General features: G+C 35.3%; 1 long non-coding RNA gene across 2 annotated transcripts; it reads left to right on the forward strand.

Moving 5' to 3' along the window:
* Positions 1–6,806: 6,806 nt before the first annotated feature.
* On the forward strand, positions 6,807–110,873 carry LOC118147223 (uncharacterized). 2 transcript variants are annotated; one of them, XR_004733411.3, is made up of 4 exons: positions 6,807–6,976; positions 88,531–88,647; positions 101,799–101,838; positions 106,391–110,873. It is a non-coding gene; the product is annotated as an uncharacterized LOC118147223 (long non-coding RNA). The 2 variants fall into 2 exon arrangements; XR_013526053.1 differs by lacking the exon at positions 101,799–101,838.
* The last annotated feature ends 33,306 nt before the right edge of the window (positions 110,874–144,179 follow it).

Here is a 144,179-nt window from a genome sequence, read left to right on the forward strand (position 1 = left end):
ATTATTTCTTGTCTTGATTCTCTTAACAGTGTCTTTCACAGGATACAGGTTTTTAATTTTAATAAAGTCAAACCAAATTTTCTTTCATGAATTTTGTTTTGTGTGTTGTATGTAAAATACCATTCTTAAACCCAAGATCACATAGATTTTCTCCTATATTTTCTTCCAGAAGTTTCATAATTTTGCATTTTCCTTTTACATATATGATCCATTTTGAATTAACTTTGTGAAAGGTATAAGTTCTGTTTCTTTAAAAAATATTAATGTCCAAAAATTTCACCAAGATTTACTGAAAATAAATATATTTTATTTTCTGATTGTCAAAGATGAGGTTGTATTTGCATGAGTCCATTTTCAGCTTTTATTCTTTCACATTGGTTCATGTATCTGTTTTTAATACCATACTGTCTTAATTATTGTAGCTTTTAATTATGTCTTCAAATGGAATATTGTGAGTCCCCTTACCTTGTTGTTCTTCAGTATTACATTGGCTGTTCCAAATCTTTGGTCTTTTTATATAAACCATACAATTGGTTTGTTGATATTTGTAAAATAGCCTGCTAGGATGTTGATTGAAATGGTGTTGAATCATTGATCATGTTAGGAGGGACTGATGTATTACCATATTATTGATTTTTTGTATGTTTCTGAGTTTTTCAATTCATGAACATGCAGTATCTCACTATTTATTTAGATGTTTGATTTCCTTTATCAGAATTTTGTGGATAGATCCTGTTCCTGTTTTGTTAGCTATAGCCTATGTTGGTCTTTCTTTCCCTCCCTTTCTCCTTCCTTCCTTCCTTCCTTCCTTCCTTCCTTCCTTCCTTCCTTCCTTCCTTCTTCTTTCTTTCCTTCTTTCCTTCTCCCTCCCTCCCTTCCCCCCTCCTCCCTCCCTCCCTCCCTCCCTTCCTTCCTTCCTTCCTTCTTTCCTTTCTTTTTCTATTATAAAAGATATTTTTTAAAAATTCAAGTTCCTACTGTTCATTGTTGGCCTACAGAAAACAATTTACTTTTGCATATTAACCTTGTATCCTGAAACTTAACTACACTTGCTTATTAATTCTTGGAGGCTTTTACCCTTTATGAGTTTTTAAATCCATTCTTTATGGATTTCTATAGAGATGATTATGTCATCTGTTAATGAACATAATATTTTTTCCTTCCCAACATGTGTGTGATTTATTTTATTTCCTTCTTAGCCAACTAGGACTTCCTGTACACTGTTGAGTAAGAGTGGTGAGAGAGGACATCATTGCTTTAATCATGATCTTGGAGGAATGTGGACAGTTTTTCACCATTAATTGTGATATTAGCTGCTGGTTTTGTTAGATGTTCTTTATTAAGTTGAGGAAGTACCCTTGTGTTTTCTATATTGCTCCAAGTTTTTATCCTATATGCATGTTGACTTTTTCAAATGCCTTTCCTCTATCTATTGTATGATGTTTTTCTAACTTATTTCTTTTATTGAGTTAAAATTTGTCAATTAGGAAACATCAGAGATAACAAGAGTATTTCTCATTCCAGATATTTCTAAAGGTTACCAGCCATTTAAAGTTTTACGTGAATTGTTTGACTGATTATTTTCTTTCTCATTTGTAGTTTTTCTAGGAAGACTTTAGTTCCATTATCCATAAAATGATTCAATAAAACTACGTATCTCATAAAATTGTGGTAAGAAATAAGTGGGCAAATAGTTATGAAGCTTTCAGAAGAGTGAATAGTCCAAAGAAACCGCTCAGTCAATATTTCTTATGGCTATCATTGTGATTTCAAACATTATAGTTGTTTTTCTTTAGTAAGTTTAAGGCTGGGCAAATTTTGATAGGTAGTTAATGCTTAGATGATGGTCTACCCTCAGGGGCAGGACACTTGCGAAAAATATAAAGACAGTGATCACCTGAGGTACAGAATAAGTAGTGGAAGGGTTCCTAGCACAAATTAAATATTTTTAAAGTATGCCCAGATTTGTCTCTGAAGATGGAGACTCCCCACCTTTCTGTTGCTCCATTTGATACCTGCTGATTTACCCTGGTACCCAAATGACCTTCATTCATAATGAAGGCTTATGTTTTATCTGGTAAACACCAAATGCTTTTCATTATATTGTCTTTCCATGGAATGAGAATGATCTCAAACTAACTCGTGAGATATATACATACATATATATATATATATATATATATATATATATATATATAAATTTTTTTTAGATGGAGTCTCTCTATCCCCAAGCTGGCGTGCAGTGGCACAATCTTGGCTCACTGCAACCTCCATCTCCTGGGTTCAAGTGAGTCTCCTGCCTCACCCTCCCAAGTAGCTGGGATTACAGGTACATACTACCATGCCCGGCTAATTTTTGTATGTTAGTAGAGACAGGGTTTCACCATATTAATCACACTATTCTCGAACTCCCGACCTCAGGTGATCCACCCGCCTCAACCTCCCAAAGTGCTGGGATTACAGGCATGAGCTACCATGCCCAGCCTGGGACATACATTTTCTATAAGTCCAAGACTGAGGCCAAGGAAATAAAACTAAGCCCTACCAACAAGAACTGGCTCATCAAACATCAAACAAAACAAATATTACACTCAGGTTGCAACCCTCTCATTCATATAACTTGTTTTCATTCTGAATTATGTCCTGGTTTTGTATGACTTTTTATCATTTGTGCCTTTGGCTGTACTTTATGTAACTTGGATGCATTCAGGGATAGTCTATCAGATTTAAAATACAGAAAGCGAAGAAAGGATGTAAGAAAGTCCTAAGGAAGAGCTTGAATGGTAAATATGGGTGGAGTTTTTTTTTTTTTTCTTAATTCTGAGAAGCGAATTATAGTTTGGCAGACAATTATTTTTCAAACCATTTCAAATTTTACTAACTATTTTTTTCCTCTTACGTGCTCAAACCTTAGTGGAACTTACATCATTTCCACAACACAGGTTCTTCTACTAGGGAAGTGCAACAGTTACTGCATTGAGAAAAGAAAGAATGCCTTTCTGAAGAGAAGCTGCCATCTGCAGCCCAGCTATGATTTGTCTTGAATGCTATTACCATGTAGTAGACTTAATATATTTTTAATTACAGTTGCTGTTGACATATAGCAAAGTAGCAGAATACTTGCTGGCCATGGTCTATTAATGAAAGGGGAAAAATCAACTAGTGGTTAGTATAACAGAAACTGAAACATTGTATAATAAACTTAACCTTTTGCATGAGATTTTAATTGTCTATATCAATGAAAAACAGGTTTGCCAATCAACCGAACCACTATTCTTCCCAAAATTTGATTTAGTCATCCATTTGAACTATTCTATCAAAGCTGCCAAAAAAGCCAAAAGAAGGGATTTAAACTTTCTTACCTTGCTCTATGCTAGATTTTACTAGCCACCATTTTATTGCAAAAGAGAAATACACCATATATCTTACCCCAAATATCCAATAATCATTTAGGATTTTGAAATCTTGCTTTGTCTATAATATTCATAAATACTAAGTTTCTCTTGTTGGCTAAGTTGATACCAAATACTAGTTGAAATAGTTAAGTGCAGATGAAATTCAACTTGCCTTGGCCAGGCACCGTGGCTCACTCCTGTAACCCCAGCTCTTTGGGAGGCTGAGTCAGGCAGATCACGAGGTCAAGAGATGGAGATCATCCTGGCCTACATGGTGAAACCCCCTGTCTAACTAAAAATACAAAAACTAGCCAGGCATGGTGGTGCGCACCTGTAGTCCCAGTGACTCAGGAAGCTGAGGCAGGAGAATCACCTGAACCCGGTAGGCAGAGCTTGCAGTGAGCCAAGATCCGAGATCGCTCCACTGCACTCCAGTCTAACAACAGAGTGAGACTCAATCTCAAAAAAAAAAAAAAAAAAAAAAAAAAGAGGAAAGAAAGAAAAGAAAAGAAATTCGACTTGCCTAAATCTGAATGTTTGTTATACTACTTAGTCACTGTGTGAGAAAAATATGTCACATAACCTCTCTGAGTCGTAAATACTTATATCCATTGTAAATCTGGGACACGTAACACCTGCATTGTAGGACTGTTAGATAATTAAGTGAAATGATTCATGTAGGATGCTCAGAACCATGTCTTCTACATAGTAAGTCCTCATTAAACGTTTTTTTCTTTAAGATGGAGTCACATTTTGTACCTTAACGCTTCGTAATATTCTACATGCCCCACATTTTTTTTCCCCTTGAGGACACAAAAGAAATCCTAGTTTCTTTGTTTTTCTTCCTGAATTCTTGCTTGGATTTAATTTTCTTTTCAGACCAAATTAGGATCTGTTTAGTACAGAACCATACAGCATCAGATGGATTTTCGTTGGAGCAATTGAAACTTCATGTGCAGCAGCCTTTGTTCTGAATGTGATAATAAAATGTGAAGTTATGTTCAGGTGAAAGTAGGGCAGGGCTGCCTTTTAGAGATTTTAAAAAAAAAACAACAAAAAATGCCCCAATTTTCTTTTCACTGTTATAGAGATAGGAAGAAACCTCAAAAATATCTATCTCAGATCATCTTAAAAACAGAAATCCTATAAAGAATAAGGGTAATGCCACCTGCATGGTTTTCCTTCCAAAATCATAAAGGCTTAATTAATGCATTCCAGCTTTTGTAAACTAGCTGTATTTTATCCTATCAAGTCATGTACTGGCACAACACTGATTGATTATAATCTTGTTTTACTACCCATAGATAGTTTAAAGGCCCACGTGAAGACCTGTGTTTGTGTCTCGTGATTCACATTAGTAATTCCATAAGAAAAATAAAAATTACATATCATGAAATATTTTATACTTCACTATTGTTTACTAATTGGTAAATGATTTATATGAGAACATGATTATTTTTACTTTAATTAAATCTGGTTACCTAAAAATAAAATATTAAGATCAAATTATTTTTACTAATGTTAAAAAAGCCAGCGCTATTCAGGGCTGATTCCCCAAACCATTTTCCTATACTGTCCACCCAAAGCTGGACACACAGCTGAAATATACAACATTTTGATACTGTATAAGAAATGATTAGAGACTTTGTGTTCAGTATGACAGTAAAAAAAAGCATATAGAAACAAAGGAGAAATGGTTTATGCATTTTTCCTAAATCTATGTGTGTGGGGGTGGGGGTGGGTGTATTTGGATACACACTTACATACTTGCACACACATTCACATACAGACACACACACACTCATCTGTATTCACAGGAAGACACAAAGCTGGCTACTACATAACTGTTATTTAACGAACATTTTCTGAATGCACTGCATGCAATTATTATTGGTATTATGTTTCACATTTCTGTAAGCACCAACATCATGCTCTGAGCCAGGCAGAATGACGGAACAGTACATCACATCTGCCCTGTAGGCTCACAATCTCAAGTCAAGAAACTGACAAATAGCCTAAGCCTGGGGAAAGGGGGAGAAAGATGGGGACTAGTATTGGGCGGAGATTAGGAATATGTAACACCACAGAATTTGTTTCATCTTCAGTTCTTTGTTGTGATTAACCTTTAGCTTCAGATAAAAGAAACATATCATTAATGGACCTTTGTGAAACAGATACATAAATAAGGGAATGAGGAAATACCTCCTTGTGTAGTTAGTTGAATGTTCTTAGCAGTAAGGCACATATATAAAATTATATGAATATAGGAGTGAGATAAATGAGTGGAAGTGAGAGATTATATTGAAAATATGCCAAAAGAAAGTTAGAGTGGGGCAAATATAAGCAAGGAAGACCTGTGGATCTATCTGAAAGATTATAGAAAATATATGCTTATTTATTTCTGGGAGTCAAAGAAAGTCATTTTAGAAGATGATTTCCATATATTCTAAGTATTAAAAATATTTAGATATATGCACAAGCACACCACAGCACCTAGCTCAGGGAGGAATGCAGATTGTGTGTGAATGAATGAATGAATGAGTGAACAAATGTGCACGAATAGCTGACATCAATTATGGAGTGCCAGGCACAGTGCTAAGTGCTTTACAGGTATCCTTTTGTTATCTAAATATCTAAAGATATTACAGATATTTAGATATATGCACTAGCACATATATGGAGATATTTAGAATGTTCCTGAGAACCTGTGACCTTACCGAGGGGTCAGCTTAGTTCACCATGTTTGTGTTTGCCTTAGCTCAGACTGTTAAAATGAGTAAATATATTCAAGACATCTTGAGGCCATCTTACCTAGACTCATACCTTTTCGTTAATTGTGAACTGCTACCTAATCATAGCATGGGATATGTTTTTGCTCTGCTTTCGGGATGTTCAATTATGCTAAAGCAAAATAAAAATATGTTTAACATGAGTCATAGACATGCTCTTCTGAGAAGGATTTATATTTTCAAAGAGACAGGTTATAACATGGAGGCACATTCAAATGCCTAATTTGTTTCTCTCTCTTTCATGCCCATTATATTTTCTTTATTTTCAAATAAGAGAGAAACAAAAGCACCGGCTGAAATAATAGTACTAATAATAAAATAGCAATCTCTGTCATTTCTGTTAGCCATTTGCAAACTATTGACTCCATCATTATTCAATTTAAATCAGGTCACTTTGAGTCAATAAGAGTTCTTGAGAGTTGTGGGTGCTGTGGAGAGCAGCATGAAAAAAATGTTCTGGAAATCTAATCATTTAGGATGTAGTGTGTTGACTAAACCCAGACTACTATTAGTTAAGCATTACATCAGTAATTAAAAGTCTTCTGGGGTGTGGAATCGGGCAGCGTCACCGGAGCTGAGAGCCAATCTGCGAGGGCTCTTAGGGCAGGCACATTCATCCCTCACTGCTGTTGCAACTTTGGCCCTTGCTGCCCCATTGGTGCCTGCTGCTGTTTTAAGAGCATCAGAACCCATCGGCCAACCTCCAGGGAAGCACCCCTCTCCCTGCTTGCTTGGGGCCGAAAATCCCGACCCTCATGTTTCTAAAGAGAATTGGGATCCTATGTGAATAAGGTGAGGAAAAGATGCAAAAATATACATATATATTTCAAGCATTATGTTGGTTTTGTTTTGCTTGGAGTTTTTTTTTTTTACATTTGTTTTAATAAATATTATTGTGTATATTTAAGGTATACAAAATGATGTTTTGAGATGCATATATACAGTAAGATGATTACTATAGTGAAGCAAATAAACACATTCATCATCTCACAGAGTTGCCCATTTGCCCCTCTGTGGCAAAAGCAGCTATAATGTACTCATTTAAAAAAAGCAGCTATAATGTACTCATTTTAAAAAAGTCCTGAATAGAGTCCACTGTAACTATAAACAATAATGATGGCCTTTATGTGGTAAGTTAGATCTTTACAATATTTATTCTACATATCTGTTTCGTTTCGTTTCCTTTAGGCTATATCTTCTCATTTTCTCCAGCCACTCTCAACTTTTGAAACCATGGTTTCATACCTATCTCTGTATATTTGACTTAAAAAGTTCACGTAGAAAATCATGCAATATTTTATTTTTGTGTCTGGCTTATTTCACTTAACATATGTCCTCCAGGACAAGTGGCATGTGGCATGCTGTGGCAAATTACCAGATATCCTTCTTTTTTAAGGCTGAATAATATTTCATACACATACACACTATAAACACATACACACACACACACACACACACATACACACACACCACAGTTTGTCCATTTGTCTGATGATGACCACTTAGGGTGATTTCGTATCTTGGCTATTGTGAATAATACTGCAATGAATACAAGAATGCAGAGATGTTTACTGCTGGAGACTCCATTTCCTTTTGGTATATACTCAAAAGGGAAATTATTTTTAATTTCTTTTAGAACCTCCATAGTATTTTCCATAAGGGCTGTGTTTTATGTCTTTGTACCACCTAAAATTATTTCTGGAAGAAAGGAGAGCTATAAAAAAATAAAATTCATAGTCATCTTTGTATCATCCACAGCATCCTGCACATGATTGTACTTGTTATAAGCTTAATACATGTACACTGAATATATGAAAAACGCTGTATGTGGCTTGTTGGAGGTCAGGAAAAGGCCTTAATTAAGTGATTGTAATCAATACCCATGGCACTATACCCTACTGCTTCTTCTGTAGGTAGACTTTCTTATTTCTTCCCTTAAAATCTACAATAATTCACAAAGTTATCAATAATAACAGCAACGAAAGTTTCATTCATCACTTTTGATCAAATGAAATACTTATTCAGTTAAAGGGAATGTTTGAGGAGGTTTTTTTTGTCTTCCCATTCTCACTGCAATGATAAAACTTAAAGTTTTCAGTAACAATGAAGAAAATGATTTAAAATTTTTGCTTCTATCTAAAATTGAAATCAAATGCAATAAATAAATATAAAAATATTAATTACTGTATTTCACTGAGTCTTATTGCAGGCAGTCTTTTATCATGGTAATTTTATTTTTAAAATTATAAGATGACACAAACATTGAGGGAAAATATTTCTTCAGAGGGCCCTTTGTTTTTTCTTAAATTGGTTAATGCTAAATTTGTGTGATATTTCTAGATTCATTTAGCATCATCAACATTATTCTTTAATATTCTGAGATTCATTCAGCATCATCAGCATGGATGGGCCCGTTTTATTTTTTTAACTTAAATGTACGTAATGTTAAATTACTTGTCTTTGAAAGCATCAAGACATTCAGCAATGGCACTCGAGCTATTTCAATATGACCAAATAATCTTTTCACTATGTCATTATGTTTGCTGAGTTTATTTCTTTAACTTTTTGCCTCTTGGTGTTTATCTTATTTTAGAAAAATTAATTTAGGAGTCTACACATGAAATTCCTTATAATCCATCTCATCGCGAGTAGATTGAAATTCAACCAGTGTCTTACTTAGGGTTTATTTTACAAAATAAGTGGAATTCACTGGTAATCTTCAGAGTGTTTCTCTATACTGTTAATCAGCTAAACATAACCATCAATTATAAATGCAAATTTTCAGGGTTAAATTGAGTGTTCAGATGCTCTAACGTAGCTTTTATTGGCTGTACATTGCCAAGTCTACACAACACAAAATAAAGTGTTGGGTTAATATTTATTTTTGAATTGGTGCTCTACAGAGATCTAATATGGGGGTAATTCAGGTCAAGAAAAAAAAATAAGAATGTTACAAAGGCAATAAGAGGAGTTTTTTATTTGCGTATTTTTGCATGAATTATCTGGATTATGTCAACCATGTAGACGTCTGTCTAGGAGTAGGATCTGGGAAGTTTATTCAAATGTTGACATTTGCAGAGAATACTAACATGAAGACAGTCCAGAAATCAGGAAAACAAATTTTCACATTTGAGAAAAAGAAAAAATCATGAAAATTTTAGATTACTTTTATGTAGATTCATTGTTCACAATTTTCTGGTGAAAGCCTAATTAATAATACATCTTCCTATTGAAATTTTATAAAGAAAAATAGGCAGAGCTTAATCATACAGCTCAATGTTTTTCTTTTTTTATCAACATCTCCAGAATAAAAATCATTTGTAAGCTTTACTAGCAGTATACCATAGTGACAGGCTTCCAAACAAGGAGAAATAATTTATTAGCTCACAATGTTTCTCCAGCCTTCCCTACCACCCCACCCTGAGGTGGTGTATAGGTTGTGCAATGAATAAATTAAGTATATTTCCTGCCTTGTGCTTGGCATAAATCATTACTTTTCCAGGACGAAAGGGTGAGTGACTATTTGCAACACTATTCTGAGCTAAATAAGCTTTGTAATCAAGTAGAGTGGAGAATTTACTTTAGTTTTGAAAAATATTTATTTGCAAGATAATTGTTATGGTTAAAATTACACTTTCTATTGGGAAAATAAAAGCACCTTAAAAAGGCCAAGAGAATTAATCCATGCAAAATCAAGTTGGTCTACTGAATTTTAACTTATAAAGGTTTTTTTCCCTTTGGTTATAATTACAGTTTTTACACAAAACATAACATATCCATAATGTTATTTTTATTATAATTATTTCAGTTAGTATCTCAACTTACAAAGAGGATTTGCTTCACAAAGAAAGTTATGCACATATAAAATATATCTTATTTCCTAATATGATGTTTCATGTATTCCCAAGGAGACTGACTATTACTGAAGAATTTATTTTAATATGGGACCACTGAGTAAATGTTTTAAGGGAAGAAAATTAAGACACTAGTCGATGATGTATATTTACACATTACATTTTATAGCTGTTTTACATCTTAATAAACTAAAACAAATGACATTTCCTCTTTAACAGAGATTTTAGGAAAAATAAAAATCACAGTCTCCTCTCCACCTCCTTTCAACTCCAGGCATTAATGAGATTTTCAAGTCAGAGCAACAGATGCAAGCAGTACATTGCACCACAAACAAGGCAAAAGGGTCTAGAACTCGCTTTTTCCATCAACACTAAATCTTGGATAAATTTGGAACAGAATGATTCTCCAAAGTAGAATGTGTGTCATGGGGTGAATAATTATGAGAAATAATAATAATGACTAACTTAAAGCTGATTCAAAAATTAAGACAGTAGCAAAAATTCAATTGACATACCACCATTAAAAACGAATGTCAATGATAATTCTATGAACACAGAAATGTGCCCATAATATATTTTATCTGGGCAAAACTCGTTACAAAAACCCATATGTACATTAGAGTAAAACTTTTCTAAATTTTCACAGATTTGCAGAAGTAAATGTGGAAAGAGACATTCCGAGATTTCAACAATATTTATTTCTTAGATTTGGATGATTATTACTTCTTGCATGCTGTATTTTCCGGTTGTCCTAAAACAATTGGAGTAGAATTGCTTCAGTAATAAAAATTAAGTTACTTTGAGATTTTGAAGCATATGTTAATTATAGAATCTTTTCTTCACAGTTTAGCATCAGGATTTTCCGAATTACCAATATTTTATTGGTAAAATTAGCAAAGTATTCATTTATTCCTACATTAACATATTCATTTGTTTTGTCATCCATTTATTCGTTCTTCAAATATGCATATGTTAACTGTTGTGCCAGGCAGCTGTGAAACAGCACTGAAGATAAACAGGCATTGGTCAAACCCTCATGGAGCTTGGGTTCAGCTTTGGTTAGGGCGTCACTTTCTAGTTCGATGGAATTTTGTAATCACTACTCTGTATTTAATTTATGAATTCCACGCTTGAATTTTTATCTAGCATAATGTGAGAGCATATTTTCCTTATTTGTCTAGTGTAGTGCCCTTGAGACTCAAATGTTGTTAAGGAAAGAGTGTGTGTGTGTTTTTGTGTGTGTTTGTGTGTCTGTTTATGTTTATCTGATGCATTCTCAAAGAAGAGCAACAAAGCTATAACAAAGAACTGCATTATCAGTTCACAGACACCCAAACTTAAAAATAATAAAATTTTAACTAAACCTAATGTTTAGATACTATTCCAGAATCTATGAGAAGAAAAATAGAAATATGAGCAATGACATGACTACAAATATTTTAGTACATAATCTGTCAACCAAAAATACTAGAGTTCCTTCACCGGATTCTGTGGACGAGATTACTTCAAGAGCATCTTGAAATAAATATTTTAAAGTGACTTCTTAACCAAAACCAACATATATTTATGTTATACATGCTTAATAAATAGAAAAAATTATGAGTTTATTTTTATTACTCTAAATCATTTAGCTACGATAATTATTTGTAATTTCTGTTATTAAAACAAAGGATAAGCAGAGCTGAATTTCTGAAAAGCTTATGATTTTTTAAGTTCTAATAAATATCTCCCCATTCAGAGACCCCTGGAATTTTCCCTTGGGTCATAGAGACATGCTGTGTTGAGCACACCTGTACCAGAAATAAAAATGAGAGTCACCCTGGGTGGAACCAAGAGGGGAGCTTGTCTGTGACATGCAGCATTCAAAACAGTGTGCTGCTGCTTCAGACTGTAATCTACCTGGAATTTTCAGTTTGGTAGTGTACAGAAAAGAGTTTAGAGTATTGTGTGTTTGTTGTTGACTTTTTTTCTTTTTGGAGAAAAGATATGCTGTATGCTTAATAAATATTTATACATTGTAATAAATAATACAACACACCTTAGACTAAGGCAGTCTGGCAAACAGGTACAAATAATTTACCAGACCACATGTTTTTTTTCTTTTTTTTCCCCAGGACCATCAAGTTGGTTGGGTTATAATTTAGGAAAGTGATAAGAAAATATTCACTGTTGCTGGATAAAAAAGTCATGTTTAAAAAAATAAAAAGGAACTAGTCCTGGCATATAAGACTCGACCCTAATCCTCCTGGGATGACGTTAGTACAGCACTTCCCATCAACATTTGCCTTTTTTTTTTTTTTGGTAAATTTCTTATTAGTCAGATACACCAGAGTAATTCTTTTGGTCCTCATATTTCTAGTTCCAAAAAAGCCAGAAACGACTTACTACCCAGTCAAGGTGCTAATTTGACACACCATGTTTAGTCATTAACTAGAATGCAGTTGAGCACAGAAATCTCAGGATTTATACAAGACAAAACAAAATTTTAGGGAAAAGTACTATTTCGTTGGTGCACCCAAGATAGCAGAGTACATGTCAAAACTTTGTCTCTAAAGAAAAACAACTGTCCATTGTGTATTCTAGAAAATTATTCTCTCTAGACATAGAGAGATACTCTTTACTGTACGACATTCCCTTAAAAAATATTAGAAGGAGGACCCACTTGTTTGCCGATATAATGTCACTGACTGGTGAAAGTTCTCAATTCTCTGCCCTAGGCACTCTACTTTTGGTTAAAATACTATTCAGCATATGGTCAGTTCAGTGAACTCTGGATATAACAGGGGGAAATAAAGGAAACCCTAAATTGGCTGTCCAAGATACCCCTGTCCTCCATTTCTACCAGATCCAAGAACCTGCTGTTGACCAGAATCCACCTACAGAGATTTTGGGTGAGGCATCTTAATAAAAAATGAAATCCTAATTGGAGTTGACCTTCAATGAATCACCTGCATGTGAAAAAAAAAAAAAAAACACACAGAGAAGTCAATCCTCCTTTTATCTGGTGCCTGCAGATTCTTTTCCAGTTAAGAGTGGGAAAGAAATACTGACATAAGATCACTGAGTCTGGAGGATAGGCAGGCTGTAGGAATATCTTCAGAGAGTCTTCTATTTTGCCCTTCATATCAGAGCCTTGAAGTCATTTGAAATAATAGGGCTTTTCTTGATTATACATAATTTAAATATCTCATTAAACAGTGCAAATTCAATATTATGACTTCTTTCTTTTTACAAAAGGGACTTTTTTTTCAACTGTTAACCTATATGTTATTTTCAATGTGCTACCATAATTTTAATGGTTCCCCTTGTTTTGAGGAAAAATGCTGAAATTTTATCACTAAGTGATGATATACAGAAAGAAATGGAATATAAAAATCTTGCAACCAGTATGTTAAGTCTGTGCTTTGAAAAGCATTATCAACCAACTTTAACACCAAACGAGAGACTGGACACTTTAATAAGATGGTGGTGAGCATGACAAACACGAGGTGCTAGTCCTGATTTCACAAGGTCCTACATATTGAAAAACTCACTCTGTTCTTGGGAAAATAAGCAGTGGCATGCACTCATGACCACATTTGGCACTTACTGTATGGAGCTCAGCATCAACCACTATTGGGGTTCCAATCTAATTGGAACCAGAAGTGAGAGCCAGAGGTGGGCTAAGTGGGGAGCTGTGGGACACTATGTCCAAGTGGATTGTGTAACAGGTGCCAACTTGTGGGCCAACATGGGTTCTGGAAGGGAAATACATGGCATTATGTTCATGCTTGCTCAATTTTACTGGTTGGTTTTGACCAGGTTTTTAAATTTATCCATTACTCGTATCTTTTAAAAAATTATTATTGAAAAGTAATACCATTATTGCCTAAATTTTAGAAAATGTTGGAAAGTAAAAGAAAAAAAGTAACTAATCCCATTATTTAGAGATATCATTTGAAGTGAAAGTATATTTCAGTCCAGTCTTTTTTCCTCTGGACTACATATTTATATATACACACACAATATGTATACATATGGTTTTATCTTCCTTTAAAAAATGCCTTGGCACTAATCTTTAAAAGCAGGCTTTCATGGTGGCATAACCTTCCCTTTATTATGTTGTAACACACATAAAACTTTGTTTTTTGTTGTTGAGAATAATTTCACTAAGACTCCTTCAAGATGTAGTTCTCTTACCCAATATAAGTTCTTTATCTTAGGTTATTCTATCCCCTAAAAATTAAACTACTGTCAATATCCAAATGTTAATTTCAGTTGCCTTGTTGATAATACTACTGGTCAAGACTGTCAAAGACGAAATGTTGAGGAAAACAACAAGAAACAGAATTATTTCTGTTTCTCACCAAGCAGTTAATCAAGTCTTGGCAATTTTTATTCAAATACTCTTGTATCATGTTGTTAACATTTATCTGTCATGTCCAAAAGAAAAGTCTGAGAGTCATTGTTTGCCCTAAATGCCTGACTGAAATCAAGTTATACTCTGTCAATGGCATTCTCCTCATCTACCACTCATTAACCATATCAAAAATGGAAATGAGTTTAGTTTGGCATAACTCATAATGTCATTTGGGAAGAAGGCAGAGGGAGCCGCGCCAACATTAATGTGCACTGTGTGAATCATTTACTTTAATTTCAATTACAGCACCAGGATGAGATATAGGAAACTTTTCTTGTAACCGCTCTAAGCTCTGGGATTTAACTTGGTTAGCAGAACAATTTAGATAGCTTAAGGACATAAATTTGGAGCCAAGATGTTATGGATAAGGATACAAAATAAACAGTGGTCTGCAGGCATCACAATAGGAGAATTAAAAGCTAGAAGGAAAACAGCAGGACAATTTGTATGGCTGAAGGCTGTACATTAGCAACTTTTATGAAGGACATTTTATGAAGAATGGAATGGATCAAGGATAGCACCGGAGACTAAGTGAAGAGGTCAGAAAAGTCTGCATTCACAGGAGACGAGGTAGGCAGCGGAGCAGAAAAGAATGCATGTTTCTTTTTCTTTTTGTATCTCAGAGATTTGGGGTTGTCTCTGTTTGATGCAGACTCTTACCTTTTCTTTGCCAATATCTGAAACTTTTAGCCAGTTTTTCACAACATCTCCTAGAAAATTAGCCACTATAGTCTTGAATATCTAAGCTGAGTGTATTTTATTTTTCTTTATAATTTCCCTGTTTCTCCCTAAGTGTTCTCCTGCTGGTTTTGCCTCTTCTCTCAGAAGTCTGAAATGCATGTTTTAGCCACACTCTGTGTTGGTCAAGATTGATCCCACTTGACATTGACTGAGGTTCCCTTCTGCCCCAGCACCCACAGCACCTCCTCCTGTTTAGAGGACCATGATGGTTAATTTTTGGTGTCAACTTGACTGAGCTCAGAGACACCCTGATAGCTGATAAAGTATCATTTCTGGGTGTGTCTGTGAGGGTGTTTTTAGACTAGATGGGGATTTAAATCAATAGACTGAGTAAAGAACATCTTTCCTCATCAGTATGAGCAGCCATCATCTGATCCATTGAGGGACTAAGTAGAGCAAAAACGTGGAGGAAGGGAGTATTATTTTTCTCTCTTCTGGAACTGGGACATTCATCAGACATTGGACTGCCCTCAGACATTGGATTTCTTGGTTCCCAGGCCTTCACATTTCACGACTTATGCCAGAGGTCCTTCAGTTTCTCAGGCCTGCAACTTCAGATTGAAACGTACACAATCAGCTCCCCTAGTTCTTACACCCTCACACTCAGGAAAAAGTACGTCACCAGTTTTCTAGAGTTTCCAACTTATAAACAAAAAATTGTGGGATTTCTTGGTCTCTATGAACTCATCAACCAATTCCCACAATAAATCTCCTTCTATATATCTATGTATGTCTTACTGTTTCTCTTTGGAGAATCCTAATGAATACAGAACCTTTAAATCTATAGCATTCTACTAGCCACTTTCTTTTTTTTTTTTTTTTTTTTTTTTTTTTTTTTTTTTTTTTTTTTTTTTTGCAAAACAGAGTCTTGCTCTGTCACCCTGGCGGGCATACAGTGGCACAATCTCAGCTCACTGAAACCTCCACCTCCTGGGTTCAAGCAATTCTCCTGTCCTAGCCTCCCTAGTAGATGGGATTACAGTCACCCGCCACCATGCCCAACTAATTTTTATATTTTTAGTAGACATGGGGTCTCACCATATTAGCCAGGATAGTCTAGAACTCCTGACCTCGTGATCCAACTGTCTCAGTCTCCCAAAGTGCTGGGATTACAGGTATGAGCCACCATCCCTGGCCTCTACTGGGCACTTTCTTATATCCTGAAAATTGATCTGAAAGTCATAAGCAATGCAAAGGCACCTAGGATATGAACATGAAATCAGGGGCCATGTGGATAGTGTTGCATCTGTTTTTAAGATTTCAGTGTGTAACTATTCTGTGATTTGCCAAAGACAATAAAGTAAAAAATGAGCTAGTAATAAAAGCCATAGCTCCGAAATCTCTCCACTACTTTTAGCCTTCTCAACCAGTCCACCTACATTACTGAATAATGCAAACTACACAGATATGCAATTTTATTTATTTATAATTATTTTATGCATAATCAATATCATTACCTAGTTATGAAAACAAAGGCAATATTACATATACTTTAAAAATATTTAGAAAAATGGCTAATTCAAATTTCATATATTAAACAAAACAACCTCACACCAGTCATCTATCACTGTGGATGGGAAACTACAGCCATCAGACCAATTCTGCCCCACTGCTTGTTTTTGTAAATAAAGATTTATTAGAACATAGCAATATGGATTCCTTTTCACATTTTCTATGCCTGCTTTTGTGTTAAAACAGCAAGGTTGAGTGACTGCCTGAAATATTTATGATGTGCTTCTCTACAGAAAAGGTTTGCCAAGCCCTGGTCTTCCCCACTAGGCTTTACATAGAAATTCAAGTAAAGGAAAATCTCACACATAATGAGCAGCGAATACCTGTATTTGTCTAATTCTAATGGCTTTAAGAGTTGGAGAATGCTGTCTTAGAAAAATGGGATTGGATGGGCCCATTAAAACCTTCCATTTGTATATAAAGAATATCTGTCCTTACTCTTTTCTTAAGCGTGTAACCACCTTTAAGGAGTCACATAATCGCTGTCTTCCATCCCTAGAACATTGGTTCTCAAGTACAAACAATATGCTGCACACTCTGCATGGCTCTAGAAAAATAACCATAAAAAGATACTGTTATTTTCTTTAAGTAGTTACAATTTTACTTACTTTATCAGATGATTATTTTTGTGACATTTTCATCACTGGCAACTGAGCTTCCAAAAGATGTATGTATTATTATTTCAACATTCTTCATTGTGTTGAGAGATAATGCATATCTTGATATTATTGAATTAATTTTATAAAGAAGCCATTAAATAATCAATAACACACATTAATCCAAAAGGACTTCTCATTCTTAAAGAAATGACCTGAAATCTTCTGCATTATTGCAAAACAAAACATGTGGAGAAAGGAATTAACATAAAGTTAATCTACCAACATTCATTCAACCAGCGTTTATACAGTACCTGTTCTCAACTCAGAGAGTAGAAAAGCAGTAGAGTTAAGATCCCCATCTCTTAGGATAGGATCAATTGTACATAAAATTATATCATAAAATACTTCAATAAGAATAGATGGGGAAAGGCACCTTTCACTTTGTATTTCACTTTGCATGGTCAGAGGAGGCATAAAAGACCCAAAAGGCAAGAAGACTTCAGTTGATCTAGCAGAGGAAAACATCTAACGTCAAAGTTCTGTTTGCTTACTTCATTGGCAAAATAGCTCAGTGAGGAGGATGTAGGAATTGGAAGCATCTTTCTAACAAGAGGCTCCTGCTGTCAGGCTGGCACTATCCCCAGCCAGCAAAGCCAGGAGGGCAAGGATCTTCATGCTCCACTCTAAATACTCAAGAATGTTAGGTTCCCTCAAATGCCATCTCCATTTCTATAGTTTTAAATGTCTATGATTCTATTTCGTTCAAGTGATCCAAAGGAATTGTCAAGGTTTAAAATAATACCAGGTTTCACAATTTCAAATATTAGTAAACCTTTGAAGACTGTCATGACCAATGTTCCCTGTGCAGATGATTAATCATGGATTTGTATGCCCCATTGGTCTTGATGCATCGCTTTAACTTAGGCTCATGAAATACTTTTGTTTAAAGATGAGTTAAAATCAGCCAGTTATTTTCAAATGGTAAATATGGTTTATTTACAAATTCTCTTAAGTTCAAATATTCAAGAGTTTCAAGTAAAAGTCTTGAAGAAATAGGTTACACAGCCATTCACTATGTTGAACACTCCTTCCTACACAGTTTTCACTATGAAAATAGATAAATGTACAATGGTGGTAAGTTTTAAGGAATTCTTGCCTAATTTCATTTGCTCATTCATTTACTCAATGCATGCATAATTAATTATGTCCAATTCTGCTTCTCCACCTCCTGAAATAAAAATTTTCCCACTGATTTTTTAAAATTTACCTTTAAAAGAAATTAATTTATCCATAAATGTCTGCTTCACTACGTTTTCTTTTAAACTACAGTTATTTGTGGGCAAAGAGACATAATCTTGTAAGTGATTAATGAATCTCTTAATTTTCTGATGGTGCCAACTAGATAGTTTCAGAACTTTCCATTCTCTTCCCTCGGCTACCTATGCCCAGCTGCCAAACCTAACAGGACTGCGTGGGGCTAGTTAATATCTTCACTCTCTTATACTTTGGGGTACTAAAATGTTGTCACTTTAAAACTGTTACATTAATGGTGTAACTAACAGCACGGGGTTGGCTTTTGGGATTGGTTTATTTAAGCACCATAACACCCTGGACATTTTTCCACATTGTTGCAAATCATTTACTCCTTTGTGTTGTGTTACTGAGCAGTATTAGGTGATATGTATATACCACAGCTCGTTTAACCTTTCATCTGTTGAAAGACATCTGGACTATTTCTAGTTTGGGACTATTCTAAATAAAGCTGCTAAAAAATTTTTGTATTTTACGTAAACATACATTTTCAAATTTTTTTCTGAGGTAAATGACCTAGAGTGTAAATGCTGGGTTATATGGTAATCGCATCTTCAGTTTTGTAAGAAATTGCCAAAATGCTTTTCAGAGTGGCTATACCATTCATTTACTTTCCCAGGAACAATATATGAATGATCCAGTTTCACTGCATCCTCACTAGAATTTGATGTTGTAACTATTCGTGTTAGTTGTATTTTGGTCATTCTATTAGTTTGACTAAATGCAAACTATGCAAAATAATGAAAATAATGGTGATTTTAGTTTGCATAGTTTGCATTTGTCTCATCGATCCAGTACCACTTGTCTAAATCAAGTTTTCCCTCCTCCACTGAATTCCTTTTTTTCACTGTTTTCTCAGAAAACCAGTTAAAGTATTTGTGTGGGTCATTTTCTAGTTGTCTGCTGGATTACATTAATCTGTGTGTCCATCCCTGTGCTATACTACACTTGATTACTATAGCTACCTAATAAGCCTTGATATAAGCTTAAAGGATTTCTTGTACTTCATGCTAATTTCTCAAAGTCATTTTAGCTATTCTAGAGCCAGTCCTTTCCCATATAAATTTTAGAATAAGCTTGTCTATGTCTACATAAAACTTTGCTGGGATTTTTAAATAAGCATGACATTTGTCTCTCTCTCTCTCTCTCTCTCTCTCTCTCTCTCTGTGTGTATAAATATGTATGTGTGTGTATATATTGTGTGATATGCACACACACACATATATAACTATATATAATTAGTTAAATATATATAATAATTTTTTCCTGAGACAGAGTTTCACTCTTGTTGCCCAGGCTGTAGTGCAATGGCACAATCTCAGCTCACCACAATCTCTGCCTTCTAGGTTCAAGTGGTTCTCCTGCCTCAGCCCCCCGAGTAGCAAGGTTTACAGGCCCACGCCACCATGCTGGCTAATTTTGTAATTTTAGTAGACACAGGGTTTCTCCGTGTTGGTCAGGCTGGTCTCAAATTCCCAACCTCAGGTGATCAACCCACCTCAGCCTCCCGAAGTGCTTGGATTACAGGCGTGAGCCACTGCACTGGCAAATACATATAATAATTGTATCCCCTATTTCACTCATGATATTGGTGACTTTTATCTTCTGTTTATTTTAGAGGTTTATGAAGTTTGTGAAATTTTTCACAGAATAATTTGTTTCATGGGTTTTTCTTTAGTTTTTCTTATTTTCAGTTTTATTGATTTGGTTTTGATTTTTATTATTCTCTTCCTGTTGCTTTGTTTTTATCTTGTGCTTCTTACCTAGTCTTGAGGTAGAAACTAAAATAGGTCATGCAAATATTGAGTCTGGGAATATCAAACTTGCAGGGTGGACTGGCAGGCTTGAGAACAGAAGAGCTGATCATACAGATGAAGTCTATAGGCAGCCTGCTGGGAAATTCCCTCTTGCTTGTCAAGGCTAGGCTTTTTGTTCTATTCAGGCTTTTAGCTGGTTGAATAAGACACACCCACATTACGAAGGGCAATCTTACTCAATGATGTTCATTAATTTAAACATTAATTTCATCCCTAACACGTTGCACATTAACACATAATTAATCATTACAATAGTGTAATTTTTCCTCTCATCACTGCATCAGCAGCATTCTACATATTTTGATATTGTATGTTTTTATTTTCATTCAATTGTGTGTATCTCTAATTCCTTAGGGATTTATTATTTCACCTACAGGTTATTTAGAGTGTATTGTTTAATCTCTTTGTGTCTAGAAAGAGATTTCCTTCTATTTCTGATTTCTGGTTTGATTCCATTATGGTCAAAGAAAATACTCTATGATTTCAATTTATTTAAATGTGTTGAGATTTGTTTATCTCAACACAATTAAATAAACAACCCACTTCGGGAGGCTGAGGTGGGTTGTTTATGACTCAGGATATAGTTTATCTTAATAAATATTCTGGAAGCACTTGAAAAAAGTAATTTATCTGTTGCAATAGAGCATTCTACATTTCCTTCTGTCTTTCACTGTTTTAGAAGAGAATTTTGTTATCCTGAGAATGTATGTTTTTATAAGAAACTTGTTATTTATCTTTAGCTATCATTAATTTTTTTTCTTTGACTTTAATTTTCAGCAGTTTCATTATGGTGTGTCTTGGTGTGGAGTTTTTCTTTTTGTTTTAGTTTAGTCTTTTCTGTATTTGCTCATTTTCATAAATCTGTATACTTATGTTTTTCATCCAATTTGGAACATTTCCAGGAAATACTTCTTTAAATATTTTTTCAGCTTCACTCTATTTCTCCTCTCATTATGAGATTCCAAATGGCCCATTATAGTCTTCCTCTTTTTTTTATTTCAGTCCGTTTCCTCCCTGTTGTTCAAGTTGGGTGAATTCTATTGGTATGTTCTCAAGTGAACTGATCCTATTCTCTGTCATGCCCACCCTTCTATTGGGCCCATTGAAGAGACTGTGTGTGTGTGTGTGTGTGTGTGTGTGTGTGTGTGTGTTTGGGTGGGGGAGCAGTGTTATTATATTTCAGTTCCCTAATTTTCATTTGGCTCTTTTATGTAATATTTATCTCTTCGTGGGTTTTTTTGTTTTGTTTTTAATTTGTTTCCAGAGAATTTGAAATTGCTAGTTGAGGCATTTTTATGGTGTCTGCTGTAAGATCTGTGTTAGATGATTCCAACATTGAGTTCATCATGGGATTGACATCAAATAATTGAGTTTTCTCATTCGAGTTATGATTTTCTTGTTTCTTGGTATGATGGGTGGTTTTCAGTTGTATCTTGTACATTTTGTCTATCATGTTATGATGCTCTGGATCCTGTTTACATCTTTTAACAGTTAATTATTCTGCCATGTTTAGCACACATTTGTGGGATGGTGTTCCAATTACAATATAATTTTTTGTGCCTTTTCAGTGTTATTTTCATCTGCTAGATTTGTCTGATATACTGCTCAGATTCCCACTGTTCCCGGATGATGCCTTCTAAAGGGCAGAAGGGTCTTCCTGCCATGTCTTTGAGTGTCTCTCAGTGGGGGAGGCAGCAGGCCTGCCTGGACAAAGAAGGTTTTCTAGACAGCCTGCTTATTTTAGCTGTGTTTGCCAGCCCTGAAGCTTCCTGGTTGGGGAGTGAAGTCTCAAATTCATGGGAACAGAGAGTCTGCCCTGAGTGGACACATGCGATAGCAGTGCCCACTGCTGCCCATTGGGAGCAGAGAGTACTGCCCGATCCAGGCCTTGCTGGGGTTGTGTTGCCATCTCTCTGTTATTTCTAGGGACAGGACAGAAGTCTCAGGTCTATGGTCACAAAGGGGTTTCCTTGCCTGATCCTCCTGTTGTACATGTTCATGGCAAGTACTATATTAAAACAGTAAATATTTCAATATTTTGGTGTTTGTAGTAGCACTAAGTCAGGTTGTTTGATCTTGGAAACTCACAGAAGCCTATTCAATCACTTGCTGTTGTTTCTAAGTGTCTATTAACCTTTACAAAGATGAAGATGATTATATCTAATTTTGGAAACAGGATGTGATTGTGTCACTAAGCACTTCTGTGAAATTCAGGGAGAGGAGATTGACTTGCTTAGGACTTTTTCACTCTGGAATTCTGCCCCAATTCTTGGTCAAAATGACTGTATCTGTTCAAAATGCTATAAAGAGTAAAGGAGAAATCATGAATAGCCTTGCAAAATCACCATCTTATCGCAGAAGACAGAAAATGCAGAATATATCTTCTGAAAACAAGAGGGAGATATTGAGTCCTGGTGGTTCAAACAAAGAATGAGGCAAGTGAGTATCTTATTCAAAGTCGTAAAAGGGCAGGACTGCTTAGACCCTGTCTACCCCTGAAACTCACTCACACTGTTTCTTGGTTTGCCAGCATAATACCATATATACATAAAAGCAAAAAGGTAATTTGTATAAGTTCTTTTGTCATTTTTCAGGGAAAAGACATCCTTTGGAGATCTGGGCCTATTTGATTTGGGGCCAGTGTTGTTAAGGCCTTTCTGTAAGAAGCTTATGATGAAAGCCAAGCCATTAGTAATGTCAGAGCAGGTCAATGAAGCCACTGAAGTTAATTATTAAGTAATCACTATAAGTAAGTATTTAATATTGCCCTGTGTTTAAAAAAAAGAATATACCTGTAAATCTCAATGTGAGAGGAGATTTATATGAAATTTGTATACAAAGATAGTGATCTGAGGAAGTAGAACTTGTAATAGTTCCATTTTTCTTTGATATACATCTGTAAACACACACACACACACACACACACACATGCACACACTCCACAAACTCCATTTAAGTTGATAGAAAATCCCTAGATATAGTATTTCAATGTTGTCTTAAAACACCTCTTATTTGCATAACACATATTCAGTGTTACTAAATTAAGCACATAATCACTTATTGAGATAAGTTTCCCCAGTCGATTTGGTTACTCTGAAAACACTGTGGTGTCAGTAAGGTACTAAAAATCTTCAGACTCTTCCTTTTCTTCTCAACTTCCCATTTCTTCTCAATTTAATACGTCTAGATGTGATCACATCACTGCCCTATCCCACTCTGTGTTATATTGATGAATATTTTATTTCTAAGCCATCTTCACTGCATTAAAAAAGAAAACAAAATGTAATGTAATAGCCGCAGGTGAAAATCACTATGTATCCTGACTTTCTGTGATCACAGAGCATGGTAAACTTCTTTGAGGCAAAGTTTAAAACCTACAGTGGGTCTAGGTTTCATGATTAAATGTTGAAGCAGAAGATTTTCATTTCCTATATAATTTTAGTATCTTTCAGAGCTGTATCACATTTGTGTTGTTTAAGGCAACTTTCCCTTTGATTGCTGAAGCATTGCACCCTCTCTAACATGTTATACCCAATTGACATATGTTTTCTTTTCCATCTTTTCTTCTGAGAACAGTCAGCAAAAATTGTATTCTAAAGTGCCCTGAGAACAAAGGCATTGATCTCCAGTTGGAGTTTGAGGCCACCTTCCTCTAGTCACTCTCAGCTGTAATTTAAGACATCAGCTCTAAATTATTTAGCAGTATATAAGTATAAATAATTAACCAGTCAACAACCGAAGTGACAGCCCATTAATCAGCCTGTGAACATGGGCACAGGTGTCAGACGTTGGGCTGAGTCCTGATGAGGTCAACATGCTCAGAGCCCTTCTCCTTTCCTTTCCTTCCCTAAGATGTGACCCATCTTGCTTGTGGATTGAATTAATTGGGGTTCATATTGAGAGATGTGCTCAAGAACTCTAACCTTCAGAGATGGAACCAAACCCTCTTACCAATGTAGACGCAGTATATACTTTTTTGATACTGACCAGTTGCTACTGTATTATGATATCACCAAAGGAGATGTGTGGAAAAAAATAAATTAAGGGATAACACTTTACAAGAAAGTTGTGATTTCTTAAATAAAATATGTATGGTAATGTTGAATGTTTACATTTATTTTTATCTTCTTGTCTAGGCAGTTGGTTTGTAAGTGTTGACTGATTATTTTTTGAGTAGCTATGTTCCCTTCTTTCATCCATGAGTTCCAGTGAAAACATGACAGTTTATTTCCATAACTTTTGGGTGTTTTGTTTACAATTCAGATTGTTGATAGATTTCTTCTCTACAATAAGGTTACTGCATCTCCTCAGTCTATTTAGCCTGGTGAGAATGTACAACACTTCCTATTAAAATAATAATTTACATTAGTTTAAATTTACTCAAAATTTATACACAGACTGATGAAGATATGCTTTTAATAAAATTGCAGACTCTTTAAAAAAGGTGAACTGGTAAATTCCAAATGATTGCCTTACGATACAGACCCTTCTTTTAGACAGTAAGACGGAAAGAAGTTAATAATCTGCAGAACAGGTATTTGCAATGAACATTCTAATAGCCTTTATTCCTTGCTTCCAGGTTCTTCCCCATTAAATCTCTGAAGTCACAAAGGAAGCCCCAAAGTTTGGTTCTGCCCTCCTTCCCCAACAGAACACTTCAACACTGTCTCAGCTTCGGGTGTCTCCACGAGAAGGAGACACCATAAAGGTTCTCCGCCAGGATGAACCTTTATGGGCCAGAGCTTCATTCTGACCTTTATGGACTGGAAAAAGATGTTCCTTCCCCAACTCTGAGTTGCATTTAGATAGCTGGGCCATAAACTGCGGTTTGTTTCCAAAGTCTTTCAACGCTAAATGAATTGGCCCCATTTGCTTATGTAGCCACATATGCTGGTTTTGAGTGATGCCCAAAGTTCATACTGAAATCATATCTGGATCATTATCCAAGCAAGCAACATGAGCCCCTACTTGGGGCAAGTCTCCCATATCTCCACGTTATGTTCATCTTTGCCCTTGCTCAAGGGATTCTCACTTAAAGTGAAGCTCTTTGCTGAAGTTTGGCACACAGCCAAATTTTAGTCTACATAGTTCACCTGTAGTTTCTTCAGGCACAATGATTAGTCAACTGTTAATTGTCTAGTCTATATAACTATCCTTATAAGAACTGATTATGTGCCAAGCCACAAGGAAATCCTTTTGCATACATTTTATCACTTAATTCCCCTCATGACACAAACATGTTAGCAAAAGTGGTGTAGTTTACCAACCTAAGTAGTATCAGAGTGGGGATCCAATTGGGTCTGTTGACTCCAATGCTCAAGTCCATAAACACCAATGTGTTGCTTCTAGCTCAGTATAAACACTTACCAGCATCACTTCCTGACTTCCATCTGAGATACCCCCCTTCCCACTTTATTCGTATTGTCCCTCAATTTCCTTCTCCAATGGAGTCATTTCTTTTAGCCAAAGCTAATGACTCCAGCCTAAAAATGCCTTTGTTTATGAAATCTGATAATTATTATTGTACTGATTGATTAGTCTCTTATTAAAATATTTGTGAATCTTTATATGATTGAAGTCAGGTGCTGTTCTGCTCCCTCGTCAATAGTTCATTTTAGTATAATTTGAAGAAAGAGTGTTTTGCCCCTAAGTCTGAATTAGACTTTAACAAATTGCTTTCTTGTACTTCTGTTTCACTAGCGTGGACAATGCTCCCTTAGGACACCACTGTGCATCAGATTTTTCCTAAAAGTTTGTCAGTAGCAGGGGAAATCAGTCTGATGGGTAGCACAGCACAGCAGAGCCAGAAGTGTAAAACACTCATAAACAGTCTTGGGCCTCTACAACATAAGGACTTCCTTGTGGCAAGTTTCCTTCCACAAGAACCTTGGTTCTTTTTTTTTTTTTTTTTTTTTGAGACTGAGTTTCACTCTTGTTACCCAGGTTGGAGTGCAATGGCGCTATCTCGGCTCACTGCAACCTCTGCCTCCTGGGTTCAGGCAATTCTCCTGCCTCAGCCTCCTGAGTAGCTGGGATTACAGGCATGCGCCACTGTGCCCAGCTAATTTTTTGTATTTTTAGAAGAGACAGGGTTTCACCACGTTGACCAGGATGGTCTTGATCTCTTGACCTTGTGATCCACCCGCCTCGGCCTCCCAAAGTGCTGGGATTACAGGCTTGAGCCACTGCAAGAACCTTGGTTCTTGTTTCTTGCCAACTTCCTAGGCCTCTTCTCTTTCCTGATGCTCCTCATATTTTTCATCTCCTTGAACTTCTCTGCCCTAGTTTGTCTTTCTTTCTCAATCCCTGGTTGCCCATAAAAAGCCTGACACTTCCGATTTAGTGAGCATTGCACACCAGATCTGTCTCTTTTTTTTTTTTTTGGCCTCCTTTACCCCAGCTCTGGCAAGAACCAGAGCTCTTTCAACCAAAGTCATCTGTCAAGAACCATACATGGTACAAGGCAAGCAGATCACTTGAGGTCAGGAGATTGAGAGCAGTTTGGCCAATGTGGTGAAACATTGTCTCTACTAAAAGTGCAAAAATTAGCCAGACGTAATAGGAGACACCTGCAATCCCAGCTACTCGGGAGGGATTACAGGTGCCCTCCACCACACCTGAGGCAGGAGAATCGCTTGAACTCGGGAGGCAGAGGTTGCAGTGAGCTGAGATTGTGCCACTGCACTCCAGCCTGGGCAATAGAGTGAGACTCCATCTCAAAAAAAAAAATTGTGTTTTCATGCATAAAATCAGCCATCATTTTAAAGAATGAATTATGCTGTGCCTCTATCAATCAATTATTTTTTGAGTAAAGAAATGTGTTTTCTTGTACTTACTAATTTTGGCATGTAATTAAAAATGACTTTTATTGTAAGGGTATAAGATTACTCTAACTAGCCTATATTCTTTTTAAAATTACCCATTTGGGAACTTCTAGGAAAACTCACCGAAATGGCAGGCCCAGGATCAAGCAACAGTATGTTATATAGATAGTTACTGAATTTTGCTCAGCAAACAATTGCAGTCACTATTATGCTAAAAGCACTGCTGAAATGAGCAGAGAGGCTGTAAATCCATATGAGAGACATTCATGCCATTCTTTACATGGGAAGCTTCCCACACCACAAGCTTTCCACCCAAATAAGCCCTAGCTTTCATTAAGCTTCACCTCATGAGCAAGCCTTCTCCTAGGTTTACTTCCATGCCGAGCTCTGTTCTACCTCAATTTCTCTATGTCTAGTGCGTAGCACAGCATCTGGCATAGAATTGACAATCACCGTGTACTTCTTCAATTAATCAAAATAATGATTCTAACTTTCATGAGTTCACTGCTGTAAACAAAAGCACAGCAGTCTTATCCAAAGAGAAAACAATAGCAGTTAACTATTTCTTTAAAAAAAAAAAGGTAGCACAATATTAGCTCTTAATTAAACAGACATTGAATATTTTGGCCAATATAAACTATTGATTGTGTATTTTAAAAAATACTTTGGTTTGTTCTATCATTAAAATATGTCTCTTGTTTTTTTGTTAATTGTTCACATATTATCACATATTTGGCAACTTTGGGCCATTTATGCCTAAATAGTTGTAAGAAAATATGCTTTATCAGTGAAATAAATGGTTACCTGTCCCGATTATATGGTGATTGGTGATACAGTAGCTGGAGAGAATCTCTTGTCATATAAGAAAAACTGGGCCAGGTGCTGTGGCTCACGCCTGTAATCCCAGCACTTTGGGAGGCGGAGGTTTGCAGATCACTTGAGGTTGGGAGTTTGTGACCAGCCTGATCAACATAGAGAAACCCCATCTCTACTAAAAATACAAAATTAGTCTGGCATGGTGGTGCATGCCTGTAATCCCAGCCACTTGGGAGGCTGAGGCATGAGAATCACTTGAACCTGGGAGGCAGAGGTTGCAGTGAGCAGAGATCTCGCTATTGCATTCCAGCCTGGGCAAAAAGAGTGAAACTCTATCTAAAAAAAAAAGAAGAAGAAAAAAGAAAAGAAAAAAGAAAAACTATGAGGATGTTTACAATATAAAGGGACCCATTTCTGGAAAGTTTTAAAACACAGTCAACACCACCAAAACTCAAAGTAAGGCAAACTTTTGCAACAAATAACAAGATAAATATTTTAGCAACATCTTAGAGTTTCATAATTGTGGCTTTTTTTAGGCCTACTATTGAAATAAATGAAGAAAAACCTGTGTAAAATGCATATGATAAATCAGCATCTTTACAAATACATGCTAAGAAGTCTGGACTTTTAACTATTAAACTTTATTGTGTAATACTTAGGAACATATAAATGTATTGGGTTAGAATCTATTTAGTTAATAGAAGGTGTATATTTGAAATGGTGGTTTCAGTAACCTGAGTTCTCCCACAGCTGCAGTATTTTCTGTGTATTTTTTTTTTGGCAGGGATAATAGTGATTTCTAAGTGTCCATGTACTTGAAATGTCCTCATAGAAATGCTTCAGACTCCCAAGAACGTCCACTTCAATCTTGGGCTCAGTACTTTAACCTCAATTCTACATGAAAACATGTCATTTTATTCAAGGAAAATTTTGTCTTGGTGAACATAAGATATATCTATCATTCATAGAGAGTATATACTTGAAAGATTTTCCCTCTGTTTTCTCTTCTCCTTCTTTAGAATGTTTTTGCTGGCAATCAGCAGTGAACGAATAAGGAGATGAAATGCAGCAACTTATGAGTTCAATCTTATCAAGCTTCATAAAAACTTAACAGCAGATATTTTTTAAATGTAGAACTTTATCTGGACATCTGAGGCCTTATTAATAATCATAGATTGAGGTAACTAAAAATTGGTGATGTCATACAACGCATATTATATACACTTAAGATTGGAGGTCAGTTCGAAATACCGAAAACAGGATTTTAGGGTTTTGGAATGGAATCTCAATGTGAAGAGGACTCTGAAGACAGAAAAGGCAGATGAGGTACAGAAGTAGAAACTAAATTTCTTTTTTCAAGGGCACAGAATCAATTGAATCACTGTGAACAAATTGAATTCATTTGATGAAATGAAAACATCTAAGCGCAGGTATGTAATTTTTCTCAGAAGTTGCCTCTTCTCAAAAGAGTCAGTCAAGTACTTGCAATTCTATTTACACCATCAATTTATCTCACATTTCTGTTTCTACAAACACTTTGATGGGTGGATAACCCAAAGGCAGGCAAAGTTGTCACACATTCTATGCCACTGGCATCAAATTAATAAAATTTGGCCATAGCCATGAAAACATAGCCCTTCATGCCATTCATCAGTTCTACAAAATGTGAAAGTTACTTTTATTCTGAGGTGAAAACAGGATGCGAGAAACAAAGGTGTTCCAGGGAACATACTAAATAAATCCCTAGGCTAGAACTACTTCTAACCATCTTTTGTAAATTTTTATTGAATAGATTTTATGAGTAGTAATGAATTTCTCCTTGTTTTGGGGACAAGATTGCAAGATATTTCAGTAGTGCTGCTCCGACCTAAATAAAGCAGTGTAAAAGGTTGTGATACTGACATACTAGCATATGAAACTCAGGAACTATGAAACAGTGGAAATGTGCACTAAGTGATTTCTATTCTGGAACACAGGGAATAGAAATATTTCCCTGTACTTTTAGAACCTAACTCTTTTACAGAATTTGTAAGTTTTACAAACCTATTTTTCTTTTATAAAATTTTAATTATTTCTATCATCTAGTAGGTATTCCCCATATTGTCTAAATAAATAAATAGAATGCATAATTAAAATGGTTTACATAAGGACCTCAACTCCTACTTCAAACAAGATGGAGAGGAAGATACAGCTAGGTTTCTCTTCATATATATACATGTATAGTAAGCAGATAAACAGTTTAAGCAAAGAGCTATATTCTAAAATTCAAGAACATAAAAAATGAATCAAAAGACAACTTTGCCAAAGATTGTTGAAGAATGTATATTGCGAGTATACTAAATCTCCACTGGATTTGACTTCCTGAAAAAAAGTGTACCATTTTCTTTCTTAGAGCATACTTATAACTTAAAAGTAGCATGATACTCCAAACAAGAAAAAAAGTCTGTTTTACCCTATATCATAATGTTTTTGATTTGGAGGTCTGAAAAAAACTTTAAAGGCACATGTTAAAGTGTATATAAAAATAACAAAAGGAATGTTTATATAAAATAAAAAATAAGTTTTTGTTTTGTTTTGTTTTGTGATGGAATTTTGCTCTTGTTACCCAGGCTGGAGTGCAATGGAGTGATATCAGCTCACTGCAACCTTTGCCTCCCAGGTTCAAGCGATTCTCCTGCCTCAGCCTCTGGAGTAGCTGAGATTACAGGCGCACACCACCTCGCTACTAAAAATATTAAAAAGAAGTATTTTTACATGAAGTTGTGTTTTCTTGAGGGTTTTTGAAACCCATTGGGGCCATTTTCATAACAAAAATGTTAGCACATATGGAAGGCAAAATAAGCAAAGAGTTTAAGAAAAAGCAAAGTGGGAAGGGTGGCAAATGTGGTCTAGTATCCTTCCTGATGCTGCAAAATTATATGTTGACAGTGAAGAGCCAGGATGCATGCAACAATGACAAACTTCTAAAACAGAAAAAGTGTCCTGTGTCTCTACTCTAAATCATGAAGCTGAAAAATGATCAAGATCAAATTTCCTTAATATAAATGACATGCCTATACATATTCCATAAAGGAAGTATTCCTTGAATATGTGGTACATTGAAAAAAAATTTCCAAACATTAATGAGGTGCTAACATCATTCGGAGACAGTGAGAGAGAGCCGGTAAGGGGGAGGGAGAGAAAGGGAGGAGGGGAGAGAGAGAAATAAAATATATCGTTTTCCAAGAAGAAAGTATCAGAATTATAAAATAGCTTCATTGTGCTTACAATTAATTCTTAAAATTCAAGAATAAGTTTTATAGTCGGCACGATATCTCATGCCTGTAACCTCAGCACTTTGTGAGACCAGGGCAGGTGGATCACTTCAGACCAGGAGCTCAGGACCAGCCTTGCCAACATGGTGAAACTCCATGTCTATAAAAAAATACAAAAGTTGGCCGGGCATGGTGGTGCCTGTAATCTGAACTACTCAGGAGACTGAAGCAGGAGAATTACTTGAACCCTGAATGGAGGATGCAGTGAGCTGAGATCATGTCATTGCATCCTCCAGCCTGGGTGACAGACTGAGACTCTGTATCAAAAAAAAAAAAAAAAGAAGAAGCAGTATCATCTTTGTGAGTAAAAGACACTGTTAGGAGTTGGGACTTTGGGAGCATATTTTCAGACAAAAATGACTTAGAGAAAAAAAATCTATTAGCAAAAACTGAAAAAGTGAAGCATCCTAATTTTGACCCTTGTGCTTAGACTAGCTATCTGGATAGAGGAAGCATTGTCCTCATGATGAACTTAGAGGATATTTTCTGTCTTAATGAAGGACAAATCTTTTTTCATGCTTAGGTCTGTTTGTGGCCTTAATTGGCTCTGCTTTTCTTAGACTACACTTTTTGTAGGTTACCTTTGTGATCTCAGCAGTGTCAATGTTTTAAAAATGAAGCCACGTTATTCATCAAACCTTACAATAGAAAATGTCTCAAAATCCACGCTTCATTGCCACAGCATGTGATAAGATGTAGCACTCAAGTTCACATTAGCAAACACTTATTTATAAACAGAGGAAATGCTCTCTCACCAATAATTCATATTTATTAGTGAGTACCAAAAATTTTGAGCATCCCTAGAAAATAATGTGTGTGTTAATAAAATAGAAGTAATAATAATTTTTAAACAAATGAACAATAACGGCTGCCTGTTGTCCTTCAAGAGACTGTTAGCAAAATTCAGAAAGGAACACATGATGTTTGCCATTTGTAAAACCTGTGGCCTTTTCTTTCAGGCTTATAGCATGAACTAAATGTGGTAGAAATTATTTTCAAGAGTCTCTGGGCTCTTAGATTTGTCTGTGCTTGGGCTGATAGAGTGGTGAGTCCATGTAATCAGGTTTAATCAGCTAATGCACACTAGTCCCACCCCAAGGTTTGAGAGAGGTAGCAAAGTGCTAGCTTTTTTTATTTTTTCTGAGACAGTGTCTTACTGGGTCATCCAGGCCAGAGTGCAATGGCGCCCTCTCTGCTCACTGCAACCTCTACCTCCCAGGTTCGAGCGATTCTCCTGCTTCAGCTTCCCAGGTAGCTGGGATTACAATCACCCGCTACCATGCCTGGCTAATTTTTGTGTTTTTAGTAGAGACAGGATTTCGCTTTGTTGGCCAGGCTGGTCTGGAACTCCTAACCTCCAGTGATCCGCCTGCCTCAGCCTCCCAAAGTGCTGGAATTACTGGGATGAGCCACTGCACCGGCCAGCAATGTGCTTTCTAAAGGAAAACAGACTTTCCTAACATAATCCTTAAAGACATGATCTCCATAAAAACAGCATTAAATAGTAGAAAGATTATATGTGCCTACTGTTGACTTAATTTTTGTTTCATATTAGACAAGGAAAGGGTCACAAGGAAAGGGTCACAAGGAAAGGGTCTTGTGAACTTAGCCTTCTAATGGGACATGTTTCCATGTGATACATTTCAGCTCATAGACCTTGCACCACTGCAAAACTGTATCAGCCAGGGCTCCAGCAGGAAATAGGCAGCTTAAAAAGAGTATCAACTAGATTATCATGGATGCCATTTTTCAAAGGAATGAACAGGGCTGAAAGAAGGAGTGGTGAATCACCCAGGGACCAACAAGAATAGGAGCTGGAACCATGTGCAGGTCTGGTGGTTCAAGGACAGGGAGAGGTGTGATTAGAATGCAGAGATAGCTAACCTGAGGAAGAGGGTATCTGGGCAAGAGCTGTCATATCAGACTGCTATCATTGTCATGCCTGGCTCAACAAGTGTAGGAAGAGCAGGAACAGGTGCCCTAGCAGCTCCCCACTTCACTTTCCAGACTTCTGCCAGTGCTGCCTGTTGGCTGACGCCTACCTATTGTGTTTCTCCTCGAATGCCTCCCCACTCTCCTTGAAATACAATCTTAAAGTCCAAATAAGTGTCAAGGCTCTGAATGAACAAGTTCGTGTCTACCTTTCCAACCATACCTCTTACGTTCCACTCCTGTTGTTCATGATCCTACAGCTTCATTTCAAGTTCTTGCTGTTTCTAGAAAAGGCCATCTTCTGTCTAGGGACCTTTCCTACATATGCTGTTTTCTGTGCCTGATCCAGAACGCTCGTAGAAATTAGCTTGGTTGGCTTCTTCTCTTCCAAATGCAACCTTGGCGAAGCTGTCTCCACGTATATCAAAATGGACCTGCGCTATTTATGTCTGAGCACACTACCTGAGTTATTCTCTTCTTAAACCAAAATTACCTCATTTATCCGTTAACCTGGTTATTGCCTGTCTTTCTTCATTATAATATTAGCTCCCTGAAAGCAGAGACTTTGCCTTTCTCGTTCACAGGGTCTACAACAGGAGGGTAGGAACTCAATAAATGTTTGTTGATTGAATGAATCTGTATGTAATCGAATAAAGTGCACTCAGACCAGCTAATCTAGCTTAGAAATGCTTTTAAAGGTCAGCTGTCATGGCACAGGCCTGGAGCCCTAGCTATTCAGGAGGCTGAGGCAGGAGAATCACTTGAGCCTAATAGTTTAAGGCTGCAGTGAGCCCTGACCATGCCAGGGCTCTCCAATCTGGGCAACAGAGTGTGACCCTGTCTCAACCACAAGAAGAAAGAAGGAAAAGAAATTCTTATAAACATGCAAAGCAAGATTATTATTTTAAAAATGTGTTGAAAGGCAAACTCTCACTCTGTCACCAAGGCTGGAGTGCAGTGGTACCATCACAGCTCACTGCAGTCTCAACCTCATGGGCTCAAGTGATCCTCCCACCTTAGCCTCCCAAGTAGTTAAAACTACAGGAATGCATCATCATCTCTCGCTAATTTTTAAAATTCTTTTTGTAGAAACAGGATCTCACTATGTTGCATAGGCTGGTCCTGAACTCCTGGGCTCAAGCAGTCCTCCTGCATAGGCCTCCCAAAGTGTTGGGATTACAGGGGTAAGCCACCATGCCCAGCATATAGCACAAATTATTTTAAAATCCTTTCAGAAACTACCTTCAAATTATTTTTTTATTTAACTTATTATTATGTTTCATGCTCTAGACTCTGAGGGGATTAAAAACGTGTAACAATCATTTCACTTAAAATATTTAAATCAATAGATAAGTAAACTACATATAACTGTAATACCAGACAGAATATAAATGTAATAGTAAATGTTAGGAATTTGGAGAAAGTTTTATTTGAGGAAGACATTAAAGACAGCTAATATTTTAACATGTGGTAATGGAAGGAAAGGACATAAAAATCAAAGTAGGAGCCAGGATGAAATGAAAGACATCAGGGAGCTTATTTAAGAATAACGAGTAACACAGTTTTGCTAGACAATAATAATATTTAATATTTATGAAGTCATTATTATGTACCAAATATTATATCATTTAATCTCAAGATAATCCTATGATGATAATTATTATTATAACCATTTTATAAATAAATCTAAAGAACAGAGAAGTTAATTTATTCACTTAATTACTTAGGTGTAGAACTAGAGAATTAAACAAATGAAGTTTGAATCCAGAGGACTATTAAAAAATAAACTGGAAAACATATTACAAAGCTATAGTAACCAAAATAGCATGGTATTGGCACAAAAACACACACAAAGATGAATGGAACAGACTAGAGCCCAGAAATAAATCCATAAATCTGCAGCCAACTGATTCAACAAAGCTGCCAGGAACACACATTGGAGAAAGAATAGTATCTTCAATAAATGATTCTAGGAAAACTGGATATCTACATGAAGTAACACAAAACTGCATCCTGATCTTTTACCATACATAAAAATTAACTCAAAATGAATTAAAGACTTAAACATAAGATGCAAAATTATAAAACTACTGAAAGAAACAGAAGAAAAAATGTTCCTCATGGGCTAGCAAAAAAAGCACAAATAGACAAATGTGATTACATCAAACTAAAAACTTCTTCAAAGCAAAGAATCAACAGAGAGAAGAGACAACCTATAGAATAAAAGAAAATATTTGTGAACTGTACATCTAACAGGGTGTTAATATTCAGAATATATAAGTAACTCAAGCAACTCAATAACAAAAATCAAATAATCTGGTTGTAAATGGCCAGAAGATCTAAATAGACATTACTTAAAAGAAGATAGACAAATTAGAAAAATGGCCAACAGGTATATAAAACATACTCAAAATCACTTATCATTAGGAAAATGAAAATGAAAACCACAATGTGATATCACCCTACTTCAGTTAAAATGACTATTATAAAAAGTAAAAATTAGTTAGAAAGTGAAGAAAATGGAACATTTATACACTATCGTGGTAATGGAAATTAGTAAAGCCATTATGGATATTCCTCAAAAAGGAATGATATGGATATTCCTACAAAGAAATGATAAATGTTAAAGATGATGGATACACTAACCACCCTGATTTGATCATTAAAAAATGGATACACATATCAAAACATCACCTTGTACCCCATAATATGACATGATGCAATTTAATTAATTTAGTTATTAGATTGGTGCAAAAGTAATTGTGGTTTTGTCAACAAAAGGAATGGCAAAAACCACAATTACTATTGCATCAACTCAATATTGTATGTCAATTAAATTAAAAATAATTAAATAAATGGGAAAAGTTGGTGGGGGCATGCAAAGATCCTTTGAATACAAGACTGCAAACTTGTTTCTTAATCTAGAAAATGAAGGGAATTGACTAGATATTCATGGAAGGTTTATATAAAACAGTATAAAATGATATATGTGTTATATATACATATAATTTACATACACATGAACTTGAAGAAAATGCCAACTAAAGTTCTAGAGCATTTATCTATAATTACATAAATTTTAAAAATGTAGAAAAACACTAAAAATTTTATAGCATTCTTTTTTCTCTTTCTTTAAAAACACATATAGTTGAGATGATGAAATATATGCAATTTTGTTGCCTGACTTTTTAATTTAACATAATAATCTAAAAATTTCCTGTGTTATAAATAAATAGCTACCTTATATCCACCATATGGAAATACCATAATTTATTTGACTATTTCCGTATGATTCAGTACCTAATTACAATATTATCTTCATGAATAAATTTATTTTCTCATTTGTTCTCATGATATTCTGGAGAGAGTATGTGCTAGACTGTATTTCTAGATGGCCACAGTAACCCAATTTCATTATATCAAAATTTGATTAAAAGAAAAATTATCACCAGTGCCGATACCATCTCACCAATGTGGTGAGGTCTATGTGTCCCTCACTCTTGTAGAGGTTATGTTTAAGTATTCTTTATATTTTTATAAATGTAGAACCACATATTTTGCATTCAGTGAAAAATAAATGTCCACATAATCCTTAATATTGTATTATATGGATTTATCACAATTAATTAATCAGTCCACTATTGTTGGAAAAGTACATATAAACAATTTTACAATCAATATCCTAGTCCTGTCCTAAGAGTATTGTTGTAGCCTTCTACAATTATATCCTAGAAGTAAAACTGCAGAGTACTTTAAATTTTTTTTTTTTTTTTTTTTTGAGATGGAGTTTCGCTCTTGTTACTAAGGCTGGAGTGCAATGGCGCGATCTCGGCTCACCGCAACCTCCACCTCCTGGGTTCAGACAATTCTCCTGCCTCAGCCTCCTGAGTAGCTGGGATTACAGGGACTCGCCACCATGCCCAGCTAATGTTTTTTTTGTATTTTTAGTAGAGTCAGGGTTTCACCATGTTGACCAGGATGGTCTCTATCTCTTGACCTCATGATCCACCTGCCTCAGCCTCCCAAAGTGCTGGGATTACAGGCTTGAGCCACCGAGCCTGGCCTAAATGTTTTATCATAAACATTGTCAAACTGCCCTGAAGTCTATCCTCAGCAGAGTCTCAGCATGCTATTTTTCCCTCACTTTTCCTACGGTCATCATTTTATTTAACCTTAAATCATCTGAAAGGCAGAAAAGTTGGGTGTGTATACATGTGTATATTTCACTTCATTTGAATATCGTTAGGGTCAAAATTTTAATAATTTATTATGTTTTTATATATATATTTTAAATATATATATTGATATGGTTTGGCTGTGTCCCCACCTAAATCTCATCTTGAATTCCCACATGTTGTGGGAGGGACACGGTGGAAGGTAACTGAATCATGTGGGTAGGTCTTTCCTGAGTTGTTCTTGTGATAGTGAATAAGTCGCATGATATCTGATCTGATCGCTTTAAAAGGGGGAGTTTAACTCCACAAGCCCTCTTCTCTTGTCTGCCATCATGTGAGATGTGCCTTTCGCCTTCTGCCTTGATTGTGAGGTCTCCCCAGCCAAGTGAAACTATAAGTCCAATAAACCTCTTTCTTTTGTAAAATGGTGAGTCTTGGATATGCCCTTATCAACAGTGCCAGGCCCAGGGCCCTTTTGTTCCGTGCAGCCTAGGGACTTAGTATTGTGTGTTCCAGTGGCTCCAGCCATGACTAAAGGGGGCCAAGGTATAGCTCAGACCGTTGCTTCAGAGGGTGGAAGCTGCCAAGCATTGGCAGTTTCCACAGGCTGCAGAAGAATTGAAATTTGAGAACCTTCACCTAGATTTCACAGGATGTATGGAAACACCTGGATGCCCAGGCACAAGTTTACTGCAGGGGCAGGGCCCTCATGGAGAACCTCTGCTAGGGTAGCACAGAAGGGAAATGTCCACACAAATTCCCTACTGGACGACCACCTAGTGGAGCTGTGAGAAGAGGTCAACCATTGTCAAGATCCCAGAATGGTTGATCCACTGACAGCTTGTACCGTGCACCTGGAAAAGCCACAGACAATGTCAGACAGTAAAAGCATCCAGGAGAGAGGTTATGCCCTGCAAAGCCACAGGAGCAGCACTGTCCAAGGCTGTGGGAGCCCCCCTTTTACATCTGTGTGACCTGGATGTGAGAATTGAAGTCAAAGGAGATCATTTTGGAGCTTTAAGATTGGACTGCCCCACTAGATTTCAGACTCATGGGACCTGTAGCCCCTTTGTTTTGGCCAATTTATCCCGTTTGGAATGGCTGTATTTACTTGATGCTTGCACCCCAATTGTATCTAGAAAGTAACTAACTTGCTTTTGATTTTATAGGCTCATAGGCAGAGGGGACTTGGCTTATTCAGATGAGACTTTGGACTGTGGACTTCTGAGTTAATGCTGAAATGAGTTATGACTTTGAGGGAATGTTGGGAAGGCATAAGGGGTTTTGAAATATGACGACATGAGATTTGGGAGGGGCCAAGGGTGAAATGATAGAGTTTGGCTCTATCACCAACCAAATGTCATCTTGAAGTCCCAAATATTGTCAGAGGAACACAGTAGGAGGTAATTGAATCCTGGGGGAAGGTCTTTCATGTACTATTCTCATGATAGTGAAGAAGTTTCATGAGATCTGATCTGATGGTTTTAAAAAGGGGAGTTTACCCAAAGAAGCTCTCTTCTCTTGTCTGCCACCTTCCTCTGTGATTATGAGACCTCCCCAGCCATATGGAAATGTAAGCCTCTTTCTTCTGTAAATTGCCCAGTCTTGGGTATCTCTTTATCAGCAGCATGAAAACGGACTAATACATGTATGTTGTACATTTTTGTATTGAGATGCTTTGACTTATTATTATGTATCTGAGATAACTTTTTATATTACAAGGATTAAATTTTTCTCACATATTTTTAGTATGTAAAAGGAGGCACTCCACATAGGTACTTTTGGCTGTATAACTTAATATATTTTTATATCAAAAGTGTACACAATTTTATATACTCAAATTAGGTAGGATAGACTCAATTATTGAATTGCAATGTGTGTCTTCCATTCAGTATTCAACATTTCCTCAATATCTAGGACTATCTTTCTTATGGCTAAGCTAAGGCTCCTGTGAGAAATGACAAATAAGACATGGCCTACTTTTAAGAAGTAACCAATTTATTAATAGTTGTAGGGGAATATAGATTGATGAATATAACAACTTCACTATAAATATGGATTCATCAAAGCATTGAACCGGATCTTAATTATGTGTAGTGTTTCAATAGGAAAAGAAATGTACTGGTAGGCATTCTAGGCAGAGGAAAGATTCTCTTTTAGAGCTTTTTATTGTTAATTTTAAGGCAAACCACAATTTCTAACCTAATTTAATGTATTGATATTGGGGGAAAGTTTTCTAGGTTTTTTATTTTTTTGAGACGGAGTTTCGCTCTTGTTACCCAGGCTGGAGTGCAATGGCGCGATCTCGGCTCACCGCAACCTCCACCTCCTGGGTTCAGGCAATTCTCCCGCCTCAGCCTCCTGAGTAGCTGGATTACAGGCACGCGCCACCACGCCCAGCTAATTTTTTTGTATTTTTAGTAGAGACGGGGTTTCACCATGTTGACCAGGATGGTCTCGATCTGCTGACCTCATGATCCACCCGCCTCGGCCTCCCAAAGTGCTGGGATTACAGGCAGTTTTCTAGTTTTAAAATTAAGGCCCTCTGATATGCTGTCTCTGCCTCATGATATCCCATCTGTGTTTGTATTCATGTAGATATTCATTAAATAAGTACTCACCCAGTGGGGATTTGTCTAGTCTAGTAATTTTTTTAATGAATCACTTTGCTCTAAAAAGTTATCCCAAGAATTCTGAGATAGTATATTTTGATATTTCTCTTCATTTGTCTCTCATTGTTACTATATTTGACTTTCATTCAGTCCCCAAGCCTCCTTACTGCCTTAGTCTGTACGGTTCACAATGAGATTTCACAGAGTAAGGATCTATCTTGGGTCCAACACTAAGTTGGCTATAAAGTCGTCTGAGTCTTTTTCATGATCAAAAAGTTGTACTGGCTGCAAGATTACAAGGCAGCAAGAAAGCTATGCTGACAACTGCAGAAAGTATTTTATAGACAGAAAAAAAACTCATCATTTTTCACAAGCTGACTCTCTTTTGCTCAACCTATATTGTAAGCTTGTATTGTTCTCACGCCCAACTGATGAATGTATGTTGATGCCTTTTTCTCCTTAAAGAAATACATTCCCATCTGAGTTCTGTTTGTCACAAATGTTTAGACACACAGCTGTCTATCTGTAGTGGTTCTGCATACTTGTACATTGAAGTATAAATTCCAGTAAATGTTCTTTATAAGCCAACAGTACATCCTGTTCCTTTGTTCCTGACTTGAGTCCCAAGACTTCTTAACTTTACTTCTGCACATGGAAAACAGCAATCCTAAGATGACTTGGAAATCATAACCTAGAGCTAAAAAATAATTATCATTTTAATACCCTAAAATTTTGAATACTCCTTCACTAGTTACTGCAGCAAAGACAGTATTTCTGTAATGCAAATACTTTGTTTGAGGGTGTGGGGAAAGACACAGATGTTCTGTAACAAATAGTAAGGGGAAATAAAGTGTATAAATGCTCTAATGCTTTTGTGTAATAGTGCACACTTTCAAAGTAGGAGGAAAGTCAGTGAGCCTATTGCAAACTGCTAAATATCCATACAGTGTCCCAGGGAGACCCATCAGCAGAGGTTCAGGTAAAATATGCAGCAAAGGCTTTCAGGCCTAGACAGAAATAAGAGGAAAATATTATAATTTAAACTTTTAAAATTTGTTATGATGACTGTAAAGAGAAACCACTTTAAAGCTCTTGTTTTCAGGGAATAGAAATCACTTTGGGTTATGACTGTCTTCAGATAAATTAGTTGAAGGAAAATAGTGGGAAGAAGTGATGCACGGAAGGCTGGATACTAAGTGCGGGAAATGGTCAGGATACCATGGACCTGTTAATGGGTAGGCAGGAGGAATCCACTAGAGACAGGAGCAGAGGTCTGCACTGGTGCTGCAGAGACATGTCCCCCAGCTACCTCCTCCCGCTCACTCTGTGGCCAGACCCTCAGTGCTGCCTGCCCAACAATTCTCTTCTATTTTTCTGTGCAGTTCACACTCACATTCTCAACAGAAGTTATTTCACATCATCTCTATTCTCCTTGGCTCAATGATGCTGCAAGAGTTTTAGCCAACTCTACAGGCCAAGGAAGCACAGTCCACACACAGCCAGTCTCAATTCTGACACCAAGTCCAAGTTCAAGGAGCTCCCAAGAAATCCCAATCTTCAGTAATTCACTCCAGGGACTCATGGAACTCACAGAAACTAACACTCATGGTTATGGTTCTCATGGGGAAAGGATACAAATTGCAATCAGCCAAGGGAAGAATTGCATAGGGCATGAACTGGGAAAAAAACAAACACAGAGCTTCCAATGTCCTCTCTCCATGGAATTAAGATGTTGTAATTTTCCAGTAGTGATATGTGACAATACACACAGAAACTGCCAACCAAGGAAGCTCACCTTAGCCTCAAATCCGGAATTTTTATCAGGCCTCTATCACATCAGTGTGACTGATTGTTCCACTGTTCATGTGTTTGATATCATTCTACAAGATAAACTAACACCATATGACCGAAAGAACCCACCACCCTAACTCACATTTTCAGTGTCTCTAGCATTGCCAGCCCCTACTCTAAATTATATTGTTAGACTATCCAATGTGGTTCAAGGACCCAGGCAAACAAAGACATTTCTGCCAGGCATCAGATTCCAAAGGTTTAAAGATTACCAACCAAGGCCAAGAGAAAAATGTCAGACCTCTTTGGGGTCTAAGATTAAATTCTTTACGACACAGATGCCATCTTTGACCTTGCTTTCGGTGGTTTTCTTCATTTCCTAACTCAAAGAGGATACAAGCAATAAGACAGAAGGGTCTTCAAGCCTCACTTATCAAAAATACCTCATTCTTTGCATTTGCACACACCCTGTTCTCTGAACCTCCTCTTAAAACAGATGGGAAGCTTTCTTCCTTTTGAAAACCAATCTCTATACTTGTGCTCTCAATTCTATCCCCTGAAGCTTTTTCAGGAACTTCATTCTCTTGACAAATGCCTTCTCTTTCCTTTATGCTCAGTCTTCCTTTCTGCATTCACACTTTTCATTGACATTTAAATATGCTCAAGTGTTTCAACATAAACATAAAACTTTCCCAGTCCCCACTACATCTTCTGCTAGCGTCTTCAGCTGCTGTCCTCTGCACCAATACTGCCTTTTCTTTTGGTTTTTTTCTTTCTGTGGGTTATTGGGGAGCAGGTGGTGTTTGGTTACATGAGTAAGTTCTTTAGTGGTGATTTGTGAGATTTTCAGACTACCTTTTCCAAGGTTACCAGTGCCTACCATAGTGCAAATCTAATGGCACTTCTCAGTTTTATCAATGCAAATCTCTTAGCAACATCTGAAAGTGTTTTCACATTCTAGAAACATGGCCTTGTATTCTTCCCTCAAAAATGCTGTCTTCATTTTTCTGGCTCTTTCTCCTCAAATTTGTGACCACCACCCGCCTTTTCTTTCAGCATCCCTCAAATGCCAGAGTACTGACTGCTCTAAACATTCAGTGGGACTCCCTCTGCTCTCTGTTCTGGGCAATCTCATCTATTTTCATGGCTTCCATTCCCATTCAAACATCCAACTTCAAATATTTCTCAAGCTCTGGATTTGCTCAGTTTCTTGAATCTCTCTTCCTGATTAACTGATAAGCTCTTCAAACTTAATATTCCAAACTAAACCATTCTTTCTTCTGCAACACATGCAGATTCTGCTATTCTTTTAGGTAGTCAGTCTTAGAGATGGATACAAGCAAACTTCATCGTACAGAGTAGAAACCTGGGAATCCTGTTTGATGAACCACTCTCCTTCCATAGAAAATGGCTCATGTCCCCCTGTTGATTCCATGGCTTTGAAAGAACCGGAGAACTCAACTCCATTTCCATTCTCACCATGCTGGGTCAATCCTACATTTTGTATCTCTGTATTGCAACAACAATCTCTTTCCTGTACTGCCTGCCTCCTGTCCTACCAGGAACTGTTTTCCTCTGTTCTTGCTCCCCAGTCAGCCAAAGTGTCCTTGCTGAAATGTGAACTTTTCTGTCATTTTGATGCTTCATTTCTTCAGTCATTTCAGTGACATTTCCTTTATAATGAAATTCAAGCTCCTTAGTGTGGCCCAAAAGACAGCTGTGTTTCTTTCCTACCTCCTCATGTTTCCATCCCACTCTGTGCTTCTTTCTAAATTTACACTCTGCCCTACGCCCCCCAGTGATTGAGAATTCCATGCTCCCTCTTCAGGACTTTGCCTATACCTGCCTACACCCATTCAATTGTCAACTCTAAACTTGAATATGAATTATCCTGGGAAGCAATCTCCATTTCTGTGAATTGAGCTAGGTACTCAAAAATCTCAGTCTCATTCCCTTAGCCTTTATTCATTGTATTGGAATTGCTTGCCGTGTCTGTTACATTGGATGTTTTAAGATGATAGAGGCACTGTAACGTTTGAGCACTACTGTATTTTCATTAATTTACCATAGTGTTTAACACATAGTAGCTACTTGAGAAGGTGAGTGAACATAAACATGCTGGAAATGAAAACTAAGGCTTACTTGTAAAAGAACTCACATGCCAGGCTGCTGATTTTATCCATGGAAGCATCAAAGAAAGAAAGTCCATGAAAAACTTGAAAAACAATAACATCATGAGATCTTACATGTTCAAAATGACCACAATATCAAATCTGAAAAGCACATAGCCATCCTTTTCTACCTTTTCTCTATAATTTTTGCTGGCTTACACATTATCAAGTGCCCTTTGCTCCCTTTAGTTACAGAGATTCCAGGTAGATCCACTGAATGCGTTCCATGAAATCCACTGATCCACTGAAATCCATGAATGCTTTCCTCTGCAAGATTTCTCTAGCCATAGTTTATATTAGTCTTCACTTTAACAACTTGAGCATTATGTATGTTAGAGTTTACAAAGCGCTTCCACATGAAAGTTTCATGTCATCATTGTGACAGATCTGAGAATGCCCATTGGAGGATCAAATGAGTGAGACCCAGAGAGTTTACAGACATGCTGGCCCATAGACAAATGCTAATGAAAGTGAATCTTGCTAGGGCACACACATTATTAAGTTGGACTATAGGAAATTGCCATTTTTGTATGAAAAAAAAAAGATTGAATATTGGCAATTTCATACTCTGCAACCTCATATGTTTTGAAATAAGTGACAAAATAAGACAAAGTACACATAATCAATTGTCAAAATGAGTGACAAAAGTAATAAATGCTATGGACAGACAATGATTACATCCACTAGAAAAGACTGAGCCTAGGAAAGACTGAGTTATCAATCTTTCCTCCAAGACTGGTCACTTAACTTCTCCCTTGTAATGGTACCAACTTTTCTTTGTGTCCTTACTCGTGTATGGTTCATTTGAAGATCCTGAAATAACACCAAAGACTTTATATGGCACATTGAAACCAACATCTCCCTATTCAGACCTTTACCACTTCCTTCACTCTGTGACTTCTACACCAGAAACTCTAGACTTCTCTGGGCCACATTCCTCTCTTTTTTTCCTATGAAAAATCTGAGATCAAGTCCAAGTGATGTAACTTTGAAATAATTAACACACCAATTTCTTTAAAAATGCCTACAGTTTGCATAATTCAACCATACCTTACCCCAATCAGCAGTAAAGTCACAGTTTTTATATTGGCTTCTTCATTGTAGTACAAATGCATGTAAAAAAGTGCATACATTATGACTGGGTAGTTCAATACGAAGTTAGCTGAATGCTAACAACGTTAGCAGACACATGTAAACAACACCTAGAGAAGAAAACAAATTATTCCTCATCCTCTAGAATCCCTTTCATGCCTACTTTCAGTCACTAATCTACCTCAGATCACATGAAATTATTTTGCCATTTTTTGGACTTTAAATCAAGATGATTATAGATTATGTATTTTAGTGCAGAATTGGTCTTTTTCTAAAATTTATTACCAATGTTAAGTATTGCAGTGGTTTATCTATTTTTATAACTATCTCATTGAATTAACCTATTGGATTGTTTCCAGTTTCTGGCACTTAGACATCTTGCTGCTGTTAACACTCTAGGTAATGTTTTGTGGTGCACATATACATGTATTTCTATTGAATACTAAATCAATAAAGGTAGATGTAATTCTGCTACTATAGATAAGGCACTTATTTCCAAATTATTTGAAATAATTAAACTATTTTTGCCAACAGTAAGTATTGCTCACCTTGCTAACATTAGATATTATCATGGGAATAAAATAATATCTCATTACAGTTTGCATTTGTAATTTTCTAACATGAATGAGGTGGGGCTTTTGCTTCATTAGAGATTTTGACATCATCTTTCTGAAATGCCAATTTAAGTATTTCCTCTTTTAAGAAATTATCTATTTCTTGTCAGTTAATGAGAGTGATATGTTCTGGATGCAAGAATTTTTGTTGTGTATATATATATATGTGTGTGTGCGTGTGTGTGTTGTTAATAATTTTAATCACTCTGTAGTTTTAAAATTCTCTTATTGGTGCCTTTTGATAAACTGAATTTATTAATTCTAATATAGCCTTGTTTACCAAACTCTTCCTTATGATTAATGGGATGTGTATCTTATGTAGTAAATCCTTGTATATCCCTCAAGACTTTGAAGATTTCTTTAAGATATTTTAAAGAAGTTTTATGATTATTTACTTTCGTAATTAAGTTTGTATTTAACCAGAGTTTATTTTTGTGCATGGTGTAAGTCAGGGTCAAGATTTATTTTTCCTATAGGAATATCAAATTGACCTAGTAACACCCATTGAGAAGAATAACAAAGCTTTGCCCACTACATTGCAGTGTCAATTTTGTTATAATTGACCATATATATTTAGAAATATATTTCTAGACTCCTTATTCTATTCCATGTCTCTCTGTATACACTTAAGCTAGTATTATCTTAATTATTGTTTATTTTTATCTGGAAATGAAATTCATGAAATCTCCTTCATGATTGCCTTAACTACTTTTGACCATATACATTTCCATATAAATGTTAGGATCAGCTTTAGAAGTGTTCAAAAAAATTAAACTACTGTAAATACACTTATTAGGATTATTATTAAACAAGTGACTACAGAGAAAATTAACATATTTATAATATTGACTCAACTCATGTGCCACAGTCTTGCCTACATTTTGGTAAATGTATTCATAGACATTTCATACTTTTTACTAATACTCCAAATAGTACTTAAAAATGTTTCAACTGATTTCTTATTGAAGTAAAGAAATGCAATTGCGTTTTGCACATTTGCTGTGTATCCACTGACTTTACCGAATTCACTGAAGTCATATTGGTTATAGATTTGAAAAATTGTTCTCTATACACAGTAATACCATCTGCAAAACTTCATATTTTTATTTTATTTTTTCAAAATTTTACATTTCTCTTGTCAATTGCACAGAACCTCCAAAATAATGTTGAATAAAAATGTTGATTCTGAACCTTTTTGTCTTTTCCCCAATTTAATTTGGGAAAAGCCATAATATAAAGAATAATGTTTGTTTTAATAACATTTATTAAGTTAATAAATAGTATTATTATTAATAAAGGTATTCTGACACCTTTCTTCCTCAATTTACTAAAACATATTTTTTGTTTTATAAAATTAAATTGTAGATGTGTAAAGAATGTTAATCATTTACGTTCCATTGTCTGTCAGTCTCTCTCCATCTCTTACTTTCTCCTTCCCCATCTCCTAACCTCTTCTTCTCCTCTCACTCCAGCCACTGCATCTATTGAAAAGATATTATAATTTATCTCCTCTCGTTGTTCGTGTGGTAAATTACATGGATGTGTGTTTATAAAGTTAAATTCACCTTATATTCCAATTTTATGGTGATATATTTTTCTTTATTTATAGATTCCTGAATGCAATTTTGAATGTTTCTAAGATTAGTTTTGGATATTTGTGTCTAATATTTGTTTAGAAACTTTTCATCTATGTTAGTGAGATCGAAGTGTAATTTTCTTATTTTTTAATGTTCTGGAGAGTTAAATAGCATCTCACAAAATGAGATTGGAAGGACTCTCCTTTTGCTATTGTCTTTAAAAAGCATAAGATTCATGATATCGCTTTCTTAAATCTTGAAAGAATTCACCAGAAAAGCTATTTGACCATACATTGGGTATTTTGGGAGAGATTTTAAATTAACAATTTAATTTTGTCAGTAAATGCAGTCTATCTATATTTTTTATTTCTACTTTTGTCAGTTTGGGTATGTAATTTTTCTAGGAACATATCTATTTTATGTAAATTATCAGGTGTATTGGCATAGAGATTTTAACAATATTTTCCTGTTACCGTTTTAGTAACTGCAGGATCTGTAAAAAGAGCCTCTTTTGCATCATGATATTAGTAATTTATCCCTTCTCTCCTTTTTATTTAATAGTATTTTATTTTCTCAACTTATTAGATTTCAAAGAACTAATGACAGCTCTTTTGCATATTGCTTTAGAGTTTTGTTTTGCAGTTGTGCTTTGGTCTCATTTTTCTTCCACTTTCTTTGGATTCAATTTGTTATTCATTTTCTAATTTCATGAGGTGGATATTTTGATTATTGAGACCAAAGCATTTCTTTTTCCAAGCATATATATTGAAGGATAAGCATTCCCCTCACAGGTATGACTTTATTTGCATCTCACAAACTTAGTATGTTGCATTTTATTATTATCACATATTATTTAGTTAAAGTATCTCAAAAATTTTATTTTGATTTTTTCCTATATCTACGTGCTATTTAAAAGTTACCAAATATTTGTAGAACTCATTAAGTGCCTGTATTAGTTCATTTTAACACTGCTGATAAAGACATGCCTGACACTGGTAAGAAAGGGAGGTTTAATGAACTTACAGTTCCACATGGTTGGGGAGGCATCACCATCATGGCAGAAGGCAAGGAGGAGCAAGTCACATCTTACATGGATGGTAGCAGGCAAAGAGAGAGAGCTTGTGCAGGGAAATTACCATTTTTTTTAAACCATCAGATCTTGTGAGATTTAATCACTATTAGGAGAATAGCATGAGAAAGACCTGTCCCTGTGATTCAATTACCTCCTCGTGGGCCCCTACTCATGACACATGGGAATTGTGAGAGTTACAATTCAAGATGAGATTTGGGTGGGGACACAGCCAAAGCATATCAATGCCTTTTTACTCTTGTTTAATCCTGCTCTTGTAAGAGAATATGCCTCCATATAATTTTTATCCTTGTATAGCAAATGAATTTTATTTATTTTGTCAATATTATGGTCAATTTTTAAGATTATTCCATGTCCAACTGAAAAAATAATAGACTGCAATTGTTGGTTGCAGTGTTCTATGTATGTTGATTAGGTCTATTTCCTGAATTATGTTATATGTGTCCTGTATGTCTCCACTGATTTGCTCCTGTGACTCTGCCAGTCAATTAGAACAATGTGTCAAAATCCTCCACAATGTTTTTAGATTACCCTTGTTCTTTTATGTCTCCATTTGATTAATATATCTATAAATATATAGATATCTACATATAGACATTGATACATCTATATCTTTATACATATTGATATCTATATAAATATATATCTACATAGTATATGTTTCATGTAAATTATCAGATTTATTTGTGTAGACTTTTTAATACTATTTTCCTCCTTTCATTTTAGTAACTGCAGGATCTGTAATGATAGCCTCTTTTGCAACCTGATTATTAGTAATTTATGCCTTCTTTTCTTTTATTTAATACTCTGAATATTATTTTCTCAACTTATTGAAAAATAAGCAAAACTCTGTATTTTGATTAGGTTCATTTCAGAAATTATGTCATTTGTGTCCGCTATACCTTTACTAATTTGCTGCTGTGATTCTGCCATTTAATTAGAACAATGATGTGTTAAAATTTTATGGGGATGTATATTCTGACACTATATCTATACATGATATATATATAGATCTATATATAAATATAAATATATAGATCTATATCTATATAGATATTTATAGATCTCAATCTAGATATACATATAGATATTCTAATAGATACTTCTTGTCTCCTTAGCCAAAAGTTCTGATCAATTTCTATGCAGATATTTATATATCTACATCTAGATATGCAATTAGATGTTTATGCATATAGTATATATATTATAGATATATATAGATATATATTTATATTTATAGTTCTATAAATACATAACTATAAATATCTATGTATCTATGTATTATATTGATATAACATCTATATATGAAAAAATACATCAATGCTATGTCTATATTGATTTTATTAATATTTTACACATAACTATAATAGAATGCCAAAAATATGATATAGATATTATATAGATATAATATAAATATAATGGATATTTATATTCTTATACATATTTATATAAATATACTTGAGTATTATAAATATAATTATAAATATGAATATATAAATATATCTATTATATTTATATTATATCTATACCTTTATTAGCTATATCAGATATTTTATTGTATTATATTTATATTATATTATATATACCTATATTATATATTACATAGATATATATAAAATATAAATATATCTTTAACCTGTGTATCACAGTATACAAAGTAAGAGTATTTATCTCATCCTGGTGATTGAACCATGTATATACTAGTATTACATCTTTCTTTAAAGTCTAGTCAGTTTTATATTAATATTTCTAATTGATGTCATATCAGGTTTTTTATAGACAGGGATTTTAGGGTCTTTGTTTTACATTTAAAGTGTTGATCTTATAAACAGCTTATGGTTGTTGTCAATCCAGTCTGATAACTTTTAATTCTAATTTTGAATTATTTAGTTTATTGGAATTTAATTAATTGCTTACATGTTTCTGTTTAAATCTACTGTCTTCTTATTAGTTTTGTATTTGTCCTGTCTGTACTATGTTGCTTTTTGCCTTTAGTGTTTTGAATAAACGTCTTTACTTTTTGTGTTTTGATTAATCATGTCTTTACTTTTTATCATTCGTTTGATTCTCTTTATAAATTTTTCATCATAAAGTTTCTTGTTTTGTTAGCTATCTTAAAAGAGCAGCACATATATCTGAAGTATTACAGTATGTCTTAAATTATAATTATTTTCCAATTTCAGGACAGTACAAAGACATTAAAAATACATTAATGGAATTTATCTTCTCCTGTCATGTGTGGGTTTTGATCATTTAATTTAATAATATATATATTAAACCACGTAAGACATTTTTCCATAGTACATATTCATCTATATTTACTGTAACTTTTTGTTCTCTCTTCTTCTTGTATTTCCATGTTTCCATCTGTGATAATTTTTCTTTTGCTTGAAGAATTTTTTCTACCATTTTTCAGGCCTGCTGTTTGAAAAGTCCTTCTTTTACTGAAAATAATTTTATTTCATTTTCATTTTTGAAGGATGATATTTCAGCTGGCTATAGAATTTTAGGTTAAATTATATTATTTTAGATTTTCAAAGAATATCATTATATCATCTTCTAAATTTAGTTTTGAGTTGAGAAGTTGGTTGTTATCCTTACTGTTGCTCTTTCAAAGGTGATCTGTCATTTCCCTCCTCTGGAAGATTTTAATATATATTTGAATTTCAACTGCTTTGCTATGATTTGTATCTTAAATAGTCTTCTTTCAGATTGGTAGTGCTTCTAGAATCTATTTTTAATTGTTTAATTGTTTTTGAAAGTGTTTTCAAATCATGTCTGAAATATTAATCTATTATATTTGCCTCTCATTTTTTCCTGGGCCTTCAGTCACATGTATATTTTCATGCTTTATGAATTATTTCTTGTTATAATATTTTGCATGGGTTTTTCTCTATGCGTTTCAGTGTGATATGCTCTACTAAACTATATGTCAGTTAACTAATTCTAATCAGTAGTGTTCTATCTACTATTAATCTCATTTTTTTCAATTTACACTTCCTTATGTGTGTTCCATTTTCCTTTTCAAATTTTACATTTAGTCACATACTTTTATTGTATTCATCACATAATTTTTTTCATCTGTGATTCATAAGAGTAGTTCTTAGATCATCTATACATCTATTTCTATTGTCTCTCTTTTTTTTTATTTTTGGTCCTATCGCCATTGATATTTGAAAATGAAACTTTGTAGAAAAACTTTATATTAAATATAGCAAAGGTTCAGAATAGTGTTTTCTTTCCCTAGAAAACTTTTATTTTTGCACATGTGTCTGAAATGAGAATGAGGTTGCCTGGCAGTCTTGAGAACAGTGGCTAACAAGTCTACAAAAACCTCCTTCTTACTTTCCTCACTCAGAAGGCTGTAAAGATGTTGACACACCCGGAGGTCTGCTGGCTAACTGGTAGAACAGATTCCTGGAGGGAAATTTTTTTTTAATTTTTTGCTCTTATACCACCTATCTGGATTATTTTGGATTGGTTTGGGGATAGTATCTGAGTTTCTATCTCTTGGGTGGTTTTTTTCCAGGAATATAAAGTTTTTTTCTTTGATATATGCTTAAAGGTTTCTTTAAGTGATGTAACTTTTCAAAAAACTTATTAAAGCTTATTTCTGTGGGAAAAATTCTAAAAAAAAGGCTGTTAGAGTAGAAATATTTTACTTTAATCTGGTGTGTGATTGAGCCGATGTGACAGTGAATTTTAGTCTTTGTGAGAGCTGGTTAATTTTAAAGCTAGCCTTACCTTTAGGGTGTAGCTCTTCACAGTGATCCTAAGTAAAAGTCTACATTGTTTTCAGTTCCTTTCCCATTGGTTGCCCCTGGACTCTAATTCTTGTCTCCCTAGCCAAAAGCTCTAATCAATTTCTTACCACCGCTTATAAACAGGTACATGCTATGAAATAAAAGGCAGTATAGATGTTACACTCTTGTCCTGGAATCCCGATTTCTCAATCTTGACTAGAATGACAGATCTGAAACATTATTTTCTCAACCCCATGGGACTACCTGAAGCTTTGCTCAGCATCTTCACAGCTCCTCTTAGATTCTCAGTCTAACAAGCAAATGTCTCCAGAGCAAATGCAGAGCAGAATGTTAATTCACTTTATATTCATTTCCCATTCCAAGACCTTGGCCCCTTAAGCCTTGGCTGCCTACGTAACTCTCCGATTCCATATTTTACCCAGATTTTCTAGTTATTCTTGGCAGGAGAGTTGGTTACATCTAAGCCACAGTTTAATACTTTTTTTTTTTTTTTGCCAGAAGTAGATTTCTAAATTTTAGAACACAAGTGATCTTAGAGATTATTGACTGCTATGCACTTTGTGAACTTCCAACCCGTATTTTTCCAGTATCATTCAGCTCTGACATGAGGGCTGTCATGATAGAAAACATGTCTGGGTTCAAATCCTAATTCTGTAATTTACTAGCTATGCTACCTTCGACATATGACCTAACTAAGAATCAGTTTTTTCCTGTAAATTACAGATAATACAAAGAACCTATCACATAACGCTGCTTTAAGAATTAAATGTAAAAATGCACATAAACTGATTTAGACATTATCTTCATGAACACCCTGGTATAAACTTTTGATCTCTGCTTTTATAATTTTACCTTGGTGTTACGGTGTTGAGAATTTCAGATACCCAATGAATATATTTTTAGTATAATTCCACAATATTCAGGACATATTTACACCTCCCAAAAATCATTTATCTAAAATTCAAATTTAACTGGGTGTCCTATATTTTATCTGACAACCTTATGTTAATTTCAACTGGAATTGTCTTTTTCATTTCCACCCATATGTCTACCTACAACCCCCACCCATATTCCTGTGTTTCTACTCAAGTCGTTCTTTTCCTGTGATTCAAAGACTTTGTAACGTCTCCCTCCCCTCAACCAAAATAAGGTATAAAAAAGTCATTAAGAATGTTTTATGGTGATTACATGTTAGATGATTAAATTAATTTTAGCTCTCTTTCTGTTTCATATAACTACAAAAAATACAAAAATTACACACACAGCTTACATCATATTTCTATAAGGCAGTGCTTTTTCTACTTTATATAACTACAAAAAATACAAAAGTTACACACACAGCTTACATCATATTTTTATAAGGCAGTGCTGTTATGGAATACCCTGGGCTCCTTCATATAGGCTTTTCAGCATGAATCCTCACAGCCTGATGAAATGTAGACTATTTATAAATACAAAGATGAAGTTGGTATGTCTATGAAGCAGTCCCTTAAGTCCCCAAAAGAATTATTCTCTCACCATCTCTGTTCCTAGAGCATATTATAGCTATGCCTAACAAACACATTATTAGAGGTGAATAATCAGAGTATAGTCTGTTTCCACCACTAGGGTGAGCTTCTCTAAGTAAATGAATAAATGCTTTAATGATGCTAATTAATTATTGGATTATATAATTAAATTGTCGGATACCTTTGGCTCAACATTTGGAAAACTCATTTGATTAACAAATGCTTCCATTTATCTTATGAAATAATATTTTGCTTCCCACCGCATCTCCTTTCTTTTTGAAACTACAACCTCTTGCATTGTCTTAAAATAGACTCTGGCCTGTATGAGTGAAACATTTCCCTTCTATGCTTGCTTCCTATCCCCAGAACAAGTCTTCTCTCCTTCTACTGTTATCTTTTTCATTTTATTTTGACTCCTTGCCTGAATTTTCTTTAACTTTTTTGTTTGTTTGTTTGTTTTGAGATGGAGTCTCCCCCTGTTGTCCAAGCTGGAGTGCAATTGTATAATCTAGGCTCACTGAAACTTCTGCCTTCTGAGTTTAAGAGATTCTCCAGCCTCAGCCTCCCGAGTAGCAGGGATTCCAGGCACGCGCCACAACACCCAGCTAAGTTTTGTATTTTAGTAGAGACAAGGTTTCACCATGTTGGCCAGGCTGATATCGAACTGACCTCAAGTGATCCACCCACATCAGTCTCCCACAGTGCTGGGATTATAGGCAAGAACCTCCATTCCCAATCATCTTGAATTTTCACAGGCACTTTCCTGTGCCTTGTGTCTAAGGACCCTGCTCAGTGCAGTTCCTCAAAATACTCCTTTGTATGTAGCTGATTCCTAATGCTTTGATGATTTAAATTACACAAGATTAAATTATCCTATTATTATTACCTGCTGGGCTGCAACTCCCAGACCATATTCTCTTATTCTCCCTGCCTCTGACTTCTTGATCAACATAGAAGTTTACACACACACACACACACACATTTTTAACTTCCAATCTCTGAGACATACCTATTTTGGTAATCATCTTCAGGACCATCAAACTTTAAATTATTTCATAGATAATTTTAGCTTTGTGCGTTTAATTTAACTTATTTTGTTTTCTCATATTTGGGACATTGGCCTAATAGAAGTGCTTTAAAAGTCAGATGGAATAATATATAACGAATTTGTTTTAGTAAAGCCAATGAATAAAAATCATGAGAAATTAATTTATAAGTAAAAATGCATTTAAAATGTTCGGTTGTTTCAATAGGCAAAGTTTTTTGTTTTCTTTTTTTTTTTTTAAAGGAGATTCTTCCATGTCTCTATGGTGGGGACAAGGAGGTAGAGATGCAAGCACATATATAAAAATAAGACCTAGTTCTTACGTTCTGCAAGATGACCATTCGTTTGGTGAGATAAGATATTAAACAAAGAAAAATGAAGTGTGACCATGTGGAATGAAACGGGTGTTATGGAAAATAGTTCTGTGACCACAAATAAGGGTAGAAAATGAAGCTTCATATCGCAGAAACTATTCAGAAAGGCTTTATGGAGGATGAGAGGCTTGAGTGGGGTGTTTGTGACGATGGGTGAAGAAGGCATTCTAACAGGGGAAATAGCACACAAAAGAGTCAGGGAAGCAGTTGAGGTCAACACATATGTGGAAGCTGGGAAGAGTAAGGTACGAGTGGGGTGTGTGCAAGGACGGAAAGGACCTAGAGACAGATTTAGGGAGCTGCTGAGAATGCAAGGTCTAGGAATTTGAACTTGATCCCGTGTGCAGGCAGTGGAGAACTGCTGAAGAATATTGATCAGGGATGTGATACAAGGAGAAGAAGTGTAGGAGGAGCTGACAGGAGACAGACACAGCTTGGAGGGAGCTGAGGTCAGCTGAGTCTAACCCATGTAGCAAGGGATTCAAAATGAGTGCCAGCACTGTGTCTGGACACAGTGAAGACTTATTAATCGCAAAATTTATTGTGTTCATATTTGTTGAACAGATCTGTTGAATTAATAATCAATAATAAATCTTAAAAATCAACAGTTGAGTGGAAAATATTTGACACAATATTCCAGCACTATTTTTGGAGGAGATGAATGAAAGAATATGAGAATGGTTCTACATAACTATTTGGTATCTGAAACTTCAAAAACATTTTTGTATAAAGAATACATATTCAATATACAGATTCCATCTTATTTGAGGGCATTTTATTTCCTTGAATGTGAATTAAACTTGGCCAGATCTGCAGGCAGAAGCTAGAGGTTTTACCCAGACAGACTACATTCACAGGTAAATGGTTCCATAGCAAATGAAAGTAGGTAGAGCATCGAATCTTTAAAAAAAATTCCTGGTGTTATATGAATTCAGACTGCTGATTTCACAAGTCTCAGAAAATCAATGGAACCAAAGGGTTCTTGTCCAGATCAAAACTCAAGTCAGTTTCTGGTTACCTAGGAACTACAAGTAGATACACTGTCCAGACCTGCTTGGTATTTCACGCATGCTAGGCAGCCAGGAAGCAGTTAAAAGTGCTGTCCACTAGATTACAGTTAGAATGATATTTTATCACTCTTTTGGTTCTTTATTCCTATTGTGAAAAAAGGCTTACAGCATTTCATTATGTTAATGGAACATCAGAGACACAAATAAAAAGGCACTTGGTTCATATTGGGTACCTGTGAGAAGTGAATATTTTTAAATATCTGTAGGTGGTTCACTAACACAGGTAATTGAGTTTCAACATACCTCTCCTTTGAGCCTTTCCCCTGGATGTTCTGTCATCCTGTTAAGTAAGGTGGGAAATAAGAAGTGAAACCTTTTAAGGAAGTGTTGCCTTCCTTAGCTTGATCCTCTAAAAAGGTACTTTGTTAACTTGCTTAATGCTCCCTTTTATAGAAACCTCTTTTTTTTTAACTCAAAAAGAAGCCAACCTCATTTTTAGAGAAATGGCAAAGGTGTTAACACTCCCACTTAAAGTAAGTGACATGGATATTCCACAAAAGACCTGAGCGCTTGCTCAATGCAGTGTGACGGTGACAATACAAGTGCCCCTTCCTGTATATGAGGAGGACAAATAGCTCTCTGGGTAATTCTAAACATGTGTAAGTTATAACTTTCCCTCCTGAAGAAAGATTTTCCTCCCTCTTTTTGTTGTAATCACACGCCTTTCAGTGTGGACTTTCATCTACATTGAGAATAGTTGGCATTAAGGGATGCATTTAAAATTAGGGATTTTTTTTCTTGTTCTTTTCTTGATTTAACAAGCCTGTAAATGTTCTTAATTTTTTTAAAAAGGTACGGGAATATGGATGGGACTACGGGCTCCAGGGACTGCCACAGTCTCTTGGTTTTATTTCCAAGTACTTGTGTTCTCTCCTATCTTCCAATAATCAGGGTAGATACAAAAGGTGAGCCCTCAATGCTATTAATGCACCATAATTCATGTTTTACCATGGAATGGAATTAGATATAAGAGGTGGGGGACCTGTCCTTTACTCTTTCTAGTTCATGGAGTACAACATGAAATGCCAAAATTTTTTAAGTAGTTTCGTGCCAGACTGGACACCATGTCAGTGCATGTGCTTTGTAGATGAGGAAATGGAAATCCGGATGGTTCACCAACTTGTTCAGGCAGAGACTAGAAGGTGGTTTCTGAGCTTAGTGACTTGGGCTGCAACAGGCTAGGTCACTATGCCACACTGCTGGGTCATCAATTAGGTGGACAGCATAATGCAGTTTTTCCACCTGGCTGTTCAATTTCAATAAGGGAAACATTTTCCTGAGTGGACAAAGGGTTCCCTTCCATGCTAGATTTAACATCAAATGTGCCTTGGGGAAAATGCTTTAAAAAATACAGCCTTTACTTTGTATACTTGAAAGAAAATATTCTATTTGGCCCCTGAAAGGTTTCGGAAATATATTTTCAATAAATTCATTGGCAGAGAATCCCTCGTAACTCCGCAGGATGGAAAAGAGGTATTTTAAATAAATCTAGACTTTCCGTCCATTTATTAATGTAAAAATTTATTTATCCACTCAACTAATCCGATATTTACAAAGCTAGAAATATAATTTGAATCAGAGTGTGCAATGGGGATGGCGTAATCAACAAAGCAGTCAAAAACCCTTGCTCTGGTGAACTCATATTCTAGTAAGCGAAAGACAGACAAGAAATGAAGCAAACAGGGAAATCTTGGAGTTCAAGAGTAGACAGTTTTCTAGAGAAAAATACAGCTAAGAAGCTGGAGAGAATGTGCCTTGGGAGTGGGGGAGAGGGTGGGCAATGAGGGCCCAGGAATTTTACATGAAGACTTGAAGTGGAGGTCTGCTAGATGCCAGTAGATCGACCGAGCACTTTATATGTTTTATTGCATGTAGACCTCTCAAAAGCCACAAGGCAAATTTTATTTTACTACATTTTAGGAATTATGAAGTTCAAAGAGGTTTGGTAACTTGTTCAAGGTCACAAAGCCAAGAAACAGATGCATAAGAACTTTGCACACAGGTAGCTTTTTGTTAACACGGTATCGGTGATTTCATATTCACTAAGCTCTCATTCATCACCCAATGATATGTTGTGTATCTGTGTAGCATCATGGAATACAGAACTAGAAATTCCCTCTAATACGTTAGGGAAAAAAAAAGAATAAAAATAATTCAGTGCCTTTCTTTAATAACAAAAATAAAGTATGCCAAATTCACTTTTCCTAATTCCTCTAAGAAATGTTATCAAAGGCATTGCTGCAGTTGCCTTTTGCCACTGAGGCACTGAGTAATCAAACACAGCACACACACCCCTGTTCAGCATCTCAGCATGTGGAAAATCATCCTGCACAGTCCCTCTAAAACAGAAGGTTACAGCCAATATGTCTGTGCAAGGAATGCAGTGAACAAAAAGACATCTGTTTGAGATGAGCACAATAAGGAAATAGTTCAAGAGCCACTGTGTCATCCTTTGCATTTTGAAGAATCTTCACATAAATTTCCATGCCAGGTAGTTCTCAAAAAGTTCTTAAGTCCCCATGGGCGAATATCAATTTTGTGTGACTTAGTTTGGGGAGCCCTATCCTTCTACATTCCATATGCTGAAAAATCACACTTGCATGAAGACTACATCAGAAAAATAGTGCACTTTGGGATCCTTGGAGAGGCAACAGCCGATTTCTATGCCAACCAATCTTTCCTTATCACTTGAACCTGCCTCTATCACTGTGATCATTTCCTTTCATATGTATATGTCTTCCATTAGATTCTTAAAGGGATTCATTCACTATTTAATCCATGTATTTTTTTTTCTTACTTGTTTTTTCTTTTCTTTTTTTGAAAGAAAACAAACTAAAAGCTAGACTTTGCATTTCAAATCCAGACGTTGGAGGAAGACGTGGAGGTGTGGGTGTGTGGGCTGATTTAATTTCGTGTGTCGAGGTGCCAGGATCTGTGATGCACTGGGGGAGATGGTCTTCTGCAAGCTGATTATGCTTCAGACCCTGTGTTTAGAGAGCAGATGTTCTGGGTTCTCGGTGGGGATGGCAGTGACCCACCAGCACACTGAGGGTGCTGCTGGATCTGCTGTCGCTATTCAAGTCACTTCCTGCAACATTTGGCAGGCAGTGCCCAGGCAGCAGGGAATGATGGAGGTGAAAGGGGACCCAATCAGGCATCCTGAAATTGATATCTGATTGATGAATGCATGAAATTTTGGAAGCAACCCATCAAAAATAGAGCTTTGCGAGTGAAAGCACGGAGCTGCACTTTTATGTGACTATAAAAGCTTGAAAATGATTTTTATTTTTGAGGGGGGAAGAAAACTGTTTTCTAGCTAACTTACCTGTTAAAAAGAAAAATGCAAATTGTGTTTTCATATCAAGGAAACTAAACAAAAGGAAAACAGATTTAAATTATTCACAGAGGAAATGAATTGAGAATCTCGAATTAGGTTGAAATATTTAAAGCATTAGCATTATTGGTCTTGCAACCTTCTACATGTACAGTAAAATAAAAATAAACATTGCTGTGAGCTCAAGGGAGACTTAGAAAAAAGAAAAACTTCTTTTAGTAGAAAAGTAAAGCAAAATAAACGCAATTCTTTTTCACCTGGAGAAATGTTAGTTTTGAAATTCAAGGTTAAAAAAAGCATCACATTACATTTTGACTCATGTTTATTTTTATTCTTCATTTAAATATAGTAATGAATATCCCCTCACCACATAGTCTCGTTCCCTCACGTATTTCCTTTTTCAAAAATATAGATTAAATCAAACATTTGAAATCTTCCAAATTTGCTTTTTCTATAAAATGTGAGCTATCATTCACAGCTTGAAAGGAGAATTCATTCTGATATTGATTATACTGTGTTAAATTTTAGATTTTTCTCTAAGTGTGTAAAGGCTGTAAACATCAGCAATCCCTGATGATCTAACAGAATTATTCCTCCTCTGACCACATAATTGCTAAATTGTGCATGTCAAATGGCTTCAGGATACTCTGTCCCCTCTCCAGCAGGTTATCAAGGGAAGCTTGCTGGAGAATGGTGCTGTTTGTATGTCCTTTAAGTAGGAACTCAAAGGTCAAGAGCTGCCAAAAACATTTTCCTTTCCCCAAGCTCTGTAAGGTGCCTCTCCAGTGATCCTTATCATTTATAACTAAAGGTGTGTTTTTAGCTTCTGAGCCAAAGCCAACTTTTACATCCAAACTTTATTATAATTAATTATAATGATTAGTCATCTAATACATGTTTATTACATGTCTATATGCCAAAATTATGTGATAATATGGATTTTTAATAATTATTTTAAGACATTTAAGAAAAAAATAAATGTGCATTTTTTTAATGACTTAAATTCCAGTACAAACAATAATTAAATATTTAGTGTATAACAGTGTTTAGTATGAGTACAATCTAAGAACCCTTATTTGTGGTGGAATAGAATGTCTCTTCTTAATGAGAGTGTTTTTGTCTGATTTCAGTGCTAACTTAGGAGTAGAGAGCTTCTATTAATACACTGTGAGTAATGCTAGAATTGAGTTGTTAGAATCCATTTAGTGTTAGTTCGGAATCTGCTCTTCCTGAGTGTTTTCTATGAGTCATACTCCTCAGCAATTGCCATTGGTTGTTCTTCTGGTTAAACTGCTATTGCAAGATTAATCTTTAGTTTTGACAGTTGAAACAGTTGCAGCAATTAATTACTAGGAATAATTTCTCATCCCAAAGGTACAGACCATGAAAACATGTTCATAAATATGCTGCAGTACTTAACTGTTTTCCTCAAAGTATAACCTAAGACATCTTTGCAATGACAAGTTCTAAAACTCACAAATTGCATAGTTCTATAAGTTAAAAGAGTTGAGAGGGGCATTTTGATTTTTTTTTCAAATGAGATGTGAAACATTTGTCATTCACATTTGATCAGAATTCTATGATTACATTGCATACGTAAACTTCACTTCAATCTTCTATATTTTTTGTCTTTATTCCTCTTTGCTTAATTGTGGTGATATAATTTCAAGAAATGTAGCTTATGAATGGAAAGGCAAAGAGAACAAAAGAAAACAAATGATGAACATGACAGGACACTATATTCAAAATGCAGACAACAACAACAAACCTAAGCAGCAGATGAAATCTCCTGCAGCATCTGAAACAAATGAAAGGAAAACAGATTGTCATCAAATCTTCACTTTTTTCAAAAGTTTGATACATATTTCTTTGGGGAATAGTTTGCAAATGATATATAGAATATGTGAAATACAATTGTAAACAGACATGCAATTTACCTAGGTTACAATCTGTTCCATGATCTTTGTTCATTCTTAAGAAAAAAGACAGGGCACACCACTTGGAACAGGACTGTAGCAAAATAAATCTGAGATTGAATTATTAGAACTGACATTATTAATATTTTTTTAATATTCTATGGCTTTCTCGTGATTCTTTGCATGCCACATCTTTAGCAAACTCCAGTGCCTTAATCATTTTAAGATTTGCTGTGTTCTCAATAGCTGTTTGCTGGTATGCAGGCACAATCTCTTTGAATGGCAATAAATATGCATGGCTAAAACGAAAGCCATAGTCAGAAAATCGTATGTCTAAAGAATTAACTGCTATATTCAGTGTTTCTTACACTCTTGTTCGCTGAACACATGTTGCCCTGGGGTCTGAAACTGAGCTACCCTTGCCCTTTTGTGGCACTTTGGTCTCTTTCTTTCACCAAATGCAGAGCCCGGTAGGGGTGAGGTGACCAGGCAGGGTCGAGGGCGGAAAGGCCAGGAGGGGAAGGTGGATACGGAGGAAAAGAAAAGGAAAGCTCTCCGTGGGTTGCTTGTTGTCAGAGCATGGGAAAACCGAATGCTATCACTCCAAAGTGGCTCCTTCTACCCTGCTTCGCCCACACTGGCAGCGCAGCCCAGCCACTAGTCACTGACCACAGACCAGTGGCAACCTTTGAGGTTGCACATGTGCCAGAGCGCTGACTGACACCACGTTTTGAAACTGATTGTCCCACATTGTCCGGCACAAGCCATGCAGAAACCTCTGCCGGCTGTGCACAGGGCCAGGACTCACAACAGAGGACATTTCTTTCTAGGTGGCCAGGCGTGGAGCATGGGCGCTGACGGTTGTTATTGTGTATGCATCTTGCTAAGAATCACTGGAGTAGAAATGCAGGAGGCAAGGCTTGTAGGGGAATGAAAAGGCAGAAGATCAGATATATATGTTTTATTGTGTATCCTGGAATTTGCAGTTTTTCTCATATAGGAAGACACCAGCAGAAGTGCAGTTCATCAGCCCTTCTCCTTACCGGTGCTGTATAATGTTCCAAGTCAGTCCGTTTTTATGGAGTTATTAAAAGGTATAGTTTGGATGAGCCATATGCTGATCTTATTCAAACGGAGAAGAGTTTTTAGGAAAAATAAGAAATTGCAGCTGGTAGCTACGGTAGTTTACTATTTTTGAACGGCTCTTTAGTATATGGTATTTTAATTCATCCCACAGATTCAAATTGGACTTTGACTGTGTACACTAGGATATACTGTATGGTGTTCTGAGTAATGCTGCTTTGCTAAAATTGCAATGTAGATTGATGCTAAAGAGGCAGCTTTGCCATTTCTAAAATCTTCTCAGGCATTTTGTACAGAATGAAAATGCTGACAGGCTAGCTACCTCTGCAAACATGGATGCTGTAAATGCATATAGTCTTGATCCTTCTACTTTCTAAGTACAGAATGGGTAATTAGTACTGCTCAGGCTGTTATAAAGATATGCCGTATTCCCATTATACCAAGAATGCTGATTTTCAGGGGTTTATAATCACGCCAGAAGAAAAAAAATGCTGTAGATAAAATTGGTACCCAAGTTTCAGTTATGGACAATTTTATTTTTCTTTTAAAAAAAATCTGCAGTAAAGTAAAATAATCAGGGCTACTTCCAGGCTACAGAAAACCAGTAAGTGGACAATATCTAAATTTTTTGTATTTCCGTCTGATGCCTTGCATCTGCTTTCTTTTCCACTTTGCACTTGGAACATAACCTTTTATGCACTGTGTGTTCGAATCTCACAAATGCTTAGGGAACAGGTCTTTGTTGCTTAAAGTTAGTAGACCACATCAGGGTATAATAGTTCTGTGCTTTGCATATCAGATGGTCCCTCGGTAATAGAGCTTTCTTATTGGCCGTTGGCTGCCTTAGCCTGCCAGAGTTCTCTGTCTCCAATATTGGTGGTCACGTTGTGTTGGGTTTCCTTATTAATACTCTGCTAAGCCAAGGAAAACCTTACTCAGGCTATTCCACCACTGAAAGCAATTAACCTGTAACATGAGCTCTAACATCGCTGTGCACTGCAGAGAACCAACAAAGATTTGTTATTTGGCTTAATGACAAGTTTTAATCCTCTCCCAGTTGAACTCTCTAGAGGATTTTTAGCACATGGACATTACAGAACAGACATGTTCCAACTGCCCTGGTATGATGCATTGGATTTGTTCCAAACATGGAAAGTCTACCAAGAAGCCAGTTCATAATATTAACAATAGACCATAAAACATCCATTATAAACTTTATTTTCCTCAAAACAGTCCACTAAATAAAGCAAGTGCTACTAATAATTTATACAACCTATGCATGAAAACATACCACGATTGAATTTGTTAAGCTACAAAAACTTTGCCATTATTTAGAGCATTGTCTGAAAACCATTTTTTTAATTTTCACTTATTTATATTTTTAATAATCAATATGGCCACAACCAGGCCATGGTTGCAATCTGTGTATTTCTGCCTGCCCTGATGGAATCCCTGGCTGTAGCATCTTTCATTCATTCGTTCAGGCCAACATTGATTATGTGCCTGATGCTTTAGGTTTTGCATTTCATTTTCAAAATATAATTAAGTATACTAAGATTTACTTTCTTCTCTATCCCCCCAACTGTATTTCCTGTTCATTTTATAAAGTCTTTCCCTGCTGCCTACTCAATGTGATGGAGCGAATTATGTCAAAATATGCCATTATTTACTTCTGACAGTTTTTCTGTATTACACTATTAGATACTAGGTGCTTTCCAATTTAAAGTTTGTATGTGTTAGATAACCTACTCCAATTAATGTAACAAAATCCAATCATAATATAATCCAAGTGTTTTACATGTCAGTTCATTTGCCCCATCATTTCACAGAGATCCTTCCTCCTTCCTTCACTTCTCCATCTTAATCCCCATCAAAACCAGAGCAAAACAACATTGACAGTGAAGTAATGCCTCTATAGAGTTATTATCCCTATCTCTTACAGAAGAGAAAACATAGGCTTAATTTTAGTCCTGTTTAACTTCTCAGCTAGTAAACTATCTGATCAAGTGGTTCTGAAGACTGTTTTCTTTGATTAATATTCCGCTTTTACCTAAATTGCTTTACTTAACATTTTGTGTTGCACTTTAAATAATGGTTTGATATTTTTCAATGAGAATAAGTGAATCATCCAGTGGCTAGGGCCATTCTCTGCATTACAGCGTTTTTTGTTTTTTGTTTTTTCGGTAATATTGAGAACATTTTTCAATAGCATATCTTTAGTACAACAATTAGATTAGAAGACATGAAATATTAAAAATTGGGTGGGTGCAGTGGCTCACACCTGTAATCCCAGCACTTTGGGAGGCCGAGGCAGGCGGATTGCTTGAGCCCAGGACATCCATATCAGCCTGGACAACATGACAAAAATCCATCTCTACCAAAAAAAGAACAAAAGAAATCAAAAAATTAGCTGGGGAGGGTGGTGCATGCCTGTAGTCCTAGCTACTCAGGAGACTGAGTTGGGAGAATCTCTCCAGCCCAGGAGATCAAGATTGCAGTGAACCTTGATCAAGTCATTGGACACCAGCTTGGGTGACAGAGTGAGATTCTATCTCAAAAAAACTATCCAAGAATAAAGAGGTGAAATGGAAACAAAACAGGCAAAATTGATGGCACAGAGTAAGGGGACGGGTAGAAGAGCCATCGGGTGAGATGAGACTGAGCAAAGCAGGATGTCACATAGACGAATTCTGTATCTTAGGCATGACTTCAACAAACATGTAACACAAATGATATTACTAACAAATGCTGTCCAAAGAGAGTGTTTTGGGATTGTTAATACTTAATTGTGCTAGGTTTACGTAAGTAGCATTCAAATGTCAAGCTGAGGTCTTCTACGTTTCTCTGGTTTGGATTTTAGTATGATTAGCTCTATTTTTTATTCATTCAAAAATACATGCATTTAAGAATATCGCTTATGGTGTCAATAATGGGCCTGTAAAACCCCAACTACCAGGATTTTTTAAAGGAATCAAAGAGAGAAAACGGTTTATCTTCCTTTGTCCAGCAAGCAATGCTGTGTAATCTCCTCACCCCAAGCAGAGCATGCTGTTTAATTTTCTCTGTGATTACAAGGATATGTTCTGGACTCTAGTTGGCATATTTATCCACTTCTCCAAAGGCAACCAGACATAAAAGTTTCACATCTCCTATGTTTTGAGCAACAGTTGCTGAAGATACTGTGACATGCATGAAATGAGAAGAGCAGGCAAACCTGAATGCTGAAACACCAGCTTCCTGATTCCTCTGGCATATTTTGCCATGCAAGAGGCAGAATCAGATCTTGTTGTACCAACAGGAACTTCAGAAAGAGAAATGATTCAGCCACTAATACTTTGACAGAAGCATTCTCTACAATAAAATTTATTTTAGGAATTAGAAAAAAATATTTTACAAATTGAAGCTGTTTTCAGTGCGTAGACAAGAAAATCATATTGAAATATCTACTCAGTATTCAATAATATAAAAATTAGCCAGATGCAGAATTTTCTATGGTGAAAGTGAAGAAATTTATTAATTCTGTAAGCAGTAGAACGTATTTAAATATTATATAACTGAAGTGAACTCTTTTGCCCGATTCTATCAAATCTGGACATTTGGTCAGCAGCACATCACCTTGAGAAATTAAGCCTTTGCATATACTGATGACTGCTGAGGATTACTTACAGTTCTTCTGTTCCCTGGACCTACACAAAGTGTGCGCATGCCCTTTGGGAGCACACTGATGCCCACACCTCTTCCTGGTTAGCTAACAGTGGTATTAACCCTATATCTATTCAATTCCAATGAGTACACATGCCCTTTATTTGCATGTATGTGGGTGTATTTTAATTCCTACTCTGTTTTAGAGGCTGTTGATAATCATCATATATATTTATGTACAATTTATTTCAAGATATCTATAAGGATAGATACCTTAACGTCACCAAGATGTGCCTCATGCCAAGGCACTTAGATGTGCTTTATGTCAAACCACTTATAATTACTCGAAATATCACTCTTAAATGAAAATGTACGAGCTTATTTTTAGAAAATTTTCTGGAGACAAATAGATTTTGGTGCCAAGGTACATTTTGGTTGTAATTTCGCCATCCTATGCTTCAGTGTTTGACCTGCAGTCGTGTTTGTTTTCTCACCTTTGAAATAGTAATAATTCCTTTTTATATGTTACAACCAAGTGACTTTTCCTTTGCAAGAGACTGTTTTTAAGTAGTGTCCAATGAAGTATTGTCACTGGACACTTTGTATTTCCATGTGAAAACTAAGGCTGTCATTAGCAGCTTGCTCTTAAACATAAGGGCATTTTCTAATGAATCAGATCTTTCTGCCTTTTAAAAAGCTCATAACTATAGTTACCTGAAGAGTTTGACTTGTGTTTTAATTTTTTCATTGGTGGTCTCAGAGTACCTCAAGATATCTTCTTTTTCTTTTCTTAATTTATTTTGTAATCTCAATCCTTATGTCAATTTGGAGTTTTGCTTCTCCTTATCCTTAGGATGTTGATTCAACATCAATAGCAAAAAGTACTCACAATAAAACATAGAGTTCTGTTTTAAATATGTCTAATTTCCAGACAGCCACTTTCATAAAAACCAAAAGCTTAGATTAGCCAATGTACTGACCACATATCTAAAAGTGAGATTTAAGAAATGCTTAGTTGTTTCTTTTTCAGGTAACCTAGAAACTGAATTATAAGAAACTATACAAACTTATTGTTTCCAACTTTATGAAATGTAAACTTATCTTTTATGTTTAGCTTATACATTTTCACATATATTTAATTTTGAACTATGTTATTACAGAGTTGAATTATGACTAACACGTATTCTGCAACTTGTTTGTAAATAAGATCTTTATTCATTTGGGGAGGCAGCATATCTTCTTTTAGTATGAGAAGGAATGTAAATTGTCTACAGATGACTTCTGTTATAGGTTATAAGAAAAAAATACCATAGAGAAACATTTACTTGAAAGAGCAAAAGACAACCAACTTTTGCTCATTTCAATACAATAAACAGTTACATTTCTCAGCTTAGATATTTGGAAATGAGATCTATAACATATGTGTCCTTTGTTCAAAATTCAAAAAAAATGGTAGTTTTGTTTCAATTTTTGCTTGCCGTTATTCTATGAAATCTGTGTTCCAGAAAGCAGCAGATGTATAGCATGCTCTATTAAAATAGAATAAAATAGCACTCAGGGCATTTTATGAAAAGTAGCATTAAAATAATATTTTTTGATGCCAAAGAATTGTATTTTTGGAAGTTAGTTTAGTAAAAGTAATTGGAATCAATGGGTTAATTGTTTTTAGAACACTTATAAGTAAATATTATTAGCAAAGTATTTTAATTACTGTACTCTATGTGGCCTAAATGTAAGCATTTATTAATACAAACCAAGTACTCATTACAAATTTGCACAGAAAATGATAAAATATTATGTATGAAATGAAGCATTAGCATGGACCATTAAGTCCTCTATTTTCATTTAATTGAATTTGTCAGTAGTACCCTCTTTAACTGAAAACCAGTCATAACCACAAAATTAAATAATAATTAAAGAAACAACTATTGAAAGAGTTACTTGGAAGCTAAGGTGCCATTTAACCAAAACATAGCAATTTAATGTAAATTGCAGACCATGTAGACACAGTTTTGAAAATCATGCATCCTGTGGTTCCGTACATGTTTGATTTAGCAAGCATTTTCAGCATTACAGATTAGAAGTCCTAGTTGAAGAGCCAGTCTAATTTAAAAAGGAGGGAAACGATCAAAAGTTCTGGCAAACTGAATTATGCTGTGGTAAGTGGGTAAAGGTTACATATACAAATTCAATTTATTGTCAGATAATCAATGATTTTGGCCAACTAATATATACATCAACATATAGGATGGTGTATATGTCTTCTTAGTGCTCCAGATAAGCTATTGTGCAAGCTGTGTATGTGATCATATGATGAAAACTATTGACTCAAACACACTTCACTATTCTAGCATATGCAATGTGGGATATATCTTGAGTGTTCTTCATGTTATAACTATGATATTACTCTTGCACATACAATTTTGTTTATAGATTATTGCCTTAAAATTCTCATCTAAGACTCAGTTTAATGTATAAAAAAAATCTAGCTTCATTGCGTGTGTACCTGTATGTATGCATTTGTAAACATATGCATGCGTGAATGCATTTTTCCTAGTTGCCCTTCTGAAAGGTCTCCATCCTTTGCAAATTATTTTTTACTCTACCTAGACACGCTCCATGTTGCACAACCAGCAGGGGGAGGTAAGATTTAAGGAAATAGCAAAATGAACTTCACAGAAGCAACTACTTTAAGAGGCAAATAAACAAACAAACAAAGGAAGAGAGACTTGTCAAGGAGCAGAATGGAGGGTCTCTAATGCATTTAGGGTAGGTTTAGCGTCTTAGATATGGCGTTGGTTGTCAGAATTTTGATAAACGTGCCAATGTACTTTAGAGGTCCAGGTTTTAAGTACTGTACACAGATGAATTCTAGTTATTGGAAAACCTTTCTGATATTTTTCAATATGCAAACTGTAGCTGAATTTACATATGTTGATCTGTGAGTCAGCTGACTTAATACAAAAGTGTAGCATTCATATAAATATTCTCATAAGCTTCAAAAAATGTCAGTCTTATTTTTTAAATTTCACAGAATTATGTCTTCCCACTTAATTACTTGTATGCAGCAATTCATAAAAGAAAACTACATGAGTAACTGAAGGATTCAATTTTTTCAATGTTTTTATTAAAAGCATCATTAAAATTATATTTCTGTATTTGTATACAAGTGATTCAAATAAATATGAGTAAGTTGGATGCGATCAATATTATTGAAAGAAAATTACATTTTCTTAAAAATAATCAAGTTTAGGATTTGGAATAAAGTAATATGATTTTTATATTTACAAACTGCATTTCGATAAACGTCAGTTTAGCCAGGATAAGTGTTAACTCATGCTAGGTGTTGTGGTGGTATGCACTTGTAAGCTGAGGTGGGAGGAATGATAAAGGCTGCAGTGAATTATGATTGTATGTGTGAATAACCACTAGACTCCAGCCTGGGCAATATAGTCAGACTCCCTCTATTAAAAAGAAAAAAATAGTTAGATTGCCTGGTATTTACAACTTTGACAAGTGCAGTGAATGTGTCTGCAGTTAATATGAAGAAGTAGATTTCTTACATAAAGATGCAGATTGGTGAGAAAAATATATTGCATTGCATTAAAATTGTTGCCAAGAAAAATAAAAATTAAAACTGTTTCTTAAATTTGTAAGTTGATTTCTCATTGCAAAAACACTTTTACACTTTTACATATTTCGTTTCATTTGATCATTAGCTGTATTTTAGGCGGAACTTATTATACCCACTTTATAGACAGAAAAATATGGTATGTTCTTAATGATATTTTATAATAAAACTTGTTTCTGCAAATTATATGGATTTTATTTCTCCTTTTTAAGAAGTACTGATGATGTAATTATTAAACTTCTAGGACTTAAAAACTGACCTTTTTCTATTGATAACTTTTTCTAATGATAAAACAGCATGTGGAACTATACCCTTTCATATTTTAGTTGCCTTATTGCACATATTGAGACACAAAAGTCAATTTTTCAAGGATTTCATTTTAGATCACCATATTAGGCAAGAGTAGAATTTTGAAAAAAACTGAATTCAGTTGAAAACATTTAAAAAAGCTGCAAATCCAGCTACACGCATGCATGGGCGCACTAATGCTGTAATGCGACTTTATTGTATTTGCTAATATTTCTTTTTTCTTTTTATGTAAATTTTAGTTTGTAATTGACAATCATTATGTATATTTATGAGGTGCAATGGGATGTTTCAATCTATACATACATTGTAGAAAAAGTCAATCAAGCTAATTAATATATCTATCACCAACTTATATTTTTGTGATGAAAATGTTAAAAATCTGTTCGCAATTTTGAGACGTATAATACATTATTAACTACGGTTTCCATGCAGTGCAATAGATCACTAAAACTTACTCTTTCAGTTTAACTGAAATTTTGTACCCTTTTCTTATCCTTTTCCTTCCTCACCACCCCCACCTAGCCTCTGGTAACCATTACCTTTCCACTCTCTGTTTCTGTGAGATTGACTTTTATAAGATTCCACATATAGGTAAGATTATATGGTCTTTGTCTTTTTGTGTCTGGCTTATTTTCTTTAGCATAATGTCCTCCAGTCCCATCCACATTGTGATGAATGACAGAATTTTTCTTTGTTTTAAAGTTTGTATAGTACTCCATTGTGTGTGTGTATATGTGTGTGTACATATATATTATATATATTATATAATTTGTATATAAATTGACAAATAATCATTGGGTATATTTATGAGCTGATATATATATATATACACACACACCACATTTTCTCTATCTTCATCCATTGATAAACACAGGTTGCTTACTTATCTGTCTGTTGTGAGTAGTGCCGAAATGAACTTAGGAGTGTAAATATCTCTTCAACATACTGATTTCAATGTCTTTGGATATATACTCTGAAGTGGGATTGCTGGATCATATGGTAGTTCTATTTTTAGTTTCCAATATTTCTTTTTTTCTCTCTCTCCAACCAATATATAATACCTGACTGTGATTTCAAAAGATTAATGAAGGAAAAGCAATGATTGGGGACCAGGAAGTTCCAGGATTGAGGATTATTGTAGAAAGTAGACCTATAGTTCACAGGTGTGCAGAGAAGACACTGTGCCCCACGCCCACTGGGCGTTTCTGTTTTGGACCCAGTGTTAAGTTCATGTAAGAGAAAAAAAGAGACTGTGAAAGACTTTTGCTAAAATATCTAGTTCTTACTAAAATATTTAATTCCTTTAAGCTCCTGAATATTTTATCATATATAGATTAAACTGAGATTCATAGAATTTAATGTGGGGATTTGGGCTATTTTTGGACTTCAGATATGCTGAATTTGTTCTACAATATCAATACTCTTTCTTCTAAATTCATGCACAACAGTTGATTTTGTTTTATAATACTTCACCTGTCATGCCTTTTCAGAATCTCCCCTTTTATTGAAGAGATCACTACAACTCTCCATTAACCACTACAACCAATTTTTTTTTTAATATGAAGGAAAAACTGAGAGGGTTTTATGCCACAAACCCTCAATATTTGTGATTCTATGAATAAAAAATTAATATATAAGTGCAGCCATATCCCACAGTCCTAAAATAATAGGACAAATGTCGAGCTGTACTTTACTGGACCATTCAAGGGGGCAATATGATGTTTTCACTTAACTGAGCAAGGCAATCTATTCAGCCCTGGCATTTAGAATATGAATTAGAAAGACTTTGAAAGTTGCTATACAAAGTCCAGATTCAGAATGATGAACAGAAAACCAGCCACTTAATAGAGAACATATTATTCCAGGTGGCCAAAATTATTCCAGATGGCCAGAATTATGCTCCTATAACCCATAATCTGAGAAATCTCAATAGCTTAAAGCAACAATTTTTCAGTCATTCTTAAGGTCTAACATGGGTTGGTGTTAGAAAGGAAAGAAGAAAAGTGCTCTGCTCCATCAAGTCACTCAGGGACCCAAACCGATGGAATCTTACCATTTGATGATATTGGCATCTCAAACCAGAAATCTGCTGAGGCAGCGGAAGTGAGAACAGGGGATTATGCTTTGCCTTTCAAATGTGTCATCCAGAGGTAACTTAAGACATTTATGCTATATATCATTAACCAAAACTAGTTGCATGACTAATACATACCACTTCCAGGAAGTAGAGGAAGGTAACCTGCCATGTGCCTCAAGATAGAGGAGAATAGAACAGGTGGCTGAACTCCTATTATCTCCCTTAGAAACCAGTGGTAATCAAATGAGTGTTAAGGTATTGGGAGTTTTGGAAAGGAATACTTTTATTTTTTAAGTATTGGCTATTTTTATAATCAATGTTTAAACAAAAAATTTAAATCTTCAAGAAACATTTAAATAATTCACCAAAAACTTTAAAAATCTTAATTGTTAAAGAAGTAATTAGTGTTCTTCCTTTTAACAGGGCCTTATTTCAATTCTGGTGTCACCTAAAATGTTCATCTGTGTACCATATTGTCACACATCGGCATGGCTGATCCTCGGTATTTCTATTAAAAAAAATTAGATTTATATTACATGGGACAAATAGGGACTTCCTGTACTTATGTGACCTCTGAGTCATGTAAAATATTGATATTATTTAATCTTTGAGTACTTTTGACAGATTTTGATGTTGATGTTTATGCTTCTAACTTGCCTCCTGCATGTGAAGCTTTGCTGATCAGAAGTACATCCGGATCTATCAGTTCACAGCCCTCATCTTATGTGTAAAGGCTGATTTCTAGAGCATCTCTAAATAATGACTCACCCACATTCCTAATAGAATAATCTGCCTACATTACTGATACAGAAAAACATGTAAGCTACTGTTTATAGCCATTGATACAGACTATGATGGAAAAAAGAGATATCAGAAAAAGACAAAGATTAAACAAATAAAAAAAACTCACTGTATATTGTACTACAAACCAGAAACAGGGTATGATTAATAATAAAAATATGGAGAGGGATAAAAAGAAAATTCTGAGTTGGATATAGATATGAATAGGATTCTGAGTCCTGTATTTGTGACTCCAAATTCCAAATGAAGTGTTTTATTTATTTTCTCTATAAGTTTGGCAACAAACTCATTATGTAATAGAACCCAACCTGAACTGATAAAAAAAATTTTAATTTTTATTTAGCCCATTTAGTATAAATAGCCATACCTTTCATTGCAGAACTATTAAGATAGTTGTTTATGGGGAAATGTTCCAGATCTGACGGAGGATGCTATGAGGTATAGATGTGCAGTAATAATACTCCACTCGGAAGCATTCTGATCTAAACTGTGCGGTTCCAAGGGTTTCCAATAAGGAATTGTGTACCTGTAGACAAAAGTTAATTTGGAGGGAAATAAAGAGATCTGGGTTTGAGTTATCATACTGTTCGCTAACCACTCTTCAGTTACCATCTTGCCTCTCTGTGTCCCCAAGTCCTTCATTTGCATGTGAAGAGTGTGTGTGCGCTCAAAGACTGATTTCCCAGGGCCTTTTTTCTTCTAGTGCTCTCTGACTTTATTTATTTTCCTCTTATAAGTTTTTTATAATTTTTGTCTTGTAGGAGACAAGTGTAGTTCTCTTCTCCCACATGCAGTGCGCATGTGAAGCATGATGAGAGTATTTAGGTAATTTATACTCTTAATCTCAGAGTGTCTACAAGAAAAAAAATTGAAATTTAAAGCAATTGTAAATGGATTTAGACATAGAGCAAATAGAAGAACTTTAACTTTGTGTTTGGGAATAAGCTTGTTGTTCCCCCAAAATCATTTGGTTTTTATTTTGGCTTTTTAATGTATTACATAAAACCTTTTAGACCTCTACAAGAATCGTGGTTTAGTCTAAAAGAAATACTTTATGATGTTGCCTGTGTCTAATGGAAAATCAAGCTTTAGTACAGATGTTGTGGTTGTGTCCCAAATTCCCAAATCAATGTCATTTTTGTTAGAAGTGGCCAATATTATTCACACAATAAAATAACTCATTTGATTATTCCTTATATTATTCTTGTGAACATATTATGAGTCAGATTCTGATGTTTACTCATGAAAATTCTACTTGACTCTAACACTTTGGATGAAATCTGATTGATCTAATTGATTCTATAAGAGTTTTTGTGTTTCTGAATTTGTATATGTGTTTTCATGTGTTTGGATTTAGCTTTAGATATTGATATTAATTTATATTAGTATGATCTATTAAAAATAAGTTTTTTTTGTATAACTATTACTAAGACGTAATTCTTTTTAACCAGAAATTAGACCAACTTTTTAATCAAGTGTGTAAATTAAACAACTTTATTTCATCAAGAGGGACTATTAATGAATAAATATAGTAAAAATTTTGGAGGACCTCTTGCAAGGTAATGGATGTATCAGTTATAAGTTACTGCAGAGCAAATCACCCCAAATCTTAGAAACTTAAAACAACAGAGTTCTGAGTCCTCCAGATTTTGTGAGTGGGTGAACTGGGCATTGCCTTTGCTGGTTTTCTCCATGAAGCTTCAGGGCTCAATGTTCTAGCATGGCTGGAAGCTCTGCTGGCTAAGGTGTTTCGGTTCTTCTCCACTTGGCTGCTTATCATCTAGGAGGCTACACTGGGCTTCTACACAGCATGGGGAATTGAGATTCCCAAGAGTGTCCAAGCAGAAACTGCAGAGCTTCTTAAAGCCTGGACACCAGAACGTACATATCATCTGTTTCATGACTTTCTATTGTTCACACAAGTGAAACAGAAGTCATAGAAAGAATGAAGAAGCAACATCATATTGCAAAATGGGTCTGGACCCAGGGAGATGTAATTCAGTGGAATTCAATTTTATCAGTTTATCTCCAGGGGTTTTAGAACTACTGAGACTCTGAAGGCCTTTTTCAAATTAAAAATTTTTCTTATCTGCCCATTATTTTCTTTCAGAATGACATGATCTCATCACAACTAATCTTCCCACACTTTACAAAATAAAGCATACTGACTGCCCATCCATCATTGCACCTTGCACATTATGCTAAGGTGCGGAATGAAGGGAACATCCAAAATGTTGTAGGTGTACACTCCTTGGTATTCTTTCTCTCCTGTACAGTTATAATGATAACTCCATTCAGAAAAACATAAATAATTATGGTCATAGACTATTATTTTTAGAATTTTGATTTACATACATTTTTTTATTGCAAGAAGCAAGATTTGGTGATCAATAAAAGACTTCTAAGCCGAAAAATAAATTACACCAAAATTAACTTCTTTGGGGGAAGTGGAATGAAAGTTGAGTTCAAGGAGAAAAAGGAACAATATAAAATTCCTGACTGTTAAAGAACATTCTGTGCATATTTTTTTAAATGGATGTTGGTAGAAATCAAATCTCAATGGTATTTAGATTTCATTGGATGTATTTTAAGGAGTGGTGCAGCAGTTTTATTTTTAAATGTCAATATTTACAACATGCCAGAAGTTACACTCTTTAAAAATATTTAAATTTAAGAGAAAATATTTTGTATGCTTATGTATTATATGCTAGACAGCACATAGTTTGTCCAAATTTTTTAGGTGTTGTATGAGTACCAAAAAAAGTCGGGGGAACCACTGCTATATAGAGCCCTCTAACTCACAATAATGGACTTCAGGACAAAACTAGCATCTCTTCGATTATCTGAAAGAGACTGATGAGGCACTCAGATGTAGTCAGGTTACCACTGATTACACAGGATTTAAGACAGATTAGTAATTACCAGTCATACTGAACTGCATAAGAAGCCCCACGTCTAGAACTATTCAGCATAATAGCACCACCATGTAAAGAAGGCTAGCATTTGGGCTTTTCTCAGCTACCATTTAGATGTGATCCAAGGAAATTAACAGTTAACATTTTGGCAGTCATGAAATACTTTAAAGATCAAACCAAAAAATTTTGATACTCTTGCGATTTATACTACCCTTGGTCCACCTCCCACATGAAAGTACCTGTCATTCATACACCAAGTTGCACATATAATTTCAGGGCTGCCTGGACCATGATGCCCAAGCTTTCATTAATCAAGTTTAAGAACATCAACTTTAAATGAAAAAGAAAGTCACATCTTCCACCTGCTTTGAAAGCCCTGTAACACTGTGTATATCTAATACTCAGAATACAGTAAATATTTGTTGATGACAGCAGCTGATATTTGCCTTCTTCGACACTGCTTTTTGATATTCATTTTCAAACAGCTTCAATTCAGCATGAGAAAAAATCATTTTGGAAGGGGCTGAATTCACACAACCCACTTTCAACATCGTTCTCAAAGCATTTTGTAATAGACCAGCCTGACTGAGGCAACACCTAGCCGGCTGAAGCCTGTTCCATTTTGAACACACCAAGAACAGATTCTTGCTTTCATGCTTCAAAATATTCTTGTCTCAACTCCAGATCAGCCTTTCCATGAAGCATTCATTTTCTGCAATTTCTTATTTCACATATTCTACTTTGAAATGATTTAACATCATAACGCTCAAACATAAGACAATATAAGAAAGAAAATAACTTACATGGTTCTGTGAAGTTTCCTTCTGTCCCATGCTTGCTTACTCTCATAGGGTACCTCTATTAGAGTTTTATCGGCTAAAACCCTAATCTTAATTTTGACTAAGGGAGATGCTAATTAGAAACGCTTTTCCCTATTGAGGGGAAAAAGAAAAGTTTAACATGAATTATAGATTTCTTAATATAAGTATCTAAGTTTCCAAGAGTATAAGCATATAAATTAGTCTAAATGCTGTATCTTTCTGAATTTGAATGTCCTTAGCACCACCGGGTCCACAATTAATGTAAAAACAGCATATTTTATGACATATATATGAATCAAAGTTTTAAATGTTTTATAGCTTTATTTTCACATCCAAATGTTCAGACTTACTCAAATTCATTCAAACATAGTATTTTTAAAGCAAACTACACACATCTCTTAAAATCACTGTCCATTACTATTTTCACCTAAGGAAAGGTTGACTGGCCTGTCACTTATACCGGTTTGTTAGAGAAAGTTCCAGAACTTCACACTTACACTACAAGTGAAAGCTGAATCTAAACCTATTTGTTGACAAAGTTACAATTATGCTTAATTTATTTTGGCTGCTAACCTAAGAAAATAACAGCTAAGCTAAGTTGATTGCTGTAAAAATACAAACCTATATAATAGCAATGGCTAAAATTTATTCAGTACTCAACATATGCCAGACACTGGTTCAAGATCTGATACCTTGTTAAATCTTCATAACAACCTCCAAGGTAGGCACTATTACCCATATTTCATGGATACAAGGACTGAGGCACAGGGAATGTAACATCCCAAACCACACAGTAAGAGATGGAATCAACTCTCAAATGCCCATGTTCTGACTCTAGACAAGTCGGTATTTAAATATAACTATGGAGGAATTTAAATTAAAGAAAATTAAAGATGAAGTTTCTCTGTCACAAGCCAAATGTCATGTGGCTAGTGGCTACCATATTGGACATGACAGATATAAAATATTTGCATAATCGTACAAACTTCTATTGGATGGTGCTGCACAATATCACTCTGCCTTAACAATTACTAGGAAAAAAAAAATGAGATTACAGGGTTTTTTTACTTTAAATCACAGATGACTTTAACCCATAAATGGTACCCACATGTTAAATTTGCTGATTATTCTCCCTTATTGACTACAATTAATATTTTGCTATAACTAGCCATTCACTAAACAGGCAAAAAGTTTTCATTGACAAAATCTAAGTGGCAATTATTACGTCCTACACACAGACACTAAATAATGCTGGAAATATCAAGAAAATATGCTGAAGCAATTAACCAAATTCAAAGTATTTCCATCTTCTGGCTCACAAAGGAAAGATGGCTTAAAAGAAAGTGCGAAAGGATTATAAAATTAAAATTAAAACATAAGACAATTAAAGTTTCGGCTGACTTACCTTTTAATGCTTAAATAGCATTTTGAACATTGGTGATATTGGCTGTAAATACCACAGTCCCACGTCAAAAACATAAAAATTGACATTACATATATTTAAATTAAAATGGAAATTTGAGAGAGAAATTTTGAAGCCTAGTACATGGCAATAAAAAAAATATGTATAGCAAATTAGGATTTAACGATTTTAAAGTACTCTTTATTTGATAAACAATTGCACCATCAAGTTCATTTAAACAGTCTCAGGAGGAGTTAGAAAGTTACACAGTTAAATGCTGCACTGAGAAATAAAGGAGGAAAGGGGATTTTTACTTTCCCTTAATAATACCAAAATATGTATCAAAATAAAGTAAGTGAGCTAAAATTTTCAAAGGCAATTTGATTTCTACGCGAGTTTTCATGCAATACTATATGCTGTTAGAGAAACTTACTCTCTGTACAACTTGTCTAATATTAACCTACCTTCGAAATTCTAGCTTTAAATCCAAGTTAACTGTTTCACAGATTCTTTTTAGTATATATTATGACTTACAATGTAAAAAATCTTTCTAAATAATGTTGGCCTAAAGAGCCTGCTAAATCCGCTTCCATTTGGGTTAAAAGATTTTTGAATGGGCATTAATGTTGGTGCTGGCAGGATAGACAGCACTTTCTTCCTCATTCCAATAATGAAAACTCTCTGGCCCTCTTGCTGTTTAGAGCACTTGCAAAATACAAATGTGTCCTGTTGTCTGCTCTACATTTAATAAAATTTCTCTAAAAATACACAGGAAAAGCTCAAGGAGTGCATACATGATACCAATTGTTAAGCTCTTGTGTCTGTAGTCATCTCTAGTCCTGCTTTCTTCTGCCTGCCCTCTCCCGAGTGTGCACGGCAGCTGCAGCCCCAGTTCACACTGGAGTCTTTGGACACTATTTGAGGAGTTATTTATAACCACGTCTGCTAGACTTGGTCTAGGTCAGACAAGAGAGTGTCGAAGACCAAGGGAACCTGTAAGGCTCGGCTGCTACTGTGAGTCCTCAGGGATTTACATCGAGTGCCCTTTTGTCATTGCTGTTGTTTTAGAAATGTCAGGAGAACAAAATTTAGCATGTGGAGTTCTATTATAATCTGAAATACTTACATCCCTGAAAGTAAAAGTTCAAAGGGATCATGATGTCTCTCTGCTGAGACATCCAAAAGCAAATGTTTAAGGGAAACAACAATACAACGAGAATTACTGCATTATGAGATTAAAAACATGAAGTAAGGGGAGTATACACATAGATGTAGTATTTTTTTAAATATCCGAAAGCTGATATTTTAAGTAATTTTTTAGGAAGAATGATAGAAGCCTTCATTTCTTGAAATCTTAGGCTGTCTTTTCTATGTTTATTTGGAATTTTTGCCAAGTTGTCTTACAAAGTATAAATATATAAAAGTATGACTTAAAGAAATAATGATATCCATGTCGCCAATTAAGATTGTCCCAACTACTAGGAATAAATACTGTATCTTCTCAGAGTAAATTAATGTTTAGTAAATTATAATTTTTGCATATTTATATAATTATACTTTAGACATAAATGGAACAATAATAGAAGATTATTTAATTTGTACCTCTGAATGTCATGTCCAAATGTTAAAAAGAAACATACTTGCATAAGCTAAAATACTATAACTGAACAAATCTAATAATTTAAGATGTTAATTTTATCTTCAGTATTCCTGGTAAACTTAGGATCACTGAATAAACTGATAAATTCATCAGATTTATATCAATATTTAATTTATTTGTAATTTTAAGTTGTGTTCAAGGGGAATTAAAAAATATTTTTAAATTCATATTTACTCCAAAATTTTGAAGCTTATAAATTCAGACAGTCTCACTTGAGTCCCCAAATATCTTAATTTGCTTTGAAGAGAAAGTATTTTTTCTTTCATTCATATAATTCAAAACAGCTAAACAGATTCTACTTCAACAATTTAAATGATTCACATGTGAGAACAAATATGGAAAATCTAAGCCCCAAACAAAATTGCAGACTTAAATTATAATGATAATTTAAAATGTGTGTAATATAATTATAGTATAGGGTCTGCTATAATGAGCTCGGCGATACTATATCTATATCAAATGTGTTAGGACCGTGATATTAGATATGCCTTTCTCTGAGCATTTTTTTACACATTTCTGAATTACGATACCTGTGCCAGAATCAGTCTACTGTATCAAGGATTTTTTGGATGGAGAAATGAATTTTTTAAATTGTCAAAACATGATAGAGCAAACTTTCATTTTCTACATAGAATCTACTAAAATATGAATATCAACTATGTATGAATTTTAAATGTGTAAAGATAGCATGTACTCATTTTGAAAATATCTCTAGAAGAAAGTTGAAGATATATAAATTGATAATTCAGATTCAGTAATTTTATATAATCGAAGTAAATTAGAAACATTTTATTATGAATATTAATTAATCATATGTTCTTTTATGTAAATGCTTATTTTTTTATATAAATACTTTCCTCTAGACATAAAAATATGTCATACTACAATGCAGATGCTCTTTTGGCACTTACACCTTTTTTTAATATTAAACTAATGCTCTATGTGTATGTGAATTTGATACATGTGAAGCCTTTTAATAATGACTAGTTTCTGAATAAACAACCTGCACAAATAGATCTGTATCTCTAGATCTATATTGTTGAATTGACAAAATACACCATTACTCCATATAATGGTTTAGTGTAGTAACAGAAAACTATTATGAAGATGGTTGTGTCTACAATGAGTAGTTCTATGACAAAGCACGTGAGGAATTATCCTATTTGTTGATTGATAGGGAAATATGGCTTAAATTAAAAAGTCATTGATTCCAGGTTGACGTAGAAAGGCAATGCAGAATTACTGTCTTGAACAATCATGGGCAATGTCCTGTGGATTCAAGAAACAAAAAAGGATATAATATTCAACTGCATATATCCAAATAGTCATTTATTCATTCATCCATTCATTAGTCACTCCATCTGTCCATCCATTCATCCATGCATCCATCCATCCATCCCTCAATCCCTCCATCCCTCAACCTATAACCTTTCATTTAACCAAAGAACAAATTAATAATTTCAATGCATAAAATATTGTATCTGTGCCAAGACAGTACTGAAGAAGATACAATGAGCTTATCCTTCTACTGGGGAGACATACAGATAATTAATTAACATATAGAATATAAATAATTAAAATATACAGTACAAACTCTGGTGACACATATATGTATCTCCATGGTGGCACATAAAAAGGTGTGAAAAATTCAAAATTGAAAAGCAAAATGGGTTTTTCATAGGAAGGTAGAACTGAGTCTTGGTGGACAAGTTTGGTCCTTCAGTAACAGGAAGCTCCAAACGTCACTGAGTCATTTCATCACTTCCTAGTGCAGATTAAACACATAACTGGGTTCCATAAATGTTGACTGCATAAATGAAGAGAAAGATTGTCCAGTCTGAGAGAATAACATGATCAGGTTGAGAAACAGAGAAGTACCCTGTGGCTTTCGGAAGGAGTTACAAGTGTGGCTGGGGTTTGTGGTAAATGGAGAGGTATAGTGGGAAATGAAGCCCCAGAGACAGGGGAGAGCCAGATGGTGAATCATATGGAAATTATGAAAACTGATGAGATAGCATCTCCCCTGCTTTGAACTCTGTTGAAAAAGGTAAAATTATGTTTGGACACTGATCCATGAATCAATAAAAAGAGCAGAAAGATCAGTGCAAAGACAGAAGAATGAGATCTTGAAATGATGAATATTTTACAGTATCTTGTCTTTTCAGTTCAAAGAAATCTTCATTTTTCAGAAATAATTGTTGGACAGAAATAAACTGACCCCAGGGTAGTGATATTTTCCCTGTAGTTAGTAGCCTTTTAATAATGACTAGTTTCTGAATAAACAACCGGCTTAAATAGATCTCTATCTCTAGATCTATATAATTTGCTACTCCTGTCACTGTGGAAAGTTGTTCCCTCTCGAGCCTGCCAGGCCTGGCCGCCAGGTGTGTACCTTGACTGATGAGGGGACCTTAACCTGCTGACCCCACCCCCACCCCTGGTTTCCGGGCTGCCTTTTATCTGAAGCCCTCACTTCATTTTCACTCACTCTGTCTAAAAACCCCAAGAAACCCTGGGCCCATCACTGGCTGTCTACTGTCCCCAAGTCCCAGCCAGTGTGGACTTCCTGGCTTACTGCTTATGTGCCTCTTGACCCTGATTTTGGATTCCGATTCAAGTTTAGGTAACTCCTCCTCTCTCGTTGCTGAATGTGGCTGGATTTTGGAACTACCTGTCATCTTTCATTTACCTTCATCAGAAATTGTGATTTAGGCTTTCTGACATTGCCTCCCCACCTGGAATTCTGACACTAATTCTAGACTTGAAAAGCTTCCAGGTTTTATTAATATATTTATTTGTTTGGTCTTGCACAGGATCAGCTTTTATCCTAATAAAGATAATCCCCGACTTCTAACAATTCACATCCTGAACAAAGACTTGCATGCTACAGAGCTCTGCCACGTGTAACTTTAATGCACACGCCGTGCTAGGTGCAAATTGGCACGTTGGGTTCTTCAGGATGGCCCGTCTGTCAGCAGGAAAGCAGACCCTGCTAGAATGCCCAGAGAAGCTGGAGGTTGGTCTTCAAAAATGCATTTTAAATCAAAGCAAGTGCATGTAAAAACAGAGTACCTTTTTAATATTTTAATACAATGATATTTTTTACATTTTTTACAAAGAATCTTGAGCGAATGCAGATTCTTTTTCTAGCCTGTCTCCCTGCAGTCTTGGATTGTACAAGTTAGAATGTAGTTATGGATAAATATAAGCATAGAATACTCCTTCACAGCAGAAAATTCTTCCTAAGAGCCTGCTGCTGCTTGTGGTGAGAAATATGTGAAATAACTCTTTTACAAAGTAATAGAAGTTTTAAGTCAAATTATGCTAATTTTTACATAAATAGACACAAATTCAGGGGTGTAATAAGATGCAGTATGAATCATGCCCAATCTTCTAGACTGCCCTTATGGAAGAAAAAAATTATTTTTCTAGTTAGGAGACAGAAAAAAAAATGATATGTTAAGCTATTTCCTAATTGCCTGTTGACTCATTAATACATATTTAAGAGATTCCTCCACTAATACAATCACCTATCTTCGACTTACCTAGGAGTTAAAAAAAAATTAATTTATCAGTTTTTCAATAGTGTAAGAATGTTTCTTCAGTTGTAGCCATTGCATTCTGTGGCCCCAATGGCCTCTTACATAAAACAGACTACACAGAGCAGTTAATTTTATAAGTTTGTTTAGAGTTTTGAGGCGATTATGTGATATTTCAGCAATATTAATACAAGCGTTTCATAAATATCAGTTTTCCATAGTCAAGTAACTGCTGCTGCATTGTCTTTAAATGTCAAATGACTTTTATGGCTCTTCCAAAATATTTAAAAAGGTTTTTTGTTTGTTTGTTTACATCAAACTCTTCCTTCTATCTTAAAGACAGTTTTAAAGTTTCTCAATGCTGATCTATCCCATTACCAAAATTACCACCATCTCTACCACCACAATACTACAGGCAATTGTAATTGACTTGCAGGAAAAATGGTAATTAAATGCTGAAATGGATCAAAGGAATAGAAATTATATATGCAACAAAATCTATAGCAAGTGTTCATCAAATTGGCTGTAGTCTCCTTTCCCTTAATATTATAACCTCCCTCCCTCCCTCCCTTCCTTCCTTCCATTTTCCTTCCCTTCCTTTCCTTCTTCCTTATCTTCTCCTCTTCCTTTCTGCCTTTTTCCTTTCCTGCATTCTTTTCAGTTTTTGGAGTTCATTTCTTTTGTTTCTTCTTTCATTTTCTCATTTTCTTTCTTTCTCTTTTATTTGTATTTTGCATCTTGAACTCTTAACTTCCTAATCTGGGCTCCTACTGGTTCTTCAAATGCAGGCTCTGTGTATGCATAGCACAGAACCTGTCTTCTTCCAGTCATGATTTGAGGGAACAAATAACAAACATAGGAAAGGTCAGTGGAAAACATGATTCAGAGAGTTCATTTCACCCTTATATTCTGGTCTGCTATTTTGGTGTTATTTAGTGTGATGAGAGTTCTGTGCTGTTGGTAAAACATACAGAGGGCTAACAGGCAGAAGTAGCTGCTTTGTCTATTCTTGGAAGTTGTTGAAAATCAAAAGGATAACATTAACAATTCTTTTGGGATCCATATCTTCTGTTTTACTGAGGTGTCCTAAGGAGTCATCTCTCTGCATATTTTTATAGGAAGCTCTCCAGTGGTGCCTTCTGTCTGTCTCCTGTCTGTCTGGTGGAAACTGGTGCCTGAGGGCATGGCACAAGTACTGACTTTTCCTTCCTCCATGTCCTCTGACCTGACCTGCTGAACAGACATGAAGCACCCTTGCCATGGGTACAACTGTGTGTCACTCCCTGGCCAAACTATCCTGGCTCTTGAATTTATGTAGACAAATTCACAGTGTTGTTAGGTTATGATTTATGATTTGTTTTTGAAATTGCCAAATCAGTTTGATGTGAACTGCTGTTCTCTGAAATCATTCCAGATGTTTTTAAAACTCCAGAATTATCAAACAAAAATAAAACGTAATAATAATAATAGCTAATATTACGGAAAGAGAGCTCATCAGTAATTTAGGTTTGGCAAAGTATCTTGGCCTAGTTTGTGAATTTTTTTGGTTGAGCAAAATTTGTTTGGCCAAGTGTCTCCCCCTTAATTTTTAAGCCCCTGGGTATTACAGAGGAAATTTAATCCATATGTTTCTGGTTCACTGCCTCTTAAATCGTCAAAATGTTGTTTTCCAAAAGCGTTTTAGTGTTAAAAGAGGTTTATCGGACACTACACAAGTTCTCAAAAGTGTTTCTTACCTCAACTTGTAGATCCCAGTGGACAGAAACTCAAACTCAGAGTTTGGTTCTAAATTTAACATCAACAAAGCTTGACCGGGGACCAAAGCAACCTGACTGCAGTTAGTGCTTTGAAAAGTACTGCATTACTGGAAGAACACGTGTGTTGAACGGAATGTACAAGTAAAAGCACAGGAAAAAGCAAAGTTTGGGGGATGGATGGCAAGCCTTCCAAGGAATGAGTGGTGTAACTTTCTATTTGATGAGCCTTCCTTTCCTTTCTAATTTTCCAGCCACTTCTCCCCAGGACCTTCAGCTGCATTGTATCCTGGGTAATTCCATTTTATACACACAAAAAAAAAAAGGAAATTTTTTTTAAAGTAAGTATTCTGATAATCTTGTCAGAGTGAAAAGGATAAGGAAAAAGACATAAGAACTTATTGTCTAGAATGCATCTTGTAATTTCCATAATTCACTTTAAAAAATTCATTCCCTGCCAGTTTATTTGATTTAACATCATACAAAGTGTAAGGTTACGCAGAATAAATAGCTAATTGGGTTAATTTAATAGCAGGTTAAATCTTTCTTTTATTTTGTCTAAAAGGCACATTAAAATAGTGCAATTTTCAAGTGGTCTTGGAAATCTAAAGTAGAGTTTCTTGATAAAAAAAATATATATAGCTTTCCCACTGCTGAGTTTATAGTGGGAGTTGCTGGCAAGCTTCCAGTTCACCGCATGAAAATCTAAGCTGCCTGTATAAGTGTAGAATTTAGTGTTGGGTCTTAAGGTTTTGTTTGGCATCTTGCCAAAGATGTTATGCATTTAGCTGGGAAAATTGCCTAGAAGTTAATTGAGAGGAAAACACTAATATACAACCTCCCCCCCCAAGAAAAAAAAAGCCACAGATATGCATATGGTGCTGTTCATTGATAAGATTTGTATGTATACAATAAAGACTTATAGTAAAGTTGCTTAGGATGGATTTTCACTGATTATCCACCCACCATATATCTGCTTCTTTGAGAATGCTTGTAGTTTCTCCAGGATCAAGATTTCTCCATCACAGTGCCTACTCAGTAGCGTCATGTGGTCACTAAAGTTCCTTTAAAATGTTACTGACTAAAGGATAGGTGATGATTCAGAATTTGGAAGAGGAAATATGTTAATTTAATTTCATAATCAAAGATCTTAAAAGGGACACTTTGGTGCAGGATCTCAGTGTCTTCTCTCCAGAGATGATACGTGGAATTTGCTCTGTACTTTCCTATAAAAGGACGCTGGAGCCTCAACTGAACTCTTCCTGTCCTCCCTCTCCCCCTTCCCCTTCCACTGAGAACCACAAGTGCCTGAGTAAGTTCTCAGGTTTGGTCTCCTCAGGGCTAAAGAAGCAATTCTTATTCAGTACTCCATGAGTTTCTCCTTTTATCAATAATCTTCTTTACCTGAATTTCACATTTCTTAACCCTGGCAGCGAACTTGCATTTTCTTCTCTCCTGAATTTTCTCTCTATTACGTTTGTTTAATACACCTCTCCTCTTTAGTCTATGACCTTTTCCTTTCTGTGGCATGCCCTCCCCCACTGTTTTTTTTTTTTTTAATTTTCTTTTCTGATCAATCATGAAAGAGACCCACCAGAATCACCAAAGAATTAACTGCGTGTATGTCCGTCTTCAAAATCAAAGTAAAGAAAGCTTGTTGTATATTTTTGTCATTGTATTTAGATTAGAATTTATCTGGGAGAACCCACTCACGCAATCATGCTCAGTAGTAATTAAATCACAGTTCCCTATACCTTCCATTCCTCCAAAACCCCCTCCTTTCTTAGAGATCCTTAAGCCTTGGAATGAAAAATAACACTTTCCCAAAATCCAGTCCAGCCTGGAGCTGGAAAGCCTTGCTCTTAAATGACAAAGCTCGCAGTAAGTGGGCTTCTTGGTCACTTTCAGAGCCTTTCGTATGGTTCTCACTGTGGTCTTAAAGAAAGGGCTTGGAGAAGGAGGGCAGTTAAGACAGAAGAACAAAGCTGGGGAGTACGCTTTGGGCTCAAAAGGAAGCGAAAAGTGATCCTTTCATTAAGACGAGTGATCTTTTGTACCTGCACTGTATCCTTTTGATGTGTTGAGGTAGAAAGAACATGAGGAAAGAAGAAACAATGAGAGTTGCTACTGTATGAATTCCTTCTCCTTATACTTAATCCTGTCCTTATTTGGGCCTTGGGTGGAAAGCTGATAATTTTGGTGGGCCCTAAAAGGAAGGCAGTGGCTTGAATTCCTGCCACCATCCCCTTGATAATGAACAAGACTAATGAATGCGAGTAAGTGGTAAGAATCTGTGACCAGCTGCATCGGGGCAGGTAATACAGCTCAGTTTTAATTGGGAGCAGGTATTGGAAGGCTGTATTACTTTAATTGGTGAGGGGTTTTCTAAATGGAAAGGACAAAGTATAATGGACAAATTGTGTAGTACAATAGCACTTAAGCTGGGATTGTATGCATTCGTTAATCTGCTGAGGAATGAGGCAATTCTAAACAATTTTCTCAGTGAAACCAACTCCAGAAAGCTTGTCCCTTTTGTTCTCCCTTGGGAAAATGCAAGATTGAAACAGAAAATACCTTTACCGAGGCAATCATTTGCCACGTGTGGAAAGCGGATACAGCTGTAAACTATGAAAAAGGGATCTTTGTAGTACAATAAAGGATGGAAAAAGAGATAAAGCTTGGAATAAGAGTGGGCCTGTCAGTGCATCTAAAGAAGGAATAAAGTGATGGCATTTACAGTGACAGATGAGACTCTAAAAAGAAGGCAGGACAGTTTAGAGAGGGAAATTTGATATTTAAAAGAAAGGGCTGTGATAATTAAAAGTAGCGTTACATTAAGCTGTTACACATATCATTAATGACAGAAGGAAACTGGTGCCTTTTAAAAAGTTAATGATTCCTATAAAACCATTCTGGATAACTTACATTTTTTAAAAGTCTGTATGAACATAAACCTGGCCTCACAGGTTGTATTTCTTATTCCCAAATTTCCTTAAAAATATAAAAGGCAATGAAGTTAGAATTAAACTCCAATAACTGTGTCATTGTCCATGGAAGAGCGCTCAAGTGCTGCTCAGTTAAGAAAAGGATGGACTGAGACCAGCCGCGTACACCTTGCTGCAAAGGGCTCTCTTATTAAGATGTGGGTATGAAATGAGCCCAAGGGACATTCATTGTCAAATATGCATTAGTGTCTTGTTTCTTCTGATAATTTATATTTGACAAAATCCAATGGCATATCTATGGAATGGCATTAAAACTGATTTCAGATTTGTGATTCAGAGATGAGTGACGTATCTATGGAACGGCATTAAAGCTGATTTCAGATTTGTGATTCAGAGATGAGTGAGCTCTAACAAGGTTGCTTAACAGGATTCTCAACAGGTTGAAATGTAAGAGTAGAAGAGCAATTGTATTGAAATTCTTAATGGGGCTCTTACACTTGTATATTTCATTACAGGTGGGAAAACTGGAAAGATTGAATGTCCTTTGGAGTTCACAAAGGTTTGGCAGTGGGATGAGAAAAACAAAACGAAGCATAGTGGGAGTGTTGAACAGACTTTCCCAAGATTCCCAGGTGGGTTTCATGTATTGCCTAATGGGAAGAGTGGGACCGATTCAGCTTTTCACACTGGCTGAATTATCTTACCTGGGCTATTGTTCACAGCTAGAACCAAATCTACAAAGCTACAGTTTATCTAAAGAATTCTTTGGAAAGAAAGTGATTTCACTATCCACACATCTAGATCCCACATATTAGACAGCATAGGCTGTAGCCTCAGTCTCTAAAGTCCAGACTATAATTGTTTTTTTAAGTTTTCAGTGTGAAATAATAGAAAACCTTTTCTGGCCATTGGTGCTTAATAGAAAAATTCTAATTGAAACTCAGCAAAAGATCCATAAACTATAAGTAAAATCAAAGATCAGTCATGTTCATCAAAGCATATTCACAAAGAATAGTCAGGAGACTCACTACCTTACCACATTTAAAGAGATATTTCCAATAACGGCCATTGAAATTCATTACTGGACTTCCACATTAAAAAACTAAAGCCTGTCAAATTTCTTAGGCCAGAGTAGAAGTAACATAGGAAATAAATACCTAGAGTTCCAAATTACTATCTGTTTTAAAGATTGTGATGTGGAGCATTGAAGTGCTAATCTATATTATAATACCATCCAATCTTTTAAATTGCATGTGTATGTGTGTGTGTGTGTGTGTGTGTGTGTGTGTATAGTCTGAATATGATAAAAGTTGTTGATATGTTACTATCCTATGTGCAACTATAACAAAATCTCAAAATCAGAAAAAAAATTAATTAGAACAGATCAAGTTTGTACAAAACTGCTATCTTCCTGGTCCCCAGAATTAAACTGAAACATTTTCCTGTACTTGCCTTATCTCTACATTCATTTCTCCATACCAAAAGAAGTAGAATGTCTTTCCCAGTAAAACTCTTATATAAATTTCGGCTGACAACCATTCAGCATGGACAATATCAATTATAAAAGAATCCATTGTCCCAGGAGCCATTAACACTGGGAACATAAATAAGAAAGAAGAATCCTCACACACACACACACACACACACACACACACACACACACACACACACACATTTATTGACTACCTACTATGGGTCATTTGATCCAGTTAGTTGATGTTATGTTCTTAGCAACCACAAACTCAGCAACTGTAGTTTTTTTCTACAACATTTAATTAGGGATTTAGTAATCATAAATATCAACAAAATAGAGATTTTAATTAAATTTAGTAAGGCAGAAATTATACAGATATAATTATATTCTTTGCTACCACTGAGCTATGCAGAGGTATAATCACCAAGAGGAGAATTAAAGTAGCATTCTAATAGTACCTGTAAGTTCTGTGCAATGAATTTCTATGTATTTACATACTATCCCCTGGAACTTCAGCTTCTGTACCTCTCCATCATCCTTTAAGCTTATGACGATGATATTGGCTAAAAAGAACATCTGACTTTCCTCTTGTAAGGAGAATCTTTAATGTAGGGCATGTAGGTTTCAATTCGATGTTCAATATTTTCATTTATGCTCTACATCTATATGGTGAGAGAGACAAATACAGAGAGACCTGCATACACACACACACACACACATACACACGTACACATACAAACACACATATGTACACACCCACACATGTTTAAAATAAATATTAAATGTTATCACAAGAAAATAAGTAGAAAAACATTATAATAAAATTCACAAATAGTTGTCTTTTTTTTGGTTTGGTTTGGTTTGGTTTGAGACGAAGTTTCGCTGTTGTTACCCAGACTGGAGTGCAATGGTACGATCTCAGCTTACTGCAACCTCCGCCTTCTGGGTTCAAGCAATTCTCCTGCCTCAGCCTCCTGAGTAGCTGGGACTACAGGTGTCCACCACCGTGCCCAGCTAATTTTTGTATTTTTAGTAGAGATGGGGTTTCACCTTGTTGACCAGGATGGTCTCAATCTCTTGACCTCGTGATCCACCCGCCTCAACCTCCCAAAGTGCTGGGATTATAGGCGTGAGCCACCGTGCCCAGCCCACAGATAGTTTTATACATGGAAAAGTGGTTCAAATTTTAGGAGACATATCATTACCTCTTTCAGTGACAATGATAGATAAATAGTTTAGGATTCTCATTGAAGAAGTATTTTCCCCTTAACCTTTATTAAATATTTCCACGTATAGGTATCTATGGCCAGTAAAGTAAATTAGTGTGGCAATAGTAAGTATAATCATTCTTTGTGTATTTAGCTAAAATCTATATAGAGGGAAACAGATTACTTTAAATAATAAATTAATCTGATGCATCTTTAAAATAAGTTATATTTATGCACTGACACTGAATAAAGTCTCTGAAAAAATCTCACAAAGTGAGTGTTGATGGTACTGTTTCGAGATTATTCAACTATGCCTGGGGCATATACACATTTTGTGCTTTTGTAAAATATAATTAAATTTGTCAATAAAATAAAAAGAACTACTCAAGAGAAATCTCTTTCCACTGTTCAAAATAGAAATGAAAACACAAGAAATGAAAAACAAATAAAATGAAAAAAATGAAATCTTCTTATTGTTAAAAAAATAGTATAGAGTTACAAGTGAGATTATCTGCATAAAAGCAAGTTTCTAAAAGTTATGCCCACTTCATAAAAAGGGCAAATAAAATATCCACTCCACCAAACCATAGTAGAAGAAAATATGCTTTCATGTTTTCACAGTTCTGGCATGGAAAAGTTTTCTATAAGAAATAGAAACATTAAATCTGTGCCTTACTCAGGTGTTGAAGCTGGAATTTATTTAGTTTATTTTTTTCTTACTAAAGACAACATTAATTTGTTATCTTACAGTCCTGATTTGGGATTTTTTTTTAATGTGGAAATCTCAAGATACATATCCCAAAAGCTGTAGCAGAAGAAAAGACAAAACTGTCTATATAACAGGGCATCTAACAAAGCTACAGAAAAAATAATACTGCTAAGAATGAGCTCAATGATATCAAGAAACCACCACATAAGGAAATGTGCCAGCATGGAGAGAACCAGCAGGTACAACAAATAGGAGAACTGTTATTCTCACATACCAAAATGGATATAATAACCTAAAAATGAATGCAAAAAAATAGTGTTTAATTTGTGAAATAAAACTTGAAATAAAAATCACATTGACAGAATAGCAAGTTATGGGGAACAAAGGAGAATTTTGAAAGAGCCATCTCTTAGTCAATTTTCTGCTGTGGTACTAGAATTCCAGAGACTGGGTAATTTGTGAAGAAAGCAGAGATTTATTTCTTACAGTGCTGGAGGTGGAGAAGTCCAAGGTCAAGGGGATTGCATCAGGTGAGGGACTTCTGGCTGCATGATCTCATGGCAGAAGGTGGAGGGGCAAGAGAGCACATGTGAGAGAGAGGGGAAGGGAGTGAATTCAGGAAGCCATTCCTGTAATAAGTAATCCAACCTGTGAAAATAGCATTAATCCATTCACCAGGCCAGAGCCTTCAATGACCTAATCACCTCTCAAATGCCCTACCTCTCAACACCATTGCATTACCAATTAAGTTTCCAACATATGAACTATTTTGACACATTCAAACCATAGCAAAACCACAAATAATTCCAATTTTATAATACCTGAACTCAAATGATAAACAAAAATAATACATCTTTATTTTTATGAAATGCCCATTATATTTGTGTTTATTGAAAGCCAAACTAATTAATTCATTATTTTTATATAATTGAAGTTTAGTAAATGGCAATGATAAATAGCATTAACTAATAACTGAGAACAACCAGTAATGACAAAGTGAAAAACAAAGTGCTCATGAAGTGCTAAACTTGACTTTGGAGGCACTGACACTTACCTAGAGGTATTTGAAAATAAAAACAGAAGAAGTAAAGTGTTCCTAGGCTTGTCAGAAATAGGAACCCTTGGGATGTAGAGTCAGCAAAATGGCAGACTAAGAAGTCCCAAGCTCTTATTCCCCAATCGTGAACATAAAAATAAAGTAAAATAAAACATAAACTGTGTGAACCAACTTTGTAGAAGCTCTGGAAAATAATCAAAGTTTTACAGCAATCAAGCACATGTTTAATCAAGAAAAAGCCATCTTCAAAATGATAAAAATGATTAGTGGTGGTTTTATTCTCCATCCCCCATACCCTTCATAATACAGGATGGTGTGCTTTTCAGCAGTGACAGATTAGTTACCAATTCCCCACTTCAGAGTGGAGGAAGCAGAGCAGACTTTACATGAAAATTATTGTATATGTTCATTCTAACCTGACTAGAGAAGTACTTGAAGAAGTGACTTGCTCATCTCTGTCTCTTATAGTTCAGAATACAGGCAGGAAAAGCAACAGGAACTTCTCATCAAAACCACAAGGGGACAAAAATCCCACATATCTGGGTCTAGAGATTCTTGGTGGAGACATACAATACACCAGCTAAGGCCCAGAGGAGAAACACGTTGAGACTCTTTGGGAAATTAGGGCAATCAAAAAGAACTGTATATACAGGGGTATTTAGAAAGTTATGAGCATGCCCCAGAAAGACACATCCTCAAAATTCTTTAGAATCCCTTAATCTTTCACCCTGGCTGAACCCTAGACTCATGGAAGGCCTAGAAAATTCCTGAAGAAGTACAGTAGGACAGAGGCAGTCTATAAAGTCTGAGAGAGGTGAACTGTCCCTTTATTTGTTTGTTTGGGGTTTTTTGTTTGTTTTTATCTGTTTCAGATCCTGAAATTCAAGATAATCTTTGTCAAAGCATTAGCTGAGTACAAGCTAAAGGTATCAAAATAGTGAGTACATACACAAAAGAATAGACTTTGCAAAAATGGTTTTTCTCAAGACAAATAGACTACAATAGTCTTTAATAATCAATACAGAAATACCCACATAGAGAACCTAGGGAATGAAGAGAATCTGATTTCTGAAGTCACCACATTAGAAAAATTAAATGCCAATCTTCAACAACAACAAATTCACAAGGCACACAAAGAAACAGAAAAAGTGGCTTATTTAAAGGAATAAAATGATTAATTGGTATAAACTGTTCCTGAGAAAGTTCAGATACTAAACTGACTAGACATTTGCTCAACTAGAGAAGGGCAAATTTGGACAAAGAAGTAAAGGAAATTTGGAACATGATATTTTATCAAAAGGAGAATATTCAGAAAAATTATTTTAAAAAAAGAAGCACAGAAATTCTGGGACTGAAAAGTACAACTGAAATTTTAAAAATTACTTGCAGAGATCAATCACAGATTTGTAGGTCAGTGAACTTGAAGATAGAACAATTGAAATTATTGAGTTTGAGAAGCAGAAGAAATAAAGGAATGAACAAAAGTGAATAGAACTTAAGGAAACTGAGGGACACCATCAAGCAGACTAACATACACATTTTGGGAGGATCACAAAGAGAAGAGAGAGGAAAAAGAGAGTAGTAAGATAAATAATGCCCAAATACCTTTCAAATATGAAGAAAGACATGGATACACAGATAAAATAAGCCCAACAAATACCAAATTGGTTAAACCAAAAAAAGCTACACCAAAGCACACTGTAATCAAACTGTGGAAAGCCAAACAATGACAGAATCTTAAAAGCAGCAACATCAAGACAATTCAACAAAATACAAGAGATGTTCAATACAAGTATCAGCCAATTTCTCAACAGAAGCCTGGAGGCAAGAAGGCAGAGAAATATTTAAAGTGCTGAAAAAAAAAAACCTGTCAATGAAGATGTCTATATTTGGCAAATTTGTTCTTAAAACTGAGGGAGAATTACAAGTACCATAATTTATTTTTTATCTTTATTCCCAGTTTGTTTGTATTTTCAGATACACAAAAGCTAAGCAAATACACTACCACTAGAACTGCACTATAAGAAATTCTAAAGGGAATTCTTTGCACTGAAATAAAAACACACTATGCAGTAACTTGAAGCCATATGAAAATACAATGTTCTCCTGTAAAAGTAAATACATGTGCAGATATAAGCCACAAATACTGTAACTTTGGTCTTTAACTCCACTTTTTATGTTCTACAGAATTTAAAATACAAAAGCTTAAAAATAAGTTTAAAGCTATATTATCATATTAGTCACTCAGTATGTAAATATGTAATTTGATACACTTATGACAAATTGTAATGTGTTTATTATGAATAACATGAGATGAGAATGTAACTTTATAGAAGTAGAATATATTATGCAATTGACATGCTATAATTAATTCCAATTAGTTATAACCTTAAGATATTATATGCAATCCCCATGATAATCACAAAGAAAACATCTATAGAATGTACACAAAAGAGAAGCACAAGGAATCAGACATGTCACTACAAAAATCCACTAAACACAAAAGAAGGCTCTAATGGAGAAAATGAGAGATGAAAAAGCTATAAGATATATAGAAAACCACTAGCAAATGGCAGAAGTTCTTTCATATCAGTATTTATTTCTAATGTAACTGGATTAAGCTCTACAATTAAGAGTCATAGAGGCAGAACAGAAAAAAAACACGATTCAACTCTATGCTGTTTTTAAGAAACTCAATTTACATTTGAAACACAATTTGAAAGTAAAGAATAGAAAAATATATTCCATGCAAGTGATAACTAAAGGCAAACTAGACATTATACTAATATAAGTCAAAATAGACGTTAACTCAAAAACTGTTATAAAAGGCAAAGAAAGGCATTATATATTAATAAAAGTTCAATTCATCAAGAACATTGAACAATTATAATAAACACATATGCATCAAATATCAGAGCCCCAATATATATGATAAAACAACAGATTTGAAGAGAAAAATAGACACTTATATAATAATAAAGACTTCAATATTCCCAGCTTCAATATTGGGTAGAACAATAAAACAAAAGATCAATAAGGATTTAGAGAACTTAAACAATACTGTTGACCAATTAGGTCTGATAGACACACACAGATCATTCCACCTTATAACAGCAGAATACACATTTCTCTCAAAGGCACATAGAATATTGTCCAGTATTGTTAGGATACAACTGACACTTAACATTTTGAAAAGATTAAAATCATACAAAGTACTTTGTCTGATTACAATGAAATGAAGTTAGAACACGACCAAGTCTTAAAATTTTAAAAAGATTGAAATCATACAGGTCTTAAGTATACCAACTTTTAACATTTTAAAAAGATTGAAATTATAATAAGTAGCTTGTCTGATTACAAGGGAATAAAACTAGAAATCAGTAAAAAGGGAAAACTAGAAAATTCAAAAATACATGGAAATTAAACACCTTTAAACAACCAATTCCTTAAAGCAATACAAGAAAAATTAGAAAATATTTTTAGACATGTGAAAACACATGCTAAACTTTAAGAGATGCAGCAAAAGCAGTGATAAAAAGAAAAATTTGTATCTGTAAATGCATACATTTCAAAAGAAAAATGTATTAAATCATTATCATTACTTTAAATGTTAAGAAGTTAGAAAAAATTAATAGAACGAAGTGAGGGAAAACAGTTCAATCTCAATTGGTACAGAAAAAAAAGAGAGAACATCTAATGAAAATCATCATTCTTTCTTGCTAAAATGTACCCAATAAACTAAGGATAAAAGATAAATTCCTCAACGAATTCATATGAAAAGCCCACAGATAATAACCAATATTTTTAAATGAACAACATTTTCTCTAAAATCAGAAATAAGAAAATAATGCCTGCTTTGGTCTATTCTATTCAACATATTACTGAATGTTCTAATCAGAGCATTAGGCAAGGGAAAGAAAGAAAATGTATCTCAATTAGAAGGGAAGAGTGAAAATGAGCTCTGTTCATAAATGGCATAAGCTGAAATGTAGATAAGCATAAAGATTTCAGAAGAACTGTTGGAATTTAATAAACAAATACAGCAAAATTGCAGGACAGAAAATCAATATGCAAATATAAGTTGCATTTTTATACATTACCAATGAGCAACGTAAAAAGAAAATTAAGAAATAAATTACATTTACAGAAGTACCAAAAAGAAATAAAATACTTAGGTATAAATGTAAGCAAGTAGATAAAACACTTGTACATTGAAAGCTACAAAACATTGTCAAAAGATGAGATAAATGAAAAGACATCTTGTTCATTGATTAGAAGACATATCCACAGGTGGAACTTCCAGACACTCCTTTGAATTGGAAAGCTCCCTCACTTGGCCTCTTTTCCAAAGTCTCATTTTTCTTGTTTTCACTCTTCTTTCTGTTCTTTTCTACACAGAAAAAAATAAAGGAAGATTAGAAGACATAATAGTGTCAAGAGGACCACACTACTCAAAGCAATTTACACATTCAATGGAAGAGCTATCAAAAATACCAAGGGTTTTCTTTTTGTAGGAATAGAAAAATTCATTCTGATGGTTATGTGAAGTCTCAAGCAATTTTAATTTTAACAGCCAAAGGTATCTTGAAAAATAAAAACAAAGATGAAGGAATCACACTTCCCCATTTTAAAAGGCACTGCGAAGGTACAGTAGTCATAACAGTGTGGTGTTGGCTTTAGGACAGACATGTAGGCCAATGCAGTAGATAGAGAGCCTCAGAATAAATCTTTGCGTATAAAGTCAGTTGATTTTTTAACAAAGGTGCCAAGACCATTTAATGAAGGAAAGGACATTCCTTTCAACAAAGGGAACTTAACAAAACTGGATATTCACAGGCAAAAGAATCATGTAAAACTTGTACCATATACCACATACAAAAACTTACTCAAAATGGATCAAAGACCTAAACTAAGACGTAAAATTCCAAAACTTTTACAAAAAATAGCAAAATTGTATGACATTGAATTTGACAGCTGTTGCTTACCTATGAAATCAAAAGCATAGGCAATAAAGTAATAAGCAAATTGGATTTCATCAATATTAAAATGTTTTACATCAAAGGATGCTTCAAGTGAAAATATTTGTAAGTCATATACCTGATAAGTGATTAATATCCAGAATACATAAATAACTTATAAAATTCAACAAGAAAAACAAAGAATGATTAAAGGACTTGAATAAACATTTCTCCAAGAAAGATACACAAATGGGCAACACGCACTTGAAAAATGCTCAGCATCACTCATCATTAGTAAAATGCAAGTCAAAACAACAACTAAGGACAACTTCACACCCATTAGAATGACTCTTATTGAATGAAAACAAAGTATTAGAGAAAATTTTAGAAAGAAGTTGAATCCCTTGATGCTAGTAGTAAGATAAAATAGTACAGTCTTTGTAGAAAATAGTATAGCTGTTCCCCAAAAAATGAAACCTAGAAGTACTATACAATCCAGAAGTTTCACTTCTAGGTAGAAACTTAAAAGGACTAATGAAGGCAAGGACTCAAAGAGAAAATTATACACTGATGTTCATAGTAGCATTAGTCAAAATAGCCAAAATGTGGAAACAACCCAATGTCTATCAATCATCAACAGATAAATGGTTATAAAAATACACTATAAACACACAATGGAATACTATTCAGTCATAAAATAAATGAAATTCCTCTAAGACAGGCTACATAGTGGATAAACCATGAATGCGTGATGCTAAGTAAAAGAAGCAGACACAAAAGGAAACATGTAGGATGATTTCACTTGCATGAACCACCTAGAAAAGGCAATTTAATAAAAGCAGAAAGTAGAATAGAGGTTACTAGGGTTACCAGGGTCTGGGGGTAGGGAGTTAAGTGGGGGTGATATTTAGTGGGTACCAAGCTTCTGCTTTAGATGATAAAAATGTTCTGGAAATGAATAGTGGTGGTAACTGCACAACATTCTGAATGTACTGAATGTCACTGAGATACACATTTAAAAATGACTTACAGGTGTTTTATGTTACATATATTTTTTCCCACAACCAAAAAAATTAAAAAAGAAAACAAGAAAATCCCTTTCTACTCCTTACCAACATATTACTAAGTCAAAAAAGGATCTTTTTCCTGAAAGTCTTCAAAACTCTCCTAGCATTAATAATTATGATCCAGCATTTCATTGAGCCAGAAGCAGCCTTAACAACTGGTTAAAAAAAGTAGTCACCTGTACATAGTGATTTTAAGTGCATACAGGTGACCAAATGGTGCTAGCTATTAGAGACAAAGGAATTTTTATTAAGCATTTGATAGTTAGTTATTTTAACATTTGAAAATAATGATGCAACCCATGATCATCAAAATAGATGCAGTAAAAGGGTTTGACAAAATCCAAAACACACCCATGATTAGAAAACTCTCAACAGACGAATGAAAGGAAGTGGCCTGATCTTGTTAAAGGAATCATCATAAAACCTACAGGTAGCACTATACTTAATGCTGAAAGATTGAATGCATTCCCTGAAAGACGGGGAAAAAAGCAAAGATTTCTGCTGTCACCAATCCTACTTAACATTTTAATTGAGTTTGTAGCCAGTATATAATTGCAAATAAAATAATAGAAATTAAAGACATGTACATTTGAAAGTATGAAGTACAATTGTCTTTATTCACAGATGCTGTCATCACATATATAAAAAGTCTTAAGGAAGCCACAATACAACTACTAAACCAAATCAGAAAGGTCAGCATGTTTACCTATATAAGGTTGATATACAAAAGCAATTGCATTTTCAAATACAAAGAATAATCCAAAAGTGAAATTAATTATATTTATAAAATTATCAAATAAGAATAAAATGCTTATGAATACATTTAACAAAAAGTACAAAATGTATTACATGATAACTACAAAACATTGCTGTTACACATCTAAAGAAGACTTAACTAAACGGAGAGCTATTCCATATGTTTGAATTGAAAAATTAATGCTTTTATGATGTCAATTCTTTCCTAAATTGATTTACAAATTTAACATACACCCTATCAAAATCTCAGCAAGTTGGTCTTTTTGTTGTGGTTGTTGTTTGCAAAAATGGACAAGCTGATTCTAAAATTTATAAAGAATTACAAAGAACCTAGAATAGCCAAAAGAACTTTGAAAAAGAATAAAGTTGGACTCAGACTTCCAGAATTCAAAATTACTATAAATCCACACTAAGCAAGATAGAATGCTGCTAGTGTGAGGATAAACGTATAGATCAGTGGTACAGAATTGAGAGTCCTGAAATAAACACATTTAGGCTCAAATAATTTTTTAAAAGGTGTCAAGGCAATTCAATGAGGAAAGAATAGCCTTTCATATAAATAATACAGGGACAGTTGAATGTCTACATGTCAAAAGACTGATGTAGACCTGTATGTTCTATCACACAACTAACTCAGACATAACTCAGAGACCTCATATGAAAACCCAAATCATAAAATATCCAGAAGAAAACACGCAAGAAAATATTTGTTAACCTTATTTTAAGGAGATGCCAGAAGTGCAACTTAAAACAACAAAAAAGGAAGATAAACTGAAATTCAGCATAATTAAACATTTTAAGCTTTGAAAGATATCATCAAAAAAGTTAAAAGACAAGATATAAAGTGAAAGAAAATACTTGCAAATCACATATAGGATAGATGACTAGTTACAAGACTATATCTAGAACTGTTACAATTCAATAATAAAAAATAAATGAACATCCCAATGTAAAAATGAGTAAAATATTTGGATAGATATTTCACCAAAGAAGATATATGAATGAACAATGATCACATGAAAAGGTATAAACATTATTAGTTATTAAGAAAATGAAAATTAAAACAACAAGGAGAGGCCACGTTACACCCATCAGAAGGGTTTTTTTTTTTCTCTCTCTCTCTCTTTTGGAAAAAAGACAACATCAAATATTGACCAAGATATGGAAAACCAAAACCCTCATAAGTTGGTGAGGGAAATGTAAAATGGTTAAGCCACTCTGAAAAAGTTTGGCAGTTATTTTAAAAGTTAGCATAAACTTATCAAATAACCCACACATTTAATTCTGAGAAATCTGAGAGGAAAGGAAACACACACTCACACAAAGACTTGCATAGGAATGTTTATTTTTATAGCAGCATTCTTCATAGAAGCTTCAAATTGGAAGCAATACATATTTCCCTCAACTGTTCAATAAACAAAATGAAAGGTAGCCATATAAAAATTGGATACCATTCAACAATAAAATGGACAAGTTATCAGTAGATGCTAAGTCATGAATGAACTTCAAAATATCATGCTAAGTGGACAGAGTCAGATGGAAAAGACCATAGTTGTATAATTCAATTTGTAAGAAAAACTCAGTAAAGGCTAAAACAAAAATACAAAAAGTAGATTAGTGACTGAAATGTTCTAAAACTGGATTGTGGTGATGATTGCACAACTCTATAAATTTACTCAGAATTGAAATACACATACACACACACACAACTAGAACTGTATATATAGCTGCTTATTAAAATTTATTTTCCCTTAGGCCAGGTGTAGCAGCTCATACCTGTAATCCCTGCAATTTGGGGAGCTAAAGCAGGAGGATCACATCACTTGAGCCTAGGATTTAGTGACCAGGCTGGGTGTATTAGTCTATTTCATACTGCTATAAAGAATTCCTCAAGACTGAGTAATCTATAAATGAAAGAGGTTTAATTGACTCATAGTTAAATATCCTGGAGAAGCCTCAGGATACTTAAAATCATGATGGAAGATGAAGAGGAAGCAAAACACCTTCCTCACAAGGTTGCAGGAAAGAGAATTGCCAAGAGAAGGGGGAAGAGCTGCTTATAAGACCATCAGATTTTGTGAGACTCACTCACTATCATGAAAAAAGCATGGGAGAACTCCCCTCTTAATTTAATTACCTCCACCTTGTCTCTCCCTTGATGTGTGGGATTCTGGGGTTTACAATTCAAGATGAGATTTGTGTGGAAATGCAAAGTCTAACCATATCACTAAGCAACATAGCAAGACCCCATATCTATAAAAAATACAAATTTAAGGGGGCTGTGGTGGTGTGTGCCTGTAGTTTCAGCTACTTGGAACCATGGAAGCTGAGGCAGAAAGATGACTTGATCCCAGGAGGTGAAGGAAGCAGTGAGCTGTGATGGTGTCACTGCACTCTAGCCTAAGCAACAGAATCAGATCTTGTCCCCAACAAAAAATCCCCATTCCTCTACCACTAGAAAAAATATTATTTTCATGGTGTGCTAGTATGGAGTTTGCTCTCATTGTGTTTGCTTTCTCATTGTTAATCATGAATATATATTCCAATACCACAGGAGTCTATGATGCTGCTCAAACCAATAACTTTACTGCAAGGTAAGTAAAATAAGAAGGGAACAGCCAGAAATCATAAAAATTTCATGGAAGGGGGCACATCCTCATGGTGTTCAGGAAAGCACTAAGGTAGTAGAACTAAAAAGGACCAAGAAAAACAGGAAGATACAGTCTTCATCATTTGAGATGGATAGTAGATATTCTAGATGTATATAAGAAAAAGCACAGAGTAAAATATGCTCAGTGTATATTCAGAAAACAGCCATCCCTGCAATTCTCAATGAGTATTGAGAAATAACAGTTGCCATCACTGGAAAAAGGAATTGAGACCTCAAACTCCAACTGATGGAAAAGCACCATACACTTTAGGAGAATCTCCTGAATGAATGAAAGGATCTCATTAGAAAGCAAAGTTGCCTTATTTATTAAGTGTATTAATCTGTTTTTACACTGCTAATAAAGACACATCCAAGACTGGGTAATGGAGGTTAAATGGACTTACAGTTTCACATGACTGAGGAGGCCTCACAATCAAGGCAGGAAGCCAGGAGGAGCAAGTCACATCTTACATGGATGGCAACAGGCAAAGAGAGAACTTGTGCAGGGAAACCCCACCTTATAAAACCAGCAGATATTGTCAGATTTATTCACTATTATGAGAACAGCATGGGAAAGACCCACCTACATGATTCAATTATGTCCCACTGGGTCCCTGCCATAACATGGGAATCGTGGGAGCTACAGTTCAAGGTGAGATTTGGGTGGGGACACAGCTAAGCCATATTAGTAAGGAATGTACATCTCATTTGAAGAGATATTCTTGTTTCAAAGGTTCCTGAATCTCTGTTTTCTAATAATTATATTTTAAAACATGTTGTGAGTCATCATCTTACTTTGCTAGAAGTTACCAAATTATTGTTATAGCATATATTTGGCACAAAGCAATGTTTTCATGTATAGTCATCTTTGCATGTGATAAAAAAATTTATGTAGAATTAATTTTAAATTTGTTGTTGATAAAAGTAAAGTCACAGAACTCTTTAAAATATATAATTAAATATGGGGTATTAGAAAAAGAGAAGCTTAGGAGCCTTATATTTGTGTGTTTTTACAATAATTTAAGAGAAAAGTATTTGTCTTCTGAACTTGCTTTAAAAAATAGACCAACAGAAATACAGCCAGTGGGATATCTGATTATAAAATACCCATCAAGAAGTATACTTTCCTTTCCAAAAATGAATCTCTGTTATTTTGTAAGTGTTTGAAATAAAAATTCCATCATTGCTTTTCCTATGTCTTTGTGAGAACTGTAAAATATCACTAAACAAGATTTTCCCTCTATTTACAAGAATTAGTTGAGAAGATTTTTAATTGTCTGCTAAATGCCACCAAAAATGTATATTTTATACTATCTATTCAATATCTCTTTATTCAATACCAGTGATAATTATTTTTTAGAACTTAATCAGTGGAAATGCCAATGTATTAAGAACTGAAAAACAAGAAAAAATGTTGTACTTAATAATTCTTATTATATTTATTTTTATAATTAGAGATAAGTATTGGGTACAGATTATTTCTAATATCATATGTATTCCTAAATATACATTATTATTACCAATATTGACTACTTTATTGATATATTTGCACCTCCTTCTAAGCAAAGTTCTGTGACTTCTCACAATATGTTTTCTTGCTGATAGACCTCTCCAAACAATGTATTTCATCATTCGAATTCACTACAATTATTAGAAGACCTAATAATAAACCTGTTTTATTGATATATGTTGAAGACAGTTAATGGAGTTAGGAACATTTTCTAAAAAGCACAGAAGGAGATAGTGAGCTACATTTTGTAAAGAGTAATTCTCCTAGTCTAGATAAGACAATGAAAATGGCAATTAGTCTATTTAGTAAACTTATTCTACTTTTAGGGCGTAGTATGTAGGGTGTGAATTTAATAATAAAGCTATGTTTTGGTCATTTAAAACTGTTTGACTTTATTTTAACTTGTGATTCTTGAAAGCATAGCTTTCTTTACGATAAAATTTAGTCCATATCTAGCTTAATACAAAATATAAAAAATAAAACAAATATGATCTGAAAATCAAGAAAGAATAATTGTGGGCAGGACTTATTTAGGTCCTCTTTTTTGGGCAAACTTTATATCTCCTGCTGTACTTTCTAGAAAATGTTCCTAACTCCATGTTTCCAACATATATTAATAAAACAGATCTATAATCTGGTCTTCTAATAATTTTAGTGAATGAAAGAGAAAAATATTGAGAGAGTTACCTTTAGAGTTTTTATTAATAGCTAAAATATACATTTGTCTGCAATGTCTGCCTAAAAAGTTAGTTACCAAGAGCTAATGAATCTTAAAATCAGTTTGTTTTAATTACATACAGAAGTAATATTAGTTGATAGTGTCAGTATATCTGTGAGAGACACCAGCTACATTGAAACATAAAATATAAAATAAAGAGCAAACACAAAGTTTGTGTTTAATTAAAGCAACATAGATAATCTAATAGTAAATTTTACAAGAGAGAATAATCTAAACATATTCAGTCCCTTTGGAAGATTTTTATATTATTTCCAACAGGATCTGCTCACATACAAAAATTCAATTCAGTTTATTAACAGTTAGCATATCATCTCTAAATGAAGCTCATTGCAATCTAAAATGGACCCTGAATGAAGCTAATGAGCAAGCTACTGCCTGATATCGACAATTAATCAGGCATAAAAGCATTTAGGATCAGGACTTACTGACAAGCCTGTACACTCATACAGATTTCCGTGAAACATGGCATGTGAACATATTTGTTTAATTGTACACTGGGTTTTCGAACAAATTCCCACCAAAACACTTAATTATCTGCAGAGGTGATGCATCCATTTCAGACTCTGTAGGACGCTTTTTGGTTTCCTGTAACCATATATAATGGATTAAATGAAGTTTAATAAGCTTTGGTGCCAGTTTTCCCATTTTAATTGCTATAGCGACCTGAAGCCAAAGTTGTATCAGTAGATAGAGTAACTGAGCAATTAAAAGCAACATCTTTGTCCTCTGATAGAATTATCCTTGGCCCTTAAGGAAAAAAGAAAAAAAGAAAAGAATTTAAAATAAATGAAAATTTGGAACATGACAAAAGTATCTCTTTACATGTAAATTGGGGAATTATACATTAGTTGGCATTTATATTTCTCCTTTTAAAGTTTATAGTTGAAAATATTCAAAATGAAGATTGTCTATCAACTTTAAACATAAGAAATGAGTTATCACAAATATGAATGAGTATATCTTATGACTAATAAATCACTTACAGCTGATTTCACCCTGACATATGGAAAAGAGGAAACAAAAACACATACCTGTTTTATGGTTCTTTGCTTTTAAAAAAAAATATCATTCATTTTTGAAGTAATTATGCAATATTTAAGGAACCTATGTGTTTAATTTCTCTAATAGGTCAAATTGTAGAATAATCTCTCCTCTGCTCCCTTTCCAATGTGTGACTTTTTTTCCATCTTCTTATAGTTTATTTAAAATTTTTAATTACTGAAACAATAAAAGGAAAACACGAAATTTGTTTTTTAAGTCTGGTAAATATAGCCTTTTCATGCTATTGAAGATAAAATAATAGTTCCAGGTGTTTTTGATTGAGATCTTTAGTTACAGATAGGTTCATTGCTTTAGAATACAATATCATACTAATAGTTTATGCTGATTTGATCTTTCTTAGTTTAGAAGCTTGCTTTTCTCTTTCAAAGGGAAATCAACAAAAAGTATTGCTTCCTTGCAAATTGACAGGAAGGTTTCCAGCATAATAAGAGTGCAGAAAAAAAAAACAAGTTAATTCAAGGATAAAACTGTGAATACATAGAAGAGAAGACTATGCCAGGAAAAGAGATGGAGGTAGAGGCCCAATGGAGTAAGTAATTTTGGAAGAAACTAAATATTGGAATAGATGTTTTCCAGAATATAGAGAAACATAAGCTACGTAATTTCCTTAATGCTATGCCATGTAGAAATGCAAATTTACATACAAATAAATTAACAGATAGTTATTTACTCTATAAAAGTTCTCATATTATTTCTTTATAGATTTAGCTCCTATATTTCATTTAAAATGAGAAAACGTTTGTTAAATATGATTTACACATTAAGTCTTTGAGACAGAAATATATGTCTTCTAAGAGAATGACCTAATTCAAATTCCAAATTAAACCAATAATTTTAAGTAAATGCATATTCTGATCATCTCTCTTCATGTAATCTCTCCAAACCTGTCAATAAAATAGCAACACAAATATAAACAAAAAAACAGCAATAAAAACTAATATTCATAGCCAACCTATTGTCAAAATTTGGGAACTACAAAACTTACAGAGTTGAGAGAAGAATCACAAATACTATAGTTTGAAGAGGATGCAGAGATAATTTATTTATTGCTTACAGCGTGGATGATGGCTCATAATTCGTAATAGGCACTGAGAAAACAAACCAGATACAATAAAAGAGCTAAGGGTTGCCACCTCCCTTCCAATTTCCTCCTCCGGCAATCAACTTCTCTTTAAATTCATTCAGAAATGACAACTTCATCTTTCAGAGAACCACAGATCAGATGCAGAAAAGTAATTCTTGGATAAATTATATCATGGGAGATACACAGCTCAGCTACAAAGTCCAGCGATGCAACAGACAAAAACAGAAAGAGTCATGGGAAAACTTGATGCTGAAATTAGAATTCCTAGCATTGACTGTTACTTCTGTGGGGGGTTGGAGCTGATGCCTCTTGGATTAACAGTGCTTCTTTTTTTTAATTGTACTTTAAGTCCTGGGGTACATGTGCACATCCTGCAGTGTTGCAGCATAGATACTCAAATGCCATGGTGGTTTGCAGTCTCCTTCTGGTGGTCTCCTACATCAGGCTTTCTCCCAGTGTTTTCCCTCCCCAGCCTCCCCGCCCTCTGCTGCCCCTCCCCTAGCCCCCAGCCTCCAACCTACTCCAGTGTGTGATGTTCCCCTCCCTATGCCCAAGTGTTCTCATTGTTCAACACCCTCCTATGAGTGAAAACATTCAGTGTTTGGTTTTCTGTTCTTGTGTCAGTTTGCTGAGAATGATGGTTTGCAGATTCAAAGGACACAAACTAGTCATTTTTTATGGCTGCACATTATTCCATGGTGTATATGTGCCACATTTTCTTTATTCAGTCTATCCTTGATGGGCATATGGGTTGGTTCCAGGTCTTTGCTATTGTAAACAGTGCTGCAATGAACATACATGTGCATGCCTCTCTATAGTAGAATGATTTATAATCCTTTGGGTATATACCCAGTAATGGGATTGCTGGGTAAAATGGACTTTCTATTTCTAGATCCTTGAGTAATCACCACACTGTCTTCCACAGTGGCTAAACTAATTTACACTCCCACCAACAGTGTAAAAGTGTACCTTTTTCTCCACATCCTCTCCAGCATCTGTTGTCTCCAGATTTTTAATGAACACCATTCTAACTGGTGTGAGGTGGTATCTCAATGTGATTTTGATTTGCATTTCTCTGATGACCAGTGATGATGAGCATTTTTTTTTTTTTTTTTTTTTTGAGACGGAGTTTCGCTTTTGTTACCCAGGCTGGAGTGCAATGGCGCGATCTCGGCTCACCACAACCTCCGCCTCCTGGGTTCAGGCAATTCTCCTGCCTCAGCCTCCTGAGTAGCTGGGATTACAGGCACACGCCACCATGCCCAGCTAATTTTTTGTATCTTTAGTAGAGACGGGGTTTCACCATTTTGACCAGGATGGTCTCGATCTCTTGACCTCGTGATCCACCCACCTCAGCCTCCCAAAGTGCTGGGATTACAGGCTTGAGCCACCGCACCCTGAATTTTTTCATAAGTTTGTTGGTCGTACAAATGTCTTCTTTTGAAAAGTGTCTGTTCATTTCCTTCACCCACTTTTTGATGGGGTTGTGTACTTTTTTCTTGTAAATCTGCTTTAGTTCTTTGTAGATTCTGGATAGTAGACCTTTGTCAAATGGGCAGATAGCAAAAGGTTTTTCCCATTCTGTTGGTTGCTGGTTCGCTCTAATGATTGTTTCTTCTGTTGTGCAGAAACTCTTAAGTTTAATTATCCCATTTGTCTATTTTGGCTTTTGGATTCATTTTTAGGATGCATAAAAGGAAATTACCTGTCTATGAAGGGCAATTTGGTGTGCTTCTCAAAAATACAAACAAAAAAAGGAGGAAAAACAACCACATTCTGAATTCTAACAATTATTATTTTTAGGAATTTATCTTACAAATATGTTCACTCATGTGAAAGAGACTTACATACAAAGACTATTTGAAAGAATTGTTTGTACTATTAAAAGACTGAACACAACTAGATCTGGAAGGAAACAATAAATTATGCAAATCCATTTAGTGCAACATCCTGTAGCTATTAAAACTGGGGAACAATTAAGGGAGATTGAAGGATATTGAGGGATATAGTCATATTAAAACAAAGAATGATTTCTAAGATAGATAATTTTGTAAAACAAATCAAGTTGCCAAAAGTGTATAATAAAGTATATTTCTGTAGATCCTTACACATGTATAGAAATACAAAAGCTAAATTAAATCCACCTGAAAATCAATGAAATCATAGAATTTTGTGAGACTTATGAATGAGTTATGTGAAAGACAAGAATCATTGCTCTCTCAGAATAAAGAAGAAATTGGCAGTGAGATGAAAATTATAAAAGAATATTGGTATGGAAGAGTGAGAAGAGTCAACTCAAGTGGATTTCTTGTTCTTAAGAAAGATCCCAGAAAAAAAGGATAGAATCAATAACATAATGAAAGAATAATTTCTTAAGCTAAAGAATTAGGCAACATTATGAACTTATGGAATCCATACTTTGAAATTTAGGAACAAAAAATAGAGTATTTTAGTTACCTAGGTAGGTAAGAAATACCTACATAGGAGAAAATATGATTTTAAACTTCACTTCTAAAACATTATTTTTTAAATCAATATCAAAATATAAATATAAAATAATTGCCATAATTTTGAAATTATCTTTTACCTAAATTATTAATCACATTGGACATTAATTTTGGACATACATGAGTAACAGAAGGATAATCCTAGGAAAAATATATACACACATGCATATGACAAAACATATGATAGGATGTTTAAAAACAAAAACATTGATCAGTTCAACTAAAAATAGCAAAGCCGGCAATATTATTTCATACAATGTAAATACATTTTTACGACAAAAATATTAAACTATATATATATACAAAAAAGTAGAATAGAATATTCAAAAACTGTGGGACTACTAAAGATATAACATATATATAATGGGAATATGAAAAGAAGCAATAATAAAAAAAGGGACAGAAGCAATGTTTAAATCAATAACTATTAATATTTGCTTGCTAAATTAGCATAACACTATTAGAAAAATAAGGGTAAACATAAGGTAAGAAACATGTAATTTCTTTGAGAAATTCTACCTCCATCTTTGTCTTTCTTTGATAAGGCAATAAATCAAAGCAAAATACTTGAAAAATATAATACGTAAGACCACATTTCTAGGTATACATAAACATCTCAACCACAGAAAATATTTTTTCCCTAAGCTTACATGAAAATTGAGCCTTCCCAAAATGTAATTACCTTCACTCCCATGTAGTATAAAATATACTCTATGAAAAAAATATAAGCTAGAAAATAATAATTAATATTTTAAGCCATAACAAAAGCAAGCATTTTAACATTTAGAAATTAAATATTTATGGAGTCAATGATGAAACTTAAGAATGTTAAAGAAATATAATGTGAGAATGTAAGAAATGTGATGTTAAAGATAAAGAGAGTAGATACAAAATGGAGTCACTCATGCTGAAGTTTCATTCCACCAAAATGAAACTTAAGTTTTTGAGCTTTCATAAAACCAGGCACAAAAATGACAGCAAAATTATGTTACTCCAACAATATTTTGCTTTCATCCCTATTTAAAAATTAACCTCAAAATGATCAATTTGCTATGTTTTTCTTGTTTCTTCTTTTCTCCGCATTTTTGCACATGTAGAACTTATTCCTTCTGTTTAGTTCACTAAAGCTCCTTTTTATTTTGTAGACCGGATAATACCTAGTCTATGAATTGCTAATAAAAAGCCAATTAGAACTTTGACACTGAATTTGTGGAAATGTTATCTACAGTGACAATCATAAATTGTTAAAGAAATAACAAAAAAAATTACAACATGTGAAATTTATGGGAAACCTCCCAAATGAGACAGTATTCTTTGTTTTAGGTATTTATTTTAAGGAAATAATAAAAATAATTCAGAGCCAAATCTTAAAGCATATTACAAAGAACTGGCATTTTGTATACTATGGTATTGTTTGCTTTACTTTTCTGTTTACATTTCTAATAGATTTTATGTATTTTAATTAATAAACTTTATTTTTTAGAGCAGTTTTAGGCTCACAGAAAAAGTACATGGGAAGTAAAGAGAATTCCTATATATTCCCATTCCTACACATGCACATCTTCCCCCACTATTGACATCCCATGCTACAGTGGTACATTTTTTATAATCAGTGAAGTTACATTGGCACAACATTATAATCCAAAGTTCTTAACTTACATGAACATTCACTCATGGTGTTCTACAAATGTATAATAACAAGTGTTGTCCATTCTAGTATCATTCAGAAGAGTTTCTCTGCCCCAAATTCCTCTCTGCTCTGCCTGTTTACCCTTCCATTCCACCTAACCCCAGGCAACTACTGATCTTTCGCTGCCTCCATTCTTTTGCTTTTCCCGAATGTCATGCAGTTAGAATCATACAGTACATAGTCTTTTTAGATGGGCTCCTTTCACCCAATATATGTTTGAAATGTTCTGTACACAAAGAAATGACCAATGTTTGAAATCATGAATATCCTAAATATCCTAATGTGATCATTATATATTGTATGCATGTATCAAAATATCATATGTACCCCATAAATATATATAATTATTATGTATCAACAAAAATAAATTTTCTTTAAAGATCAAGTTAACTAGATTCATGTGTGTCTATTTCTTGGTTCTCTATTCTGTTCCATTGATGTATTTGTCTATTTTGTTGTCAATGCCACATGGTTTAAATCTTGTAACTTTAGAGTAAGTCTTCAAAATGGTTAGTGTCAGTCCTCTGACTGTTCTTCTTCAATACTGAATTATCTATCCTGCACGCTTCACCTCTTCATATAAACCATAGATTCACTTTGTTGATATGCACAATATGACTAGATATAACTTAAGAAGAATTTAATTGGGATTGCATTAATTTTGTGGATCAAGTTGGGAAGAACCAACATCTTGGAAATTGTGCATCTGTCTATTAGTAAACACAAAATACCTCTTCATTTGTGTATTTCCTTTTTGATACTGTCACCGGATCCTTGTTCTTTTTTTATATTGTTACAGAATCCTTGAGGTGTCACTATTCTGGCCAGAAACCTCTGTGAACAGTGGTTCCTTTGTCCAGGTTTTGCTTGGGCCTGCTAGGTTTGTTCCACCTAGCAGGCTGTGCTCAGCTCACAAGACAGGCCTAGATCCCATGTCTGCCAAGGTTGAGTCAGGTGTGGAGCAGTGAGGGGTGTGTGAGTGAGTGAGGCCTGGCCACCGCAGCTGGGCGGGCAGCTTCAGGTGCTGGCACAGAAACCAGCTCTCTGAGAGGCTATGGCTGAACTGGGCACACTGCGAGCAGCTTCCACAGCTGGCAATGGAGAGTGTAGTGGCACCAAGAAGCTTGGAGATACCAGGAACCACAGGGCCCCAAGGAGAGAGTGACAGCCCTGACTAGAGGAGCTCCCAGGTCTAGGCTCCCTGAAGGGCCACAGCTTTTCTCTCATTCTCTTTGCCTGCAGCATGGTGAGCATGAGATGTGTTTCAGCCCTGTTTGTTTTAGAGCTCTTTTAGCCCTGCCAGCCAATGGGTCCCGAGTTCTTGTCCTGCAACCAGGAAGAATGAGATATGCAAAGTGGAGGGTGAGCAAGATGAAAAAGAGCTTTATTGAGCAATAGAAAAGCTCAGAGGAGACCCACAGTGGGTACTCCTTTGTGCAGCCAGGGTGTTCCGAGTGCTCAGCTCCTAGCTGAGAGGAGACCCTGGAGTGGAAAGCTCCTCTCTGCAGGCAGGTCATTTCATTGTTTCTGCATCTCTCAGCAGAGAGAAGGTCATGGTGTGGGTAGCACCTTTCTGCAGCTTGTTGTTCTGAGGTCTACTCAGGTATATCTGAGCCCAGGGCTTTCACGGGCCTCAGAGGTGAGAAAGTGCATGCTGATTGGTCCATGTGTGGACATGGGCAGCCCCAGAAATGGGACAACAAGTTCCTACTCCAGTTCACAGGACTGGTAGCCTGGCTTCCAGCCTTCAGACCTTCCCTGGCCTGAAGGTAGCCACCTGAAGGACTGGGGACCCGCCCCCTAACGCCCAGAAACCTACCTCCTGCTGCTGCTGTTTGTGGTGCCAGGCTGTAGGTGCCAAGGTGCCATTGCAGGCCAGCACTGAGCTACCCGTAGTGCCCCCTCAGCTTTTCTCCCATGCTCATCAGCACCCAAAGTCCAGAGGGGACCAAGGTGGCAGTGGGCTGGCCTGTCAGCACTGCCCCAAATGTGTGCACACTCGGCAGGGCTGACAGCACCTGGGCTTGCCCCTGACTTTGCTCCAAGATCAAAGCGGATGCTGAGAGCAGAGAGAAGCCAGCAAGCAGGAGCAGGCTTTTCCAAGCCTGCAAAGGCAGAGGAGGCCTTCCCAGGCCCCCAAGAGAGCAGAAATGCAGAAGTGCCTGGGTCTGCAGCTGCCATTGGGTGGCTTCAGCTGTGCGGAGGAGAGCAGGGTTTCTGCCTGCTCTGTGGAGCCGGAGGCCCTGGTCCACAGATGCAACTTGGGCACCTGAAGCTGTGCCTATGAGATCTGGGCTCTCACCTGCTCCTGGGCCTGAGAGCACAGGGATGCCTGGGTCCACAGTCATGGCTCAGGAGGCTGCAGTGGAACCCAGAGAGCTCTGACCCCAACTCAGAAGGGGCAGCTTCCGTTGGCTCCATGGAGTTTGCAGCCCCAGACATGTGTCCCTGCTGCAGTCCACGTGACGGCAGCAGCTTCCCCAGACAGCCTACCACTGCCATCAATAACTTTTATCAGTTTTTTAGTTTTCCTCATATGGATAATGTATGTATTTTGTACCTAAATGTATTAGGTTTGTACCTAAGTATATCATTTTGGGAAATATTAATGTAAACAATATTTGTGTTCTAAAATTCAAAATTTCTTCTGTTTATTGCTGATACATAAGAAAGCAATTGATCTTTCTGTATTATATCCTGCAAACTTGCTGTAATTAATTACTAATTTCAGAGATCTTTTTGGCTGATTCATCTGAATTTTCTACATAAATATATTGTGTCATCTGTAAACAAAGATAGTTTTATTTTTTCTTTTCAAAGAATACACAATTTATTTCTTGTATTGTCTTATTGCATTAGATGCGACTAGAAAGTGCTAAGAGGTGATATCCTTTAACTTGTTTTTGATCTGTATGCTTACTGATTTTTTTGCCTACTGAATATGTCATTTTCTGATAGAGGAGAGTTAAAGTCTCCAAATATAATAGTAGATTCCTCTATTTTTCTTTGCAGTTCTCTCCACTTTTGGCTCATATATTTTGATGCTGTTGTTAGGTGCATATACATAAAGAATTGTTGTTCTTTTGGAGTACTGACCCCTTTATTATGATGCCATGTCCCTCTTTGTCTCTGATAACTTCTCTTTTTCTGATATTTGCTCTGTCTTAAATTATGTTGGCTACTTCAGCTTTCTTTTGATTAGTGTTAACACTGAATCTCTTTATCCATTCCTTTACTTTTAATTTATATGTATTTTATATTTACAGTGGATTTCTTGTAAACAACATACAGTTAGGTCTTGTTTTCTCATCCACTTAGATGATTTCTGTCTTTTAATTGGTATAATTAAACCACTGATGTTTCAAGTAATTATTGATACAGTTGGATTAATATCTGCCATATTTGTTATTGTTTCTACTTCTTTCCCTTGTCCTTTTCTCATATTTTTGTCTTCCATGCCTTTTCTGACTTTGTGGCTTCAAGTGAGTGTTTTGTATTATTTCATTTTCTTTCTATTTTCAGCATGTCAGTTGTAACGCTTCTCTTTAACATTTTTTTAGCTGTTACCCTAGAATTTGCAGTATCATCTACAACTAATCCAAGTTCACTTTCAAATAACACTATACCGCTTCATGGGCAGTACAGGTACCTTACAATAACAAAATATTCCTAATTCTTTCCTCCCATCTCTTGTCTCACTATTGTCACTCATTAAACTTACACATATGCATGCCTACATACATATATACAGAACGAAATACACTGATGCGATTATCTTTTCTTGATCAGTTATCTGTTTGATGAATTAAAAATAAGAAAAATAACAACCTTAATTTTACCTTTACTAATTCCATCTCCAATGTTTTCTCTTTCTTTATATAGATCTAAATTTCTGACCTGCATCAGAAATTAATCTGATGCACTTTTAAAAATATTTTTTACATGGCAACTTTACTGGCAACAAATTCTCTCAATTTTTATTTGTCTGAAATTCTTAATTTTTTTTTTTACTTTTGAAGGAGAATATTGCAGAATTATTTGTCTGAGCAGTTTAAATATTTTGCTGTACTCTCCTCTTGCTTGCATGATTTCTGAGAAGTTTAATGTAATTCTTATCTTTGCTCCTCTACAGGTCAGCTGATATTTTTCTTCTGACTTCTTCTAAGATATTTTCTTTGTCTTTGATTTTCTGTAGCTTGTATGCAATATGGCTAGGTATAGGTTGAAGCCTTTACTTTTTTTGGTGCTTTCCGTTGTTCCTGAATTTGAGTTTTCTTTCAGGTAATATGGAGTTAATACTCAGTAACTATTGATTTAAATATTGCTTCTATCCCTTTTTTTATTATTGCTTCTTTTCATATTCCCATTATGTATATGTTATATCTTTTGTAGTCTCACAGTTTTTCAATATTCTATTCTACTTTTTTCCAACCCATTTTTCTCTTTGGTTTTCAGTTTTAGATGTTTAAATCATCATGCCCTTAATCTAACCATGTTCAGTCTAGCAAAGAGCACATTAAAGGCACTCTTGATTTCTGTTACAGTATTTTTAACCTCTAACATTTATTTTTTACTCTTTCTTAGAATTTCAAACTCTGGTTACATTACCTGTCTATTCTTCCATGCTGTCTTTTTCCATTAGCACCCTTAGCATACTAATTATAAGTGCTTTAAATTTCTGGTTTGATAACTTCCACACCCCTGCCATATCTAACTCTGGTTCTGATGCTTCCTGTGTTTCTTCCAACTAAAACTTTTTGCCTTTTAGTATGCCTTGTAATTTTGTTGAAATCTAAACATGGTGTACTCAGTAAAAGGAACTCTGGTAAACTTGCCTTTGGTGCTATAGAAGTATGGTTTGGGTGGGAGGAGAAGCATTGTATAGGCTTGCTAAAAGGCCTCAGTGTTTTGGTGAGCCAGTATCCTGTCCTGGACTGTGAACCTCACAAGTGCTCCTCAGTTCCCTGTCCCCTGAACCCTTAAGGTGGAGGTTAGCTGGAGGTTGGCAATTTCCTTCCTCCACATGGAGGTTTAGAGTCAGCTCATGTTGGGCATTTCACTTCCTTCTGGTAGATGAGGCTTTGATAAACCCCAGAAAGTTAGACTCTAGTAAAATAGTTTCTCCCGAGTGCAAGCCTTGTTAAAAAGAATGGAATGGGCCAGGTGTAGTGACTCACACCTGTAATTTCAGCACTTTGGGAAACCAAGTGGAGTGCATCACTTACACTCAGGAGTTGAAGACCAGCCTGGGCAACATGGCAAGACCCCTTCTCCACAAAAAGAAAACCAAATTAGCCAGGCATGGTGGTACATACCTGTGGTCCCAGCTACTTAGGAGGCTGAGGTGGGAAAATCATTTGAGCCTGGGAAGTGAATATTGCAGTGAGCCGAGATCACGCCACTGCACTCCAGCCTGGGTGACAGAGTGAGACCCTGTCTGAAAAACAAAACAAAACAGAATGTCCCCTGCCAACCATGGTTATTCTTCTCTGATATTTATCATGGAGGTAGAACACACAGAAGTGTGAGGGGCCCCTTTTTGATGGGGCACCTACCCTTAGAGATTTTAACTCTGACTTTTGACCACAGTGAGCCTCCAGCAATTTCTCAACTACAGTTTAGTTTTTCCTACCCTGGCACGGGTTCCCATGAAGGTGTCTAGTCATTGATTGGTTTCTGCTCTGGTAACTTCTAATTTTTCCGTATTTACCTGCTTGTCTCTTCAATTTTGAAGGCAGTGGTTTGCCTTGTGATATTACTTATCTTACTGACTAAAAAAAATGACTGCTTTTCCATTTGGTCAGCTTTCTCTTTGTTGTTAGGATGCAGTAGTAACTTCTAAGCTCCTTACGTGCTGAACCTGTAGTCTTTATATTTAGTTTCACAGCAAAGTTGGTGAAATGTGCAAAGTTCCCATATACAACCTTCTACCCCAACACGTACAGCCTTCCCATGGTAAATATCTAACAATAGAGTGTATTTGTTACAATAGAAGAAACATTGCCATGCCATTATCAACTAAAAGCCATGCTTTGCATTAAGGTTCACCCTTGGGGTTGAAGTTCTTTGGGTTTTGACAAATGTATAATATGTACCTACCATTATAATGACATTTAAAATAGTTTCATTGCCAGGAAATCCTCTCTGCTCCACCCATTTATTCCCCCTGCCATTATCTCAAACCTGGGATGACCACCGAGTTTTTTACTCTCCCTGACTTCTTCTTTTTCAAAATGTCATACACTTGGAAATGTATGGCCTCTTAACATTGGCTTCTTTCACTTAATAATTTTTATTTAGGATTTTTCCATGTCTTTTAGTGATTTGGTGGCTCATTATTTTTAGTACTGAATAATATTCCATTGTATAGATGTATTATGACTTATCTATCCGTTGACCTGTAGAAGAAGATCTTGTTAGTTCCATATTTTGGCAATTATGAATAAAGCTGATATATATATCTGTATGCAGATTTTCATATGGATGTAAGTTTTCAACTTATTTGGGTAAATACCGAGGAGCACATGGGAAGAATACATTTAGTTTTATAAGAAACTGCTAAGCTGTCTGCTGAAGTGGATCTACCATTTGCATTTCTACCAGAAATGAATGAAAGTCCCTGTTGCTCCATATCCTTATCAGCCTTTGGTGTTCTGTTTTGGATTTTAGCAATTCTAATGGGTGTGTAGTGACAGCTCATTGTTGTTTTCACATTTCCCTAAAAACTAATAATGTTGAGAATCTTTTCATGTGCTTATTAGTTATTTATATATCATCTTTGGTTAAATATCTTTTATTTTTTCACTCACTTTTTTCACTGACTTATTTGTCTTTTCATTATTGATTAAATTGTTAAAGTGTTTCTTAAATTCTGGATACAAATCTCATATTGGATATGTGTTTTGCAAATATTTTTTCCTGTCTGTTGGAAGACTGCTCATGTTTTTATTTTCTTAATAATGCCTTTTGATGTGCAAAAGATTTTTTATTGACAAGGTCAGTTAAGCATTTTTTTTTAAAAATTGTATGCACCATTCTCTCAATTGGTTCCCTTCATATCTACCTAACTATTAATCTATGTCTGTAATGCATTTACTTAATAACTGTAGCTTTATAATAAATTTTGAAACTAGAATGTAGAACTCCTCCAACTTCATTGTTATTTTTAAATAATATTTTATTTTTAAATTGTTTTGACTATTCTAGATATTTCACATTTCCATATACATGTTATGATTTGCTTATCAATTTATGAAAACACACATGCTGTAATTTTGATAGGGATTATGTTGAATTCATACAGCAATTGGGGAAGAATGTCATCACCATAAACTGAACCTGTAAACTCATGAATATGGAAGGTCTCTCCACAGTTTTTCCATCAGTTTATAAATCTTACACTTTTTTGTTAAGTGTATTTCTAAGTATTGTACGTTTTTAGTGCCGCTGTGAATAGAATTGTATTCCTAATTTTAATTTTAGAGTGGATGCTGCTTGTAGACAGAATAACAATTGACGTTTTATACTAATCTTGTTTCATATGTCCTTGGTCTACTTGTTTATTCTTTCTAATGGGTTTTCTTGTTTTACTTGTAGTTGGATTTTTTAGGATTTTCCATTAATGGCATGATATTGTAAATAAATAAAGTTTTACTTCTTAATTTTCAATCTGGATGTATTTCTTTCCCTTTCTGTTTCACTGGTTTTGTTTTGTCATTTTGCCTGATTTCATTGGCTAGAACCTCCAATACTATGTTGTAATGGAGTCTGACTCCATTTTTCATGTTTGACTCCTGACAACTTCCAAATCCCACCATTCCCCTTTTCCTTTGGCCTAACATTTCTTTGAGCACATAAAGAATGCCCAGGTGCTCTTTTCCGAGGTGCACAAAATATCTTCTATACAGAAACCCTCATGCCAGCTTCACCCTCCACAAACTGGGAACACTCACCCTATCCTTCACTCAGACCATTTTCAGAGTGGCTTTGGTATCTGCCCTGCTTACCCCAGAAAGCTTATATATGTGATAAATGTCCTGATACCCTCTTAGTGTGTATAGTAGACTGAAAAATGACCTCCCAAAGGTATCAGGTACTAGTCCTTGGAACCTGTAAATATTCCATTTCATAAAAGAGGGGGGGTCTCTGCAGATGTGAGTTAAGTGAAGGATCCTGGAATGGCTAGATCATCCCAGATTATCTAGGTGTCCTTCTTAGAGAAAGAGGGAGATCAGATATAGCCACAAGAGAAAAAAAAATACATATAGAGAAAAGGGCAATGTGAAGGCGAAGGAAGAGATTGGAGTGATAGAACCACAAGCCAAGGAATGCCAACGGGAAGAGGCAAAAAAACTCACTCTCTGTTGGGGTCTCTGGGCAGAGCACACCCATGCAGATAGCTTGATTTTGGCCTATCGATACTGATTTAGACTTCTAGACTCCTAAAATGTAAGAGGATGAATTTATTTTTATTATAAGCCACCAAGTTTGCAGTAATTTGTCACAGGAGCCACATGGAATTAAGCAGGGTGCGTGTGGCATCATCTGTCTCAACATCTGAGGGTGGTTACTCCAGGCCTCTGAGGGGCAGTTGCAAAGCATGTGCTTAACAGAAGAGAAACAGCAGATATCATTTTCTTGTTTCTGATCTTAATATTTTCCTTTCTATATTCACAAGGGATATTGGTTTTCTTGTAACAAACTTTATTTTGTATCAGGGTGACACTAACATCATAGAATGAGTTAGAAGTTTTATTCTTTCTCTATTTTGGAAAGTGTCTGTGGCCTGTGGGTATTAATTTTTCTTTAAATCTTTACTAAAATTCACCAGTGAAGCCATCTAAGCAGGAGCTTTTCTTTGTGGGAAGATCTTGACTTACTAATTCATGTATTTACTTGTTATAAATGTATCTTTCTAATATTTCTTTCCCTTTCTCTCCAAGCTGTCTGCCACTAACAGACGCTGCATATGTTGTGCTTGATGGAGACTCACAAGTCTCTGAAGCTCTGTTTACTTTCTTATATTCCTTTTATTTTAACAAGTCAGACTGAAAGAGGAATCAATATAGATCCATCTTGTAGTTTGCTGATTATTTCCAACTGAAAATGGTGTTGAGCCCCTCTAGTATTTTTTTTTAATTATTGTACATCTCATCTCTAAAATTTCCACTCAGCAATTTTAAATGTCTATACATATTCTAGCTCCTTATTGATATTTTCAGACTTGTGAGTCGTCATTCTCCTAATATTCTTTACATATTGATAATAACTGATTCAAAGTCGTTAGTACTTCTACCACCTGGGCTTGCTCATGGGCAGCATGCACCTGCTGCTTGTTTTCTCATGTGAGGGCCATTCTTTTCTGCTTCTTTGCATGTCTTACAATTTTGGTTGACAACTGTATTTTTAGATAATATCATATGATAATTTTGGAAATCAAATATCCCCTCTTCTGGACAGCTGTTGTCAGCAGTGCTTTGTTTAAGGACTTTTCTAGAATAATTCTATAATGCATCATCTATATAGTATGCAGGCAATGAAGTCTTAGCTTGGTTAGCTTAGTAGACAGGTAATGATTGGTCCAAGACTTCTTCAAATGGCTTGATCCTGTATGTTTCCCACTTTTGCCAAGAGTCTCTGTAGGTATTGGGGCATTTATTCACCCACCACTCTGGGCATTTAAAAGTCTGTCAGCCTTCACTGCATCCTTGTACAAAGACACCAGTTGGACAGAGGTGAATGATTGGTGTCCTTTAAGGTCTTTTCTGGACAGGCATACAACACTGCATGTGCACATGGCCTTCTGTGACCACAGAAAGCACCCTATAGACATTTTCGTTTTTAGATCTTTTTGCATTTTTGTCTGAGTTCTAGTTTGCCATCACTAGCATCATAGCATTAGGCAGTTCCCAGACTTTCCAAAAAAGTGGAATAAATTATGTAATTTTTTGTGACTGTCTTCTTTCATTTAGCATAATATGTTCAATATTCTTTTAGGTTACAGCATTTATCAGTATTTCATTCATTTTTATTATTATTGAAGGATACTCCATTGTTTGAATATACTACATTTTAATTACCTATAAATTCATTTATGAACATTCTAGTGGATTCTAATTTTCTACTATTATGCATAATGATGCTAAGAACATCTTTGTACAAGAGTTTATGTGGAAATATGTTTTCATTTCTCTTTCACTTCTGAATGGAATTACAGGGCCATAGATTAATTTCATGTTTAATGTTTTAAGAAAATGTCAAACCATTTTGGGAACATTTTACATTCTTGCCAGGAGTGTATGATGGCTTCATTTCTTCACATCCTTACCAATATTTGTTGTACTCAGACATTTTGATTTTAGCAATCCTAGTAAGTGGGAAGTGGTATCATTGATGACTAATGATGTTAATTATCACTCTATGTATTTATTGACAATTTACATATATATTCTTAAAATTTACTATTCAAATATTTGTCCACTTTTAAATTAGGCTATTTATCATTTTTCTTATTGAATTGCAAGTGTTGTTTATATATTTGGATTCAAGTCCCTTATTAGATACATGATTTGCAAATTATTCTCCCATTATCTTAATAATATATTTGAAGAACAGAAGTTTTTAATTTTGATGGAGTTGAATAATTATTTATTTTATTTTTGCACCTCTGATTTGTTGTCATGCCTCATATAAAATTGCCTAACCCCAGGTCATGAATGTTTAATCCTATGTTTTCTTCTAAGAAACTTGTAATTTTAGACCTTACATTTTGTTCAACAATTTATTTTGAATAATTTTTAACATATGATGTAAGGCAGAAATCTAAATTTCTTTTCTTTATTTGACTGTGAATATCCAGTTGTCCCATTGCTATTTTTGAAATGACTATTCTATATTTTCCCCCATTAAATTGTCTTGGCACTTTCTTCAAAAACCAATTGACCATAATGAAGGGTTTATTCCAGACTTTCAAATTCATTCCATTAACATATACATCTCTCCTCGTGCCATTACACAGTATCTTGGTTACTAAGCTTTGTAGGAAGCCTTAGAATCAGAAAGTTATTCCTCTTAAACATTTTTGTTCTTTCAAGACCTTTGTATTTTCATATAAATTTTCAGATAAGCTATCAATTTCAGCAAAAGCTTTCTGGGTTTATGACAGTGATTTTACTAAATCTGTAGATTAATTTGGGAATATCATGCTATTAAAAATTTTAAGTGTTTCTGATCCATGAAATTTAGCTGCCTTTCCATTCATTTAAATTGTTGTAAATTTTGTTTAACAGTATATTGTAACTTTCAGTGGGAAAGTCTAATACTTCATTTGGAATTTGCTTCCAAGTATTTTATTTTTTATTCTATTGTAAATAAAATGATGCTAATTGCATTTTCAGATTGTTAATTCATCAGGCATAGAAATGGAATTCTTTCTTTTTATATCAATCTTCTATCCAGTAAACTTACTGCACTCATTTACTAGTTCTAACAGTTTTTTTTTTTTTTTTTAATTTTTTATTGGATTATAGGTTTTGGGGTACATGAGCAGAGCATGCAAGACAGTTGCGTAGGTACACACATGGCAGTGTGCTTTGCTTTTCTTCTCCCCTTCACCCACATTTGGCATTTCTCCCCAGGCTATCCCTCCCCACCTCCCCCTCCCACTGGCCCTCCCCTTTTCCCCCCAATAGACCCCAGTGTTTAGTACTCCCCTCCCTGTGTCCATGTGTTCTCATTTTTCATCACCCACCTATGAGTGAGAATATGCGGTGTTTCATTTTCTGTTCTTGTGTCAGTTTGCTGAGGATGATGTTTTCCAGATTCATCCATGTCCCTACAAACGACACAAACTCATCATTTCTGATTGCTGCATAATATTCCATGGTGTATATGTGCCACATTTTTCCAATCCAGTCTATTATCAATGGGCATTTGGGTTGATTCCAGGTCTTTGCTATTGTAAACAGTGCTGCAATGAACATTCGTGTACATGTGTCCTTATAGTAGAACGATTTATAGTCTTTTGGATATATACCCAGTAATGGGATTGCTGGGTCAAATGGAATTTCTATTTCTAAGGCCTTGAGGAATCGCCACACTGTCTTCCACAATGGTTGAACTAATTTACACTCCCACCAACAGTGTAAAAGTGTTCCTTTTTCTCCACATCCTCTCCAGCATCTGTTGTCTCCAGATTTTTTAATGATCGCCATTCTAACTGGCGTGAGATGGTATCTCAATGTGGTTTTGATTTGCATCTCTCTGATGACCAGTGACGATGAGCATTTTTTCATATGATTGTTGGCCTCATATATGTCTTCTTTCGTAAAGTATCTGTTCATATCCTTTGCCCACTTTTGAATGGGCTTGTTTGTTTTTTTCCTGTAAATCTGCTTGAGTTGTTTGTAAATTCTGGATATCAGCCCTTTGTCAGATGGGTAGACTGCGAAAATTTTTTCCCATTCTGTTGGTTGCCGATCCACTCTAGTGACTGTTTCTTTTGCCGTGCAGAAGCTGTGGAGTTTCATTAGGTCCCATTTGTCTATTTTGGCTTTTGTTGCCAATGCTCTTGGTGTTTTGTTCATGAAGTCCTTGACTACTCTTATGTCCTGGATAGTTTTGCCTAGATTTCCTTCTAGGGTTTTTATGGTGCCAGGTCTTATGTTTAAGTCTTTAATCCATCTGGAGTTAATTTTAGTGTAAGGTGTCAGGAAGGGGTCCAGTTTCTGCTTTCTGCCTTGTGTGTCTGGTAGAATTCGGCTGTGAACCCATCTGGACCTGGGCTTTTTTTGTGAGGTAGGGTCTTAATTGCTGCCTCAACTTCAGACCTTGTTATTGGTCTATTCATAGTTTCAGCTTCCTCCTGGTTTAGGCTTGGGAGGACACAGGAGTCCAGGAATTCATCCATTTCTTCCAGGTTTACTAGTTTATGTGCATAGAGTTGTTTGTAATATTCTCTGATGATGGTTTGAATTTCTGTGGAATCTGTGGTGATTTCCCCCTTATCATTTTTTATTGCATCTATTTGGTTGTTCTCTCTTTTATTTTTAATCAATCTGGCTAGTGGTCTGTCTATTTTGTTGATCTTTTCAAAAAACCAGCTCTTGGATTTATTGATTTTTTGAAGGGTTTTTCGTGTCTCAATCTCCTTCAGCTCAGCTCTGATCTTAGTAATTTCTTGTCTTAACAGGCTCTGTACAATTTTCTACATATAAGATGATATCATTTGAAAGTAGAGATATTTTTACTTTTTTTTTCCCAAGAAGAATGTTCTTTATTTCTTTTTCTTACTAAATTGCCTCAGCTAGAACTAACATAAAAATATTTTAAAGAAGTGGCAAGAGTGACATCATTGTCTTGTTGCTACTTATGGGGAAGACATTCAGTCTTTCACCATAAAGTGCTATGTTCATAGATGCCTTTTATCAAATTGATGAAGTTTCCTACTATTCTTAGATTGTTGAGTATTTTTTAATCACAAAAGGACATTGGATTTTATCAAACACATTTTCTGAGTATTGAGATGACCATGTGAATTTGTTTTTTTATTAACATGATTTATCATTTCTTCCTGCTGCTGTAAGAAATTGCTGCAATTTATCAACTTAACACAACACACATTTGATATTTTAAAATTCTGAAGGTCGCAAGTCCAAATAGGATTCACTGGGCTTAAAATAAGGGATTGGAGAACTGAAGTCCTTTCTGGAAGCTCTAGGGAAGAATCTATTATTATACCTGTGTGTGGTCATCCTAGCACAGTTCATGATAGCAAAGAGATGGAATCAGCCTAAATGCCTACCAATGGTAGAGTAAATTAAAAAAAAAGTGGTACATATAAACCATGAAATACTATGCACTCATAAAAAGGAATGAGATAATGTCTCTTGCAGTAATGTGGATGAAGCTGGAGGCCATTATCCTTGACAAACTAACACAGGAACAGAAAATCAATGTAATATAATTATATTACATGATTTTCAGATTTTAAAAGTTTTCTTCTTCAGAGAAATCCCACCTGTTCATAAAATATACTTATTTTAATTATGCATTTTTAAAGATACCTATATATTCAAATGCAAATGCAAGAAATGATATAGGTAAAAGATCTCTACAACGAGAATTACAAAACACTGCTCAAAGAATCAGAGATAAAACAAATAAATGAAAAAACATTCCATGCTCATGGGTAGGAAGAATCAATATTGTTAAAATGGCCATACAGCTTAAAGCAATTTATAGATTCAATGCTATTTCCATCAAACGACTGATTACATTCTTCACAGAATTAGGGTAAAACACTATTTTAAAATCCGTATAGAACCAAAAAGGACTCGAATAGCCAAGGTAATTCTAAGCAAAAAGAACAAAGCTGGAGGCATCACAATATCTGACTTCAAACTATACTACAAGGCTACAATAACCAACACAGCATGGTTCTGGTACAATAACAAACACTTAGACCTATGCAACAGAATACAGAGCCTAGAAATAATATCACACACCTACAGTCACCTGTCTTTGATGAAGTCAACAAAAAAGAGCAATGGGGAGAGGAATCCCTATTCAATTAATGGTGCTGGGATAACTGGCTAGTCATATACAGAAGTTTAAAACTAAGATGAACTCCTTCCTTATAAAATATCTAAAAGTCAACAAGAGATGAAAGACTTAAGTAAGACCTTAAACCATAAAAAAAAAAGACCCTAGGTAATAGCATTTTGGGCATAGGAACTGGCAAATATATAATGATAAAGATGTCAAAGTCAATTGCAAAAACAACCAAAACATGGACAAATGGAACCTAACTAAACTAAATAGCTTCTGCAGAGCAACGGAAACTATTAAAAAAGTGAACATCCGGGAGCAGTGGCTCAAGCCTGTAATCCCAGCACTTTGGGAGGCTGAAGAGGGTGTATCATGAGTTCAAGAGATCAAGACCATCCTGGTCAACATGGAGAAACCCCGTCTCTACTAAAAATACAAAAATTTAGCTGGGCATTGTGGCATGTGCCTGTAATCCCAGCTACTCAGGAGGCTGAGGCAGGAGAATTGCCTGAACCCAGGAAGGAGGTGGAGGTTGTGGTTAGCCGAGATCCTGCCATTGCACTCCAGCCTGAGTAACAAGAGTGAAACTCCGTCTCAAAAAAAAAAAAAAAAAAAAAGGTGAACAATCTATAGAATGAGACAAAATATTTGCACTGTGCATCTGACAAATGTCTAATATCCAGAATCTATAAGGAACTTAAGGAAGTTTACAGGGAAAAAACAAACAATCCCATTAAAAAAATGAGCAAAGGACATGAACAGACACTTTTCGAAAGAAGACACAGCAAAGCCAACAAGCATATGAAAAAAATACTCAACATCACCAAACCCCAAAGAAATGCAAATCAAAACCATGATGAGATACCATTTCATGCCAGTCAGAATAGCTATAATAAAAAGTAAAAAAAAAAATAACAGATGCTGGCAAAGTTGCAGAGAAAAGGGAATGAATATCACTGATGATGGGAACGCAAATTAGTTCAACCATTGTGGAAAGCAGTTTTGTGCTTTCTCAAACATAAAACAGAAGTACCATTCGACCCAACAATTCCATCATTGGATATATACCCAAAGGAATATGCATCATTCTACTAAAAAAGACATACCTGAATATGTTCATCACAACATAGTTCACAACAGCAAAGGCAGGCATGTAATCAACCTAAATGCCTGTCAATGGAAAACTGGATAAAGAAAAGTGGGACACATACATCATGGAATACTATGCAGTCACGAAAGAGTGAGATCATGTGCTTTGCAACAACACGGATGGAGCTAGAGGCCATTATCTTCAGCAAACTAATCCAGGAACAGAAAATCAAATACCACATGTTCTCACTTTTAAGTGGAAGCTAAACATCAAGTACATATGAACACAAGGAAGGGAACAACAGACACCATGGCCTTTGTGAGGGTGGCAGGTGAGAGAAGGGTGAGAACTGAAAAAAAAAATCAAACCCTACAGAGTGCTGTACCTATTACCTGGCTAATGGAAGATCTATACATCAAATGTATCCATAAAACAAACCTGCAAATGTACCCCTAAACTTAAAAGTTTTTTGAAAAAGAAATAATACAGGGATATTTTATATACCCTACATCTAATTCCCCTCAATGTAATATCATATGCATATATAGTATAATATCAGCCCTGGAATATTCGTATTGATACGTTCACAATTCTGAACAGTGCCATCATGGCAACGCTCCCTAGTGGTGCCCATTTACAAACACATTAATCAGCTTCTCTCTCAACGCACCCGTTTCTGACCACTGACAACTACTAACTTGTTCTTTATTTCTATGACTGTGTTACTTCAAGAATGTTATATGCAAGGCGCGGTGGCTCACGCCTGTAATCTCAGCACTTTGGGAGGCCGAGGCGGGTGGATCACGAGGTCAAGAGATCGAGACCATCCTGGTCAACATGGTGAAACCCCGTCTCTACTAAAAATACAAAAAATTAGCTGGGCATGGTGGCGCGTGCCTATAATCCCAGGTACTCAGGTGGCTGAGGCAGGAGAATTGCCTGAACCCGGGAGGCGGAGGTTGCGGTGAGCCGAGATCGCGCCATTGCACTCCAGTCTGGGTAACAAAAGCGAAACTTCTTCTCACAAAAAAAAAAAAAAAAAAAAAAAAAAAAATTAGCTAGGGGTGGTGGCGTGCACCTGTAGTCCCAGCTACTCTGGAGACTGAGGCAGAAGAGGAGAATCGCTTGAACCTGAGAAGAGGAGGTTGCAGTGAGCCAAGATTGAGCCACTGCACTCCAGCCTGATGCCTGGTGACAGAGCAAAACTCTGTCTCAAAAACAAAAACAAACAAACAAACAAAAAAGAATGTTATATAAATGAAATTAAACTGTATCACATTTGCGGATGGATCTGTTTTATTCAGTGCAATTCTCTGGAGATTAATTCAGGTTTTTGCATGTAATTTGCTTCTTTTTCTTACTGAGTAGTAATCCAGTGTCGATATTCCATAATTTATTTACCCATTTGCTTTTTTGAGGGAAATCTGTACGTTTCCAGTTTGGAGATATTATGAATAAAATAGCTATAAGCATTCATGTACCAGTTTTTATGTGAACATTCCTTTCATTTCTCTGAGATAAATGCTCAAGGGTGGAATTGATGGATTGTAAAGTGATTACATGTTTTGATTAAAAGAAAAATTCCAAAATGTTTCTTCAGACTAGATGTACCATGTCAAATTCCCATGAACAATAAAAAAACCGTGCAGTTTCTCAACATCCTTTATGGCATGTTTAAAAAAAATTAGTCTTCCGGTATGTGTGGAATAATAACTAATTGCGGTTTTCCGTTTCATTTCCCTAATGGCTAATGATGTTGAACTGTTTTTATTTATTTATTTGCTCTCTGTTTATTCTTTTTGACACAACGTCCCTTCATGTCTATCACCCATTTTCTAATTGAAATATTTTGTTTTTTTACTATTAAAATTTCAGAGTTCTTTATGCATTCCAGATATGAATCTTCTGCTGGCTGTGTAATTTGTAAGTATTTTCTCCCATTCTGTAGCTTGCCTTTTAATCCTCTTATTAGGGTCTTTTACAAAGAAAATGTTTTTAATTTTGATGAAGTCCAATTAATCAATTTTTTTCTTTTCTTTCTTTTTCTCTATAATTCTTTTTAATATGATGGGCCCAGTTGGCTAGCATTTCGTTGCACATTTTTGTGTTAATATTCATAAGGAATTTAGGTCTTTAGTTTTTGTTTTGTTTTGTTTTTCTTGTGATGTCTGTGTCTGGTTTTGATATTTGGGTAATGGTGGCTTCATAGAAAGAACTGAGGACTGTTTCCTCCTATTCTATTTTTTGGTGGAGTTTTGTAAAGGATTTGTATTAATTTTTCTTAAATGTTTGGTGGTGAAGCCATCTGGGCCTGGTCTCTTCTTTGTGGGAAGTTTCTGAATTACTAATTTAATCTCTTTACTTGTTATGAGTCCATTAATATTTTCTATTTTTTCTTGAGTCGGATTCTTATTTGTCCCAGCTGGTATTGCAGCTCAGGCTGCTGCAATATGAAATAATTGTTGCTGACTGGTGGTTGAAAACCACCCCAGATATAGGGCTTTTTCTGCAGAGCAAGATCTGAATCAAGTCAAATAACTACAATGCCCCTAAATGGGGCTTTTCCAGGGAGCTTCAAGACAGGTCGGATAATGGTAAGTGGCATCTTCTGAGGAACTTCTATCCCCATCCAGGGACTGCCAGCCTGCTGACTTTTACAACTGCTTGGTTGTGTGGCAAACGGCTTTCAAGGTTGGCACGGCGCTTAAGAGAGGAGAACGGGAGTAGGCCAACGTGAAGCCACTAACCATTCTAATCCTTATAAGATGCAGCAACTTTGCATGAATTAATGCTTTTCAGAGATGTTGTAAGCCTTTGGTTAAGTTCCAGAGATGGAAAAAGTTTCTTGTTGACAATTTTTGCCAACATGTTTAGTCCTTCTAATGAAGGACTGGATTTACAGAGGTTCTCACTACGCCATTCCAGAATTTCCCCCAAACTGTGCTCTGCTGTTACTGACTGGTTGTAGGTAAGATAAAGCAATTAAAATAGTAGGGGGGTGGGCCCCAAGCAGGGGAAACAGCTTAAGCATTTCTAACCCACTTTGGAAAGTTAAGTATCCTTCAATGGTCTTCCATGGTTTTGCCAGTCATAACCTAAAACAGAGTCCATTACAAATTAAGTGTGAGTACACTATCATAAATAAAAAACTATTTATATACTCACTTTTTTGAATAGCTCAACTACTGGCCCGTATTTTTCTGATTATGAAATATTTTGGCCTCCAAAAAAGTATAGGGAACAATATGATCCATATTCACATATTATAACTTAGCTTAAAGAATTAAGCATTGCCAGTCCTTTAGTTTCCTGAAACTATTTTTTTAAACTGAGCTCCCAATTCTGTGGTGTTTTCCTAAAATTCTCTAGAAAGTAAAATATTTTGGTTTCTATTGTTAAAATAAATAAACCTAAATAGGAAGGGGAACTGTGCTTACTAATTTCTTTTCTTAAAAATTGATATAATAGAGATCTAGAGAAACTTTAGGTATGATTTCCAATCAACTAATATAAAATAGTGCGTCAGCAGTGATGTTAAGCTCTGAGAAAATCCGCACTATTTACAAGCAACAGGGCTCATATTCACATTTCACATGCTGAAAATATCATTTGGATGAGTTTCTGATTTACAAAGACAGAATAGAACTTCAAATGAATAGCAAGAGTAAAATTCCTGGTACCTTAGTCGATATCTGTTTTTAATATTAAAGGAATTCATTTGAATATGTTGCTTTTGTTGCCTAATCCCCCATATCAAAGTTACCTGATGATATAAATACAGTCCGCTGTAGAATGAAATGTCTTTTCAAATATTTATCCCTTCTCTGGGGAATTTTAAGAATTGCTGAATTAAGGGATGGTTTTAACCAGAAACACAAGTACTCACTAATTCCAAACAATTGAAAAACAAAGACATAATTCTAGTTTTCACCATGTTGTTCTTTATGTATGATATATAAGAAAATTTTCTTATCATTTTAACAAAAAAATTTCTGCTAGTCACATTTGTATCATGGATATTGCTGATACAATAAGAAAAATAATATGTTTATTTTACTCCATATGATGTCACCTTATTTTATTCTGTTACTTCGTGAGAAACCTAAGGTCCAATGAGTATCATATATTTCTATAGAACACTCAGTGCTGGGAGTGCTGATGCCTGTTATTTGGTGCCATTTACTCAAACGATGATGAAGCTTCTTTCAGGTGGTTCCTTTTGAGTGGTCAATGGACTGAAGACAGACCCGCTTATTTTTCACATTTTAAAAAATTCTAATTACAGTGTGATTCCCCATTATAAAACAAAGTGGGTGTGCTTGTAAACTCAGGTGGCTAGATGACAACCAGGCCCTTCAGGGTGAACCAATCACAGAGTTGGCAACCTCGGAGGCAGGGAAAGAGGAAAGAGGTCCAGGGAACAGCCTCTCCCTGGGAAAGACTGGTTCTTCAACCACTGAGATCTGTCAGTACCTACCTGAGTGCCATAAGAGCCTCTTCTCTGTATTTGGGCATGAGTGTGGATTTCAGCAGAATTAAAACTAGAAGGAAATACAAAAGACTTTGCTAAAGTAGTCTATATACTCATAATTTCCAAATTAATATCTTATTTTTATATGTTACTTGGCCACCAAACATTTACATCCAGTTTTCAATTTGCCATTGCTGCCTGGATAGCTAATCAAAGATTAGCTATATAACTTAACATGCACACACACACACACACACACACACACACACATACACACACACACATATATATATATATATATATATATTTTTTTTTTTTTTTCTGAGACTGGGTCTTGTTCTGCTGTCCAGGCTGGAATGCAGTGGCACAATTTCGGTTCACTGCGAGCTCTGCCTCCTGTGTTCAAGTGATTCTCGTGCCTCAACCTCTGGAGTAGATGGGATTACAGGTGTGCACCACACCTGGCTAATTTTTGTATTTTTAGTACAGATGGGGTTTTGCTATGTTGGGCAGGCTGGTCTTGAACTCCTGGCCTCAACTGATCCATTCATCTCCGCCTCCCAAAGCGCTGGGATTACAGGCACAGGCCAGGTGTCCAGCCTATAACTTAGCACATTTAAAATTGAACTCCTGGCTCCTGCTTTCTCATCTTTTCCCCATAGTCCTCCTTACCTCAGCAGGTGGTAATTTCATGTTTCTAGTGGCTCTGGTCATAGAACTGGGAGTCATCAATTCTTTCTTCTTTGTCTCACACACCCCACATCCAATCCATCTGCAAATGTTGTTGGCTCTACTTTTGTGTGTGTGTGTGTGACTCAGTATCACTCTGTCACCCAGGCTGGAGTGCGGTGGCGAGATCTCGGCTCACTGCAACCTCCACCTCCCAGGTTCAAGTGATTCTCCTGCCTCAGGCTCCTCAGTAGCTGTGACTACAGGCACACACTACCACGCCTGGCTAATTTTTGTATTTTTAGTAGAGACGGGGTTTTGTCATCTTTGCCAGCTGGTCACAAATTGCTGACCTCAAGTGATCCACCTGTCTCAACTTCCCAAAGTGCTAGGATTACAGGCATGAGCCACCATGCTCAGCTGGCTCTGTTTTTTAAATATATTCAGTATCTATCGGCTTCTATTCACCTTCATCACTACCAAAGTCAAACCTACTATAAGATCTCCCCACTTTCTACTAGAATGATGCTTTTGAGGCACGGGTCAAAGCATGTCATTCTTATCCTCAAAATTCTCCAGTGGCTTCCTCTCTTCCTTAAAGGAAGAGCTGAAGTACTAACCATGGCACCCAAGACTCTTTATGACCTCCTGCCTTGCTGATTCTCTGTCTCCGGTACCCAGCAGCACTCCCCTTGTTACTCACAATCCTGAAACCACTCAGGCTTCCTTGCTCTTCCTCAAGTGCTTCAACCCAGTTCTGGTCTCAAGATCTTTGCGAGTTTTGTAACCTGAGGCTAGGATCTTTTTCTGCCAGATTTCTACATGGCTTCTTATTTTACTTCCTACAGGTCTCTGTTCAAATATCACTTCATCACTGAGGACTCCTCTGATGCTTTTTAGGAGAAGCAGTCTCTGCCTCCCTGCTTCTCTGTCCATCTTACCACATTTCATTTCTCTCCATAGCATTTATCATCCTTTTATGTAAATGGTTTAATTAAATATAAGTTGCAATGATTGTAAGATACATCGTTATTTTATGCATCACTAAGAAAGAAAATATACTGCTAATTAAACTGTGAAACAATATTTTCTTTGATGTGAATTTTTATTTTAATCATACTAAAAGAACTCTTTAGACATAATTAAGCATGGATTTCTATCCACTCTCACCTTTATACATATTGAAGAAATGAAAAGGACAATTAAAGGAGGTTGAGTTATTCCTAAGACTTGTTCACATTAAGAGAGAGGAAATTGTCTATAACCCTGATTTTCTACCAATATCATATTTTGTACATTCAAGAGCTTTAATAATTCAGTTTTATTTTGTTTTGTTTTGTTATTGAGATGGAGTCTCTCTTATCACCCAGGTTGGAGTGCAGTGGCATGATCTCGGCTCACTGCAACCTTCGCCTCCTGGGTTCAAGCGATTCTTCCACCTCAGCCTCCCAAATAGCTGGGATTACAGGGGCATACCACCATGCCTAGCTAGTTTTTGTATTTTATTTTTTAGTAGAGATGAGTTTTCACCTTGTTGACCAGGCTGAACTCAATCTCCTGACCTCAGGTGATCCACCCACCTCGGCCTCCCAAAGTGCTGGGATTACAGGCATGAGCCACTGCACCTGGACTGTGTGTGTGTGTGTGTGTGTGTGTGTGTGTGTGTGTGTGTGTGTGTGTGTTTTAATGATGCTCTAATAATGACTTTTACATTTTTCTTCTCTGCCCTTGAATACTACGCGAGTTTTGACGAATGCTTTTTTGATTTGACTAAAGTCAAATACATGAACCTGTCACACCAGCCTCTTATCACTCTGAAGAACTTTTTCTCCTCCAAAGTGTATAGACACATTTGCTGTCTGTAGGGAAACTGCTCTGCTCTGGTGCCATGGTGCTCTTGCACAAATCCATGTAGGAACACCTTATGATCTCTGCAACAAGAGAGGATGGGAGGCTTCTAATGAGCTGCCTCAAAAGTCTGTGGCAGAGTACGGTGACTCACACCTGTAATCCTAGCACTTTGGGAAGCCAAGATGAATGGATCACTTGAGCCCAGTAGTTTGACATCAGCCTAGGCAACCGGGCTAAACCTCATCTCTACAAAAATTAACTGGGTGTGGTGGCATGCAACTGTGGTCCAGCTACTCAGGAAGCTGAACTGGGAGTATCTCCTGAGTTTCAAGACGTAGAGTCTGCAGTGAACCTTGGTTGTGCCACTGAATTCCAGCCTGAGCTACAGAATGAGACCCTTTCTCCCTCCACTCTCCCACCCCCGCCCAAAAGCTCCTTGCATTCGTCTCCCTGTCTACCTTGGGAGGCATCATAAGTCAGTTTCTTATTGCCTCTCAGATTTCTGCTTCTCTCCATAAGGGGCCAGCTTCAGACCTTACAACTGTTCAGCTAAAGTCTAGGTTATGTTCCTGAGCCTCAGCATGTCCCGCAAGTCACACTGGACTGCTTTCGATATTATCATTTTTGGTACATAGGACAAGGACTGCCGGGAGCTGGCCCCCTTTAGCATTGATGTAAGTAATAAACTATTTGCTTTTAAAATTGGCTGAATCGCATCTTGACTTTGGCCTTGCCTTGTACTATGGTCCTGACACTGCCTTCTGATGAATTGCTTGGTCTGTATTAGTTCAATGTCTTTTGCATACATCTCAGTTGGGAAAAAACATCAGCAGCTTTATTTATCTTTATTTATATATAGGTACCTTCGTTTCCTCAGCCATAGCATGATACAGCTTATCGCTCTGCAGGAGAGTATGGAACTCAGGTATTCTTCTAATAATGAGTGTTTGTCTAACAAATATTAAATTTATGTTCTGCTGCTTTATATCTCTGCATTTCTGCATAAAAATTTTTGTGTTAATGTCATATCACAATGTGATCTCTTAGAAAATACTTTTACAAGGCAAAAAACCTCAACATGTGTGGTACAATGGACATACCTCACATGACTCAATTAAATATCCAAAATGTGGAGAATTATAACTGTTTACATATCACAAATGCCAACTAGCCAACAGTGAATATAAGTTGACCTCAATTGTAAGATGCTCCTCAGTGTCAAAGATTAAAACGCGAGCAATTATGGAATTCTGAATGGAGGAAATGAAGTGCTTACTTGCTTGTTTGCTTCATGGCTGTCTCCCACCCACGGATAAAGGTTTTTTTCAAAAGGACTGTACTGTTTTATTCATTATTCATATGTCCAGAGACTAGATAAAGTATGCTATCAAAACTAGTTTGCTGGCTGGGCACAGTGACTCACGCCTGTGATCCCAGCACTTTGGGAGGCCAAGGTGTGTGGGTCACGTGAGGTCAGGAGTTAGAGACCAGCTGGTCAACATGGTGAAACCCTACCTCTACAAAAAATACAAAAATTAGCTGCATGTGGCAGCACAAACCTGTAGTCCCATATACTTGGGAGGCTGAGGGAGGAGAATCACTTGAACCCAGGAGGTGAAAGTTGCAATGAGACAAGATGACGCCACTGCACTCCAGCCTGGGTGACAGAGCAAGACTATCTCAAAACAAAACAAAACAAAACAAAAAACACTAGTTTGCTGAAGTGAATACAGAAGGAAAGAAGGAATTCGTTTAGCAATCTTGTCAGCCTACAAGAAACAGAATGCTGTGGCACGTTTCCCCTCGATGGGTCTCCCAATATCTTTCAGTTATTGATTATTGGTAACTAAGCAGCAACTTAACAAAATTCAACTGAAACAAGGTTGAGTGAAAAATGCAGATCAAAGTATCTTTGAAAAGCTAATACATAAACAATGTATCATTTTTTAGGATGACAGAAACAGGAAGTAGGAAGACTGAATGTATTTCTATTGCTATCTACAAAGGAGACTCAAATTCTCAACCTTCCATGGCTCATTCAACTATCTTCCATTTTATTCAGGTCACTCTTCTCATAGACATCATAATTAAAAGTTTCATTTCTAGAGTAAAGTAACTTTTTATATGCTTCATTCTATCCCTGTAGCGCTTTTCTTTTCTCCTTTTTCAGCAGTCATAGGTTTCTTACTGCCCCTGTGAATTTGCTGCTGTAATTGCTTTAGGTGTCTTCCTTTTAAAATAGAGCCCAAACCCTTTGCACCCACACCTTGACAAGTAAGGCATGGATATAATAGTGGACAGAAAATGTCAGTCCAGAGGTGTATTTTGACATACACAAAAGAAATGAGTCTGTGTTTATGTGCAGGGACCTATTCAGAAACTGCTCAACTAGGAAGTACTTAACCTTTCAGAAACTTAAACGTGTTAAAAAAGGGATTTTGGGGGTCTATAAAATTTACGTGAACTTTAACTGTATACCTTTGAGTTGAAAGAAAAGGGAGGAGGGAATTTTGTGAGGACATAATAAACTTTTATTGTCCTTCACTGTGGGATCTACTTCAGTTCTCTTTTTTCATGATGTATTCTGAAGCTGCAGAACAGGGTTGCTCTCTGAAGCTATCTAGCAATGAGGGAAAGATCCCCAAATAGGCAATTTAAAATGTCAAAGAAGGGAGCAGAGGAGGAAAATGATAAGATCAAATATATTCTCTTTAAAGATCAATTTTTATTTTTGTCTTTATGTTCACTGAAAGAGCTTCATTTGTTTCTATAGCCCTTCTAAGTTAATAATGCAAACTCATTTTAAGTGCTTAGGATTCCAGAGATTTTCCAGATATTGTGCAGAATATTGGCTTGACAAGAATGACTAAAAATACAGGATAACAAGCAAATGAATTAGGTCTTAACCTCATGTAGAATGTAAATTATCCACAAAACAAGAACTGAAGTAAAATGAGCATTATCATTAAGTGGCAACATCTAAGGCAAATTTTTCTGCCTGCTAATATTTAATGTTATTGCCTTGGTGGGCAGGAATCTTAATATGTTTCCCTCTATCAGTACATACCTAACACTACCTGACACTGATAAATAACTTTTGATGGTGACAATGTTTCATTAACACAAAGCATGTGTTTTCATGTCTGTTGTATACTGGAAAATACTATCTATAGGGGGACATGAATCCTGGCACCAGTTCCATTACAAATCCTAATGCAATTTCACCTTCTAATAAATTTCACCTAAATTATGATCTTGTTCAAATATTAAGTTGCAGAGGATCTTACACTAAAGCACTCTTGTAAACTATTCTCTTAACTACAACTTAAAACATATGTATACACAAATACTGAAATCTGTTTGAATTTTTAGAAAACATATTGTTTTGAAAATAAATAATCATAGGCTATATCCTGTATGTGGATAAATATTCATTTGTATAAAACTGTTGCAGTGTTTACTTGGTTTTGCCATGAAATCTCATTATCATCTTCACATTTTGGACATTTTAATTTATAAGAACGAGTCTTGGGATTTGAAAATAGAAGTTGTGAAAATAGGAAAAAAGATACAGAATATGAAGAAAGAAGTAAAAATACAGAAACCATGAGTGAAATTAGTATTCTTTCTCAGTGCATTTTTATCCATGCCATCAATACTAATACCCAGTGAATAAAGTGACACAGATTTCTAGCCGCAGCTCAGAATTACCAGGAGATGGGTAATGATGACAACAATATAAGAGGATATTTGGTTTTTTATAGTGTTAGTGTGGGTGTGCATGTGTGTGTGTGTGACTGTTGCATGTGCATTTATACTGTAATTACTATATATATCTTAGGGACACACATCTGGATTTTCTTCACACAAATAACATTAATTAATATAAATATATTAACTATAAATACATATTTTAAAATGTATTTATAATGACATCAGAAATTACATATATATATATATATTAATTTATAGTGATATCAGAAAAAATTTGAAAAAAGATTGCAGCTTGTATAGTTAGTTGTTCACAAGAGGACAACAAGCGGAAATCCAATTAATCATTTTAAGTATATAAACTTTTCACCTTGACAATTTATCATAATTTTGGCAGGGGAAAACCTCTTGACTTTCGAGAGTCTTCAAAAACCTTTACATGAGGGCTCCAGGAAATTATTGGCCTAAGTGTTTATCAGAAAGAGATTATACATCTTCTATGTGTGTACTGAAATGCTATGTGCCTTGTGGCAGTGGTTCCTTATTTTAAAATGACACCATATATGTTTGTATATGTGTGTGTTCATATGTGTATACACATATGGTGAAAATGTTTGCATGTATTATAGGCATATTTATGCTTTCACCCATAAACTTTTGCATGCAAATGGATATTCTATAATTACTTGCTATGTAGTTATATGTGGTAATATGAAATATCAGCATAAACTCAAATACAAACTACAAACTAGAACATTCTATAGTTAATATATCAATTTATTTAGCACATTTTAGGAATATAAATATTTGTTTATTCAACTAACATTTGTTGATTACTGACTAGTATTGAGTACTTGAAAGATATTAGAGAAGCAGAGCTGAAAAGATGAAAAAGGCCTCAGGGCTGATCACAATCTACCTATCTGAGAAGAAGGTCTGTAGGGCTATTTATAGTGTTTTGAGAAAAATCTGTGCTTACTCTAATGAAGCACATTTCTGTCTGCCAGGAAAAGCAAAGCTACTACAAGAGCTCACTACATCAATGCGTGTTCATTACACAGACCATCCTAGGAGAGTGTGCATCATCACAGGCGGCTCTGAGGTCTGTGCCCAATCAAGCAAAGAACAACAGTGATAATCACACTGTGCAGAGGGTGACCAATTTAGAAAAAAAAGACTCTTAAGAAGATCGTCCAACATCCAAAGATTAATGACTTTGATTAATTTTACACCTTTTACCAATTAATTGCACTTATGAGCCTTCCTTGTCAATTACTGCATTCTCACTTTCAGCAATTTAACTAATCTTGGCCTATTCATATTTGTTTTTTAAATAGGTATTTCCAATTATTGATATGAATCTTCATAATTATATTACATATGTTTCACCATATTTATTCATTCTTCATTGAGATGAAATAAAGATCTATTATTGACACTTAAAACATGTTGTACTTTTTTCTTTATAGCACAACTTACAATATTGTTCTTATTTGGTGATTATTTTAAAACATATTTCATTTAAAATATAAGCTTAATAACTACAGATACATGTGTGTATGTGTATGTATATACACATGTTTTTTCTTATTATTTTGTTTTCAGTGTATGTCTGTATATATGTTATATGGAAAAAAATAAATTACTATTTGATCAACAAATAGTGAGTTTAATGTACATTTATTTTTCACTTGCTGCATGTTAAGTGCTGTTGGTTTACAAATATGAGTAAGACCAAGATAAAGGTATCCAGAAACTCAGGGTCTACATTTCAATGTGGCTAGTGCAATCATTGCTTTATTTACTGAGTATTATGATCACACAGAAGAGGAACTAACCTTATTTTTTATTAGCATGAACTGCCTTCTGAAAGTGGTTCACTTAAAGAACAAAGCTGGAGGTATTACGTTATCTGATTACAAGCTATACTATAAAGCTAAAGTAATTAAAACAGCATGGTTTTGGCAAAAAAAGAGATGTAAACCAATGGAATAGAATACAAAGCCCAGAAATGAACCCATACATACAGAGACAAATGGTTTTCTATAAAGGTGGTGCCAAAAATACACAATGGGAAAAACACAGTCTCTTCAATAAATGGTGTTAGAAAAGCTACATTTCCACATGCCAAAGAATAAAATTGGACCTTCATTTCACATTATACACAAAACTACCCAAAATGTATGAAAGATTTAAACATAAAATCAGTAACTCTTAAACTGCTGGGAGGAAACAGAGCAGGGAAACCACATGTCATTGGTCTGAGCAATGATTTTTTTGGATTTGACTCCAAAAGCACAGGCAGCAAATGCAAAAGTAGACAAATTGGATTATATTAGACTAGAAAGTTTCTCCACATCAAATAAAACAATTAAGTTTTCAGAGACAATCTAAGGGTTGGGAGAAAATATATTCAAGCTATATATCTGATAAAGAGTTAATAACCAAAGTATATAAGGAGCTCCAAGAACTCAACAGAAGAAAACAAAACAAAACAAAATAAAAAATGGGCAAGAAACCTGACTTGACACTTATCAAAAGAAGACATGCAAATGGCCAGCAGATATATGGAAAAATGTTCAACATGGCTAATCATTCAAAATACACAAATTAAATCCACAAGGAGACATCATCTCATGCCTGTCTTAATGGTTTGGTTGAACAGCTGAATGATAACACGTGATTGACAAAGCTGTGAAGAAAAAGGAATACTTACACACTGTTGGTGGAAAATTCAAATTAGCATGGTCATTATGGAAAGCTGTATGGAGGTTCTTCAAAAAATTAAAATAGAATTACCATATAATCCAGCAATCCCACTTCCGGGTATTTGCCCAAAAGATTTGGCATTAGTTTGTCCAAGAGATATCTGCACTCACATGTTCACTGCAGTACTATTGACAACAACCAAATTGTGGAATCATTATGAATGTCTATCAGTCAATGAATGGATAAAGAATGAATAAATGAAATACTATTCAACCTTAAAAAAAGACAATTCTGTCATTTGGGACAACATGAATGGAATTGAAGAACATTGTGCTAAGTGAAATAAGTCAGGTACAGAAAGGCAAATACTATATGTTCTCATTTTTATGTGGAATCTAAAATAATTGAACTCATAGAAACAGAGTTTGGAGTGGTGGTTTTAGAGGCTAAGGGGCAGGGAAAATGAGGAAATGTTAGCCACAAGGTGCAGAATCCCAATTAGACAGGAAGAATATGGTTTCCTCCTTTTTGAGTTCTACTGAATAGTGTGGTAAATATAGTTAAAAACAAAGGCTGGCACAGTGGCTCATGCTTATAATACCAGTACTCTGGGAGGCCAAGACAGTTGGATCACCAGAGGTCAGGAGTTTGAGACCCGCCTGACCAACATGGTGAAACCTCATCTCTACTAAAAATCGCCGGGTGTGGGGGCATGCAACTGTAATCCCAGCTACTCAGGAGGCTGAGGCAGGAGAATCACTTGAACTTGAGAGGCAGAGGTTGCAGTGAGCCAAGATTGTGCCACTGCACTCCAATCTAGGTGACAGAGCAAGACTCTGTCTCAAAAAAAAAAAAAAAAAAAAAGAGCACTGTGAATTTCAAAACTAATTTCAAATGTCCTCACCAGAAGAAATACTACATCTTTGAGGTGACAGACGTGGTAATTAGCTGGATTTAATTATTCCAATTGTATTTTTATGCCCCATAAATTTTAGATCACTGTAAACTGTCAATTTATAATAAAAATTAATAAATAATATTACAATCAAATAATTACTAAATGGATAACCAGAGAAGTATATTGTATTTAGATGATGTCTCATCCCAAAATGTTCCCATTTGCAACTGAAATAACAAAATACAAGAGTTACTAGAAACAAAAATTTGTGTAGCTTTTTTGTATGCATTGTAGACTCCTCTACCATTACAGTAACTCCAGAATATTAATGAATTATGGTTTTAATAAGAACCCATGATAAGACAACTTGGAGGATAGCAAAATAAGTTTCTGAGAGCTCCATCCTTCAATGTACAAGGTTTCTGGGGAGGTGAAAATCCCTGATGGGACCCAAAGCTAATGGTAACAACTGAGCATGTTGCTAAGATCGTGAGGTATTCTGCACTAATGGGATTTGCTTCAATGCATGACCAAAAGCAGATCTAAAATGTTTCATTTATCAAAACCTTCGTCATAGACAGATCTGGAGAATGGTCTGCCCCATACGCATTGACATTATTAGGATTTGGAGAGTCGTATGATGTTCATAGGGTGGTTTCATCTGGGTAACTTCATCCTGATATAGACTATTGGGGATGGAATTATCACATGTGTGAATCACATTTAAAAAGTGATTTGGCCATAAATATTAGTCAAACCTGGCTATCTTACAATCCTAACTTTATCTTGATTGTAAAACAAACCACAGGCAGAATACATGACTCATAGCAGCAAATTCAAACAACATTTTCTTCAATTAAATATGCATCTCAAACATGCATCATTTCTTTGTGTTGGGAACATTCAATATCCTCTTTCAGGTTATTTTAAACTATATAATATTATTGTCATCTATATTCATTCTAAAGTGCTATAGAATACTAGAACACATTCCTCCTATCAAGCTGTAATTTTGTGTCCTTTAACAAATGCTAATTACCCTAATCTGATCATTATATAATATATATCAAAACATCACAATATTTATAATTATCAATTTTAAAAATGGTTAAATTAATAAAGATAGAAAAATACATAAATGTGCATCTCAAATAGAATGTCTTCTGATGAATTACCTTGCTTATTTTAATTTTTTTAAATAAAAACACTAAATACCCCAAAGTCTACAATACAAACTAAATAGAAGGAGACATGTAATTTTTTTTTAAAAAGGGTAGCTGCCACAAGGGAAGATAAACAAATCAGTATTATAGAATAAAGAGCCCAGAAATAAACCTTCACATAGGTAATCAAAAGATTTTCAACAAGGGTGCCAAGACTATTCAGTAAAGGAAAGGACAGTCTTCAAAAAATAATGTTTGGAAACTGGATAGCCCACATGCAGAGAAATGAAGTTGGACCCCCTACCTTGCAGCATGTACAAAACAGATAAAAAGCCTAAACACAAGATCTAAAACTACAGAACTTTTGCTTGAGACCAGCTTGGCTAACAAGGTGAAAACCTATCTCTACTAAAAAATACAAAAAGGAGCCGAACATGGTGGCACATGCCTGTAATCCCAGCTACTTGGGAGGCTGAGGCACCAAAATCGCCTGAACGCAGGAGGTGGTGGTTGCAGTGAACCGAGATCACACCACTGCACTCCAGCCTGGGTGACAGAGGGAAACTCTGTCTCAAAAAAATTATAAATAAACAAATAAATAAAACTATATAACTCTTAGAATAAAACATAGATAAAAATCTTCAAAACATTAAATTTGGCAGTGATTTCTTGAATGTGATACCAAAAGCAGAGGCAAAAAAAAAAGATCAAATAGATAAATTGGACTTAATGAAAATTAAAAACTTACATATCAAAAAAAACTATTCAACCCCCATATGGGGAAAAAACATTTGCAAGTCACATAACTGATAGAGGATTAATATCCAGAATATATAAAGAACTCTTAAAACTCTACAATAATGAAACAAACAGCCCTATTCAAAAATGGTCAAAAACTCAAATAGACATTTATCCAATAAAGACATACAAATGGACAATAAGCACATGAAAAAATATTCAACATCAGTAATAACTAATTAAATGCAAATTAATATCATAATATTAATGAAAGACCACTTTATACCCATTGGAATATCCAAAGAAAAACACAGAATAATAAATGTTGGCCAAAATGTGGAGAAATCAGTAACCTTGTGCATTGATGATAAGAATATAAAATAGTTCAAGCTCTGTGGAAGACAGTAGAGCAATTCATCAAAAGTTAAACATAGAAGATCCATATAATTCAGATCCATATTCAAAATAATTGAGCAAGGACTTAAATATACATTTGCATATCAATGATTATAGCAGCATTATCTACAAGAGCCATCAGGTGAAAACAATCCGAATGTCCATCAATCAATAAAAGGATAAACAAATTGTGGTGTATATATATAATGAAATATGATTGATTCTCTTTAAGAATTTTAGAATTTTTATTTATCAATGATTATAGCAGCATTATCTACAAGAGCCATCAGGTGAAAACAATCCGAATGTCCATCAATCAATAAAAGGATAAACAAATTGTGGTGTATATATATAATGAAATATGATTGATTCTTTTTAAAAAATAAAAATTCTAACTCATGGATCTGGAAAGCATTATGCTAAGTCAAATAAACAGGTAAGACAAACAAGTATCGTAGGTTTACACTTACTGAGGTATCTAGATAGAGTAGGCAAGTTTACAGATACTAACAGCAAAATGATGGTTGTCAAGGCCTAGTGGGAGGTGGGAATGAGGAGTTAGTGTTTAATAGTATTAACTTTAAAAACCCACAATTTATAATTTTGGAAAAGGAGAGGAGACTTATTTCTTGTAAAGGGTTATAGGGGGCAAGGTGGCCATACTGCAGGCTGAGAAGTGTGCTTCCAGCCAAGGTCACCCACAGGCACTTAGAAGGAGCAGGGTTTGGGGTGGAAGCTTTATGCTGGACAGGGTTATTCAACAGGTTACAGGAAGAGCTATAAATATTCATGAAGGGGGTCCTGACACACATATTGAGCAAAATGCATGTAATATACCATGCATGTTCACTTTATGGTGGAGACCTAACATTTAATGTGTTACAGTTAAGCCCTCTACATCCAAAGGTCCTTTCAGGACACAAAGGCTTGTGAGAGCCTCTGTAAATGAGCCCAGAACCAGTCTGAGCTAGTGGTCTTTCATCAGGAGAAGGTTAATGAAATCAGTCTGTCTCCTATCCAATAAAAGTTGCAGTTAAGGCTGGTGGAACAGGTGGTCAGTGAGTCACACGTCTGTGGACTGGGTCAGTTAGTCAAATATCTGTGAACTGGGTGAGACGTAATTGTTTTAATCTTGCTTCTTTAAAGGTCAGGGTTGGTTTAGGGGCTAAAGATAAAGAAAAAAAACCTTGTGGCAGTTAGAACCTAGTTTATTTTTAAGTATACTGGTGCCTTCACCCTTGCCTGGCATAGCCTGAGGTTCCGTTTATAATTCGGTGTCTTACTGTCACAAAGAGTCTGTTCAGTCAGTCTCCTGAACTCTATTTTAACACTAATGCTGGTTATGCCTACACCATAAAAAACCAGGGGGTTATGCCTAGAGGTGCATCTGACTGCTCATCCCATCATGGTTGGGAACTCAGTTTTAAGGATGTTGGGGTCTCCTTGGCCA

The sequence above is a fragment of the Callithrix jacchus genome, chromosome 14 (assembly GCF_049354715.1).
Source record: "Callithrix jacchus isolate 240 chromosome 14, calJac240_pri, whole genome shotgun sequence".
NCBI classification, from domain to species: domain Eukaryota; kingdom Metazoa; phylum Chordata; class Mammalia; order Primates; family Cebidae; genus Callithrix; species Callithrix jacchus.